Raw genomic sequence first — 125,329 nt, forward strand, 5'->3', positions numbered from 1 at the left:
CTGCAACCCCATGGACTGTAGGCAGCCAGGCTCCTCTGTCTGTGGTGATTCTCCAGGCAGGAATACTGGAGTGGGTTGCCATTTCCCCCTCCAGGGGATCTTCCCAACCCAGGGATTGAACCCAGGTTTCCCGAATTGCAGGTGGATTCTTTACCATCTGCGCCACCACGGAAGTCAGGAATACTGGAGTGGGTAGCCCATCCCTTCTCCAGGGGATCTTCCTGACCCAGGAATTGAACCAGGGTCTCCTGCATTGCAGGTGGATTCTTAACCAACTGAGCTACCAGGGAAGCCCACCCCGGTGCTGAATCAAATCATAGAGACAAGAATTTTGGGTGAAGTAGAAAAGAAGAGCTTTATTGCTTTGCCAGGAAAAGGAGAACACAGAGGGCTTGTGTCCTCAAAACTGTATGTTTCACCTGGGAGGATTTGGTGAGGAATTTATAGCAATGTTTCAAGGACGGGGTTGATCGGTTCAGGTATGTGGCAGGGCCTGCACTCCTCTAACCTGGCCCCAAGTGGTCACCTCCATTTGGTAAGGGTTTCTCAAACGGTAAAGAACCTGCCTGGAATCTGGGAGACCTGAGTTTGATCCCTCAGGTGGGAAGATCCCCTGGAGAAGGGCATGGCAACTCACTCCAGTATTCCTGCCTGGAGAATTCCATGGACAGAGGAGACTGGCAGCTACAGTTCATGGGATTCCAAAGAGTTGGGCATGACTGAGTGACCAACTTTTACTTTCACTTTTGGGACACAAGGAAGGTCATATAGGCTGGGGTCTGTTCCGCAAATAAGGGATGGGTGACACAGGAAGGCTCCCATGCCCAGGAACCCCTCAGGGTCCTGCTTGGTTTCAGAAGGATGGGTGACCACACAACCAAGAACTTCCCTCCCTCCAGTGATGAGATGGGACTGTCCTTGGTCCCCCGAAAGGCCTGACCTGCCCCTCCTGACGCTCCCTTCACAGACTCCACTCCCACTACTGTCACTTCCCCCATCTGCAGTGCCAGCATGCCTCCCTTCTAGAACATTCCCAGGACACACAAACGTGCTCCCACTCTCCACTCAAAGACAACTCACTGGACTTCCCTCCTCTCTCAGTATGGTCCCTTCTTCTCTTTTTCCTTAACATTACCACCTCTCCAAAGAGCAGCCTTCCCACTGCCCTTCCTCAGCTCCTGTTCTCCCTCACCTGGCCACTGTTCTGATCATCCTGGTTGAGGCATGCATGACCCACCTGCCCAGCACCTGGGTCTTGCTGGGACCCTCAGCACGCTCTAACCCTGCTGAGCCCAGCCTGCTCCCTCAGGCTCCCCTCCTCCGAGTCCAAGATCACACGCTCTGCTGGATTTCCTCCCACCTTGGCCTCTCCTCCCTGGTTCCACATCTGCTTCCCAGGCTGGCCAGCCAGTGTTGGAGAACTCCAGGATGAGATTGCAGACCTCTTCTCTTCCCTGTCATTGACACTCCCTCTGAGTCAAATCGAGGCAGGAGGCAGGAGGCAGATGCCACCCCCACCCCCCCTTCTCCAGGGTAAAGCAACTGGAGATTCATTCTCTATTGACCAAAACTCCCAGACAAGAATTGCAGGGCAATTAAGGGAGGAGGCTGGATCCTGCACAGACCACATACTTCTCATTCCCTAAGTCAGGAGACCTCCCTGACCACACATGTGCAGAAAAGGTCCCCTGGAGGCCAAAGGAGAGTCATGTCAAGGGTGTTCTACCCGCAGGCCTTTTCAGTAGGATTCATCTTGACTAAGAGATGCGTGCACATGCATGGGAGGTTCCTGAGATATACCAAATATGGCCTGTGAACCAGAACAAATCAGAATGACTGGCCAAATGGAACCCAGAAGAAATAGCCCATAAATGTAATTTAAATGCTGTGAGGGTGAGACTCAGGGACTTTCCCTCTGAGTCTACATATGTGTCTATTCACATGTACTGCACTTTTCTCCTCTTAACAAATACTTTACTTGGTTCACTACTTTCCATCTTTGTATAAATTATTTTCTGCAAAGCTGAAGGCTAAGGTCCCTGTCACTGACCACTGGTCTTGTGGCTTGGATCCAATGCGACCCAGCCTCAGTCTTGGGCTGGGAACCCAGGCCCTGCTTCAGGTTATTGCAGGCTGATGTCACCCAAGATCAAAATACCTCTTTTCACATGTACTAGTCCTGCTGCTGTAACAAAATACCATAGAGCAGGAGACTTAAACTACAGACATTTATTTGCTGTCAGCCCTGGAGGTGGAAAGTCCTAGATCAAGGTATTGTTGGCAGTGCTGGTTCCCTCTGAAGCCTCTTGGCTTCCTGCAGGCCCTGACCATTTTGGCACCAGGGACTGGTTTCGTGGAAGATGGTTTTTCCATGGACTTGGTGCTGGGGTTGAGCGGAGACAGATGGGTGGGCAGAGGTGGAGGGAGCAGGGGAGGGGGATGGCTTTGGGATGATTCAAGCACATTGTCGCACACTTTATTCCTATTATTATTACATCAGCTTCATATCAGATCATCAGACATCAGATTTTGGAGGTTGGGAACCTCTGTGTAGACAACTACCTTCTCCCTGTGTCCTCAGGTGGTCCCCCCTCTATCCTGATGTCTCATAAGGACACCCAGTTATATCAGGTCAGGGCCCACCCTAACAACTTCATTTTATCTTAAAGACCTTACCAGCAAAGACTAGACAACCTTATTTTCTTCTATTGAGTCAAGTTCTCTTTCAGTGACCCTGGGAGTTGTACCTGAAGAAGGAGAAAGGATCTTTTGAGCTTCTGTTCCTTCATTCAAAGTCCTCTGACTGGTCTGCTTGTGGCATAGGCCCATGCCTTGGGTAAATCCATGTTGCAGAGGGTAGGGGTGGTGGAGGGAGAGGGAGTTCTGATGGGCCACATCTGAATTGTGGTTCATTCTTATGGCCCTACAGCCTTGACGGTCACAGATGGTGACTGATACAGTCTCAGTCGAACCACATGAATTAAGACAGAAGCTTTATCCAAAGGAAAGAATGCTACCCATGATACCCAATGCTCAGGTTCTTTGAACACCATTGTTGAACCAAATCTCAGAGACAGAGTTTTGGGTGAAGTAGAAAAGGAGAGCTTTATCACGTTGCCAGGCAAAGGGAACTATAGCGGGCTAATGACCTCAAAACCAACTGTCCCAACTTGGGGAAGACAGTGACAAGTTTTATAGTAAAAGAGGGCATGATAGCTCATAAACATTCTTCTGATGGGTTGGTGGTGAGGTAAACAGGAGTCAATATTGTCAACGTTTAGGTCTAACTGGTCTAAAAATCCGCCTGCAATGTTGGAGACCTGGGTTTGATCCCTTGGTTGGGAAAATCTCCTGGAGAAGGGAATGGCTACCCACTCTAGTATTCTTCCCTGGAGAAATTCCATGGACAGAGGAGCCTGATGAGCTATAGTCCAAGGGGTCGCAAAGCGTCGGACACGACTGAATGACTAACTACACATTCACGACTGAATGTCTTACACATGATGGTGTATATATGTCAGTGCGACTTTCACAATTCTTCCTACCATCTCCTTCCCCTGCTGTGTCTACAAGTCTGTTCTCTACATCCACACCTCCATTTCTTCCCTATAATAGGGTCATCAGTACTATTTTCTAGATTCAATACATATATGCATTAGTATATAATATTTGTTTTTCTCTTTCTGACTTATTTCACTCCAGAGGCATATATATTAAAGCAATTAGATGCTTAGATTTCCAAGTGTACTGACTGCCAACTGCTACCCATTCATTCATCAAATTTTTGTTGAACGTTTATTGTTGTGGACCAGGGTTCTTGCCCTCTGTAAAAAGGAAATGACTTGTAGACAGGTGTTCACAGTGCAGTGTGATAAGGGCTTTATATGCAGGGTGCAGTGTGTGCCCATAGAGAGGTACTGATGTATTCTTGAGGGACCAGGAGAGCTCTCTAGAAAAAGTGAACTCTAACCTGAGACCTGTGTGAGACTCAGCCTCGTGGGAGGAGCTGGAAGTCTTCAGGGACAAAAAGTTGTGTGTGTGGAAGGGCTGGATGTCAGTAGGAGCATGGTGAGTTAGTGGGGGGAATGTTGTCATGGTCCAAAGGGAAGGACTAAATGATGACTTGCTCTGGACTCAATGTCTGTACCCCTTTCAAATTCATATATTGCAGCTCTTACCCCCAATGTGATGGTATATGGACGTGGGACCTTGTAGAGGTGGTTAGATTGGGAGGATGGAGTCCTCGTGATGGGGTCAATGCCTATATAAGCAGTGATGTGAGAGACAGAATGTCTCTCGCGTAGGAACTGAGCCTGCTGGGGCCTGATCTTAGACCCTGAGCCTGCAGAATGGTAAGAAATAAACGTCTGTCCTTTAAACCACCCAGTCTATTGCATTTGTTATGGCAGCCTGAGCTGAAAAGGACAAGACTAGGTAATTTAGAGCCAGATAATGAACAACTTCATAAGATATGGTGGGACCGAATTCTAAAATGGTCCCTCAAGATATGATGAAACACCACAGCCATGATTATGTTGTATTACATATAAAGGGATTTTGCAGATGTAATTAAGGTTACTAATCAGTTGACTCTAAGTTAATAAAAAGAGCTATTATCTGGGTGGTGGGTGTGTGGGTGTGCATGTTCAGTTGTGTCTGACTTTTTGTAACCCCCTGGACTGTAGCCTGCTAGGCTCCTCTGTCCATGGAATTCTCCAGGAGACTGGCAGTCCAGTCCAGTGGTTAGGATTCCAAGCTTCCAATGCAGGGGACGTGAGTTTGATCCCTGGTCAAGGAACTAATATCCCACAAGTCTTGTAGAACAGCCAAAAATAAAATTAAGAAAAAACACACAGAGAGAGTTTTTCCTGGCTGGTGGCAGGAGGAAAAGTCACAGTGATGCCAAGATTGAGGAAACAGCATGCTATTGCTGGGTTAAGGGTGGGGCAGCCATTGTCAGGGAATGTGGGCATCTTCAGCTGATAGCCAACACAGAAGTTGGACTTCAGTCTTACAGCTTCGAGGAAATGAATGTGCCAAAAAACTGGATGAACCTGGAAACAAATTCTTCCCCCAAGCTTTCAAATAAAGATCCAGCTTGAGTGACACTTTGCAACAGTGAGAGGTCCTTAGTAGAATGCTCTCCAGCATACCCAGACTTGTCACCTGCAGAGATGTGAGAGAATAAATGGTATGAGGTGATTTGCTACACAGCAATAGAAAACTCACATTCAAGTCAAATTAAAAAGAAAATAGATGTAAAAATCATAAACTAGCCCTCATGCCAAAAAAAAAAAAAAGGCTTTGAAAGTATTTCCTTAATGTGATAAATGCATACTGATTATTTTTTACATCTCAATGTTTGTGCAAAAGGAGAAGGGGACAGCAGAGGATAAGATGTTTAGATAGCATCACTGATTCAGTGGATATGAATTTAAGCAAACTCTGGGAGATGGTGAAGGACTGGGAAGCCTGGCATGCTGCAGTCCATGGGGTCGCAAAGAGCTGGACACAATTTAGTGACTGAACAACAACATTTGCACATATTTTTAGGCTGCCCAGCATCTGAATCTCCTTCCTACATCTGGAAAATCCACTTAACTGTGAGTGTCAGTGAGACCCTGGTCCCATTAACCACTCTAGAAAGTCCCAAAGTCCAGATCCCGCCCCCTGCCGACCCCAGCTGCTTTGTGACTTGAGCCTCATGGATACAATGCTCTACCAGTGACCTTGATCAGGAACAATTTTCACAAAGAAGTGGGACTGATGTGGGACTGTCTCTGGTGGGCAAGGAAAGAAGCTTCTAGCCAGTACCCTCACCAGGTTGTTCTTGGAAACTTTCCTGGGCCCTGGCTTCCCACATCACTCCTTGGTTCATGCCTATTCTCTAAGCCTGCTTTTCTCAGCCTTCTCATTGATTCTGTTAGAAGCCGGATATCTCTCTTTTGTTGTGACTTTTGCGATAAGTTTAGCCTGAAACAGTTTCTGTGGTTTGTAACCCTAAACCCTAATTGGTGTATATGGAAATCTCAGAGCAAAATTCAAACCTAATGGTGAAATATGAGAACACCTTTGAAAGTTGTTTCTGGACTGGGACAGGGGCAATATTGCCCCTCAAGGGACATCTGGTAATGTTTGGAGATGTTTTTGGTTGTCACGACCTGCAGGGGCAGAGGGTGTGGTTGGGATGTGGGCTCTCTGCTAGCGCGTCCAGTGGGTGGAGGCCAGGAATGCTGATATACCTCATATAGAGTCAGTAGTGCTGAGACTAAGAAACCCTGCCTGCTTTCTTTTTCTTTTTGCACTCATGTATGAAGTATAGGCAGAGAAGGCAATGGCGCCCCACTCCAGTACTCTTGCCTGGAAAATCCCATGGATGGAGGAGCCTGGTAGGCTGCAGTCCACGGGGTCGCTAAGAGTCGGATACGACTGAATGATTTCACTTTCACTTTTCACTTTCATGCATTGGAGAAGGAAATGGCAACCCACTCCAGTGTTCTTGCCTGGAGAATCCCAGGGACGGGGGAGCCTGGTGGACTGCCATCTATGGGGTCGCACAGAGTTGGACATGACTGAAGTGACTTAGCAGCAGCATGAAGTATAGGGCTTCCCAGGTTGTGCTAATGGTAAAAAATCTGCCTGCCAAAGCAGGAGTCATAAGAGATGTGGTTTGATCTTTGAGTCAGGGAGATATTCTGGAGGAGGGCATGGCAATCCACTCCAGTATTCTTGCCTGGAGAATCCAATGGATAGAGGAGCCTGGTGGGCTATAGTTCATAGAGCTGCAAACAATGAGACACAACTCAAGCCACTTGGCATGTACACATATGAAATATCATAAAAATAATAAATCAAATAAATGAGCAAACCAAACCAAAACAAACAAGATACAGAGAACAGAGTAGTCATACCAGAGGGGAAGAGGGGGGAGGAAGGGCAAAATGGGTAAAGGAGGTCAACTATAGGGTGACTGGTAAAACTAAACATTTGGCAGCAAACATGCTATATAGCTTGCACTGAAGTCAAAAGATAATGTTGTATTCATGAAACATATAATGTTATAAACCATGCCTCAATAAAAAGTACTTTTAAAAAAGGATCCTCTATGTTTAGCAAAGTGGAATAAATGAGTATTAACTAATTGATTACTCAATTAACTGGCAAATTAATGCATGAGGAAAATAAGACCCACACATGTTAATCTGCCTAGATCATGCAGTTCCTTTGTGTTGAATTACGTCATCTCAAAAGCCTTAAAATTTATTTGAATACATAGTTCAGCAAAGGGAAGAAACCCTGCTTTAAAGGGAGAAATAAGACAGGAAGCTTAATTTACCATTTCTATAACATTCTATTCAATGTTATACTAACAAATTTAGAAAACAAAGCAAATAAAAAACAGATATAAGGACTGTAATGGAAAAAGTGAGATGAAGAAGCATACATCAAAATGACATACTGATATTTTATATAAAATTCATTAAGGATGCATGACCCAGATAAGAACAGACAGAGGGAGCAGCAAGTCACCTTGACTTCCTGCAGAGGTGGAAAAGAATGCTATTGTTTAAGAAGTTACATTATTAGAGTCAGAAGAAAGAAAGAAATCAATCTTTACAGTCAAGCAGGCACACTGGTCTTTGGGCAGCTCTGGTTAATGTGAAATGCCAACACCCAGTACTCAAGGGAGGAGGCCCAAACAGACACACAGACAGAATTCTATGTTATTTTTTCTTGTTTTGCCCTAGCATATGCATTTTGTTTTATCAACTTGCACAGAGAGAGTTTGCAGTGGATGGAGCTGTTTGAGTAGTGCTGTCTGGGAGGCAGTAGATTGTACAGGTCTGAGAGCCCAGGAGAAACATCTGAGCTGGAGACCTATATCTAGGAATTGAGATATTAGAAGCAATAAGAATAAATGAAAAAGCAGCTTAAAACTCAGCGCTGAAAAAACAAATATCATGGTATCCGGTCCCATTACTTCATGGCAAATAGATGGGGAAATAATGGAAACAGCGACAGACTTGATCTTCTTGGGCTCCAAAAACACTTGTTTCTTGGAAGAAAAGCTATGACAAACCTAGACAGCATATTAGCAAGCAGAGACATTACTTTGCTGACAAAGTACAGTCAAAGCTATGGTTTTTCCAGTAATCATGTATGGATGTGAGCGTTGGACCATAAAAGAGGCTGTGCACCAAAGAACTGATGCTTTTGAGCTGTAGTGTTGGAGAAGACCTTGAGAGTTTCTTGGACTGCAAGGGGATCAAATCAGGCAGTCCTAAAGGGAATCAGTCCTGAATATTCATTGGAAGGACTGAAGCTGAAGCTCCAATACTTTGGCCACCTGACGGGAAGAGCCAATTCTTTGGAAGAGACTCTGATGCTGGGAAAGATTGAGGGCAGGAGAAGGGGGTCACAGAGGATGAGATGATTGGATGGCATCCCTGACTCAATGGACATGGGCTTGAGCAAACTTCTGGAGATAGGGAAGGACAGGGAAGCCTGGCGTGATGCAGTCCATGGGGTCACAAAGAGTCAGACAACCTATCCGTGATGTAGATATGGGTTTGTGTATCTTCCTGATTGTTTTAGTGATGCTACTCAGGTGGTAGCAGGTGCCATAGGTGGTAAACTTTACTACTATTTTTGTGTTTGAAAATGTCTTAATTGTGGCTTTACATTTGTGTGTTAGTTCAACTGGATATAAAATTCTAGATTAGCAATTATTTTCTTCCAACATTTTGAAGATAACACTCCATTATATTCATGTGAAATTTCTGTCAGTCTAGTTGTGTGGCCTTACTAAGGTGTGGGTGTAAATGGCAGAATGGTGGTCAACATTCCATAGATATAACCTGTCACGATTGCTCTTGCTCCATATTCAACTCTCAAAGTTTTCTGGAGAACCCACAAATAACTGAAATTGGATTTTTTGGATAGACTTATTTGAATTCCTCAAGGACAAAATGCCCAAATTCCCACCTTGCTTGTTATTAACTAGTCAATTTACCCCCCACCCCCAAAAAGCATAAGTAAGATTTATTATCCCAAGACTGAAGTTTTTCTCCCTAACCTCATTCTCTCTCTCTCTTTTTTTGTAGACTTTCTTTTTGATTTATTGTGTAATGACAGACTGATGTCATTGAAATGAAAGAAATATTAGACATACTTAACATTTTACATGCTATATGTCATCATAAGGGCAAAGTACGTAGATCATATCATCATCATTATTATTATTTTTATAGATTAATGGATCATAAGTGTGTGAGTTTATTTCTGGGCTTTTTTTTTATGTTACAATATTGTACTGGACACCTGGAGAGGTACACAGAATTACATGGAGCAGAGAACAGGGAGGAGGGAGATAGAGGTGACCAGGAGGAGAAGAGGGGGAATCAAAAGGGGAGAGTGCAACTAGCCAGTAATCACTTCCCTGTGTGCTCTCCACAGTCTGGATCCCTCAGAGATGTTCATGGAGTTACACAGAGAAGAGAAGAGGGATGAAGGAGCCAGAGGTGGCCTGGAGAATAAAAGGGGGAATCAAAAGGAGAGAGACAGACCCAGCCAGTAATCAGTTCGCTTAGTGTTCTCCACAGCCCAGAACACACAAAGAGATTCAGAGCTGGGTAGAGAAGAAAAGGCGAGGGGGGAGATAGAGGTGACCTGGTGGAGAAAAAGGAGAGTTAAAAGTGGTTGAGAGCAATCAAGCCAGTGATCTTGTTCCCAAGTAAAAATGGGTACTGAAGATTGGGTTCTTAAATGTACAAAGTTGATAACAAATACCATAAAGCAAAGATTAAAAATCTTGAGATGTTAGATTCTCAAAAATTCAGTATGAAAAAAAAGAAAAAGAAAACCAAAGTCACAAAAATTATAAAAAAAATATATATATGGTTTGCTTTAAAAATAGCATCTTTCTTTTTTGCAAGGTAATAGTAGGTTATAAAAATAAAAATTAAAATTAAAGGAGTAATAGAGGACTTAAAAAAAAGTTTAAATGATAATAGTAAAAATATATCTAGGACTTTCTCTGGAGCTGTTGCAGACAGTGTGGGGTCAGTTCATTTTCAGATAGTTCCTTGGCCCGGCTTATACTTCAAGGTCTATAGGCCCCTTCCTATGTGTAGACAGTGCTAACTACAGGGTTTTAATCTATTGCACCTGTCATTTCCAAAGCTGTTCCCTCTATTTTAGCTTCATCTGTTTGCTGGTCTCTTCAGCATCTAATTTCCGCCCTGGCACAAGGTGGGTGGTGGTGGTCACTTTTTTTAGCCTCACTTGTTCAGTTGTGCTGTGAGGAGGGAGGAACACTGCAAACAAATATCACTGGCATGTGTGGTGAGTGCTCACAGTGTTTCAGCCACACTGGGTTTGTCCCCACTCACAGAGTGTGTGGTTTCCCAGTCTACACTGCTCAGACTCTAGATTGCTCTGCCAGGAACTGTGTGATGACGGCCGTGGGTTGCATGCATTCCCCAGGTCTAAGCCACTTATGTTCAGGTTCTCGGGTACTCCACAGAGGCACAGACTTGGTTGGGCCTGCATTTTGTGCCCGTCCCAGGTCTGAGCAGCTCAGGTAACTAGGTGCTTGGCGAGCACAATTGCCCCCAGTTGAAGGCTGTGTCTTATCACTTCCCCTGTCCCAGCTGCTCAGTTTTCTGGGTGTACAATGGGCATGCCTTCTCAGGTTTGCTGTGTGTCTCTTCCGGGGAGCTGATCTCTGGTTGTGACCCTCCCAGGGTATGTCAACCATCCAGAATCCCAAGGAGTCTTGGTTAGCAACAAAGTCTGCTTGCAGTTTGGTATAGAATGCGTCTCTGGGGCTGGATTGCCCTCTTCTGGCTCTGGCTGCCCTCACATGCCTGTCTCTGGTGGGGGATGTGCTGGTCCACAGCTGGTTAGCTCTGTTCAGTCCTTTGTTCTGTGAGGGGGCCTGGCAGTGTCTTAGGTTAGGGCTCTTCGCGGGATAGCTATCCCACAGTCTGGGTTGCTATCTCAAGCTAGTTCCCTCAGATTTCCCTGGGGGCATTCAGGCCCGGTCCTTGCCCTAAGCAGTGCAGCCCACGCCTCCCTGTCCATTCCCCGCTTGCTAGTGGGGAATGCGAGCATCTGGGCTGCTGCTCTGCTGGGAGTTGATGTTAGGCACATAATCTGTGGGTTTTAATTATTTATTTGTTTTTCCTCCCGGTTATTTTGCCCTTTGAGATTCCAAGGCTCGTCACAGACCCACCAGAGAGAGTGTTTCCTGGTGTTTGGAAACTTCTCTCTTTTTTAAGACTCCCTTCCAGGGATGGATCTCTGTCCCTACCTCTTTTGCCTCTCTTTTTATCTTTTACATTTTGTCCTACCTCCTTTTGAAGAGAATGGCTGCCTTTCTGGGTGCCTGATGTCCTCTGCCAGCATTCAGAAGTTGTTCTGTGGAATTTGCTTGGCGTTCAAACGTTCTTTCGATGAATTTGTGGGGGAGAAAGTGGTCTCCGCATCCTATTCCTCCACCATCTTAGGACCACCTCCCCTCTCATTCTCTTGTAAATCTTGCTTTTGCTTCTACTCTGAAAGTCAATTTACCAACTGATTCTCATGGGGGAACATCATTTATACATACATAAAAAATTAACTAAGCTGCATGCAAAATGTGACGTTTTCCCTGAGTCACTTACATGTCCCATTTTAGACTTAGGCTGTGGCACTTACATACAATATCTTACAACTCACTTTTCCAGGTTCTTATTTTGCTGACATCTGACATGCTCTTCATGCTTGTCTAATTGAAGCTCCTTCTTGGATCATCTGTAGTCTCTGCTTGTTTTCCCATCAAGTAAAACAGAGGAGTGTTTTCAGGCAAATGAAAACCTGATCTTCCAGCCATCATGTAGGAGACTTGAATTGGTTCGAAAAGCATTCTGAGGTCAGAAAGGCATTTTGCATGTGGGTTGGTTACTCAGAAGGAACTGATGGCCTTTGATGTCCTACTGACCCAAGCCATCCAGGCTGTAATACCACTTAGTCAGTTTGTTCTTTATCTGCTCAATTTTCTTCATTAGTCTGTGGCAGGGTGTTCAAAGATCAGAGAAATTTGGGTAACCATGCCTGTGAATCTTCTCTTGAGGTTCACTCTGTCCATGGACTTTGTAGTTTCCCAAAAGTCCTGCAGTAAAGAAGCTTGTTTAAGTTGTTTAATCCAGTGGTTCTTCAACATACAGTTCCGCTTCTCTTCCACCCCCACCCCACTGCCCCCAGTACGCACACAGTCCACTTGACATAATGTGGTGCTGTGTGGGCAAGCTTGTCCCATTCTGACAGAAAGAATTCCATGTTTCTGCTTATTCTGACCTTGGCTTCCCTTCAATCCATGATTCTTTCTTTTTCTTTTTTATTAGCAATTTTATTGGAATATAATATCCACAGCATTTATTTTATGTGTTGTTGTTGTTCAGCTGCTCAGTTATGTCCAACTCTTTGTGACTTCATGGACTGCAGCAGGCCAGGTCTCCCTGTCCTTCAGCATCACCTGGAGCCTGCTCAAACTCATGTCCACTGAGTTGGTGATGCCATCCAACCATCTCATCCTCTGTTGTCCCCTTCTCCTCCTGCCTCTATTTTTCCCAGAATCAGGGTCTTTTCCAATGAGTCAGTTCTTCACATCAGGTGACCAAGGTATTGGAGTTTCCACTTCGGCATCAGTCCTTCTAATGAATATTCTGCACTGATTTCCTTTAGGATGGACTGATTTGATCTCCTTGCAGTCCAAGGGACTCTAAAGAGTCTTCTCCAGCACTACAGTTGGAAAGCATCAATTCTTCAGTGCTCAGCCTTCTTTATGGTCCAACTCTCACCTCTGTACATGACTACTGGAAAAACCACAGCTTTGATTATATGGGTCTTTGTCAGCAAAGTAATGTCTCTGATTCTTTGCCAGAGTCCAGCTCCAGCAGCCTGGGATTCAGCCTGAAGGGATGGGCAGTGTTGGCGAGAAACTGAGGCAGCCTCTCAGTTTTTTTTGGACTGCATGTTTATTTCAAGCTTATGATTCTTTTTATACTTTTACAAAAGCATTAGGTCAGAGGTTTGATATTTTTAGTTCCCATTGACCCAGATTTATTTTTTTCCAAAAATTATTGTTGCCCCTCAAAAGGAGTTCCTTCCTCAGCGATTCTCTTATCTACTTTTCCTCATGTGTCCTTGTGAATACACTGTAACTTATGCTAATGTCTGGGCTACATACCACATTCCTCAGTTTAATTCTTATCTTTCTAAGTCCTGTTTGCCCCTAGTATCCTAGGCTCACTATTTCTTAGAAAGGGCTTCTAGCTAATAATATCTCTAAAGTCCCTAATTTTTATAAGCTATAGTAGAATATTGTAACATTACAGCAATCCTTAAATTTTTAGCTTCTAACTATTTTATTACTAAGCCCTAAATTCAGCAAACTCCATTGCCATAAACACTTTTCTCACAAATAGGCTTCAGATAGGAATCCCTCCCAGGTCTCAAGCTGCGGCCTCTGTGCTCACCCTGGAACACTCTTTTGTAAAAGTCCTTGAACTAATGTCAGTGATTAACTTTATGAATTATTCTTTGAGCACAGCTGCAGAAGGCTTTATGCTTTCTGCAGCTTAATATTCTCTTCAGTCAACTCAGCCGAGGAAAGGAAAAAACAAGTCAGAATCACAAAGCCTAACTCCTTCATTCTGGGTCCGTGCCTACGGAACAGAGGGAGGAGGTTTAAGGCCGTGCCTCTATTTTGTCAGTAATGCTTAACACGGCTCCCAACACTTCTTAATACCCTGTCTAGGTTGTCATAGTTTTTCTTCCAAGGAGCAAGCATCTTTTAATTTCATGGCTGCAGTCACTATCTGCAGTGATTTTGGAGCCAAAGAAAATAAATTCTGTCACTGTTTTCATTGTTTCCCCATCTATTTGCCATGAAGTGATTGGACAGGATGCTGTGATCTTTGCTTTTTGAATGTTGAGTTTTAAACCAGCCTTTTCACTCTCCTCTTTCACCTTCATCAAGATGTTCTTTAGTTCCTCTTTGCTTTCTACCCTAAGGATAGTGTCATCTACATATTTATTGATTGCTCCCAGCAACCTTGATTCCAGCTTGTGCTTCATCCAGCCTGGCATTTCTCATGATGTTCTCCACATATAAGTTAAATAAGCAGGGTAACAATACACAGTCTTGATGTACTCCTTGCCCAATTTGGAACCAGTTCATTGTCACGTCCAATTCCAACTGTTGCTTCTTGACCTGTATACAGATAAGGTGGTCTGTTATACCCATCTCTTTCAGAATTTCTAGTTTGTGGTGATCCGCACAGTTGAATGCTTTGTTGTAGTCAATGAAGTAGAAGTAGGTGTTTTTCTGGAATTCTCTTGCTTTTTTAATGATCCAATGGATGCTGGAAATTTGATCTATGGTTTCTCTGCCTTTTCTAAATCCAGCTTGAATATCTTGAGGTTTTCAGTTCAAGTACTATTGAAGCCTAGCTTGGAGACTTTTTTTAGCATTACTTTGCTTTCATGTGAAATGAGTGCAATCGTGCAGTATTTTGAACATTCTTTGGCATAGACCTTCTTTGGGATTGGAATGAAAACTGAACTTTTCCAGTCCTGTAGCCACTGCTGAGTTTTCAAATTTGCTGGCATAATGAATGCAACACTTTCACAGCATCATCTTTTAGGATTTGAAATAACTCAGCTGTAATTCCATCACTTCCACTAACTTTGTTCATAGTGATACTTCTTAAGGCCGACTTGACTTCATACACCTGGATGTCTGGCTCCATCTATCTACCTACCATTTGTCTAGATCTATGTGTGCATGTTAAATTGCTCCAGTTGTGTCTGACTCTTTGTGATGTTATGGATGTACCTTACCAGGCTCCTCCATCCATGGGATTCTCCAGGCAAGAATACTGGAGTGGGTTTCCACTCCCTACTTTAGGGGATCTTCCTGACCCAGGGATTGAACCTGAGTCTCTAATGCCTCCTGCATTGGCAGGAGGGTTCTTTACCACGAATGCCACCTGGGAGGCCCCATTTATATTTATATCTCTCTATTATTTATGCATATCTATATCTCTATTATTTCTATCTTTCTACTTATCTATCTCTGTCTTTTATTTCTATCTTTCTATCTATATCTCTATTATTTCTGTCTATCCATTTATCATGTCTGTCTATCATTTATATCACTCTGTCCCTTGTTTATATAGCTGTCATTTATATCTAAATCTATCTATCTATCCCTATATCTTTGTCTACTGATTGATTTAGCTTCTTATCTATTATCTATTTATTATATATTTTGAGTGGTCAGCTGCTGGGAATTACATGGGCATATTTAAAATGCAGCTCAATGCCAGTGCTTTGCAAAAATCTTGTCTGCACCTGGAGAAATGAGTTTGTGGTGCACTGAAAGCATAAACACAGTACTGCCCACCAAGGCCTCTGTGTACTGTGGGAAGAGTTGACTAAAGTACTTCCTGCCCCTTGCCATTACTTCTTCTGAAAACAGATTCAGGGCTGATCAGGGTGAGTGTGACCAGAACCACATCCCTCATCTGTTAGCATATGCCCTGGCAACTTGCCACTAGGCTCTAAATAGTGTCCCTTCATGTGAGAGATGAGAATGGAGAAATTTACCATTATCAGAGGGTACCCAGGTGGTGGGTGGCTGAGGTAGGGTCTTAACATAGGCTGTTTCAACCCCAAACCTCAAAAAACTACAGAGACCATTTGTAGCATTTTTTTTCTGTGAGGGGGGCCGGTTGGGGAGATGGATGCTTGACCATGTGCTTTGGAGAGAACGGTCAGCGGGGAGGAGCTGGATAAGAGGCTCAAGGGGGTGGGACAAGCTGAAATACACCAGGATATCTGTGTCTATCTGTCTGTCACTGCTTCTGACCCCGAGGGCCTGCAGAGTGTAATAGCGCTGCTCGATTGTATCCTTCCAAATTTTGCAGAGTGTAATAGCGCTGCTCGATTGTATCCTTCCAAATTTTGTCAAATTCCAGTTTCACCACCTCTACCCAGAGCCTGCTGGCTCAGTGGTAAAGAATTTGCCTGTCAATGCAGGAGACTCAGGTTTGATCCCTGGGTTGGGAGATCCCTTGGGGAAGGAAACCCCCTCCAGTATTCTTGCCTGAGATATTCCATGGACAGAGGAGCCTGGCAGGCACAGTCCATGGGGTCGCAACGAGTAGGACATGACAGAGACTAAACAACAACCTAGAGCCCTAGTATGAAAGGGCATGTTGGGAAACAGGATTGTAGCTTCATTAAGTCGTTACATGGAAGCTTGCCAAGATTTTTTTATGGAAGACCTCCACTTTAGAGGAGGCCTGTGCAGAGCAACTTGGCAAGATCTACCAAAATCACAAATCTATCAAAAGTACAAAATCATCAGAAATCCCAGTTCTGGGGATCTATCCCAAAGATACCTGGGCCAATACCCAAAATGACTAATTACTGGAGTGTTATGTCCTGTTTGAGGGAGAAAGTTTTGTCAGAACACAGCCACTTCCATCTGTGGGTTGTCTGGGGCAGCTTTTGTGTGGCAATGGTAGAGCTGAGTAGCTCAACAGAAACTGTGTGAACCCCAGAGTTCAAAGTGCTTACCATCTGGCCCCAGTGCAGGTTGACCGCTTGTGATATGGGGAAGTTTCTTTTTATAGTTGTACTTAAGATCAAAGGGACTTGACTGGCAGCCCAGATGGTACAGAATCTGTTAGGTAGTTAGAATAGGAAACAGCTGTCCAATATGGCGGTGGCTAAAAGACAAGGAAGGGAAAATTTTGCGAAAATAGAACAAAGGAAGGTCAAAGGAAGGTCCGGGGACCTGAGTGAGGACCTTAGGTAGAACAAACAGCACTCCTGGCTAGCCCAATTTACTTACATAGGGCAGGCCCCGGGGGAGGAAAACACATACAAAAAGAGGAGCCAAAGGGCTGTCTCTCTCTCTCTCTCTCTCTCTCTCTCTCTCTCTCTCTCTCTCTCTCTCTCGCGTGCGCTGCGCGCGCATGCTGGGGAGCTCTTCTCTTCATGTCTTTGGGTCGACATGCCCTCATGCCTCGAGGATGGATTTTCCTGCTATTTTCTAAATAAAATAGAGCTGTAAAACTGATTTGTCTAAGAGCTATAACATGGTCTGTCCAAGACCCGAGAGTTGTGAAGTGCTGAGGGCTGTAATGTCCGTCATTCCAAATCTTTGTTGTGATGAGACAGGATCAAAGAGAATACACTCACCTGACAAATTTGTCTGCAATGTGGGAGACCCAGGTTCAATCCCTGGGTTGAGAAAATGGCCTGGAGAAGGGCATGGCTACCTACTCCAGTATTCTTGCCTGAAGAATTCCATGGATAGAGGAGCCTGGTGGGGTAGTTCATGGGTTTGAAAAGAGCTGGGCACGACTGAGCAACTAACACTGAAGATGGGAAGTAAAGGAGCCCTAAACTGAGAGTGCCTCCATTTAGCAACTCTTGGTTTACAAAGGATGGAACAAAGCAATAATTATAAATGACTACTTATTTCAGAGAAGAAAATGGCAATCTGTTCCAGTATTCTTGCCTGGGAAATCCCACAGACAGAGGAGCCTGGCAAACTACAGACCATGGAGTTGCAAAAGAGTCAGACATGACTTAGTGACTATGTACACACATTTATTTCAGAGAAAAGAGAGACCACTAGATGTTATGCTTTCTGATAGAATGGAACAAAACCAGCCATGAAATATTCTTGCAAACAACAACAACAACAACAACAACAACTCTAATAGGATTAAACCTTTTTATCTAACTACCAGTGGGCAGGAAACACAGGGGACAGAAGAACCTGCCTGATGACACAGCACACAGTAAAGTCCCATATAGTGGGAAACTAACTCTTTGGGACACACAATCCACTCTCTTCCATAAGTACATTGTTAGAAATAAAGATGGTGGCAAGGGGACGATGTAATGGAGTAAAAGAGAATAAAGGAACGTTTTGACCAATTGTAATTTATGGCTATTTTTACCTTCTGATTCAAACACAGAGACTCTAGTAAAACATTGCCGAGATAATGAAGAAGTAGGAACTCACGCTGAATATTTCACAATGTTATGGGATTATCATTAATTTTGAGTTGTGATGGTTGTATCATGGTTATGTTTAAAAGAAGAGCTCTACCAACAAGGTCCTACTGTACAGCATGGGGAACTCTGCTCAATGTTATGTGGCAGCCTTGATGGGAGGGGAGTTTGGGGGAAAATGGATACATATATATGTATGGCTGAATCCCTTCACTGTTCACCTGAAACTATCACAACATTGTTAACTGGCTATGCCCCAACACAAAATAAAAAGTATAAAGTTAAAACAAACAAACAAAAAATGAACTTATTTACAAAACAGAAACAAACTCACAGAAAATAAAATTATGGTTATCAGGGGGGAAAATATGGGGGAAGGGATAGTTAACGAGCTTGGACGGACATATACACACTGCTATATTTAAAACGGATGACAGTCAAGGTCCTACTGTACAGCACAGGGAACTCTGCTCATGTTATGTGGCAGCCTGGATGGAAGAGGAGTTTTGGGGAAAATGGGTACATGTATATGTATGGCTAAGCCCCTTTGCTGTCCGCCTGAAACTATTACTACATTGTTAATCAACTATACTCCAAAATAAAATGAAAAGTTAAAAAGAAAAGTTTTTCCATTTTACAGACACGTGCTGAAATTTTTAAGAGTCAAGAGACACAATGTCTGGGATTTTCTTCAAAGTTAATTGATGTGATTGGGAGGAAGTGGGTGAGTGTGTCAGTGAAGCAAGATGAGTGGATGGTTATTGAAGTCTGGTTAATAGGTGCATGGAGTTTTTGATTTTTTTTTCCCTATTCTCTCTACTTTCATATATGTATTAGTTTTCTATGAATGTTGTAAGAAGTAACCACAAGTGCAGCGATTTAAAACAACTTAAATTTATTCTCTTACAATCCAGTAGACTCAGAAATTCAACGGGGGCCTCCGTGGGCTAAGACTGCAGTGCCTGAGGGGCACCCGCATGCTTCCTGGGACACTGCAGGAGAGGGTCTCTTTTCTTGCCTTTCAGTCTTCCAGAAACTTCTCATCTTCCCAGGCTCAGGACTCTTTGCCTTCATCTTCAAATCCTCAAAGGTAGGTTGAGGCCTTCTCATGCTGTCGTCACTCTGGTTCTCACCAGCCAGGGAATCTTTTCTGCTTTGAAGGATCCTAGTGATTACCAAGGGCTTTCTGAGTGGCTCAGATGGTAAAGAATTTGCCTGCAATGCAGGACACTGGGGTTCTATCCCTGGGTTGGGAGGATCCCCTGGTGAAGAGAGTGGCTACCCACTCCAATATTCTTGCCTAGAGAATTCCATGGACAGAGGAGCCTGGCGGGCTACAATCTATGAGGTTGCAAAGGGTCAAACATGACTGAGCGACTAGCACCTTGGGCCCACCAGGTTTATCCAAGATGATTTCCCATCTCAAAGCCAGCTGATTGGTAACCTTAATTCCATCTGCAACCTTAATTTCCCATTTTCGTGTAACCTAATGTATTCACAGATTCCAGGAGTTAAGGAGTAGACATCTTGGGGGAGGCATTATTCTGCCTACCACAGTATATGTTAGACATTTTCCAAAATAAATACACGTGCACAAAATGGAGAAAAATTACCCTTAATGTAGTCCTTAGACTGTGTCTACAAGTCAACAGCGCTACCAGGTAGGTCTGGAACAAAAACAAAACTTTTAGTTGAGCATGGTCTATGTATGTGAGGACTCTATTTTTGCCCAATATATTATACCAAAGAGGGAAAATGTGGGCATTGCAAAAACTCATCACTATGTTTATTGCATCTAAAGCATTAAACAGAAAGATGAACTATTACAAGGTGATACCACAGGTAAAACTTGTTTGTCCTAATTAATTTTTTAATTTTCAAAGCCCAACTGTAACATGGTGAGTTATATAAAAAGAAGCCAGTTGGTAAAACAAAACCCTCCATCAATTAAAGATTGCACTTTATCATCACAGAACACTTTCATGCATAATCTCACTTGACTTCACAACAGCCTTTGAGTTGGGCAGAACAATAGTTTTTTTTCCCCCTTTTAGCTGTAGAACTTAATTGAGATGCAGTAGACCCTGACTTGCTTTAATGTTTTCTAGTTGATTGGCAGGGTGGAGAATGAAATTTAACTTAAAAAAAAAAATCCCACAGCACTAAACTGCTTTTGCAGCCACCAGAGAAAAGCTAAGTTGTGCCCAGATTATAGACATACTTGGTGTTACTGTGCTTCATTTGATTTGCTTTGTGGGCATCTGTATATTTTTAATTGAAGATTTGTGGCAACCCTGTGTTGTCAGCTGGTGAGTAGCATTTTTTTAGCAATAAAATCTTTTAAAATTATGTATGTACTTTTTAAGACATTGCTATTTCACACTCAGCAGACTACAGTATAGGGTAAATACAACTTTTATATGTGCTAGGAAACCAAAAATTTGTGTGACTTATTTTATTATGTTTGCTTTTTTTGCAATGGTCTGGAAGCAAACTGCCTCATATCTCTGAGGTTTGCCTATACTCTATTTAATTAAGACAAAGACAAGTGTAAATCCACTTTGTTTCCAGAAACACTTGATTCTTGGGATATAAATGTGAAGGTACCTCGTTATGGTGGTCACTTGCTTTGGGATTTTGTTCCTGAAGCCCTTCTTGCTGAGTTCCTATATCAACCTATGAACTGTGGTTGTGAATTCTCAGGGAACCTTTGCATTTCTGTATGAAGATAGACATAATATCCCCAAATCTCATTTAAGTTTCCCCTTCCTGGTACAGCAGAAGATAGTGGCTCCCCTGCTACTAGGCTGAGGTCATGTGACCAGTTCCAACCAATAGGCTGTAAGCAGAAATGTCAGGTGTGACTTCCCGGTTGAAGCATTAAAGAACAGGTGTGGGTTCCTCTGGCCTTTTCTCCACTGTTGATAGCGAGTTTCGAGGCAACTTGTTGTAATGGTATTGCTCCTGTTTGGAGATGGCTTATGTCTCAGGGAACCACAGAAGTCCCATTTGATAACAGGAGACACCGATTTAAGGAAAGAGACACCGATTTAAGGAAACTGGGAAATTGTGTGTTTCTTCCATAATTTCTTAGAGTATCATGGTGAGCAAGAGTGTATATTCAGATGAATATATTTTTTTCTCTATAGTCTGACACCAATATATCTTACAGTCTTATCAGAGATGCTTACTGCCATTAAAGGAAAAAAAATGGCTTAGCAAAAGGTAAAAGGTGTAAAGACTAAGCAATATATGTACCTTTGGAGAATTGTAAAGATGGAACAAAAATAGTATAACTGGATTAGGAAGATAAGATGTAGGTTAGAGATTGATGTTAGCAGTGTACTTGACACTTGTGCTTAGAGGAAGCCTTGGTTTCAGTTAGAATGATGGTGTGCAGGCTCATTTTACAGAGGATGGTACAGCAAGCCTTCTGTGCCCAACATGGGCAGAGAGCTCGAGAATAAGCAGGTGACCCGTAACACTTTGTGTGCTCAAGGGAATCTTTTTTTTTTTTTTTTAGCTATAGTATACAATCCTTAGTTAAGACCTTTAAAAACAAAGTAAGTGATAAGGAAGATTTTCTCCCAGTAATTATGCAATATACAAATAATAAATGTGTTATAGAACATAGGTTTGGCAAAGAGTACTCATATCTCCCTGTGGCTATGACACAATTTAACACCCAGTGTTTGTGGACTGTCAATGATTTACAGAGCCTGTTCTCCTAGGGCACGTCTCAGGATGGATCTGGGAGGTGGACAGAGGGATTTGATCCCCATTTCCTGGGAAGACAGGTGAGATTCGTACACCTATCCCCTCTCACATGGTGATCCACTTTCCTTTCCTGTTTGTCCATTTACGGATAATGCTTTTCTGGATTGTTCTACTGATCGAGCTTGAGAACGTTCACCTAATAATTTTGGAAGTCTTGTCAGTTTCCTTGTGATTCATTTGGGGCCAACTTCTTTGACCAATTCAAAACAGAAGGTGACTAAGAGACACTGTCCACACTTGTCCACAGAAGTGACTTTGGAGGTCATGACCTTGATCCCACATTCCACGAGTGAGAAGTAAGCCTTTATTGTGTTCAGTCCTTGACATTTCAGGGTTTATTTGGCTGTTTCATCAAACATCTTATCCTGATTAATAAAGTTACTTTTCAACCCTTCTAAGTATATGATTAAGAATTGTGTGCTGAAGAATACATAGAAATTAATAGCTCTGAAGTTGGGATGCTGAACCACATAGAAGATGAGCAATGTCATTCTTATGTTTAAATTTATATGAATTTTCCTATAGACACGTTTGAAAAATTAATTATTTTTAAACAAAATGATACACGTACATGCTGTAAAAGGCCACTGGTGCTATAGGGCTTTAAGTAATGAAAAAAGCAGTCCTTTACCCCACCTCCCCTGCCAGACTGATCCCCTTTGCTGTCTCTTCTGGTATTTGTGTCGCTATTTCTAAATAATACACTTAAACTGCTATGTTTATAATAATAATAATAATGCTATGCTTATAATAACATGCTTACATTGCTTCAGGCATTTTCTATTGACTTCCTGCCGAAAATGATTCAGCCACTTCACCCATCCTGCCACCAACTAACCACCCTCATCTTCTCGTTATATCACAATTTGGGATTGAAACTTTATTTGCTATTTATTATTTATGACCACTGGGAAAGACCCTGATGCAGGGAAAGAGTGAAGGTGAAGGAAAGTTACATGGCTCAAAATAGCCTGGAGTTAAAACTCCCCTCTGGGCCCTCCCCACCATTCCATGCAAAACAAAGAACTCTCTCACCGGAAGTGAAAAATGGACTTTAAGATTAATTAAGCCCAGCTCCCAGCCGTCCCAGCCTCTGGCCGATCTCCAGAATTCCTTGTCCCAGCTGTTTAAGAGACTACTAACTCGAACAACCTTGGAGAAGAACAGTAGATTTCCACATATATACCTATATATACTTACTCTTTTCTTGGGTTAGTGCAGCAGCTCACTAAATCTGACTGCTGCCCTTTCTTGCCTCATTAAAGGTGATCTGTTCCTGTAAAGTGCCGGTCTCCTTCTTTTTCCGAACCTCACCTTCTCTAACTCCCTTACTCTACAGAAGGCAAAAGAAGAGGGCCGCAGAGAGTGAGATGGTTAGATAGCAAAACCAACTTGTAGACATGAGTTTTAGCAAATTATAGGAGATAGTGAAGGACAGGGAAGCCTGGCATGCTACAGTCCAAGGGGTCACAGAGAGTTGGACACGACTGAGCACCTGAACAACAACAAATTTATGACCATGTAAATATCATTAACTGCTAGGAAAAGTATTGCATAGTGCTTACATTTTTGTTCATGAAAGTTCCTCCTACCCTGCTGGAATTTATCTATTTTTCATTTGCATAGTTTACATATTTGTTGTCATTCAGTTGCTCAGTTAAGTCCAACTCTGCGACCCCATGGACTGTAGCATGCCAGGCTTCCCTGTCCTTCACCATCTCCCAGAGTTTGCTCAGATTCATGTCCATTGAGTCGTTGATGCTATCCAACCATCTCAACCTCTGTTACCCTCTTCTCCTCCTGCCCTCAATCTTTCCCAGCATGAGGGTCTTTTCCAATGAGTCAGCTCTCTGCACCAAGTGGTAATTCTTCCCAGAGCCCTCTCTCAGAGTTCTTGCCCCTGTTGGACCTGGCAGGGAGGCTGCATAGCTGACAGGCTGGATCCCATTTCCTGGAACCAAAGCCTCCTTTCTCCCTGTTTGCCCTCTTTTATGGGTGGAGCACACCCTTCTGTTGCTTCCGGAGAAACTGTGCACAAAAGATGAAATTTTTAGTATCCTGCTTACGTGATGTTGTTGCATTGATACCTTGCCCAGTTTGCCCACATTGCTGTTACTAGTTTGGTTGGATTTTGAAATGGAATTGAAAATACATAATTTCCTGCCCAACCCATCTCTGGAAGTATATCCTGAAAATGCTGATAGCGGTTACCTCGCAGAAGAACACTGGGGTTAGGGATGAAGGGAGTCTTCCTTTTCAATGATGTAACCTTTCATACTATTTGATTTTTAAAAGCCATTTGTAGTCTACAAACAATAAATGCTGGAGACGATGTGGAGAAAAGGTAACCCTCTTACACTGTTGGTGGGAATGCAAACTAGTACAACCACTGTGGAGAACAGTGCAGACATTACTTAAAAAACTGGAAATAGAACTGCCATATCACCCAGCAATCCCAGTCCTTGGCATACACACCAAGGAAACCAGAATTGAAAGAGACACATGTACCCCAGTGCTCATTACTGCACTGTTTACAATAGCCAGGATATGAAAGCAACCTAGATGTCCCTTGGCAGACGAATGGATAAAGAAGTTGTGGTACATATACACAATGGAATATTACTCAGCTATAAAAATGACACATTTAAGTCAGTTCTAATGAGGCTGATGAAACTGGAGCCTATTATTCAGAGTGAAGTAAGTCAGAACCAAAACCACCAATACAGTCTACTAACACATATATATGGAATTTAGAAAGACGGTAACAATGACCCTATATGCAAGACAGCAAAAGAGACACAGATGTAAAGAACAGACTTTTGAATTATGTGGGAGAAGGCAAGAGTGGGATGATTTGAGAGAACAGCATTGAAACATGTACATTACCATACGTAAAACAGATTACCAGTGCAAGTTTGATGCATGAAGCAGGGCACCCAAAGTCAGTGCTCTGGGACAACCCAGAGGGATGGGGTGGGGAGGGAGGCAGGAGGGGGGTTCAGGATGGCAGGATACATGTGTACCTATGGCTGATTCATATCAATGTATGGCAAAAGCCATCACAATATTGTAATTATTCTTCAATTAAAATAAATAAATTGATTTTAAAAAACCTTTTGTAGACAGTCATATGAAACAAACAAAAAATCATTAGAAAACAGAAAATATAGCAAACATGGAGAATTTATGCCCCAATTTGCCATGCATTACATCGTATTTAATATGATCTGTGCCCAATGAGACATGCATTCAGTAAAATACAATAATTTTAAGATTACAGGGGTTTTCTATAGCTGATGTTATTGGGGAGGCCCAGATAGAAGGATCATAATTGCAATATGTAGTGGAATCTCATAATCTTGTAATCTGAGAGCTTTAAAAAAGTTAGTGAAGTTTTGGAAATTTTAGGGGCAGAGTGTATGTTGAAATCAAAATTTGGCTGCCAAAAGTTAGAAGGAGTTGTTTTATGTCTTTCCGGGTATTGAAATTCTTGCTGCTGCTGCTGCTAAGTCACTTCAGTTGTGTCCGACTCTGTGCGACCCTATAGACGGCAGCCAACCAGGCTCCCCTGTCCCTGGGATTCTTACTTCTCGCCATTTCCATTCTCAACACCGCCACCCCAAACTATTTCCACATTAAATACTTCACTTGTAAACTTATTTTGCTTGGGTTTTCACAGTTCAACTAAATAGCAACTATGCAGAAAGAAAGACCTTTCAGTGAACGATGCAAGCAAGAAAGATAACATTGGCTGAAGCTTCACTGCGGCAATTAGATTATATGAGACAAACTTCAGAGTTAAAAGAATATGAGGTTGGAAATGGTTAAATCCTATTATTTTTTGTGATAGGTTTTCTGTTTATAAAAAGCTATCAACCTTGTTCTTAGGCATGAGAGCAGTTTTAAATACACAGATATTCTTTATTAATTCTTCCTGTTTTTCCTAATCATCGTGGGGAAAATGGCCAATGAGGAGTCTCTCCTTACATATAGGCACACAAAAAAAGGATGCTGGGCAAAAGGTAAATCTCATGATAACCTTTTAATCTCGAGAGCAGCTCTCAGCCCAGGCTGAACACTGTAATCACCCGGGAACCTTAAAAAATACTGACGCGTGGATCTCTCTGGAGGGACTCTGAGTTAATTGCTTTGCTTATCCTGGGCCTGGGGAGTTTTAAAAGCTCTCCTGGTGATGCTAATATGTTGCCAGACCTGCCAGCAGAGCCAGCGGGGTGATGCCGCCCTCTAGAGGCAGAAAGTGAAAGCAGTCTTTGTTCCGTTCTGATGGATAATTGACTTAGCTTTTCAGATATCTTATTATTTATTCACTACAGCTTTTCAGGCTTCTCAGGTGGCACTAAGTAGTAAAGAACCTCTCTGCCTCTCTGCCAATGCAGGAAACCTTAGAAATGTGGGTTTGATCTCTGTTGGGACGATCCCCTGGAGGAGGACAAAGCAAGGAAATCCCATGGACAGAGAAGCCTAGTGGGCTAGTCTATAGGATCCGAAGAGTAGGACAACAACTGAAGCAACTTAGCTTGCACACACGCACAGCTTTTTCATTAACTTTGAAAATTAAATAGTGTTTGGGGGTTTTATTTCTACTTCCAGAAGTAATACATGCTATATGCTTTCCAGACATCAAGATTGTTGAGTTTTGGGCATGAGTTTTGTTTATCTACTTTCTCACATTAAAAAAGTCACATCTGACTTTTTTGCGACCCAATGTACTGCAGGCCCCTCCCCCCCACCGCCCCCGGCTCCTCTGTCCATGGGATTTTCCAGGCAAGAATACTAGAGTGGGTTGTCATTTCCTCTTCCAGGGGATCTTCCTGACTCAGGGATCACACCTGCATCTATTGTGTCTCCTGCATTGCAGCCAGAATCTTTACCCACTGGACCATTGGGTAACAAGAAACAAGAAAAAAAAAGTAACAAGAAAAAAGGTAACAATTAAAAAGCTTAATTGCATACATATATACAAGAGTCCAATAAAAATATGAGACTCAAAGAAGTGATGAAAGCAGGAAGTTTTCATATCTTTTAGACAAAGAATATTTGTGAAGAATTTAGACAAAGGCATTTGTGAAGAATTGAAGAAAATTTGTGAAGAATTTAGACAAAGACATTTGTGAAGAATTGATAAGACAAAGGGGTTTGGACTTGGGGTAGTAAATTGGTGAAAAAATAACAAGTTTTGTTTACACAGCCTTATCGGTTCTAAATTTCCAGGCTCTGATGATGAAGATGTCTTCTGTCTTCCTGGTACAGGGAAGCCTCCTTTCACCTTGGGAATTTATCTTCTACTTCCAGGAAGACAGAGTGTTCTTGGAACAGTTGTTTCTCAAATCCCTTTAATTCAAAATAATCAGTCATATTTGGGGCTGGCATATTCTTCCTGAGTTTACTAATCTCCATAAAATCCTCTCCCACACTTCTGTTTAATTAAACGAGAGGGTTCTTAAACTCACTTCTGTTCAGCTAATGCTCTAAGAACAGGATGTGCACATTCCGCAGCAGTAAGGTAATTGACAGGGCTTTCCTGGTGGTTCAGATGATAAAGACTCTGCTTGGAATGTAGGAGATCTAAAATCCTGGGCTAGGAAGATCCTCTGGAAGAGGGTATGGCAACCCACTCCAGTAGTCTTGCCTGGAGAATTCCATGGACAGAGGAGCCTGGCAGGCTACAGTCCATAGGGTCACAAAGAGTCAGACATGATTGAACAACTTTCACTTTTCACATTCGAGGTAATTGACAAATATTTTATGTTCTGCCGTTCGTTTTACTTTAAACTCCTAAATCTCCTGCATTTACTAAGTGATTTCTGAGAACTTAACTACCAGCTGTGCTCTGGCTCCGGAGCTGTCAGTCAGTCATACAGCTGGCTGTGGTGTGCTGGCCAATGCTTAGGGCTGGGCAGGACCTCATTTGTGTATATCCCATTTCTGTGGTGTAAATACTGACATCAAGGTCATTCAGTTCAGTTCAGTTCAGTCGCTCAGTCGTGTCCAACTCTCTGCGACCCCATGAATCGCAGCACGCGAGGCCTCCCTGTCCATCACCAACATCTGGAGTTCACTCAGACTCATGTCCTTTGAGTCGGGAATGCCATCCAGCCATCTCATCCTCGGTCGTCCCCTTCTCCTCCTGCAGTCAATCCCTCCCAGCATCAGAGTCTTTTCCAATGAGTCAATTCTTCACATGAGGTGGCCAAAGTATTGGAGTTTCAGCTTTAGCATCATTCCTTCCAAAGAAATCCCAGGGTTGATCTCCTTTAGAATGGACTGGTTGGATCTCCCTGCAGTCCAAGGGACTCTCAAGAGTCTTCTCCAACACCACAGCTCAAAAGCATCAATTCTTCGGCACTCAGCTTTCTTCACAGTCCAACTCTCACATCCATACATGACCACTGGAAAAACCATAGCCTTGACTAGATGGACCTTTGTTGGCAAAGTAATGTCTCTGCTTTTCAATATGATTACACACTTCCAATAAAGATGCACACAACTGATGCCTGCGGTCCTGAATGCCATCTGCAGCACACCTCTGGGACTCAGGGCCCCAAAATAATATCAGGGCTCTTGCAAAAATCATTTTCTGAAGGGTGAACCTTAAACCCACTTCTCTAGATACAAGGCTTTTGATGACTAGCTCCAAGCCCCAGGCAGTGGCTGGGAGGCTGAGCAGGACTGGCCCTTGGCGAGTGGTTTTGCTTTACTCTGAAGTCCCCCAAAGGCTCGGTAAGAGCTCTACCATCTTCCCATTTTTGCGTGTGTGCGTGTCATGTAGATTATGAAACACACTATCTTTATTGTAATTTACTGTGTGTGTGGCAGATTTAATAGGCATGTTTTTCTGATGGTTGTGTTTGATCATCTACCCTAGGAAGATCTGAAGTGTTCAAAACCATGATGAATTACTTCTATCTTTGGTCATTTCACAAGCTATTTCCTTATGCTGGAGTTCACCTAAGGAATTCTTCCACTAGGGAGTGTCTGAACTAAGATGGGCTGGCCACACAGGGTTGACCAAGGCTATCTGTTAGTGATGCTGGGGAGGGTGCCGCTCCTCCATGAATCCTCACCTTCCTCTTGCTTGGACTGTAGAGACTGTTCCGTCCTGTTGGGCTGAGCTGGCGGGATCCCAATTATGTCATCTGAAGTTACAGTTTCATCAGTTGGGTCTCATTAACCAGAGATTGGCTATACCTCTATGTGTTTAGTTGAGGCTTCCTGTTATACTTGGAAGGAAGTGTTTGCTAAGCAAATTAACAGTGTAATCTGAGATCCCAGGGAGAATGTTTAAGTGATTAGTCAAAGGTAAATTACAATAGAGTATAATTACTATTTAAATAAATGCCCCAGGGTCTTTCCCTAGAAACACCTTGAAAGGCAAATGATCTTAGTTATTTTTAAAGTGAAAGTGAAAATAAAAGTTGCTTAGTGTTGTCCACCTCTTTGCGGCCCCATGGAATTCTCCAGTCCACGGAATTCTCCAGGCCGGAATACTGGAGTGGGTAGCCTTTCCCTTCTCCAGGGGATCTTCCCAACCCAGGGATTGAAACCAGGTCTCCTGCATTGCAGGCAGATTCTTAGTTATTTTATACACTGAGAAATCATAAAAGCAAGTTTTTTATGTTATTCTATAATTGAGAATATTCAGATTGATGTAACTGCACCCAAATTATGCAAATGAGTGTTTTTCAAACAGTATTTGCAGAAACACTAATTATATCTTGTATGGGTTATAGTATTTTTTAGCCCTTAAAGAAGATGTACAGTCTTTTCATGTGATTCCAGCTTGAATATGGATTGCTTGCTTATCAATTCACTTCTGTTTTTCCGGTTTCTCAAATTTAAAAATAGCATTTGTCTGCCCACACAAAGACTTGGACGTGAATATTCATGGCGGTTTTTATTTAGAGTAGCCCCAGCTATAACTAACCCAAATATCCACCAACAGAAAAATGGATGAATAAATGTTGATATATTCAAACAGTGTAACACTGCTCAACAGTAGGGAAAGAACAAAGAGCAGATACATGCAATATGGATAAGTCTCAAAAACAGGTTGCTGAGCAAAGGAAAGCTGGACACAAGGGCATGAATACTGTATGATTCCATTGATATGAATTCTAGAAAAGACTAACCTCAACTACAATGACCAAGAATAGAATAGTGGTTGTCTTGGAAGGTAGAGGTTGAGAATCTGGATATCTTTCAGGGACTACTCACTATTCAGTCTACTACAGTCTGCTTCAGGCTCCCAAAGATTCCTGCTCATCTTATGTGCAAAATATAGTCACCCTGTCCCAGAGCGCCCCCCCTCCCCAACCCCTGCCCCAGATTCTCAAATGACTACAGCATCAACTCAAATCCCAAATCTTATCTGTCTTACCAGATCAAAAGTCTCAAATTTCTTTATCCAGTACTTTGGCCACCTCATGTGACTCATTGGAAAAGACTCTGATGCTGGGAGGGATTGAGGGCAGGAGGAAAAGGGGACGACAGAGGATGAGATGGCTGGATGGCATCACCGACTCGATGGACTTGAGTCTGAGTGAACTCTGGGTGTTGGTGACGGACAGGGAGGCCTGGCGTGCTGTGATGCATGGGGTCACAAAGAGTCGGACACGACTGAGCGACTGAACTGAACTGAAACCATTGAAATCAAGTATCAGGAAGACTCTGGGTAGGATCCATCCTGGGTCAAAGTTTCTCTCCATCTGTGGAAAGCTAAAACTGGAGTCCCGAGTTTCAACAACGGGAAGCATGAGCCACCAGGCCGGTCACTGGAAGTGGTGGTAGGTAGGCCAATGTGACTGCCATACTCGGTTTCCACGCTGACATGTAACACCTAATGGGGACACAGCATCACATTTGGTTGTTGATTTAGAAGTGATGCTATATCCTAGAGGGTGCCTGGATGGGTACCGGCTCCAAGCTGATGCTTTATTTGTGTCTTCGAAGAAGTTTTTCATTGTGCTGTCAGATCAGAAGCTTCAGTATATGGTAGGACCAATCGATCTGTGTTCTGTGGGCCACTATCATACTTTTTTGCTGTAAGAGTGTCTGAGCCCAGGAGTTATTATGTGGGACCAGACTGGTGGATTCAGTATTCTGTAAACCTTCAACTAGTGATGACTACCCAGGTGGCGCTAGTGGTAAAGAACCTGATTGCCAATGCAGGAGACATAAGAGATGTGGGATTGATCCCTGGGTCAGGAAGATCCCCCAGAAGAGGGCATGGCAACCCACTTCAGTACTCTTGCCTGGAGAATCCCACGGACAAAGGAGCTTTGCAGGCTCTCTGTGGTCCATAGGGTCACAAAGAGTTGGACACGACTGAAGCGACTTAGCACACACAGTGATGCTGCCTGAAGCCCTGTAGACAGGCAAGGCAAATTCACCCCAGCATGTAGGCTAATGCCTGTCACGTTGAATCATTTCCTCCCAGGACGGCTGGTTGGTCTCTGTATGATGGCACCATATTGAGAATTCAGGGTGGGATTCTAGTGCTTGCGGGTTGGGCGTTCAGCACACAGTAGCTAAATCAGCCTTTGTGAGTTGGAACCCATACTTTGGGACACTTGCATAGCTTCCTTCCAGTTACCATGTGACTCTGTTCATGTATGCATGTACGAGCACTGGAGTGACCCATGAATGAAGAAGGTTGACCTCAGTTGGCAAAGTCATTTTGTCTACTTGGTTGCAAGGTGAATACTCTCTGGTGGCTGCTGACATAGAACACAAAGATCTTTGCATTTAATGCCCCTTCCTACAGGACCATCCATAGCCCTTTTTGTCCCTAAGCTTCAAACTTCCTTCTTCCATACCACTGAACAGGGAGCCGAGCCGTGACCATTGTCCATGAGTCTATATATGTTCTAATCTCAGGCCACTTCTGCTCCAAATGGGTAACAGATGCTTGAAGCTGTTCCCACTAGGAAGCATTCCATCACCAGGACTTTCAGCTTCCACTCCCTGAGCACTCAGCGGCTGCAGTGCATCCATAGTCCATATTCGGGGGGGGGGGGCAGGTAGCAAGCTGACTCATCAATGAACCAAAGCTTAGCCTTTAACCTCCTCTTTAGCAGGTGACAAGGCACAGCCCTAATCCTTGTGGCCACAGATGTGAACTGCAGGAGAGAGGCAGGTGCAACAGTGATCAGTGACAGATCTCTAGGCCACCGGCAGGTGCAACTTACCTGTGCCTTCTGGCCCGCTGGTGCCTCATCTGTAGGCTCCACTTCCATTGTTAAGAATTCCCTGCTGATTGGTTGCCTGGCCTTGCGAGTGTGGGGGTCCGGATGGGCAGTGATGGCCACAGGGTCACTTGGTGGTCACGGTCAGGTCATCAGTCTCAATCAGGACCTGGCACAGGACAAATACTTTTCTTTTCAGGAAGTATATATCTCTCTGCTGCAGCTGGCATGGTCCTGCTCTAGAATCCTAGGGGTCTAGGTTGTGGTATGCCTGCTGGGATTTGTCTTAAGCTGTGTATGATGTATTTTCCCACCACAGATATTCAGAGTCTACCAGGGTGCATGGCCAAGCAGCAGGCTCACTTGAACCACAGCCTGGACCAGCTGTGATGCCTTTTCCTTTTGTTCACTGTCACTGAGAGATGGCACCTTCCATGTGTGTGCTCAGTCGAGTGTGACGCTGAGGCACCATGGACTGTAGCCCAGCAGTCTCCTCTGTCCATGGGATTTTCCCAGGCAAGAATACTGGAGTGAGTTGCCATTTCCTTCTCCAGAGGACCTTCCTGACCCAGGGATCAAACCTGCATCTCCTGCACTGGCAAGGGGATTCTTTACTGCTAGCACCTCCTGGGAAGCCCTACACATTTCACATCACATGGTAAATGTGTTGAGAAATATTCCTATTTGAAATACTCCATCTCCAGAACCCAAAGCAACAGGGTGTGCTTCCTTCTTTGGGGTGGAAGGTTAAAGACGCAATAGTTCATCCTTGACTTACAGGGGCTGTGCCAGCAAACTCCAGCCCATTGGACCCTTAAAACTTTCCTGAATACCCTGGGTCCCTGAATCTTTACAGCATTTTCTCCCACCCTCTGGAGCACTTCTGTCTTTCAGAAACCTCCAGCACACTAGCCTTTTACTACGGCATCTATAAAGTGGACCAGTGTGATGTTCTGGGAGAAGTCCAGATGGCCCAGGTCTTTTCAGATTAAATTATGACAGAAGGCAGGCACATTAACAGCCTTGGGGCAGAGCTATAAATAAATACTGCTGTCCATCTCATGGGACTGTGCATGGCTCTAATCCTCCTCCCTGATAAAGATGAAGAGTAATGCAGCCATCAAATCTAGGGCTGCACATCATTCCCACACTAACTGACTCTAGAATAGAGGCCACACCTGGCACAACAGCTGTATTCAGGGTCTCTGTGGGGCTGAGTCTGCAGTTCAGTTCAGTTCATTCGTTCAGTCATGTCCGACTCTTCACGACTCCATGGACTGCAGCACGCCAGGCTCATAGTTATCTTCTAAAATCTCCATGACTTTGAAAGGGCTCAATTAATAAATAAAATGAAGGAGATGACAGAACCCACTGCCCCCCGCCCTCCGTGCTGGTCTCTAAAAGTCTTTCATGTCTCTGGGGAATATTGTTTTTAATTTATACTCTTGGCCTGAAGTCAACTGCATGAGTTTCTGCTTTTCCTTCCCATTGTGATCACTCTTACCTCTTAGGCCAAGAAATCCAAACGTGATGGAGCAGAGCCCTAGGGCTACCATAATAAGATACCACTGGCCAGATGGTTTAAACAACAAATGTTTATATTCTCACAGCTCTGGAGCCAGAAGTCCATGATCGAGGTGATGGCAGGGTTGGCTCCATCTGAGGCTGTGAGGGAGACTCTGTCCTCTGCCCACTGTCCATCCCTTAGCTTCTGGTGGTTTTCTGGAAGTCTTTGGTGATCCTTGGCGTGTAGAAACATCACTCCAATCTCTGCCTCCATCGTCCTGAGACGTTCTCCCCTGTGTGTCTCTGGGTCTAAATTTATCTTTTTTTCTAGGACACCAGTCATGTTAGATTAGGGCCTGTCCTAATGACCTTAACTGATTACATTCACAACTGTCATTTCCTACCCAGGGGACGGTCTGAGATAATGGGCTTAGGACTTCAACATGGGAGGTTCTGGGGATACAGGTCAAGCCATAGCGTGTGGGTTCTGCCACTTACTAAGTCGCTGCCTTCCAATTATACACGGAGGATGGGGAAATGAGCACTGGGTGAGTAGGTGCACCTGCCCTGATGGACCAAGTCTGTCCAGGTAGTTTTTTTTCCTCTCCAGTAGTTTACATATTTTTAAAATTAATCACTTGGGCTGCGTTGGGGCTTAGTCGCACACTGCTTCACGTGGGGTCTTCTGTTGCGGTGCACGGCTCTCTCCTCGTGGCGAGTGGGCCCGGTAGTTGCAAGCATAGTTGTCTGCGACATGGGGTGTTAGGGTCCCCGACTAGTGATTGAACCCGCATCCCGTGCCCTGCATGGTGAATCTTTACCACTGGGCCACCAGGGTAGTCCTCTAAGTCTGTCTTTACTATCAAACCCCAATGTGCCCCCTACTCCAGCAGGGCACCCTGGTGATGCTTAAAATCCCCGAGTATCAACCACCATGTACAGCAGCCCTCAGGCTGTATATGTCCCTGTTCCATTAGGAGCTTGGGGTCCCTTTGGGGAATGACTAGGGGATCCTGACCAGGTGCATTTGCTGAGGTGTTGAGGGTCCTTCCTCTTGAGATTCCAGCATCTTCTTTAGTCAATGGGCTTCAGCTCTGAGAATTGGCTTGGGCACAGAGAGTGGTCAGGACTTGTCATTGGTGGTTGTCCTCCTCATCCCCATCATGCGACCTTCATTTTGGTGGGTTGTATAGGGCAGTACCCTACTGTCTGCCCCCCATCTTCTTCTGCAGGATGCTGTCCTAGATTGCACGTCAGGGTTCTCTGAGGGGCGGTCTCCTCCACCTGCCCTCCAACGTGCTGTCCGTCACTGTCATCAGCTCCCTGTGGCCGGTGAGGGAAATTGCTGCTCCCAGCCCTCTGTACTTTGTGGATTTCCTCCTCCCACCAGGGAGCCTCGTCCTGCCACAGCATCCTGGCATCAGTCACCTTCTAACTTCCCAACAGTTCTGGGGGCCTCTCACCAGCAGATTCCTCACCACTGACTTCAGATGGTACCCAAGAAGCCAGCTGGTGTGGTCACTGTTGTGGACAAGTCCCTCACCTGCTCCCCCCGCTCCTGCTGGTGCCTGTTGGCTGGGTTCTGCAACTGCAGTGGGCAGAGTCCCTCTCTGCCTTCGCTGATCCTTCCCTGGCTGGGCTATGTGGCAAGTAAACCCAGTTTGGGCTTCCCCAGTGGCTCAGAGGTTAAGAATCCATCTGCCAGTGAAGTAGACATGGGTTCAGTCCCTGGACTCAGAAGGTCCCCTGGAGAGGGAAATGGCAACCCATTCCAGTATTCTTGCCGGAAAGATCCCCGTGGACAGAAGAGCCTGGCAGGCTACAGTCCACGAGGTCATGAAGAGTCAGACATGACTTAGCAACTGAACAATAACAAACCTAAGTTGCTGGCTGGGTGGTGAGTTTGGAGTAGAACCTGGGGAGGGGATGGGGGACACGTGTTTGCCTACAAGGCAAGGGCCTCTGCACTGTGTTCAAGCAAGGATGGGGGTGATGTGTTAATCAGAGAAGAGCTGACTGCTTGAATCAACCCAGAGGGTTTAGAATTTCCCTACTGACTCAGCTGTCCCCATCCTGAGTCTCTAAATCCCCATCTTTCTCCACCAGGGCCCTCTCCTCACCATCCCAGTCCTGCTGGGATGGAGAAGTCGATCTTTCCCACAGGGCTGTTATCCTTACACTTAATTCTTGGGCCTGATCCTCAGCTGGTTCAAACCTCCAGTGTAGGAGACGCCAGTCTCTCCTCTCTACACACAGCTGAAGAGGACCTCCAGCTTCTGCATTAGTCTTTTCTTCTCTTTTTGAAAAAAGATTATTATAGTTGATTCACAACATTGTGTTGGTTTCTGCAGTACAGCAAAGTGACTCAGTTATACACATACATACACTGTCATATTATTTTTTATTATGGTTTATCACAAGACGTAGAATATAGTTTCCTGTGCGATACAGCAGGACCCTGTTTATCCTTTCTATATGTACCAGTTTCCACCTGCTAATCCCAAACTCCCCATCCACCTCTGTCTTAAGTTGCTGGCTGAGCACCGTCAGGCTTTTGTCGTGTTTCTCCAAATAGGGAAAGGAGTCCATCAAGGCTGTATGTTGTCACCCTGCTTATTTAACTTATATGCAGAGAACATCATGAGAAACGCTGGGCTGGAAGAAGCACAAGCTGGAATCAAGATTGCGGGGAGAAATATCAATAACCTCAGATATGCAGATGACACCATCCTTATGGCAGAAAGTGAAGAAGAACTAAAGAGCTTCTTGATGAAAGCAAAAGAGGAGAGTGAAAAAGTTGGCTTAAAGCTCAACATTCAGAAAACGAAGATCATGGCATCCAGTCCCATCACTTCATGACAAATAGACAGGGAAACAGTGGCTAACTTTATTTTTCTGGGCTCCAAAATCACTGCAGATGGTGACTGCAGCCATGAAATTAAAAGACGCTTGCTCTTTGGAAGGAAAGTTATGACCAACCTAGACAGCATATTAAAAAGCAGAGATATTACTTTGCCAACCAAGTTCCGTCTAGTCAAGGCTATGGTTTTTCCAGTGGTCATGTATGGATGTGAGAGTTGGACTATAAAGAAAGCTGAGCACCGAAAAATTGATGCTTTTGAACTGTGGTGTTGGGGAAAACTCTTGAGAGTCCCTTGGACTGCAAGGAGATCCAACCAGTCCATCCTAAAGGGGATCAGTCCTGGGTGTTCACTGGAAGGACTGATGTTGAAGCTGAAGCTCCGATACTAAAAAAAAAAAAAAAAAAAGCTCCAATTCTTTGGCCACCTGATGCAAAGAGCTGACTCATTTGAAAAAACCCTGATGCTGGGAAAGATTGAGGGCAGGAGAAGAAGGGGACGACAGAGGATGAGATGGCTGGATGGCATCGACTCAATGGACATGGGTTTGGGTGGACTCCGAGAGTTGGTGATGGACAGGGAGGCCTGGCGTGCTGCAGTTCATGGGGTCGCAAAGAGTCGGACACGACTGAGCAACTGAACTGAATTGAACTCAAGTGCACTGACTGCGCCTGGCCGCAGCCTCTGTGCCCACTGTCCCTTGGTGCTTCCCTTTCGGGGAGCTCTCATCCAGGTCCACTGTCTGCGAGGGGCATCACTACTGCACTTGGGCTGAACCATCCAAGTACGTTGAAGTCTTCCTGGAACGGTCTGTCCTTGCCCATCACCATGGTGCAGTCCACACGGCCAACCCAACGTGCATTTTGGGGGTGTGTGCCTCATTTATTAACAGAGCTGAAAGAGAAATTATTAATGCTTTTCTTGGTGTACTGGCTTGGAAAAATATTTTTGTTATCGACTAGTTCCTTGCTTGGCATATGCTGGCTCCTGAAAGTGGGCATATCTCCCTTGATTATGACTGTCTCTCCTTTACAGCAAAGGGAAAAGGAAAGCTTTATTTTCTTCTTGAGGGTAGAATCAGCAAAAAGTGAGCTGAGGAAAATTGTAGCTTTATATTTTAGTTGACCTCTTTTTTTTGAAAAGAGCATTCTCCCTTAAGACATCACGTTGATCATTTCTGGTGCTGTGAACCTCTTTCTAAATGTGAATAAATATGTGCTTTTGTTTTCAACTGAGCCACATCATTCCAGCTTCCAGAAAATTTCAGTTCAAGTCATGGGAGTCCAGATATGTATCTTCTCAATGTCAGCCTTGGCATCCATTCATTCTCCACTGAGCACTGTTTATGCCTGGTCCTGTTTAAGAGGCTAACAAGACATTGCAGGCAAATAAGAAAACACATCCCTGTTCTTGCAGAGTACAGTGAATGTTCTGGCTAGTTTTAGCCTGGATGATGAAAGTAGAAATACAATTTTATTCAATTCAAGAACAAAATATGGCTTGAAGATAATCATTCACGGGTTTTAGAATTAATGTTACAATCTTCTCATATTCCAACTTTAGGGTGAATGTTCACAGAATCACTGAGTCACCAAATTTCAATAGATAAAATGAAGCTTGTGCGTGTGTTTATTGGGGTGGGAAGAGAAGCAATCCTGGGATATTGCTAAGGTAATATTTTATGTATTAGTCTTTCCATTCAGTTTATCACCCTGCAGTGCCATCTGGTGGTTGAAGTGAAGAAAAACATCCCCGGGTACACTGAAATGGTTGTAGCACAATTCTCTGGCCCTTGTATCCGGAGGCTTAAGAGACCTGGGTACTATCCCTGGGTTGAGAAGATCCTCTGGAGAAGGAAATGACAACCCACTCCAATATTCTTGCCTGGAGAATCCCATGGACAAAGGAGCCTGGCGGCTACAGTCCATGGGGTCGCAGAGAGTCGGACACAACCGAGCGACTAGGCATGTACCAGGTACGTGAGATGAGGGCTTCAAAGGTGGCACAGTGGTTAAGAATGCACCAGCTAATCCAGGAGCCCTGGGTTTGATCCTTGGATTGGGAAGATCTCCCAGAAAAGGAAATGGCAATCTGCTCCAGTATTCTTGCCTGGAAAATCCCATGGACAGAGGAGCCTGGTGAGCTACAGTCCATGTGGCCGCTAAGAGTGGGTCAGGCCTGAGCATGCATGCCTGCACGTGTGATGATTGTAAAACTTATCATCTCTACTGGGATAGTTTTGCATATAAATGGGAAACTGTAAATAATTTCCCAGGGGCAACAGGCATACATAAGATTGTCAAAGACAAACCTTTGTATATTAGATACAAAGGTAACAATTTTACTATATCAGGCATTTATGATATACCAATGCTTTACATGCGTTATTTAATCAAATCCACATAGTAACCTCATGAAGGGTAAATTCAATTACCCTCATTTTGCAGTTGAAGGCATGGGGCGTGAAGATTTTCTAGAGGATATATCAGTTCAATTCAGTTGCTCAGTTGTGTCTGACTCTTTGCTACTCCATGGACGGCAGCACGCCAGGGCTCCCTGTCCAAAACCAACTCCTGGAGTTTGCTCAAACTCATGTCCATTGAGTTGGTGATGCCATCCAGCCATTTCATCCTCTGTTGTCCCCTTCTCCTCCCACCTTCAATCTTTCCCAGCATCAGTGTCTCTTCAAATGAGTCAGTGTTTTGCATCAGGTGGCCAAAGTATTGGAGTTTCAGCTTCAGCATCAGTCCTTCCAATGAATATTCAGGACTGATCTCCTTTAGAATGGACTGGTTGGATCTCCTTGTAGTACAAGGGACTCTCAAGAGTCTTCTCCAACACCACAGTACAAAAGCATCAATTTTTCGGTGCTCAGCTTTCTTTATAGTCCAACTCTCACATCCATACATGACCACTGGAAAAACCATAGCCTTTAGATGGACCTTTGTTGGCAAAGTAACATCTCTACTTTTTAATATGCTGTCTAGATTGGTCGTAGCTTTCCTTCCAAAGAGCAAGCGTCTTTTAATTTCATGGCTGCAGTCACCATCTGCAGTGATATTGGAGCCCCTCAAAATAAAGTCTGTCACTGTTTCCACTGTTTTCCCATCTATTTCCCATGAAGTGATGGGACCAGATGCCATGATCTTCATTTTCTGAATGTTGAGCTTTAAGCCAACTTTTTCACTCTTCCCTTTCACTTTCATCAAGAGGCTTTTTAGTTCTTCTTCATTTTCTTCCATAAGGGTGGTGTCATCTGCATATCTGAGGTTATTGATATTTCTCCTGTCAATCTTGATTCCAGCTTGTGCTTCTTCCAGCCCAGCATTTCTCATGATGTACTCTGCATATAAATTAAATAAGCAGGGTGACAATATGCAGCCTTGACATACTCCTTTTCCTATTTGGAACCAGTCTGTTGTTCCATGTCCAGTTCTAACTGTTGCTTCCTGACCTGCATACAAGTTTCTCAAGAGGCAGGTCAGGTGCTCTGGTATTCCTATCTCTTTCAGATTTTTCCACAGTTTGTGGTGATCCGCACAGTCAAAGGCTTTGGCATAATCAATAAAGCAGAGATAGATGTTTTTCTGGAACTCTCTTGCTTTTTCCATGATCCAACGAATGTTGGCAATTTGATCTGCGATTCCTCTGCCTTTTCTAAAATGAGCTGGAACATCTGGAATTTCACAGTTCAGGTACCGTTGAAGCCTGGCTTGGAAAATTTTGAGCATTACTTTACTAGCATGTGAGATGAGTGTAATTGTGTGGTAGTTTGAGCATTCTTTGGCATTGCCTTTCTTTGGAATTGGAATGAAAACTGACCTTTGGGTAGGGAGGCAGAAGTCTGTTGACTAAAAAATATAGTCTCAACTGAAAGTAAATAATCATTTTATTTGTGGGAATGTTTAGGACTCTGAGCCCAGGAGACAGCATCTCAATAGCTCTGAGAAAACTGCTCCAAGAAGGCAGGAGGGGGAAGTCAGGCTATATACAAGTTTGCAACAAAGAGGGCAGGCAGTCTGGCCTTCAAAGGTCAGGTATCAAGTTGAAGAATTTAGCATCCTATGTATGGGAAGACGCAGCCTCTGTGCTCACTGAATTAATTTCCTTCATATGCACCGTAGCTCTCTGGGGGCCAGCCCTGTTTGCTTGTTTACCTTGCTTCTAGCATTTCCCCAGCTCTTCAGCAAGGAGGAATGGACAGCAAAGAGACCAAACCAGTCCATCCTAAAGGAAATCAACCCTGAATATTCATTGGAAGGACTGATACTGAAGCTCCAATACTTTGGCCACCAGATGCGAAGAGCCGACTCATTGGAAAAGACCCTGATGCTGGGAAAGATTGAAGGCAGGGAGAGAAGGGGACGACAGAAGATGAGATGGTTGGATGGCATCACTGACTCAATGGACATGAGTCTGAGCAAACTCAGGGAGATGTTGGGGAAAAGGGAAGCCTGGAGCGCTGCAAGTCCATGGGGTTGAAGAGTCGAACACAACTTAGCAATGAAACAACAAAGCTCCTCAGCAATCACCATGGGGGGTTGGTGGCATTTGCTAGATTACAGTTTTGGGAGCTCTCATTCTTGTTTATTAATGTGGCAGGAAATATTTCTCTGTTTATGGGATTCTCCAGGCAAGAATACTGGAGTGGGTTGCCATTTCCTCCTCCAGGGGATCTTCCTGACCCAGAGATCGAACCCACGTCTCTTTTGTGTCCTGCACTGGGGGGCGGGTTCTTTATCACGGAGCCACAGGGAAGTCCAGCAGTCACCTTAACAGAGAGGAATCCAAGTGTAAAGGGGCCGATGGACTGAGCTGCAGCTGGCAGCCATGCAAGCTGTAGAGACAGAGAGCTGAAATCACAGCTTTCATTACGATGGCAGTTGTCCTCAGGAGGAATGGGATTAGTGAAGCACCTTATACTTTATCATAAGCATCCTAATAAAAAGGCAGCCCAGTAGAGAGGGAAGAGAACAGGGAGACTTCGGTGTCAGAGACAGAGGCGGAACTCCTGGCTTACCGATGGCATGGCTCTCGGCAATGGAATGAAATGTCTAGAATCTCAGTTTTAATCTCTAAAATGGGTATAATGCCCCCTCTCAGGACTGTTGGGCTGGTTAAATAAGACCATGGAAACTGCCACCGACGCAGTGTTGGACCAGGGGAGGCAGTCTCAGCAATCATAAGCAATCATAAGCCCCATAACAGGTGGGAGTCACAGGAAGGTCTCACTTGAAAGTGAAATTCTGTTTGTAAAATGTGCTTGATTGAATTAGTTTTCTTTCTAGTGTGTATGCTATCTAAAACTGGAATACCAGTTCAATATTTTATTGCCTGTTAATGCTAATTACCTGCCAATAACTGATTAAAGTCCTTTAAAAATTACACCCTCAGCAGTAAATTTCTGCATCTTATTTAATTCTTAACTTGATTCACAACAGTTAATTAATTTCAAGTTTGGTATTGAAATTACCAGCATATTACCAATTATCATATATTCCAAATTGAAGAAATTTAAATCCACAAGGCTTTATAGTTAAAATCAGTTCAGTCGCTCAGTCATGTCCAACTCTTTGCGACCCCATGGGCAGCGGCACACCAGGCCTCCCTGTCCATCACCAACTCCGAGTTTACTCAAACTCATGTCCATTGAGTTGGTGATGCCATCCAACCGTCTCCTCCTCTGTTGGCCCCTTCTCCTCCCACCTTCAGTCTTTCCCAGCATCAGGGTCTGTTCAAATGAGTCAGTGTTTTGCATCAGGTGGCCAAATTATTGGAGTTTCAGCTTCAGCATCAGTCCTTCCAATGAATATTCAGGACTGATTTCCTTTAGGATGGACTGGTTGGATCTCCTTGCAGTCCAAGGGACTCGCAAGAGTCTTCTCCAACACCACAGTTCAAAAGCATCAGTTCTGTGGCGCTCAGCTTTCTTTATAGTCCAACTCTCACATCCATACACGACCACTGGAAAAACCATAGCCTTGACTAGACAGACCTTTGTTGGCAAAGTAATGTCTCTGCTTTTAATATGCTGTCTAGGTTGGTCATAACTTTCCTTCCAAGGAGCAAGCGTCTTTTAATTTCATGGTTGCAGTCACCATCTGCAGTGATTTTGGAGCCCAGAAAAATAAAGTTAGCCAGTGTTTCCACTGTTTCCCCATCTATTTGCCATGAAGTGATGGGATCAGATGCCATGATCTTAGTTTTCTGGATGTTGAACTTTAAGCCAACTTTTTCACTCTCCTCTTTCACTTTCATCAAGAGGCTCTTTAGTTCTTGTTTACTTTCTGCCATAAGGATGGTGTCATCTGCATATCTGAGATTATTGGTATCTTGTTATTGGTATCTTGGTATCTTATCTCCCGGCAATCTTGATTCCAGCTTGTGCTTCATCCAGTCCAGCATTTCTTATGATGCACTCTGCATATAAGTTAAATAAAATAGGATTAAAGTAGCCAGGTGCTTAAACAATGGGGTGTCCTTTCCCCTACAGACCACACTTCTATCCTGACAGCGTCAGGTCTGGGTCTTATGAGGCAGCTCAAATACAAAGACTGTGTTTCTCTCCCCCTGCTAAACCAGGTGACATACTCATCTAGGGGAGCAGGGGAACTTACGGAAAACCCTGGGAAGTGTGTTGTTCTAAGCTATTTTGTGGTAAGTTTACTACACAGAAAAAGCTAACAAATACATTTCTTATAAGTAAAATGAAAATAATTCACCTATAAGGACAAGTAAGGCCAACAATACCTCCTCCAGGATATGCTGTGTGCTCAGCCGTGTCCACCTCTTTTGTGACCCCACAGACTCTGGGTTTCTCTCTCCATTGAATTTTCCAGTCAAGAATACTGGAGTAGGTTGCCATCTCCTCCTCCAGGGGATCTTTCTGTCCCAGGGATAGAACCCGCATCTTGCATCGGCAGGCAGATTCTTCACCCTAGTGCCACTTTGCACAGCAGAGTGAGTACCAGATGAGATCCTGCATATCTGCAGGTTGGACCAGGACTGAGGTTTCATCTGAAGACTTGCCGGAGGAGGGATCCACTTCCAGGCTCATGTTGTGGCCAGCAGGGTTCATTTCCTTGCAGGCTGTTGGCTGGAGTCTAGGCTTAGTCTCAGTTCCCTATGATAGATCTCTCCAATCTGGCTGCTAGCTTTATCAAAGTGTGCCAGCTGTGAGGGAGATGGAAACTGGCTAGCAAGGTGGAAGTTACCACCATCTTCAACCACAGAGGTGAAAGGTTGCTCCTGCGAGCTGTGTGTTGTGCTGGAATTCATGACCTCTGGAGGAGAGGATTTCAATCTGGGGGTCAGAGACGAGGCTCTGCTACTTGGAGCTTTGCGTGTAGCCAAGTTTTATTAAAGCATAAAAGAGATAGGGAAAGCTTCTGACAAAGATATCAGAAGGCGACAGAAAGAGTGCCCCATTGCTAGTTTTTAGCAAGGTGTTTTATGTCTGTTAGAAAGCTATTAAGCGGGTAAAAGAGACACCTCAAGGCTGAGGGAGTTTCACCAGGCCCCTCTCCCACAATGTGCATTTTTGAGATAGGATGGCGTGAGGTATGTCATCCCCTGGCCATAAAACAATTGACATGAATACTGGTTTGTTGAGGCATTATCAGCCCCAGGTTTGAGAAGAGAAAAAAGTTTCGTCTTAGGCGGAACCGGTTTCATCAACAGAGAAGGGGAGAGAAAACGCCTGCCACTTGCTGTTTATTTCCTCCTGCTGCTCGGGGACCTTTGGCCTGTCTACCTATTACCCTCTCAGAGTTGATGCCTTATCACTTTGGCTGTATCTATTGGTTAGAAGCTGAGTTGGCAACTGGACGGAGAAGGCAATGGCAACTCACTCCAGTACTCTTGCCGGGAAGGTCCCATGGATGGAGGAGCCTGGTAGGCTGCAGTCCATGGGATCGCTATAAGTCAGACATGACTTCACTTTCACTTTCATGCATTGGAGAAGGAAATGGCAACCCACTCCAGTATTCTTGCCTGGAGAATCCCAGGGATGGGAGAGCCGGGTGGGCTGCTGTCTGTGGAGTCGCACAGAGTCGGACACAACTGAAGCGACTTGGCAGTAGCGGCATTGGTTAGAAGTGGCATTGGTTAGAAGGGAGGAGACTCAAAGGGAGGAGACTACACAGGACACACCAGGAAAGAAAGTGCAAGTGAAAGTTGCTCAGTCCTGTCTGACTCTTTGTGATCCCACGGACTATACAGTCCATGGAATTCCCCAGGCCAGAATACTGGAGTGGGTGGCCTTTCCCTTCACCCGGGGATCTTCCCAACCCAGGGATCAAACCCAGGTCTCCTGCATTTGCAGGCAGATTCTTTTCCAGCTGAGCCACAAGGGAAGCCCAGGACACCTGGAGGCAGGCGTTACTGAGACTATCTGGGAGCTTGCCTGCCACAAGGAGTTGTAAGTTCAGAGAAGGGACATTGCTAATACAGGGTCACATAGGAGGTGAGCGGTGAGGACCATGCTCCCCAGAACCTACCTCACTGAGACATTACTCAAGCTGTAGGTGATTACAAATCAAAAAGTAGTTTGCGGTCACTAAGCAAGTTGTTTAGTCCCTAAGTTGTGTCTGACTCTTTTGCAGCTCCATGGACTGAAGCCCAGTCTTGTTGTGACTCTTTGTGATCCCTTGGACTGTAGCCAACTGGGTTCCTCTGTCCATGGGATTTCCCAGGCAAGAATATTGGAGCGGGTTGCCATTTCTCTCTTCAGCTGATTTTTCCGACCTGGGCATCAAGGCCACATCTTCTCCAGCGGCAGGCAGATTCTTTACCACTGAACCACCAGGGAAGCCCCACCAAGCAAGACGCAAACATTAAATTTATTCCCAGATCAGAAAGTTTAGACTTATTTTTAGAAAGAAATAAGCTTTTGATGGCATGTAATTATGAAACAAATTGCTTGGATCAAAGAGTACTTTGCTTCTTCAGATAAGGTGATCATTTTTCTCTCTATGCTGATAACAAAAGTCAGTGAAACTACTTCTATTCACACCTTTGTCCTAAGTCCTTTTACTTGGGCTAAAAATATGCCCAGTTAAAAGAGTACATTTCTCTCCCTTAAATGTGGAATCTAAAAGGAAATGATACAAATGAGCTGGACAGAAGCAGACTCACAGACTTAGACAGTGAGCTTATGGTTGCCAGGGGGAAGGGACAGTTAAGGAGTCTGGGATGGTCATGTACACACTGCTCTGTTTAAAATGGATAACCAAGAAGGACATATTATATGGCACAGGGAACTCTGCTCAATGTTATGTGGCAGCCTGGATGGGAGGGGAGTTTAGGGGAGAATGGATGCATGTATATCTATGGCCGAGTCCCTGTGCTGTTCTATCACAAACTATCACAATATTGTTAATCAGCTATACCCCAACAAAAAATGAAATGTTACAAAAAAGAGTACATTTCTCATCCTTCTTTGTAGGTACAGCGGACATTTGACTAAATTCTGGCCGCTGTGCTATGGTGCCTTCTGGGAAGGTGTCTCGTCTGTTTAGCAGGTGTCTTGGTTGAGCCAGTGAGGTGGCTCAACCGCTCAGTGTAGTACCCTTTCTGCTGCTCCAGCCACCAGCTCAGGCTGCAGAGGAGAAAGAAGAAAGGACTCTGTGAACTGGTCCAGAATTTTTGCCTCTGGACTTTTTTCTACAATCGAAAACACTTATGTGCCTGAGCCCCTGTTTGCTGGAGTTTCTCTCCTGTATATTTGAAGCATATGTGGCTGCAGCTAATCCCGCCACAACAGGGAATATTTACAACCTAGGGATGTATCATAAAGAACCAATTTGCCATCTCATCGGGTTAGCAATGAGGCAAGGTGTTCAGTAAGCCCCGGTCGGACTGTATTTTCTTTTCTGCCAATATATCTGTTTTATTGCTCATGTATTTCCGCTCTTCCAAATAAAAAGATCAGGACTCACTTGCCTGGTGGCTTTATTGCAAAGCCTGCTTTACCTGTCTGGAATGTAAAACTCTGCTTTTGTGTGCATGCCAAGAGGCTTAAACATGTTTTAAATATTACTTTTTGTAGTTATTAAACATGAGAAACAGTGACAGTTCATAAATACTACTTGGTGATAATCATGTCAGATGTCACTAGGTTTACTCAAAAAGGAACCAGGATATTTTTTCTTTTGTTGTGTAAAGTCAGGCCCCTTTGTTCCCCAACATAGAAAGCCCCAAGTGGTTTTTCAGCATTTGAAATGCTATTTCTTTCCTCTCTGCTGTGGTTGAAATAAAGCTTCTAACACCCCCGAAATGTGAACCCAAAATGCGAGTTTTAAACACTTCAGTGGATCCAAAAGAAAACAACTTTCTCCTGCAGAGATAAAACAGGACTAAATACATAAAATCTGACTTTTGACCAGATGACCGTTTTCTTATAAGCAGTCCATTAGAAGATTCTAGGAAGCACAAGCTCAATTTTAATTTTCGTAATTAGGACTTCAGTGTCAATCAGTAAAAAAACATTATGAGAAAACCATGGTCTTAATTCCACAGATACTACGATTTAGAGTGAGACTAAAGTAGCTAATGGTATTTTAAGCTGGAAATCAAGTTACCGTAAAATATTAAGTGAATGTTGACTATGAATGCTGGCTGCCATTTCAGAACATTGTACTCCACAGAAGGTAAGATTTGAAGAGATGGCAAGAGTCTATGTGTTCATGTGACTTGCAGGATCTCAGATGGAGGGCAGACAAGGAGGGCCCCAGGCACTGGTCGATGCTTTAAGTCCCATCAGTATATCTGAATGAAAGGAGATTAAAATGTTTAATATGAGACTCATTTTGATAAGAGAATGACATGGGGCGGGGTGGAGTTGTGACTTTCCTCCACTGCATGTTATCTGCTGCCTAACTCCGTCTCATTGCACGAATTTTAAACCTTATGTGTGTGAGCATGAACACGTGTGTGTGTGCAAGTACTCATGTATGTGTGCATGTTCTCACGTGTGCTTTCAACTCAGGGGGGAGGGTTTGGTGCAGAAAGGGAGCTAGAGTAGGGGAGATGAAGAGGAAAGATCTTGACCTACAGGTATGGACTCTGAGAGCTTTCCCTCTGTGTGTGCCTGCTAGGTCGCTTCAGTCATGTCTGACTCTTTGCAACCCTATGGGCTGTAGCCTGCTGTCCATGACGTTATTCAGGCAAGAATACTGGAGTGGGTTGCCACGCCCTTCTCCAGGGGATTGTCCAGACCCAGAGATTGAACCCTGGGTCTCCTGCACTGCAGGCAGATTCTTTACTGTCTGAGCCACCAGCAAATTAAAACATCAACCAAAAATTCAGAAATTGGATGGAGACCTCTGGTGGAGACCCAGAAGATGAAGGATTGTCAGACCAGAGACGGGGTGCTATGGACTGATTTGTGTCTCCACCTCCCCCTTCCATAATTCATATACTGAAGCCCTGACCCCTAAAGTGATGGTCTTAGGAGACAGGATCTTGGGGAGGTAACTGGGATTAGATGAGGTCATGACAGGGGATCCTCATGATGGATTAGCGGCTCATAAGGAGAGACCAGGGAGCTCTCTCTCTGTTCTGTGAGGACATAGTAAGAACGTGATCATGTACAAGCCAGAAAGAGAGCTCAGGACCCAGCCATGCCCACACTCTGAACTTCCACCTTCAGAATGTGGGAAATAAATGCTCCTTGCTCTCAGTCTATGATATTTTTTCCCTAATTTTGTTTTAATTGGAGTGCAGTTGCCTTACAATATTGTGCTAGTTTCTGCTGTAAGGTAAAGTGAATTGGCCACATGTGTACATATATCCCTTCTTTCTTGGATTTCCTTTCCATTTAGGCCACCACAGAGCACTGAGTAGGCTTCAGGTTGTGCCAGTGGTAAAGAATGTGCCTGCCAATGCAGGAGACTCAGATTCAATCCCTGGGTTGCGAAGATCCCCTGGAGGAGGAAATGGCAGCCCACTCCAGTTTTCTTGCCTGGAAAATTCCATGGACAGAGGAACCTGGCAGGCTATAGTTCTTGGGGCTGCAAATAGCTGGATGTGACTGAACGGCTAAGCATTGTGCTGAGCATTGAATAGAGTTCCTTGTGCTATACAGTATGTTCACATCAGTTATATACATGCATATGTCAACCCCAGTCTCCTAATCCATCCCACTCCTCCGCCCCACCTCAGTATCCACACCTTGGTTCTCTGTGTTTGTATCTCTATTTGTGCTTTGCAAGTGGTGAAGATAAACTTACGGTATTTTGTTATATCAGCCCCAGCAGCCAAAGACACTGGAGCCCCAAGGAAAAGAAATGTGGGTGGGCTTTGGGGAGTGGACATGCAAATCCCTGTGTCTCATGGTGATGTTCACGGAGGGTCTCTGTTGCTCTACAACCATTGGGACAGGATGACTGGTCTGGTGGGGTCAGATGGCCTTCATCCTCAGTCGCCCAGTTCTGTGCAATGGCCCATAAGTATAGCCAAGATGGCAGGGATGGAAAAGGTTATGAACGGCCCCCTTGCCAAGGTTGACCTAGCCTCCGTCTCTGCTGAATGCTGGCTCCATTTGCCCTGCTACCAGCCTTAGGGGGACCAGCAGTCATTTGGTAGCAAATTGATCACATCAGTCCCTCAATTGCGCTGGGGGGTCAGTTATTCTTACTGGAGCTGACACCCAACATGCGTTTGCCTTTTCTGCTCCTGTGCTGCCAGCACCCATTGGAGGGCTTCAGGATGAAAGATTCATCAAATAGGAACCTGCATGATGTCAGCTCAAACCAAGGACTCATTTTGTGGACACAGGTATGTCATGAGTGTATGATCATGGGATTCATTGTCTCTATCAAGTTCTGCATCACCTTGAAAACAACCAGTCTAAATCAACAATGAAAAGGCCAGAATGATACAAAATTGTATAGACAACAACACATTCTCTATATAATACATGAAATGTATATGGTGGTTCAAGTAAAAGATTTCTGACAGTTAAAATATAGATGCACTTTAAAGTCAAGGCTATGGTTTTCCAGTAGTCATGTATGGATGTGAGAGTTGGACTGGGAAGAAGACTGAGCGCCGAAGAATTGGTGCTTTTGAACTGTGATGTTGGAGAAGACTCTTGAGAGTCCCTTGGACTGCAAGGACATCCAACCAGTCCATTCTGAAGGAGATCAACCCTGGGATTTCTTTGGAAAGAATGATGCTGAAGCTGAAACTCCAGTACTTTGGCCACCTCATGCACAGAGTTGACTCATTGGAAAAGACTCTGATGCTGGGAGGGATTGGGGGCAGGAGGAGAAGGGGACGACAGAGGATGAGATGGCTGGATGGCATTGCTGACTCAATGGACATGAATCTGAGTGAACTCCGGGAGTTGGTGATGGACAGGGAGGCCTGGCGTGCTGTGATTCATGGGGTCGCCAAGAGTCGGACACGACTGAGCGACTGAACTGAACTGAATGTTTTGTTTAAAACTTTTTATTTTGTGTTGGGGTATAGCCTAGTAACAATGTTGTGATAGTTTCAGATGAACAGTGAAGGGACTCAGCCATACATATATATGTATCCATTCTCCTCCAAACTCCCCTCCCATCCAGGCTGCCACATATCATTGAGCAGAGTTCCCTGTGCTATACACCGGGTCCTTGTTGGTTATGCATTTTAAATAGAGCAACAACTTGATGTTTAATAATAGATTATTTAAGTAACTTATGGTCCACCTATTAAACATAACAGTTTTTAACTGCTTAAAATTATTTAATAAGAATGCATCGATTTATGGAAAAACTTTTAAGTCGTTTGGTTAAGTAAGAGTGTTAGTCTCCTAGGGCAACTGTTACGAAGTACCACAGATGAGGTGCCTCGAAACAGCATGCCTTCATTGCCTTACAGTTCTGGAGGCTGGAGGTCTGAAATCAAGGTGGCCTCTTCCATCTCCCAGCGTGGAGTCCTGGGCCTTCCTTGGCTTGTAGGGTATCCTTACCCTCTCTGCCTCTGTTATCGCATGGCCTTCCTCTCTACATTCCAAAGGTTCTGGCAGATGTATAATTACATGCATTTCCTGAGATAGAACCATGCAGAATATTTTCACTGTCCTAAAAATATTCTTCTCTGCCTTTTTATCCTCCCACCTGCCCCCGGCCCCCGCCGGCCACAGTCGCTGATCTTTTTACTTTGTCCATAGTAGCTGTTGCATTTTTCAGACCCGATCCTAAGGAAATCATTACACGTTTATGCTCTCATCCAGCTATGATGACGTTCACCACTGTGTACAATGGTCAAAAGTGCCAGTCATATGACATTCAACAGTGAGAATCTTGTTTAGATAAATGATTCACCTTCATTTCATGGAATTATGCTTAGTTATTAAAAATATGAGTATTTCCCAACTGGAGGAAGAGGTTTTTAACATGGTAAGTAAGTAAAACCTGGCTTCTAAACATTAGGTAAAATAAGAACATTTTAAAACCTTTTTATACATATATATGCCATGCTATCTACTACTTGTCTTTTACATGCTGGGCTTAAAAGAAATTTGTTTAAAAAATTTCCTCCTCTTCTGCTTGGGCTTCCCTGGTGGCTCAGATGATAAATAATTTGCCTGCAATACAGGAGAATTGGATTTGATTTCTGAGTCAGGAAGATCCCCTGGAGTAGGAAATGGTTATCCATTGCAGTATTCTTGCCTGGAGAATTCCATGGACCGAGGAGCCTGGTGGGCTACAGTCCAAGGGGCAGCAAAGAGTAGGACGCGACTGAGTCACTAAAACTTTCACTTTCCTTTTCTGCTTACCTGAATTTTCTAATTTTTCTATGGTTAATATATATTACCACTTCTAATGAGGAAAATAACAGGAGCTATACAGTAAAAATTCATTATGCTTATCTAGCGGTGATATTTTCAGATGAGTTTTGTTTTCTTCTTTATATTAGGTTGAGCCTAAGAAGAAATTGTTATTTATGTAAGTGAAAAACAGTTAAATGTGGGCACTTTTGTAACAGGGAAGAACAAATCTGATTGCCTTTGGGATCTGTTTCTTTCATCTTTGTGTATATTGTTTTTGTTACAAATTGATCACTAAAAGGATTTTGCCTATAGCCTGAAATATATAGGATAGTCAATTCTCAAGGCTCTGACCTTTAAAGGTATAACATTTTTCGAAAAATTCCTATAGAGATAAAAAGTTGCAGAACAGAGAAAAACATTTATCTTGTTACATTGTGACCAGACCTTTGTGTACAGGGGCAATAACAAAGGATTCCTGCACCAGGAAGTTTACAACAACCCCACCCCCTGAGCCCTGCCTTTAGTATAAAAGATGCCTGAATTCTCACTTGGGTAAGATGGTTCTTTGGGATACTAGTCCATCATAGTCCCACTCTGCTGGCTTTCTGAATAAAATTGCTCTTCCTTGCCACAACTCATCTGATTTCTTGTCCTGTTGTATGGTAAGCAGTATGAGTTTAGACTCAGTAAAACTTTAATGATTCGACCTGTTACCTTTAATTTTAAAAATATTCCACAGAGATCATGCTACCGGTTCACTCAATTTCTCAAAGGGCTGTTAAAAGGTCTAAATTTTAGACCCTGTTAAAGTGTCTAAAATCATGGCTCTCATATGAATTGAAAAGAAACGTATGTCCCAGATTTTATTGAACTCATTAATTAATGAGGGAACCAGCAAGGCATTACAACAGATTCAAAAGATGATTCAAGGGACACACATTTATGTGCCATCATGAATGTTAAAAAATTTACAAATAGATGCAGAACTGGTCAGCAGCTTCAGGGCAAAAATCAATTGCATCTTTGGTAGACTTTCATTTGCATTTCTAAATACTAGAACCATTTATATTACTTTCAGTTTCTTACAACTTTGTATGAGTCAGTGTCCTACAGAAACAGCACCCATAAGTTATTTATTCATTAATCAGTTATGAGAAATTGGCCTATGTGATTATGGAGGCTGAAGAATCCCTTGACCTTCTATCTGTATGATGGAGACCTGGGAGAGCTGGTGGTGCAGTTCAGTCCAGATCTGAAACCCTGAGAACTGAAGGACTGATGGTCTGACTTCCAGTTTGAGTCAGAAGGTCTGAGACCAGGGAGGACCAGTCTCTGAGAGCAGAAGAAGACTGATGTCCAAGCTGAATAGTCAGACAGAGAGGAGATTCATCCTTCTTTCCCTTTCTGTTCTTTATAAGCGCTCGACCCTGACGCTGGGAAAGATTGAAGGCAGGAGGAGAAGGGAGAGACAGAGGATGAGATGGTTGGACGGCATCATTGACTCGATATACATGAATTTGAGCAAACTTTGGGAGATAGTGAAAGAAGGGAGCCTCGTGTGCTGCAGTCCATGGGGTCGCAGACAGTCAGAGATGACTTAACGACTAGGCAAGAACAGCAACAAGGTTGAATGAAGCTCAAATCTGCCTCCAATATGGGAGTTCAGTTCAGTTCAGTTGCTCAGTCGTGTCCGACTCTTGGCGACCCCATGAATCGCAGCACGTCAGGCCTCCCTGTCCATTACCAACTCCTGGAGTTCACTCAAGATTCACGTCCATCGAATCAGTGATGCCATCCAGCCATCTCATTCTCTGTCGTCCCCTTCTCCTCCTGCCTCCAATCCCTCCCAGGCTCAAAGTCTTTTCCAATGAGTCAACTCTTCGCATGAGGTGGCCAAAGTACTGGAGTTTCAGCTTTAGCATCATTCTTTCCAAAGAAATCCCAGGGTTGATCTCCTTCAGAATGGACTGGTTGGATGTCCTTGCAGTCCAAGGGACTCTCAAGAATCTTCTCCAACACCACACTTCAAAAGCATCAATTCTTCAGTGCTCAGTCTTCTTCCCAGTCCAACTCTCACATCCATACATGACCACAGGAAAAACCATAGCCTTGACTAAATGGACCTTAGTCGGCAAAGTAATATCTCTGCTTTAGAATATGCTGTCTAGGTTGTCATAACTTTTCTTCCAAGGAGTAAGCGTCTTTTAATTTCATGGCTGCAGTCACCATCTGCAGTGATTTTGGAGCCTAAAAAAATAAAGTTAGCCACTGTTTCCACTGTTTCCCATCTATTTCCCATGAAGTGATGGGACTGGATGCCATGATCTTCGTTTTCTGAATGTTGAGCTTTAAGTCACCTTTTTCACTCTCCTCTTTCACTTTCATCAAGAGGCTCTTTAGTTCCTCTTCACTTTCTGCCATAAGGGTGGTGTCATCTGCATATCTGAGGTTATTGATATTTCTCCCCGCAATCTTGATTCCAGCTTGTGTTTCTTCCAGTCCAGCGTTCCTGGGTCAAGAAGATCCTCTGGAGAAGGAGCTGGCAACCAACTCCAATATTCTTGCCTGGAGAATGCCATGGACAGAGGAGCCTCATGGACCATGAGGTTGCTAAGAGTCAGACACCATTGAGTGACCAGATAATGTGACATGATGTGACCCACAGTGGGAAGGAATCTGCTTCCCTCAAGTCTACTGATTCAAATGCCAGCATCTTCCGGAGGTGCCTTCCTAGACACACTGAAAAAGATGTCTAACAAACTATCTATGTGCTGCTATCCAGTTAACACATAAAATTAAGAAACTTAGAGTTTTCAGAAGCTCAAAGACAGCTCTGCTGCTAAGTCGCTTCAGTCGCGTCCGTCTCTATGTGACCCCATAGACGGCAGCCTACCAGGCTCCCCATCCCTGGGATTCTCAAGGCAAGAATGCTGGGGTGGGTTGCCATTTCCTTCTCCAAAGACAGCTCAGGTCCTATTAAATCAGATAATCCCATAATCTTTTTTTCCCCATTTCAAAGTTTTCACCACTCTTTTTGATGTTTCTTTCTATATTAGAGTTAAAGACAAACCTCTTGTCTGAATCCTCAGTTTGGATCCTGCTTCTCCTCTGTGCTCATCCAAGCCCCCCACCCCCCCCACCCCCAACCTCTCCCCCAACTATTTCCATTCAGGTCCCATGAGGCTCTCTAATGTCTTCAGGGCACCAGGTCTCCTGCCAGTCATCTTACTGCCCAGATGCACATTGATCCCTCTGTCCCAGAAGTGGTCCCCTTGGACCTCCATTCCTACCCAATTCACTCCTTACATGCCCTGACCACCACCCTACTGCATCTGAGCTCAAACCCAGAGAACCTACCTCCCTACCCCAAACTTCATCAAAGCTTCCTTCAGAGACTTTACCGCAATTGCAATTTCAGTGTGACTATATTTTATGTAAATCTGAACTTTGTGATTTTAAAAGAGCACAGGCTAAAAATATTGATGAAATTTCTCTTTATGCTCAAACTGAAAGAATGCAAATCTCCCAAATTAAAAAAAAGAAAATCCCTCAGGACCACGCAATTTGAGCTGCATTTCCAGTGACTGACTTGTCAGTACATTTCCACTTACACGGGGCCAGGGGTCAGTTGAGAAGGACCTTGCGTATTCTGTGGAACTTCTGACAGTGGTTATGGTCACTACAAATGCAGAGGTGTTGCAGCATTTGTGGGGGACTAGAGCAGGCCACCCTAACATAGGCCTCTTTGCATATGGATTATTTTAAGTTCAAGATGATTGACAAACAGCTGACATCAAACAAGCTTCACCCTCCCCTCTGCTGTACCAGGAAGGGCAAGAGTATGGTAATCACTGGAGGCTCTTTATCAGAATCTACGTTAGAAAACTTATCATGACAACACTCATCTTTCTTTAGGCTCACCCATGTACTCACCCTCCCACAGTTTGCCACCCCCAAACCTCAACTCCTTTTCATTTTCTTGTCTCTTCTCTGGAGATTTATTTCCTTCTTAGATACTAGACAACCCCATGTCCAAACGGCCCCTCTGAGTTACCAGGGCACTGAGTTTCTTCTGTGTGTATGTATGTTGCACGTGTTAATAAATTCTTGCTAATCTCTTGTTTTTCTCTTGTTAATCTGTCTTTGTCAGTTTAATTTCCAGGGTCCCAGCCACCAAAGAGAGTAAAGTTTTCTTCTTTCCCCTCCCCTATACACTCTTTGTTATTATAGCTTAAATTTTTCTAAGAAGCTCTAATGATATTGTCCAGTAGCAGGGCTGAGGTTGAGGGTGGGGCTGGAAATGTTGGTTGATATTGCGCTCTGAGGGTTTCCCTGGCTCAGTGGTAAAGAACCTGCTTCCCAATGCAGGAGATGCAGGTTCAATCCCTGGGTGGGAAAGATACCCTGGAAAAGGAAATGGCAATCCACTCCAGTATTCTTGCCTGGATAATTCCATGGACAGAAGAGCCCAGTGCGCTATAGTCCACAGGTTCACAAAGAGTAGGACAACAGGGTCATACACTCATTGTGATCTGAAGGCCAGTCCTCACAACTCCTGGTGATTGATATTACCTTTTTTTAAAAAAAACTTTTTATTTTGTATTGTGGTATAGCACATTAACTGGAGAAGGCAATGGCACCCCACTCCAGTACTCTTGCCTGGAAAATCCCATGGACAGAGGAGCCTGGTGGGCTGCCGTCCATGGGGTCGCTAAGAGTCAGACATGACTGAGTGACTTCACTTTCACTTTTCACTTTCATGCATTGGAGAAGGAAATGGCAACCCACTCCAGTGTTCTTGCCTGGAGAATCCCAGAGACGGGGGAGCCTGGTGGGCTGCCATCTCTGGGGTCGCACAGAGTCGGACACGACTGAAGTGACTTAGCAGAGCACATTAACAATGTTTTGATAGTTTCAGGTGAAGAGCAAAGGATCTCAGCCATACATATACATGTATCCATTGTCCACCAAACCCCCCTCCCACCCAGGCTGCCACAAAACATTGAGCAGAGTTCCTTGTGATATACAGTAGGTCCTTGTTGGTTGTCCATTTTATTTTTTTAATTTTTTGTTTCATTTCTGGTTATCTATTTTAAATATAGCAGTGTGTACATGTCCATCCCAAACTTTCTAACTATCCCTTCTCCCCAGGAACCATGAGTTCATTCTCTCAGCCTGTGAATCTCTTTCTGTTTTGTAAGTAAGTTCATTTGTATCATTTCTTTCTAGATGTCACATATAAAGGATGCCTGGTGACTGATATTCTAAATGTCAGGATGGAATGAAGCCAAGAAGACAAAAAAGCACTTTGGGCAAAATGAGCTATGTTGGCCTTTGATTTTTTGTTCCTGTGGCTCATTGTCTTGGAATCATTTGAGTTTTGAATTATCTCAGTCCTTCAGGGTCACAGCTCCTAAATAAGATGCTTTAATCCTGTGTGTATTTGTGAGATATTTGGCAAATATATTGACTCTCCAGGTCTATCTGCTTGTTTACCATTTTTTTTGATGAGCTCCTAGCCCTAGAGCTTGGTTAAGAAGGAAAAAAAAAATCTTTTCCTCTATCCTCTTCTGTTCTGTGCCTGAGGCCTGTAAATTAAACTGACTATAATAGCTGGATTAACAGGAGAAAAGCTTTATTTTGTATGCATATGGGAGTTAACAAAGGAAGTAATTGTCTCGTTGAATGGTTAAAGACTTGCACAGCTAACTTACTAGGAGAAAGGAAGCAGTTGAGAAAAGGTACCTTAGGCAAAGAACATAGTTTTTTACGATAGATGGGAGTTAAGAAATTTGTGGTGACATTTGTCTACACAGGCATGAGTGGTCTTGCTGTCTTCCTTAGCATCATAAACTCCCCTGGAGACAGGATTTGGAGCAGATTTCATTTGTGTTTTCTCTTCTGGGCATAGACCTACCCTGGAGGGAAATTTATGGCAACCTAATTTCCCAGAAGGTGCTGTTTTCAATTAGAAAAGGAAAGCTCTGAGAAGGTTATTCCCCTCCCTCCCCCCCCTTTTTTTTTTGCATTTGTTGACTCTCAGTCTTCAGCTTAAAAATAATCTTTATGCCAAAGTGGCATGTTTTGGGGTGGTGTGTTCTGAATCCTTTCATCTGGAAAGCACAGTGTTTTCCCCATATTCATTCCTTTCAGGGTCTTACCCTCAATATAAGATCCACACCTTTGCCCTGAGTTCCATGACTGGATTAGAATGTGATGAAGACCAGCCAGAAACTCAGAAAGAACCGTAAGAGAGTACACAATTTGGTACGATGTTGCTTCATGATTTAGGGGGATGACCTTTTCTTAGGAATTATCAATGCTCTGAAAATCAAAGTTCCTTGATTCTCTTCCAAGGGTCTGGGGTCTGGGACGTCTGTAGAAAACCTCTTAGCAGTTTTCCAATGAACCCTCCATGGGAAACAGGACTTGACTTTTATTATTATTTATTTTCATTTTTATTTTTTTTCAACTTGCTCAGTGCTTTATTGAACCAAGACCCTTCCAGATGACTCAGCAGAGCCTTCAAGAAGCCCTGCCCATATCCCAAGATTCAGAATCCAGAGGTGGCTGGCCTTAGTTTAGCTGCTTCCATAACATTTCCTTTTGAATATCTCCAGATCTTAAAGTGTGAAGATTTTGTTACAGACAGGCACATGTATACTCCTGCTGCAGGCAGTCACACTCACCAAAATGCCTTCAGTTCAGTGGTTTGTGGACAAGGCATTGTGGGTCTATGGCCATCCATACATCCACCATCCATCCACACTTCCATTCGTCCATCTGTCCGTCCGTGACGAGACAGTAGCAAGTTCTGACATGGGTTCAGCCCCCAGGGTTCACAGCAGTGAGGGCTAGGTTTCCAGTGGGCTCAGGATGCAGGTCTTAACCCTCACCAAGGGGCCTCCATGGATAATAACATCCCTTTCTGAGCCACAGAAGCCAGGGCCAAGTGGGTTATGAATGTTTGTATCTTTAACAACTGGACAGGGAAAACCTAAACCTTAGCCTGTAACTATCCTGAGATGGAAAAAAAAGAGATCAAGCATACAAACAACACTGAAACAGGAAAGAGGACGAGCTCGTGCCTTTGCTGGAGATGTTCACATGGAGAGACGGGAAGGAGAAAGGGGAGTGTGGCACGCATACTTAGGAGTGTGTTAGCACCTGGGACACGGTGCTAACTCCGAGGGTAGCGGTGGCTCCTCCTAGGAGGCTGGAGCTTTCTCTCAGCCACATACATATAAACAAAGTTCTTAGGAAAAAAGAGGCTTTTCTGAATACAGCAAGACAAAGGGTTAACCCAAACAAGGAAGAAAAAGACACCAAAAAGGCTCCTGTTAGACACAAATACTTCCTTTGAGCTAGACTTAATCCAGTCTCACTTAGTCAGCAGGCTGGGCTCTCCTGGAGTGAGGGTGGGGGTGTCACCAGGATACGGAACATGACTGGAGTGAGACAGAGGATCAGGGCTGGTGCAGGCAGACAGGACACCCTTACCGTCTTTTCCCTGGACAGCAGACCCTCAGTCCCGGAGGCCACAGGGCGGCTGATGCCCAGGCCGCACAAAGCAAGGAAGGTGGGTGGGACAGTTGCTGGCCCTTCACTGGTCCTGCAGGTGGCTGCAGAGTTCTCTCTGGCTCCGCTCGCCAGCCCAGCTGTGTGTCTTGAGGCGGAAGGTCTTCATTTCATCCTTGAAGTCCTCATGGTTCATGGGCCGGTAGTCTTGAGACTCACAGAAGGTCGGGTGCTGTGGGAAGAAGTCCTTGTAGCCGCCTTTGAGTATATACATCTCAGGATAGTAGAGGCTGGGGTAGTCGTTGGAGGCTCTGTCTCGTTCCCTGATGAAACGGCACATGCGGGGGTCCCGCTCAGATGAAAATTCACAGTGGAAAATGAGGATGATTCTCTTATCCAGGATGCAGGGTGTGATGGGGCTCTGTAGCAGGAAGGTCTCGGCATCCCGTTCCAGAGGCAGGTTCACAGCAGTCTTGATGTGCCCGCCTTCATACTCATAGGAGTATCTGCAGTCAACAATCACAAACTTCTCCACGATGTGGCTGAACTTGCCTGTCAGCAGAGCCACCACTGTTTCTGGTGAGATGTACTTGAGATCTTGGTGCTTTCCATCCACAGTTTGTAGGAGGAAGGCCTTGGAGTAATCCCCGATCAGTTCTCGGTGGTCATTGTCCAGGATATTCTCAATCTCATCATGACACAGAGACTTTGAGCGGAGAATGCGGGCTTTAGGTTCCTCAGCCTCCCACAGCTCCTCCTCTGAAGGGGTCACGCTCCTTTTCCACTTGTTCTATACAGGCAGATCCTGGTCCTGTGGGCGCTCTAGCCTCTTGAGGATGGGCCGGATCACACCGCAGGGCATGGACGGAGAGCGGAAGAGCCGCTGGCACTTGCTGTACATGATGAGGTCCTGTTCCTCTTCCTTTTCTGAGGTCTTGACCAGTGGGGCACTGATGAGGCTCTCCATGCCTGGGGGAACTACATCATTCTCCTTTAAGTCAGTCTCCAGGATATCCACGAATCCATCGTCTTCCTCAACAGCCCCTGTGGAGGGGGTCAGGGAGAAGTGGCATCGGGCCAGGGGGATCAGTTCCTCTCCTTCCATCTTCCGCTCAGGGGTGAGACACATCAGGTCGGGAGCTAAGCTTGGCCTCTGGGCAAAGTCTTCTCTGCGGCTGGCCCACTCCCCAAGAACACGGGAGTGGCAGGGCTGTGTGGGTTTCCCTGGCATCTTGAAGACAAATCCATCATTCTCTTTGTCCTCCCCAGAGCCGTAGGCAGCTTGGTCACAGGCCTCAGTCTTCCTCCAGGTGCCAGAAGCTGGGGAGTTGGTGATGTTCCGTAGCACAGGACTGTGGCCCAGAAGACTCCCTGGCAAGGACTGGAAACGTCGGATGGCAAACTGCTCATTTTGAATAACTCGGCTGGCTGCCTGGATGGCCTGTTCGAACCTGCCGAGCCCAGCGAGATGGTGCATAGTCTGGGTGAGGGTGGTGACCGGCGAGGAAGCGGCCGTGCACTCCGGAGACCCCAGGAGGCCATGAGCCCCCAGCCAGAGGCCCGGGAGGTGGCCAGGACGCTGGGTGCCACCTCGCATGCCAGCCGGACTGAGAGCCGAGCCTGCCACGGGCTCCGGCTGGGGCAGCTCCATTGCGGTGGGGCGGGCGGGCCTGGCGTAGGGCGACCAAGAGACGCTGGGCACAGCTGGCCTGGGCAAGGTAGGGAGCCGGCCCGGGGTGGAGGGGAAGGGAGGGAGGAAGAGCAACGGGGCAGGAGAGAGAGAGGAGAGGGAAGTGGGGAGGGAGGGACACGGGGACAAGCCACCAGCCCAGGAAGCCTCTAAGGACTTGACTTTTAAAGCTGGCTCTACTCCAGAGGACTTCACCCTCAGGACTTTTTTTTTTTTTTTTTTCTTTCACAAAAGAACCTGTTCTTGTGGACGTGGAGGAACCTGTCTGGGAGCAGGAACCGGCTTTGCCAGCCCCGGGCCTGTGCCGGAGCCCAGGGAGCAAGGTTGGTTGGCGGCCGGCCGGGTCCGCGTCCATATCTATATCCACAACCATGGGCAGGAAGGGTTTGCTGTCCTCTCACTGGGGCAGGAGGCTCGGGCCTGACTCTGCTGGATGTGAGAAAGCTCGTGGGCGGGAACTAGGGGTGGAGGCCAGGTGGAAGTGCAGCCGTGGCCCTGAGGCGGGGCGTTGTCCGTCTGACCGTCTGACCGGCCCTCGGGCTGGCTGATGATTAACTGAGAGTCTGCTGTTCTGGGCCCGAGGCAGGAGGCCACCTCTGTGTGCACAGCTTGGCTTGTGACGTGAGCCACTTCCTGGTAACAGCTGAGTACCGTCCAGATTCTCCAGTGGCCGACAGATTTGTTCCTGCGTCTGTGTGGGGAGAGGTCGGAGGCAGGAAAGAGGGGACCAAGAACCTTCGCTGAAGGCCCGAGAGGCAGATACACCTGCCACAGGTGAGACACCCCGTGGGTCTGGTGTGTGGCCAGTGGACTCCCCACAGATACCGGCTTCCTCCTGGGGAGCTGGTGCTTAGCTCCTGGAGGCCCGCTAGCTGCTGGCCTTGGGGGGAAAGAGCAATCTGAGGCATATCTGTTTCCCAAATTCCACAGAGTTGAAATGAAAACTGGGATGCCCTGTGAGTGTAGGAATTTGAGACAGTTTCTCAATTCTAGCTTCACTGGGAGCTGTTCTTGGGTTGCGTTGAAAGCTGAGACTTGGCTGGAAAATTCCTGGCATGCCTGTTATTCATCGGACAGACTTTAAATGCTGTTTATTCTTCCCCAAGGCTTCCTCAGTGGCTCAGCAGTAAAGAATTCTTCTGCAATGCAGGAGATGCAGGAGACTCAGGTTTGATCCCTGGGTTGAGAGGATCCCCTGGAGGAGGAAATGGCAATGCACCCCATATTCTTGCCTGGAGAACACCATGGATGGAGGAACCTGGCGGGCTACAGTCCACTGGGTCGCAAAGAGTTGGACACGACTGAACAACTGAGCACACACACATATCTTTCTCCAGTGAGAGGTTTGATGGGAGGGAAGTTGCTCTAAATCTCTGGAAGTTCTAAGACTCCCCACATCTGGCTGGCAGAGTCAGCACCCCTCTGAATGTGGGGGCACCCTGAGCTGGGGTACTGGGTGGAGGAGGCGCCCTGATGCCTTTGTATGTGCACATAGAGGTTTGCAGAGAGCCCCTTGTGTGCATTTAAATTCTCACTGTCTTCATTGTTTTGGGGTTTAGAATTTATGTTGATGCCTAAAGACAGGATGTCTGCAGCCCCTGAATTTTGCGATATCAGACTGTTTCCAAGAACCCAGCCATAAGGGTGTGTGTGTGTGTTATGGGTAAATAAACCAGATGATCAAATTCAACAATTTCCTTCCTGAGATGATGAGTTTGCTGGGTGCAGACGGGTCTGCTCAGTGTTTCTGCCTTGTCTGGGCAGTAAAGAGTGGTTGGCATTTAAATCCTGTCCTGATGCAATTTAATAAGATTTAAGACTTTTAACATTGCAGTTCTTCAACTAAAAGCAGGTAACGCAAGTCGTCTGAAATAAATGAATGAGAAGTGAAATCTTAGACTACTCCACCAAGATATGAACTTGCAAATTACCTGGCAGAGATTTCCTTTAATTAAAGGGACTTGTCTGAGCTCAGTTACAACTTGAAATCAACCTGAGGACAGTTATTCTCTGTACACACCCTTCAAATAGGGTCTGCTCACAAATCCACATCTGGGTTCCTGTAGCACTTGGGGTGTTCCTATACCCCAGCCCGGGGGCTGCTGCTGAGCTTTTAGGAATGGACTCATTCTGTCACACAGAGAATAAGTGAATTGTCATCTGGTCCTAGTTGGCAGCTGGAGTGACCCTGACTATCAGTGACTAGAAATACTTCATGGTGGACCTTAAGCTCTTGCTGCAGTTTATTGCTTTTGGTAAAATGTGTGACTTTTATAACTCGGCAGCTCAATTTCTCCTCCATCCTCTGCTCTGGCCTAGATTCTAGGTGACTCGCCGAGCAACTGACTTGTCCACTTGTGTTCATCGAACCTTGAAAAAATTAGCAAATGATTTATTTGGTGCTTGTTAATTTGGGATCTTGGATCAATCTGGGAAGCCCATGATTTTAGTTTGTGTTCAGCTGCTGGACAGCTTGGTGAAAGTGAAAGTGTTAGTTGTTCAGTCATGTCTGACTCTGTGACCACCAGGGACTGTAAGCCTGCCAGGCTCCTCTGTCCATGGAATTCTCCAGGCAAGAACACTGGAGTGGGTAGCCATGCCCTTCTCCAGGGAAGCTGGGAATCAAAGCATATTTGCAGGAATTTGCTGAGTCTGTTTTTGATGATGGGAGAGGCTGAGGTGGGATGCTCCTGCCACACAGGTACCATGACCCCTTACATGACATAGCTGCACATGAGCAGACGTGGTTTCCTACACAGGCTGAAATTTACTTTCCCAAGTCATCAGAAAACAAAGAGGCGGAAATCCCACATTCCTTCTCGTGATCTCGTGAGCAACCAGTGACATGCTACCATGTAAAGAGGGGATCACCGGCCTGGGAGTCCTCAATCCTTCCCACCCGAACTCTGTCTGATTCAGCAGCTTGTATGTGGTGCCTTTTGCAGGTGGAGATGATGCAGTTATTACCTGTGTCTATTTCAGTTCTCATATCTCTGCTTGTGGGTTGTTGTGGGGCCTGCTTCCTACGTCTTGTAAGAGAAGACAGGATGGAGCCTAGGGTGGGTGGGTCAGCTCGTCACAGAACCCTGTGCAGGGTCTCTGATGGAACCTGTTGCCCCCAATTTGGGGGGGATGGGTTGTATCCCCCAAGTGGAAGTTTGAAATCTGTGTGGATGCCAAAGCCAGTGTGAAAACTCCTGGCAGGTCAGGTCACTGTGCTAAGGATGGGTGAAATAAAGAGCCCCTAGAAACAGTTCAGAATACATTCAGTGGATGGCTTCAGTGCTCCAAGCAGTGCTGGTGACAGTCTTGAACAGGCCTGTCCTAGGGAGAAGGAAAAATAAAACTAAAAATGAAAGGATAGGGAGTGAGCAAGAGGGTTATCACAGAAAAATGTGTGGGCCGAGATACATGCATGACAAGATTGCCCTGTGCTGCAAGGGGCCAGCAAGGCCTCACCTGGTCTACGCTGACCGCTCCCCTTCCACTCACCTTCACTCTCTGCCCAGGCCCCCGAGTCTCTCTGTGGTTCCGCAAACGAACACAGAGGCACAGTCCCACCCCAGGGCCTTTGTACCTGCTGTTCAGCCTGGGAGGCCCTTCTGCACTTACCCGCCTGCCTGTCACCTGACTGCCTTCCCTACTCATGGGACACCTTCTTGGAAGCCTTTCTCCCATCTCTCCTTTGAAACGTCAGCCAGCACATCCCACACACCCCCTCACACACAATCCTCTCTACTGTTTGTCTTCATACCTCTTACCACCTTCTAATAAGCTTATGATCTAGGTCTTCATTTTGCTATTTTTCTTCTGATAATGTAAACTTGTGGGTAGGATTGCTTTTTCTCAGTGATTAGAGCATCCATTCCCATCCATATAATGGAAGGGAAAAACAGTAAACCCACACTCAGACCTCTCAGTCAGTGATTTTGTGGTCATCGTAGAGCATAGTAGGTGTTTCCATGATTTATGCATAGGCTTGGGAGCAAGATCACTTATTACAGTGATTCTCAGACGTGAGTATGTACCAGAATTGGTCCCATGCTTAACTTTGGGCAGAATTCTTCCTGCTCACCCCCTAGACCCAATCCAGTAGGTCCAGGGTAGGCCTGAGAATCTGCTTTTCTAAGAAGTTCCTTGGCGGCTCAGCAGTAAAGAATCTGCCTGCAATGCAGGAGACTTCCTGCGAGGGAGATGCGGGTTTGATCCCTGGGCCAGGAAGATCCCCTGGAGAAGGAAATGGCAACCCACTCCAGTATTCTTGCCTGGAGAATCCCATGGACAGAGGAGCGTGCCGGGTTATAGCCCAGGGGCAAAGTCTAGGACAGGACTGAGTAACTAAACCACCACCAGCAGGTAATCAAACCACTGACAAGTTCCCAGAAGAGGCTGGTGCCACCGCTGATCAGGCTGAGAAATGCTGATTCGTCTCTCCAGGGACATATGCGCACTGGGAGGGTCCCTGTGGGTCTCTGCAAGGGGACCGACTGTAACCTGCCTATTTTGCTTTCCCAGGTGAGGAGGAGCATGTGAGATGGAGGGAGCTGCCCAGAGAGGCGTCCTGGCCGTGCTGGTGGTCCTGGCTGGGCTGGCAGGTAGGGACCACGGAGCTGGGTGGGATGTTCTGGGGCATCCTCCTGGAGTGGGTGGAAGGCACCTGGAGGAGGCCACCAGGGAGTGTGGCTGCCCGAAGATTCTTTGTTGAGCTCTTCCCACTGGCTCCCCTTCCTCCCTCCACTTCCTCCTGCCTGTGCCTGTGTGTGCTCAGTTGTGCCCGAGTCTTTGTGACCCCAGGGACTGTAGCCCGCCAGGCTCCTCTGTCCATGGAACTCTCCAGGCAAGAAGACTGGAGTGGGTTGCCATGCCCTCCTCCAGGGCATCTTCCTGGCCCAAGGATAGAACCTGGTCCCCTGCACTGCAGACAGATTCTTTACCACTCAGTGGGGTCCATTGCCTGCCATGTCAGCCCTACTCCAGAAGGGTCCTCATGTGCATGTGAGCCCACAAGTCCTCCACAGCAGGGTCCTTGCCTTGGGAGTCTTGCTGTGGTCCCTTCCCAAAGTCACTGTTCTCGTTAGAGCATTCCATTCTCCTGCCTGAACTTTCTCCTCTGATTCTTCCTGGTCTTCAAGGAAGACCTGACTCAGGCATCACCTCCTCTCTGAAGCCTTCCTGACCTTGCAGTTTTCAGGACAATCATCCTAGTTCCCATTAAAGGCAGAGTTAAGGGGCCCATTGCCTGTGAGATCTTCCGGTCCTCCCAACAGCTCCTTCTCAGCCTGGAACTTTCCCAGGGTGTCCGTCAGAATGGACTCCAGGTGTCCCAGACCAGGGTCTTCCAGTCAGATTCTGCACTGCAGTGGATGGAGAGTGCAGACCCGGGGGTGCTTAAAGTAACCAGTTTGTACCCCAGCGTTCTTTTGACTATGTCTTGTGCTGATTTCATCGCTTCTGGTGTGTTTTTCTTGTTTTCCTAGCTAGTTCTAAACTCAGGGTGTTCTTACTGCAGTGATCTCAAGGTGCTGTATTGAAGAATACAGAAAACTGTGCGAGTCGTGAAGGTACAGCTTGATGAAATTTTACAAACTGAGCACTTTTGTGTATCAACAAGGAGCCCAAGAACACTTCACAAATGTTTCCTTCAGCCTCTCCCCCACCTCTTCCCTAGAGTGACTGTTATTCTGACTTTTAGCTGTGTAGTTATTTTGCTTGCTTTGTACCATACACACCTATGGGCTTCTCTGGTGGTTCACCAGGCTCTATCCCTGGGTTGGGAAAACCCCCCTGGAGGAGGAAATGGCTACCCAATCCAGTATTCTTGCCTGGGGAATCCCATGGACAGAGGCACGTGGGGGGCTACAGTCCATGGGGTTGCAAAGAATCAGACATGACTGGGTGACTAATGCTTTGACTTTGATGTGCACCTATAAACTCTGTTTCAGAGGGCTAGATAATGTTGTTGTTGTATTTTAAACTCTGTCCATGACAGCAGTGAAAACAACTAAAACAGAGATAAAATAGTACAGGGACGATCAGAGTGTGTGAGGTGCAGTCAGGACTATTTCATAGATGTTGGTTTCTGATGTGTTTACACATTAAGACAAAGGAAGCTGGCTCTGGGGTGTTAGCATGTATTTGGGGACAGAGATGTTTGGAAGGCCTCTGTCTTGAGCAGGGTGTTTTTTTTTAGGTGCTTGATGTGCATTTGTCCGTAGGCTGGAAAGAAGACATTTTCTCTGTTTGTGCAGAACTTAGGGACTCATGGGGTGCAGAGCTTAGGGACTCATGGGGTGCAGAGCTTAGGGACTCATGGGGTGCAGAGCTTAGGGACTCATGGGGTGCAGAGCTTAGGGACTCATGGGGTTAGCAGACCAGGCTCCACCATGTTTCCAGGATATGGCTCCCACGTGGCTTTCTCAGTCACAGTGGCAAAAACCTCTTCCAATGGCTTAGCGGGAAATGTTTAAATTCTGTATCTACAATTCTTCTGAGCCATTTACACTGAAGTTCTGTTTTGAAGGCAGGATTGGCTTGGGTTGAGGCTTGGGTGTGGCTATTCCAAGAGGGGAGAAGTTGTTGTTGTTCAGTCGCTAAGTCATGTCTGTTTGCGATCCCATGAACTACAGCATGCCAAGCTCCTCTGTCCTCCACTGTCTCCCAGAGTTTAATTTATTCATGTCCATTGAATCAGTGACGCTATCTAACCATCTCATCCTCTGTAGCCCCCTTCTCCTCTTGCCTTCAATCTTTCCCAACATCAGGGTCTTTTCCAATGAGTTGGGTCTTCGCATCAGGTGGCCAAAGTATTGGAGCTTCATCTTCAGCATCAGTCCTTCCAGTGAAGATTATGGGATAATTCTAGAGCCCCATAGTGGGTGGGGATCCATTGCAAAATTCTGACCCCTTAGGAGGCTTGGAAAATTTTGGGTAGAGACTCCTTCTTTTGTAGACTTAGCTTTGAGTAGCTAAGGGAAGCCTCCATGTGTACCCAGAGGGCTCCTGCCAGCCCTCTCCTCTCCACCTTACACCCAGTGTGGTGGATTTTACAGAACTTGACCATCCTGTTTCTTTACTTGGTGAATATTCACTTGGGGCTCTTATGTGCCATTTAGTTGCAGGCACAGGGATGAGCAAAATCGGGCAGAGTCCCTGCTAACCAAGAGCTTAGACATTAATTAATAGAAAAATCAATATGAAGTCACCACTGTGACAAGTGCTTCACTGATTCAAAATCCTGTTCTGGATAATTTGACTTGTGTAAAGTGGTCTGGGAAGGCTTCCTGACGGGGAGACTACTTGGCTGGGAGCAGAGGTGTAAATGAAACTGGCTCTCCAGGCAGTCTCTGCCTGTGCAAAGGGAGCCAGAAACAGCTGGTAAGTTTGATAGATGAAAGATGGTCTGGTGGTCAGAGGGTGGAGTTTGGGGAAAAATGAAATGGATGTGAAACTAAGCAGGGTTTTAAGATATGGTAATGTAAAGGATGATCTGGTCTATATTCTAAAGGGTGGAAATATTTTAAACAAAGTCAGGTGGGGGGTAGGGAAGGGTACCTGATCATATGGGCGTGTTGAGAGCTGTCTGACTGCCACGTGGAGAGCAGTCTTGGGTGATGGTGGCGACAGTGATGCTGGCACCCCCTGCTGTGGTCAGCAGGACGTGGCAGGCAGCTCAGATCCACCTCTGGACCCCTTCCTCACTCCTCAGTCTCATTCTGGTGGCCCAACCGTCCTTATGGTTTGCTTTTTTTTTGAAAGTCTTTCTGATGTGGACTGTTTTTAAAGTCTTTATTGAATTTGTTACAACACTGCCTCTGTTTTCTGTTTTGGTCTTTTGGCTGCAAGGGATGTGGGATCCTAGGGGCTTCCCTGGTAGCTCAGGTGGTAAAGAATCTACTACAGTGTGGGAGATGGGGGTTTGATCCCCGTGTTGGGAAAATCCCCTGGAGAAGGGAATGGCAACCCACTCTAGTATTCTTGCCTGGAGAATCCTATGGACAGAGGATCCTGGTGGGCTAGAGTCCATGGGGTTGCAAAGGGTCGGACACGACTGAACAGCTAATACTTTCTTTCTGAGTGGGATCTTAGCTCTCCAACCAGAAATCAAACCCATACCCCCCGCATTGGAGGGCAAAGTCTCAACCACTGGAACAATAGGCAAGTCCCCCCACCTTGATATGCTTTGACTTCCATTTTCACCTTTGGATCTGCCCCACCAGGACCCTTCCCTTCCACCCCCTCCACTTTATTTACCTTTCTTCATTGTGCTTTTTTTCTCTTTATTTATTTATCATTATTATTATTATTATTTATTTGGCTATGTCTTGGTTGTGCCATGCGGGATCAAGCTGACCAGGGATTGAACCTGAGCCCCTTGCATTCGGCGGACCCCTGCACTGGGTGGACCGAGTCTTAACCACTGGACTGCCAGGGAAATTCCTCCCTTCAGCTTTTAATTGTCTGCTTTTCTATTCATTTCCAATGTTAAGTAACAGATGGGAGCAGGTAAGAGGTCTACAGGTACAGGAGGGAAGCTGGAGAAGAGGTGAATGGAAGACTAGAGGGGTCGGTTTGGGCAGACCCGCTGTCCCCCCCATGCCTGGGAGACACCAGCTGCTACCCTCGGGGGCTGAGAAGAAATCACTATAGGAGAACAGTACTCATGTGCAGGATCTATCCTTGGGGGACTGGAAGGGGCTGGGCAGCTGGCCACGTGTTCCCGTGCGAGTGATTTTAGTTTTGCAGATGTTAGTGTGGTGGCAGTTCAAGCATGGGCTGGAAAAGAGTTTCCAGACACGGAATTTCAGCAGGGAGTGAGTTTATTAAGAACGAAGAGCAGAGATAATGTGGGTATCGTGAATACGGTGAGCCGGCCTCCGGACAGACCAGGGAGAGTCAGCAGTTTTGTGGGTTAACAGCCAATTTTTATAGCCTCAAGACAAAGAAAATTCCTGCTGGAAGGCTGGTGTTAGGTGAGTAGTAGGGCACTGTAGGTGAGCATTGGGCAGGTGTTTTTGGCTAACGCGGGGTCAGGGAGCTGGCTGGTGATGATCAAGGGGGTTTGGGGCAATGGTTACAAAGGGGTTCAATCAGTTTTGGAGGTGACCTTGGTTCTGGCTCCACCTCTGTGGCCTTGGGGCAGGACTCCACGGTTAGGACACAATGAGTGGAAGCGGAACTTCCCAGTCCTGAGGGGCAACCAGTCGTTTACATGGAGATGCTTGGTGGAGCAGGATTTATAATGCAGGAGGAGAGCAAGGGTCGGGGTAGGGGCAGGGCAGGAGCCCTGGATTTGGAGCATCAAACACGTGGGTCAACTCCTGCAGGGGAGGACTCGGTGTTGGGTGACCCCCAGAGCTGGTCACTTCAGAGACCGAGGTGGGTGGGGACACTGACAGTTCGTTCCCATGGCTCTGCCCGTGGTTTGGTCCTTTGCTCTACAAACTGAAAGAGCAAAGGGGAAGGTGAGGTATGGGTTGAGATGGGGACTGTTTGATGACAGTTTTCTTATGTTTGTCATGTGTGGGGCAGGTTACACACCACAGCTGATAGGATGCAGGTGAGGGAGCAGTGAGAATTCAGGGCCTCACGTCACCTAAAATAGAGCTTCTGAGTCACAGGGCAGAGCTGGAAGGGAGTCAGTTTGTGGTGGTAGCAAAGATCACTGGCAATGATGTCAGAGGGGTCTAGTGATTAGGGTTCAGTGCCACCTGTTTAGCTTAAAGGCCAGGTTCAAATGGGAAGTCTCCATTTGTCCCAGGTCCCTCCCTCACTCTTGCTTCCCTGCACAGTAAGGTCTGGACCCGCATGCATTCTTATTCCCATCTTCTGTCCACAGGGAATTTAAAGACTGTTTTGGAATGAGCAGGGTTTTGGAGTGAATAACCTCCCTGGTGCCAGGTAGTGATGGGACCAGGGTTTCAGACGCTTTGCTTAATCCTGTTGGAGTGGCCTGGACTGAGATGCTGGCAGGGCAAGCCTGGGTCTCACCCCCTGCCCTCCCACACCCAGCCCCGAAGGTTGTCTCCAATCTACTCGCACGGACCCAAGTCTGAATGAGGAAGTGAAGTGAAGTGAGGTGAAGTTGCTCGGTCGTGTCAGACTCTTTGCGACCCCATGGACTGTAGCCCACCAGGCTCCTCCATCCATGGGATTCTCCAGGCAAGAATACTGGAGTGGGTTGCCATTTCCTTCTCCAGATCTTCCCGACCGAGGAATCGAACCCAGGTCTCCTGCATTGCAGGCAGATGCTTTAATCTCTGAGCCGTCAGGAAAGTTCTGAATGGGGAAGGATGCTGTTATCATAGTGTGGAGTATGACAGGGTATCTAGTCTTTCTTTCCTCGCAGTGTAGATTTGGCCCTTTCTTTTCTTTTGTGCTTCTTCCTAAGATGAGATTCAGAGCTCATGGAAAGACCCAAGTTGGCACAGCGGCTATGGCTTCCCTGGGGAATAATTTCTGACTTTGCTTCCTCAGGCTTTTTCCCTTTTTTTTTTTTTTTTAAATCCCATATCATAGGGATCCTCGGATCAGAGAAATGTGCCCACGGGTAAGGGAGAAGACCCACTCTGAGTGGTTATTTAGGATCTTACTTTTTTTTTTTTTTATCATTCCCAGAGGCAAAACAAAGAATAGTGATCATGTTTATCCCTATCTGGGATTAGTCTAGTTAATTTTGACCTTCTCTTATTTCTGCCTCTTTGAAGCCTGGGGACCCCCTCCTTGACTCTACCTGGCAGGCGTCTGGGTCCCTGTCTCCCATCCTCTCCAATGGACCTGGCCCTACGATGGGCACATCCCCTGCAGTGCATTCTGGGTACTTCAGTGAGTGATGGGCAGGGAGATTTCTCCCCAGAAATGTTTCATACAGTAATTAGATTCCTTTAGAATCTTCCTTACAACTTGACCTTGTAAAATTAGAAGGGGGGCTCCTACAGTTCCAGAAGGTGATAGGAACACATAGTCTTTACTGATGGTGGCAGGCGTGGCTGAGAAGAAACCGAGGGTGTGGGCTGCCAGGGGGCTCTGTTTGCCATAAACTCTGAGTGAGGTCAGAGGGGAAAGAGTGGGAACAGGGAAACTTCAGAGTGCGAAGAACTGAGTTTATGTCCCAGCAACATCACTGTAAGTCCCGAGATGTTGCTGGTCTTGATTTCTTCACTATTAAAAGATAAGAGGGATGCTTTCTTGGTGGTCCAGTGGTTGAGAGTCTGCCTCCTAATGAGGGGGACAAGGGTTCATTCCCTGGTCCAGGAAGATCCACGTGCCTCAGAGCAACTAAGCCTGAGAGCTGCATCTACTGAGTCCCAATGCTGCGACTGCAAAAGCCTCTGTGCCGAGAGCCTGTGCTCTGCCGCAGGAGCAGCCAACGCAGTGGGAAGCAAAGGCAGTGCCATGAAGAGCAGCCCCTGCCTGCAGCAGTGAGGACCCAGTGCCTCCAGAACACAAAGGAAAGCAAACACACAAACGCGGGAGGTAAAAGACTAGAAATCTCGAAGACTCTTGGTCACTACGCACGTTCTACTTTGAATTATTACTACACACACGGGAAAGTCTAGGAAAACTCTGGCCACCACTTTGCTTTTCCTGGTGATAAGAAAATCAACTAAATGACTGAAAGATTCTTGAGTTCTTCAGGGGCAGAACACACTCCGTGTTGAGTGATTCTGCCTGAGTTCCTGTGAGCTAGAGTGGTCTTGGTCCCCTCCCTGGGGAAGGCCAGTTAGAAGTTGTCATTTCAGTTAAAACCAGTGTCAGAATGCATCTGGTAAGGGAAAAGTACAATGCTGTGAAAAGTGTGAAGGAAATAATTTTATTTTCCTCTATGATTTTCTCGGTTTTCTTGCAAGTCACATAATAGCGACTGCTTCCTGAAGGCTTGAGTGTCATCTCAAGGGCTTTGCATGGATTGTCTCATTTGGTTCTTAAATCTAATTGCTGCGGTGCTGTAAATCAATCTTGGGTCTGCTCGCCCAGCACATAGCCAAGCCAGACTGCTGACACCAGGTTGTGGTGAAGGAAAATACAGCATTTATTGCAGGTGCTGAACAAGGCAAACAGGCAGCTAATGCTCAAAAGACCCAAACTCCCTGATGGCTAAAAGGCAGTGTGAAGCGGGGAGGTCGCAGGGTACATGAGCAGCTCATGGACATTGTTCTGATTGGTAAGAAAACAGGGTGGTATTTCAGAAATCAATTCTATCAGCCTTTTGGTTCCAACTGGTCTGTGGTCTCTGCGCTTGTGGGGAGCAAGCAGCTAACTTCTTTCACCTGGTGGGGGTTTTGGAATCTGCGGAACAACTCAAGAATTTGGCTCAGAACATTATCTAGAAGACTCTTGAGAGTTCCTTGGACTGCAAGGGGATTAAACCAGTCAATCCTAAAGGAAATCAACCCTGAATATTCATTAGAAGGACGGTTGATGAAGCTGAAGTTACAATACTCTGGCTACCTGACCTGAAGAGCCGACTCATTGGAAAAGACCCTGATGCTGGGAAAGATTAAGGACAGGAGGAGAAGGGGGCAACAGAGGATGAGGTGGTTGGATGGCATCACCAATTCAGTGGACATGAATTTGAGCACACTCTAGAAGATAGTGAAGGGCAGGGAAGCCTGGCGTGTTGCAGTCCATGGGGCGGCAAAAGTCAGACACAGCTTGGTGACTGAAAAAAACCAACAAAAACAAATGATCAATAGCCCTGGAGGAGGAGCTAAGGGTCCTTTACTTTTTTTTACGGCTAAACTATCAATATTTTGTCTTGTTTGACTGTTTTCCTTTGTGTGTGTGTGTGTGTGTTTTCACTTCTCTGATTAAATCTGCTCTTTGGGACTTGGGCAAGGCCTAGGAGGCTAAAGCTTTTCTACAAACAAGGAGGTGGAGGAGGTGGGGGAGGGGAGGACCTGTACCTGGGGAGACCCTGCAGCATCCTTCTGGGTTTCAGTACCAGTGACCCTCCTGGTTTACAGTGAGAGGAGTGGTCAAGGAGAAGTGTGATAACTTGCCCAGTGGGACAGGACTCGCTCCGGAGTCCACAGTCTTATGCTCTGGAACTACATGCTCACCTGTGGGAGTTTTAAACCCGACACCAGATGCTGTGAGACTCTATGAGGCTGTGAAGGCCTCCCTTGAGTGTTCTTATTGAGGGCTCCCGCTCTCCAGCATCCTTCTATGTATTTTTCCTCTCTGTGTCTCCCCCATGGGTCTCTTCTCATCTTTGGAAAAGACCTGCCTCAGTGACAGGTCTGTCCTAAGGGTGCTGGGGGAGTGCGGTGGACCATGATCATGGCAAGCTAGGGTCTCCGCTCGCTGTGCAAAGAGACACTTCCTTCCACTCCCCACTTTGAGCCTTGAAATCTCCTCAGAGGTGGAAATCATCTGTCTTCCCCGTTTCAATGGGAGGAAAATTCCCACTTCATAGTGAGGCTGAAGAACTTACCTGAACTAACAGAACTGGGATAGTGGTGGCTCTCTGGACAGGCTGGGGTCAGATACTTCAGGGAAAGTTCCCTCTGGAGGAGGGGCATTGCTCCCCCCATCCCCAATCTTGCTGGGATTTCTGTGGACTGTGGAGTTGGGAGTGTGGAAAGGAGGGCATGGGCATGGCTTCCTGTCCACTGGCAGCTCCTGATTTACTGGGAGCCTTGGTGTTGGGACCAGCAGGACATGGAGTCTGAGCCATTAGATGGTCCCGACTGGTACACAGAAGGGCTACAGGGTACAGCCGACCTCTGTAGAGTCATCTCCTCACCACCTGCAAAACTGGTTGTCTTTCAGCCTGTGGATCCGGCAGTGAAATCATAGAGGGTCCCAAGAATGTCACGGCCCTGAAGGGCTCGGAGGCTCGCTTCAACTGCACCATCTCCCAGGGCTGGAAGCTCATCATGTGGGCTCTGAGAGGCACGGTGGTGCTGAGCATGACACCTAGTGAGCCCATCATCACCAGTGACCGCTTCACCTCAGCGAGCTACCAGGAGGGCGGGAACTTCATCTCTGAGATGATAATTCATGACGTGCAACTCAGCGATGCCGGGCAGGTCAAATGCAGCCTCCAGAACAGCAACCGGGATGGATCCGCCTTCCTTTCCGTTCAAGGTGTGTATGCAGGCAACTCTGAGGAGGAGCACTTGGAGTCCTCTGGGTAAAACATCAGGTTGCAAAGAACCTTCTGAAGCTCATGTCATGTGGGGACGTCTAGGGTCAGCCTTCTGTTGGTACTACGCTTGGAATTATTCTGAACTGATGGACATTGTGCTGTTTATCTATCACCTCCCTCTCTCTCTCCTTTCTTCCCTGCCTTCCTTCTTCTGTGTATGGACTTGCCTTTGGTTGATACTATGCTGAGAATTTCTCTGAACCAACTAGTGTTTGTTGTTTTGCCATGTGTTCATTTCTCTCCTCCCTTCCTCACTATCCTTCTCCTTTCTTTCTTCCTGCTTCTCTTCCCCTCCCCTTCCATCTTTCCATTCCTTTATTTTCCATTTTCTCTTATTAAGGCTATGAAAGACAGTTTTTTAAAGTCACTTTCCCATCTGACCAATTTCAGTATGAACAGCTTTTCTGGAAGTATATCCTGGAATTCTAAGGCCAGTTGTGGTTGTCCGTCTTCAGCTTAGAGATAGAGTTGACAATCATTGCCCCTTTCCTAGTTTTTCATATCCTGGCTCTGTTTCTTTGCCTGACATCATTTATCAACTTTGAATCATGCTTTAACTTTTTCCTCTTTCTGGCTGAATTTTCCTAATCTCTTTCCTGCCCCTAGTGAGTCTTACAATCAAAGGTGCATGTTCACTCAAACTTACCATGTCTTTTAGAGAAAATAAAACAGTAACAAAATTTTTGATAATGGACAACTTATTTTTCCTTTCATCATTCATTTTCATTATAGGGAAGTTGTGGCATCAAAGGTAATTTTGAGGTGCTGAAGATTATGCTACATAGTGAGCAAAATAGAAGGATACTTTACAAGGATTCAGAATATATCAAAGTTTAATCATTTTGCATTCCTTGAAAATGTAACTGTAATATTTATAGATGTATTGGAGCTTTTACAGTTCCTAATTTCTATGGCAGCATCTCATTTAACAGACTACATTGTGGCTTTGAAATTTTTCTTATGTGTATTTATTTGTTAGTTTAGGAGAAATTTCCAATGATTTGGTCTGTATCTGCACTGCTATCAAATCAAGTTTGATAATGTTTGGTGGAGATACAGGTCTACCTATTTCTACTTGCTTATTTTTAAATTTAGCCAAATTGTTTTATCTTTATTTTTATGTCTTTGATTTCGTGTGGTTTAATTAAGGGCACAATGATATTCTCTAAAGAAGTGATCGTGTGAGGCTACCTGGATTATTGGCTTAGTTTGCACAATGAAACTGTTACTCTAATAATTTGTGGTGTAAAGGAAAGAACACAGGACAAGGAATCAAAGATATGAGTTCTGGTTTTGTTTTCATCCCACCTTGGTGACTCCTGGAATGGCTCAATTTCTTTATCTTTAAAGTGAGGATAAGGCTCCCACAGATTGAGACAGAATTGCGTCCATTTACCCTGATTGTAATGATCTGAATGGTACTTCATTCAGTTCACTTCAAAAGGGTGTTTTTTTTCCCCTTCCCGTGTATCTACAAGAAAAATAAAGAGATCTTACATAACTGTCTGCTGAGTCATCCAAAATCTATGTGGATGTTCTAGCTATCACCTTGTGAAAAGTGTTTTTCACACCGCTGGATGACCTTTGTGAAAGTCCGTGAGTGGGAAAAAGTGGATCACATACTGAAAAAGAAGATGCTTCAGGTTGAGTTTTTCTATTTACTGCCCAGTCCACCAATTAATCACACGCTGAAATCTAGACCTCAGGTGTTTTGAGGGCCACTAAGACTGGGGTACAAGGTCACTAAAGCAGTAGTATTCCTCCTCAGCTCCTGTCTTCTGAAACACCTCCATCATGAAGCAATGAATGAAATGGAAAGAATAAGCACAAACCCCTGCAGCCTGCAGGGGGGCAAATCCATTCCTCTCTCACTATATTTACGGAAATCCTTGAGATAGCTAATGTGCTTCACTTACTTCAAGACACTATTTAAGAAAAAACTAATGGAAAATCTAACATTTCAGAGGAAGAAGGGCTTTCAGAGCTGATTCTGTTCAGTCTAGTCTGGAAACTCCCAGCGTCTTCCCAGGTTCTCTCAGGGTGGTTTATGAGAATACATGTTTCCATAGTCATATTAAGATGTTATTGCCTTTCTCGTACGTTGTCATGAGTGTACAGGGAGTATCCCACTGAACACTGGGAAGGTCTGCATAATTGAGTAGACCGGCATTTTCCAAGTGGCTGATGTATGATACAAAATCATGCAAGGATAAAAGATCCATTCAAAGTGCCAGATAGAGCAATGAATTCTAATGTAATGGAATAAAAGTTTATTTGTGTGGTTTCGGTTTACAGTGTGTGTGAAAGTTGCTCATTTGTGTATGACTTTTTGCAACCCCATAGACTGTAGCCAGCCAGGTTCCTCTGTCCATGGAATTCTCCAGGTCAAAATACTGGAGTGAGTAGCCATTCCTTTCTCCAGGGGATCTTCCCAACCCAGGGATTGAACCCAGGTCTCCCGCATTGCAGGCAGATTCTTTACCATCTGAGCCACCAGGGAAGCCCTCCACAGTGTAAATAAACTTTAAGAAAACACTACTGTCAAGTTTTGGTGTAGTATTAAAGAATAGCCATGATTATCTGAAAAGCCTCCTTACCACTCCAACCATATATCTGTGTGAAGTTAGATTTTCATATTCTCTTTCTATAATCCAAAGAAAGCAATATATGGCGACAGATTGAAAGCAGCCACATGATGTTAAAGAGATTTGCATAAATAGAAAACAGTGTCATTTTTCTTACTAAATTTATTTAGGTTAAAATATATTTTCATAAAAATATGTTAATCCATATTAACCAGCAGAAGTGTTAGTTGCTCAGTTGTGTCTATTTGTGATCCCTTGGACTATAGTCCACTACGCTCCTCTGTCCATGGAATTCTCCAGGCAAGAATACTAGAGTGGTTAGCCATTCCCTACTCCAGGGGATCTTCCTGACCCAGTGATCAAGTCTGGAGCCTTCTGCATTGCAGGCAGATTCTTTATCTTCTGAGCCATCTGGGAAGTAATGGGTTGCTGCTGCTGCTGCTAAGTCGCTTCAGTCGTGTCCGACTCTATGCGACCCTATAGACGGCAGCCCACCGGGCTCCACCGTCCCTGGGATTCTCCAGGCAAGAACACTGGAGTGGGTTGCCATTTCCTTCTCCAATGCATGAAAGTGAAAAGTGAAAGTGAAGTTGCTCAGTCGTGTCTGACTCTTAGCGACCCCATGGACTGCAGTCTACCAGGCTCCTCCATCCGTGGGATTTTCCAGGCAAGAGTACTGGAGTGGGTTGCCATTTCCTTCTCCAATGCACAAAAGTGAAATGGGTTACTAATGTTATTTTAAAATATGTGTTTGAAAATAAGCAAATATTTAATTCTAATTTCAAATATGGGAAATATAGATAGACCCCACTTAAACCAAAGGTCTTTGGCATCCTCAGCCATTTTTAAGAGTATGAAAGGTATTAAAACCAAAATGTTTGGGAACCACTGATCCAAGTTAAAGCCTCTTGCTCACCAGGTAGTAAAAAGAGAGCCTGAGAATTTCAGTGATCTTCCCAAGGTGATGACAATTTTGTGGGAAAGTCAGGATCCAGAACAGATTCTTTGATTCTTAGTCCAGTGTTTTTTCCATTATAAAATGTGAGAGGGAGTTTTAGGAAATTTTAATTTGAATATTTCAATGTCTGTGTAATTCACTAAGGCTGTGTCTTTTCCGGGGCCAATCCTCAGGTTATTTTAGTAATAGTAGCACATACAAGTGCTATTTTCAGATGGGTTATTTGCAGTGTGAGCCCTGGCATATGCAAGGGAGTCTTTACTAAAAACTTTAAAATAATTGATCTAGTATATTTTGATACAGGATTTAAGGTAGTTATTTCTATGATTAGATTAGATTTGTATCTAATTTGTACCTAGAAAAATATTTTAAGGCAATATCATAGGAAATTATATTTTTAAATGTGTTGTCCCAAAATAAAGAAAAATGAATCTGATTGATCAAAGAAAGGCCAGGAGAGACTTGCTTCCATCATGAAACTCTGAGAAGTGTTCTCTCTACAATGAAAAGAATGTAAAGATTCTTTCCCTTTTTGCATTGGTTCTTAGGGCAGCCCAGAACAAGTTTGCAACTCTGCTGCAGTGATCCTGTAGCCCTCTGTGGTGGGCACATTCATCCCATCTTTCCCATGTAATTTATATTTCCCTGGATCCTGATTTTTTTAATTTAAAGAAAATGCTTATTGTTTATTGCCTGTGAAATTTAACAAGGATATTTTCAAAAGGTAATAACAGTCAATCAGAGAAGATTGCTTTAAGACAATTAAAAAAACCCTTAAGTGAAAAAATGAAAAAACATGGAAAGATGTGAACTACAGATATGTTATAATTAACAACAAAATAAATGATCAGTGAAGATGAAAGACAAGCCCCTAAAATTTTCCAAGAATTTGGTGAAAGAATACAATTAAATAGAGATATATATATATATATATATATATAACCATGTGAAGAATGAATCCCAGGGTTTTCATATGCATATAATAGGGATTCTAGATAAATGGAATAGAACAGAAAGAGGAAATGCAATCAAAACTAATAGAAGAAAATTATGTGTTGAAAGAGAACACAAGTGTTTGAATTAAGTATGCTTCCCAAGTCCCTGGATCCTGATTTTTTTATTTATTCATTTTCTCTGGAATCTATATTTTCTGGTGAGCCACCTCCCCTTCTTCTATGAACCTGACAGGTGTAAACTAAATACACAGATCAAACCTGACTTATGGTTTCCGGATACAGACACAGTCAATTTGGGCTGGGGAAGACAGTGCTCATGCAATGTGATCTAAAGGAACATTTTTGGAAAAATCCGGCCCTGAGAGGTGTGATCATTTCCTCGATCATTTCTCTTTTCTCCTTTAGTCATGGGGCAGTTGCTCATTCCTGGAGGCAGCCTTGTAGTCATTGAGGATAAGCCTTGTAATGTGACTTGCCGTGCACTGAACTGGACCACGCTCCCAGATCTTTCCTGGGAGATAGGGGTTCCCGTGAGCCATTCGAGCTATTATTCCGTCCTGGAGCCTGAGGACCTTCAAAGTGCAGTGAGCATCCTTGCTCTGACACCGCAGGGCAATGGCACTGTGACTTGTGTGGCTGAGATGAAGGGGCTGGATGTCCGTGAGTCTGTAACTGTCAATCTCACTGTGGTTCCGCCTCCCTTGGGTAAGTGAAGACTTTTTGCTTCATACAAAGTGAATTTTTATTGCATGCTTTACATTTACGTACTGTGCTGCTTAATCAACGATGCCCAGGAAAATCGTATGGCGACCTTGATCTCAGGAAGGGATGGTGGTGGAGACAAAGGACGTGTGTCAGCTTCTTGACCCTGAATTTCACGTTTAAATTCCCTCTTCAAGTGTTTCTCTCTTTTCTACTTACGTATGGAAATCACTGAGAATCTTGACAGCTGCTTATAAAACAGCATTAAGTTTTCAGGCATAAATTCTTGAATTCAGTATTTTTCTCTAGCTCTCACCCGTTGTTCCTGTCTGATCCCATCCCCTGTGCCAATAGGAAAGGAATTCTTCTAATTTTTGAGGAGGGAGTGCATTTTCTCAGGGATTCCTTCCAATCTTAGTGGAATTAGGAGGGATCATTTTTTTACACAGCAAATCCACAGTCTATCTGAAAGTACCAGGTCTATGTATTTTAAAAAAATTGCACAAAATGACATAAGTTTAAAATTTAGATCCAAAGAGAATCTGCTGTAAGGTCCTTGTTGTTCAGTCACTAAGTCATGTCAGACTCTTTGCAACCCTGTGACCCCAGGGACTACAGCACACCAGGCTTCCCTGTCCTTCACTATCTCCCGGAGTTTGCTCAAGTACATGTTCACAGTGTTGATGATACCATCATCAACAGGGTCCTTGGCAAATGCCAGACTCTGACTACACATCTTCATGGGGCCTCTCTGAGCCTGCTTGAGCTCAGAAAGCACAAGGGTGGGGGCTGGAGGTTTGTTTTCATACCTACATTTTGGAAAAGTGAAAGGTAAGGAGGCCCAGAGAAGGACTACACTCTGTTCCAGGTCATACGCTGATGGCACAGAGGGATCCCAAAGCCTGGACGAGTTCTCCCATGTTCCATAACTCTTCCCACTATGAAAACATCTTCACTTAAGATCTTCCAAAGTTTGGAACAAAGTTACAGCTATAGCAAGATTAATAATAACAATAATAAAAATAAAAAACAGCACTACATATCACTTATTAAGTAAAGACTATTTTTTTCCAGCTCAGTGTTTCACTTTATTATTTTTTTTTAATTTTTATTGGTGTACTTTGGCCACCTCATGCGAAGAGTTGACTCATTGGAAACGACTCTGATGCTGGGAGGGATTGGGGGCAGGAGGAGAAGGGGATGACAGAGGATGAGATGGCTGGATGGCATCACTGACTCGATGGACGTGAGTCTGAGTGAACTCTGGGAGTTGGTGATGGACAGGGAGGCCTGGCGTGCTGCGATTCATGGGGTCGCAAAGAGTCGGACACGACTGAACTGAACTGAACTGAACTGATTTAAAATGTTGTGTTAGCTTCTGCTGTACAGTTAAGTGAATCAGCTATATGTATACATACCAAACAATGTATCTCCTCTTTAAATACACTAGTTTAAGTGGCTCTCAAATATTAACCAAATTAACCTACACAGCTTTCTCATGAGCGGATGCTGTTATATTCCTGCTCTAAAGATGAGATGATGGGGGAGCATTGTTTGGAACATGTCCATGTTTATAGTAGATGGCAGAGGTGTGCCTTGCCAGTGTGTGTCAAATCTGCTTACCTGTCCACTCTGCCTTCCAGTCCACTCTGCCCTCCCCCTGTGAGCAGCCCTGGAAGGTGTGTGTGTCCTGGGGCTGTGTGACCTCAGACTGGGTGCTTAAACAACAGGCATGGTTTCTCTCAAAGCTCTGGAGGCTGGGTGTCTGAGATCAAGGTGTGGACAGGGTTGGCTTCTTCTGAGGACCAGCCTGTTCCAGACCGCTCCCCCAGCTGTTACTGAATCCAAGGTCACTCTGCTCACTGCACAACAGCTGGATAAATCCAAGAGATGAGATATTAAGGCAAGGAATACAACTTTATTCAGAAAGTCAGCTGACTGAAAAGGTGGCAGACTAATGCCTCAAAATAACCATCTTATTGGGGTCTGGATGCCAGGTTCTTTTATAGAACAGAGATGGGGGGAGGTGAGGAAACAAAGTAAGGAGGCCATCAATCTTGCAAATATCTCCTAGAATGGCAATCCTCAGGCAGGGGATGTGTTTATTTCTTTCATCCTGCCACCCACAGATGGACAGAGGCCTGAACAAAGGGATTTTGGTTTAATATTCAGGCATAGGGGCAGGGTTTCCTGAGGCAGGCCACTTTGTATGGGCAGTGTCCTTTCAGTGAACTAAAGCAACAGGAAGAAAGGTTAAAGAAACAGATCCAAATGGAGCTGTAATTGGCTCTTCCCTATAACACAGCTTCTGGTGGTTTGCTGGCCATCTGTGGTGTCCCTTGGCTTATGGATACTGCATCACACTGATCTCTGCCTTCGTCTTCACATGATGTTCTCCCTGTATATGTGGCTGTGTCCAAACTCCACCCCCTCCCTTTTTTTAAAAAATAAAGACACCAGTCATATTGGTGTATGTCTCTTGTGTCTCCTGCATTGGCAGGTGGGTTTTTTACCACTAGCGCCACCTGGGAAGCTTGGAGAGAGACAATTCACTGCACAACAGATGATGTCTCTGTGAACCTGTGAAAAGCCATTTAGAGCCTAATATGTTTAGATCCTGTTATCCTGAACTTTACACTGCAAGTAATAATCCCCAGTGTAGTACCAGCGCAAGCCCACGCTCTTGATGTTTGGTCCTTGTCTCCAACTCAGACATCCCCAGAGATCATGCAGACAACAAAAATGAAAGCATGTGTGAATACACGTGTCAGGTAGGAGACAGATTGTAGGGGCTTGTTAGGAATCAGACAGCATGTTCTAGCCACACAGAGCATGTGGACCAGCTCCAACTGGTGATTGCCATCAGAAATGGGAGTTCAGGACCACCAGAGCTTTGACTTGTTTCTGTGAATATCTGTCTTTTTGATGGTAAAGATCACAGAGATCTGTGTGTTTTTTGTTTTTTGTTTTTGTTTTGTTTTTGGTTTTAAGTCAGGGTTAACTTATTTCAGCTTATGAGACTCCAAAGAATTTAGCTTATTTCCCACTAATACTACATATGAAGAGGAAGCTAGAATTCAAACCTAACTTGCTTTTCTTACTAGTTTGGAGAATTAAAAACCTTTAGAAAAGTTGCAAGAATAGTACAAGGAGTACCAATGTATCTTCACTTAGACACAACAGATGTGAACATCTCACGTTTGCTTCTCTCTCAGCTTTTCTTTCCCTCCCTCCCTCCTTGTCTTCCCCCTCCCTATCTTCTGTCCATCCTTCCCTCATTCTTTTTACAATTTTTTTTCTCTCTCTTTCCTTCCTTCCTTCCCTTCTTTCCCATTTAAGATTTGCTTGGAGGTTTATGACACTTTACCTCTGAATACCCCAGCATACGTATCATAAGAACAAGGCCATTCTAATTAACCCCAATGTTCTTGGAAGTCAGGATCTTTAATATTGATACAATACTATTATACAATATTCAGTTCATATTCAAATTTCTCCCATTGTCCTTTCTAGATGCTTCCCCACAAGCCGGTATCCAGCTAAAGACCATGTGTTACCTTTGGTTGTCATGTCTTCTTTGCTCTCTGTTAATATCCTGTGGTCCTCCCACCTTTTTTGTCTTTTCTGATAAAAATGTCTTTGAAGGATCCAGACCTTTATTGCAAGAAGCCTTTCAATATGGATTTGTCTGAGTTTTCCCAACATACTTGATGAAGGTCAAATATTTTTGCCAAGTTATGAGTAGTGTCATGTGGGCACATGATGCCAGTTTTCTTGATTACTGGTAATAAGTTTGATCATCTGATTAAAGCAACATCCCCCAGATTTCTCTATTGGAAAGGTACATTTTAGCTTTTATAATTAATATGTAATCTACAAATACTGTGTGAATATCTGTTTCTTGGCAGTCTTCCACCTAATAATATTTGCATTCATGGATAAGTCATTGCCCAAATCACTTATTTCTTTGGTGGCTGTAAAAGAATGATTTTCTGGTTCTACCATTTTTCTATATTTTTTAGTTGTCATTTTTCTGTAATGGGTGTCTTAGGTGACACAGTGATAAAGAATCTGCCTGCTAGTGCAGGAGACATAAGAGACGTGGGTTCCATCCCTGGGTTGGGAAGATCCCCTGAGGTAGGAAATGGTAACCCACTGCAGTACTCTTGCCTGGATAATCCCATGAACAGGGAGTCTGGCAGGCTACAGTCCAGGGAGTCACAAAGAGTTGGACATGACTGAATAAATGAGCACACATATTCTTCTTCAAAGAAGAGACATTGCTGTCTCTTTCTTGCCTTTTTTTTTTTTTTTTTTTTTTTACAGTTTGGTGTGGACCCATTTTTATCCAATACATTGTAATTTACTCCCATCACTATCCATTTTGATATTCTAATTTTGACCAGGGGGAATCCTTTCCAGCTGGTTCTTGTGTCCTGACGTGTCCCTCTTAGTTTCTGAGTACTTGGCTCACTAAGATGTCCCAAATTTTCTTTGCATTTCCCCTGTTCTGGCCTGGAGTTGACCATCTCTCCAAGGAGCCAACCCAGCTTGCTTTCAGGCAATTTATTTTTAATTTTTTTAATTTTTATTTTTACTTTATTTTACTTTACAATACTGTATTGGTTTTGCCATACATTGACATGAATCCACCACGGGTGTACATGAGTTCCCAATCCTGAACCCCCCTCCCTCCTCCCACCCCATATCATCTCTCTGGATCATCCCGTGCACTGGCCCCAAGCATCCTATATCCTGTATCGAACATAGACTGGCGATTCATTTCTTGCATGATAGTATACATGTTTCAATGCCATTCTCCCAAATCATCCCACCCTTTCCCTCTCCCTCACAGTCCAAAAGTCTGTTCTATACATCTGTGTCTCTTTTGCTGTCTTGCATACAGGGTTATCCTTACCATCTTTCTAAATTCCATATATATGTGTTAGTATACTGTATTGGTGTTTTTATTTCTGGCTTACTTCACTCTGTATAATCGGCTCCAGTTTCATCCACCTCATTAGAACTGATTCAAATGTATTCTTTTTAATGGCTGAGTAATACTCCTTTGTGTATATGTACCACAGCTTTCTTATCCATTCATCTGCTGATGGACATCTAAGTTGTTTCCATGTCCTGGCTATTATAAACAGTGCTGCAATGAACATTGGGGTACATGTGTCTCTTTCAATTCTGGTTTCCTCAGTGTGTTTGCCCAGCAGTGGGATTGCTGGGTTATAAGGCAGTTCTACTTGCAATTTTTAAAGGAATCTCCACACTGTTCTCCATAGTGGCTGTACTAGTTTGCATTCCCACCAACAGTGTAAGAGGGTTCCCTTTTCTCCACATACTCGCCAGCATTTATTGCTTGCAGACTTTTGGATCATAGCCATTCTGACTGGTGTGAAATGGTGTAAACTTCCAAACTCATTCTATGAGGCCACCATCACCCTAATACCAAAACCTGACAAAGATGTCACAAAAAAAGAAAACTATAGGCCAGTATCACTGATGAACATAGATGCAAAAATCCTCAACAAAATTCTAGCAATCAGAATCCAACAAAACATTAAAAAGATCATACACCATGACCAAGTGGGCTTTATCCCAGGGATACAAGGATTCTTCAATATCCGCAAATCAATCAGTGTAATTCACCACATTAACAAATTGAAAAATTAAAGCCATATGATTATCTCAATAGATGCAGAGAAGGCCTTTGACAAAATTCAACATCCATTTATGATAAAAACTCTCCAGAAAGCAGGAATAGAAGGAACATACCTCAACATAATAAAAGCTATATATGACAAACCCATAGCAAACATTATCCTCAATGGTGAAAAATTGAAAGCATGTCCCCTAAAGTCAGGAACAAGACAAGGGTGCCCACTTTCACCGCTACTATTCAACATAGTTCTAGAAGTTTTGGCCACAGCAATCAGAGCAGAAAAGAAATAAAAGGAATCCAAATTGGAAAAGAAGAAGTAAAACTCTCACTGTTTGCAGATGACATGATCCTCTACATAGAAAACCCTAAAGACTCCACCAGAAAATTACTAGAGCTAATCAATGAATAAAGTTGCAGGATATAAAATCAACACACAGAAATCCCTTGCTTTCAGGCAATTTAAATGTGACAAAGTATGGTCCAGGGTTTAAAAGGGAAGATTGAAACAAAAGTTCTATTAGCACCAATGGAATGAAACTGTTCAAACCACACACTTTATTAAGGCAATAATGCAACAAAGAGCTCTGGTGTGACTGATGATGCCTTGTAGAAATGGATCTGGGGATGAGCTTGTCTGCAAAGTTTGTCTTTTGTAGGGAAAGGGCAAGGGGCATTCACTTTCCCTTGATGGGGTTTAATTCAGCTGAATTCTTCGTAGCCCGGGACCAGTGAGGTGAGCAGGCTTAATTATGGCATCTGGAGTTCCAACAGCTTCACAGAGGAGAGTGTGATGGATATGTTTCAATGAGTTGCATTTTATTGGACTCATTTGGAGATGGGTAATTTGTTTCTAAATTATTCATCAAGATCCAGAGCAGCTGGTGCCTGGTGGTGTGTTGTGTGTTTTATGCAAGTTTTAGTAGCTGAAGACCTTGTTACCACCTGGGTTAGGGGAGTTGGCTTCTGGAAGCCAAGCCACGTTTATGAAGAGCCGAGAATTCACGAGGCTGTGCTTGTTCAGGCTTCCTCAGGAATCAGATAAAAACATCAGTCCTGTCACCCGTTTCCTAAAAGTGCAAGGAGTTTGTGTTCATTTTGGGGGTAATCCTTTTGAGCCCTTGAGGAAAGTGACATTGACAGCTTAGGAAGCTTGATGAGTTTAAGCCAAAAGTTTGCATGAAGTGCTTATTGATTCTGTAAAGAAAAGCATATTGAAAGGCACATGCTGGTGTCTTTTTAAATTGATTTTCTTGATTATAGAGGTAATACAGACTTTAAGATCACAGACGTACAGACAGCAAGAAGGTGAAAGCCCCTCTCACTCCTGCCTTGGGCCAAGCTCCCTCACCCCTCTGCCTGACTGCCTGGGTCATTTTCTCCACAAACTTACAAGTGTTCAGGCTGTAGACTGTGCAAGTGAAGCCATAGTTTTAGGACACACGATTGTCTTGTAGACTGTGGTGATTCCTAGTGAGATCTGAGTTCTGTGGGACGTGGTCCTTTTGAGAGCAGACAAGAGTGGTGGGTGTGACTGTCTTTGTTGGAATTTGGGCACTAATTGTGTGACATTGGGCAAGTCCTCTGCCTTCATGGCATAGTTTTCTTATGGGTAAAATGAGGGGCAGGGAAGAGAATAGGACACACATTTCCCCTCGCTGGCTGCTTGTTAAGGGAGCTTTAACACTTATGCTGATTCTCAGGCCCCACCCCAGAGTTCTGTCTCAGTCTGTGTAGAATCTGGAAGTCAGCATTTATTATTATTATTTTAAAAAGCTCCCAAATTACTGAGCAAGCAGGATTAGGAGCTACTGAAATGGAACCTTTCTAAGGCCCCGCCTCCCAGCCCAGCCTCATCAGATGCTACTCTTCACAGACTTGATGCCAGACAGCATGGACTCAATTCCCAGCTTGTCTTCTTACTCACAGTGTGACATGAGGCGGGTGACTTAACCTCTCTGAGCCTCAGTTTTCTCATCGGTGAAACAAATAATAATAATAATCCCTACCGTCTAGGGGGGTTATTGGTATGAGAAGTAAGTGGCTTTAAACACCCAGTGCCTGCACCGGAGCCTACAGGACAGGAGAGTGAGCCACGGTTCTCCTTTATTTTGTGGATTCAATGATCTCCCATGTCCTTTCTGGCCCACATAGGAGCATATTTTGCACATTCTGGTAGTGACATTTTGCAGTCATCCTCCTGGTTTTGAGAAAGTCTATGTGCCTTTTTAAAACTCTGAGCACTTCTGTGAGAGCACCTGGGATCTATTCTCCTTTTCTTCACAGATGGGAAAAGGATAATCTCGGAGCTGAGATTAAAGTCACACTGTAAATTCAGTCTTGCAGTCCTTGTGTGCAGGCAGTTATGGGAGGGAATATAGGGAGGAAGGCAGATGGCGTTGATCTTGGAGGTAACCTTACTTAGTCACTGTTTGTGGGTAACAGGTATAGTATACCCAGGGATTGAACCTGGGTCTCTTCCTTTGCAGGCAGATTCTTTATCACCTGAGCCGCCAGAGAAGCCCATAGTATATCCATCCGTACCTGCAAATCTTTCCATCTTGACTCATTGTGCCCACACCCTTTGCTAAGACACAAATCAGGGACTGGTGTCCACTGGGAGTTCCTGATTCTTATAGGACCTGAGCTGCAGCTTTCCAGGCAGGAATTTTCCAGATTAGAGACCCAACGTGGCAGAATAAAGAGTCAGGGACTCTGGGGCTTCCCTGCTCTGAGCGCCCTTGGCCAACCTGTAATGGAGCTTTATCCTGAGTGTTTTATTTGCACGATGAAGGGGTTGGGTAATGGATGAGATCGTTCCAAGACTGTGTTTTCTGTTCCATGTCATGATTTTCATTTTATCAGTATAAGACTGTTGTTTCTCTTTCAACCCACTGTAAATGTGCTCATTTAAAAATTGTTGTTTAGTTGCTCAGCAGTGTCTGACTCTTTTGAGACCCCAGGGGACTGTAGCTGGCCAGGCTCCTCTGTCCATCCGATTTTCCAGGCAAGAACACTGGAGTGGGTTGCCATTTCCTTCTCCAGGGCTCTTCCTGACCCAGGGATTGAACCGTCATCTCTTGCACTGGCAGGTGGATTCTTTACCACTGAGTCACCAGGGAAGCCTTGTTCATTTGAAAATTAGCCTCATACTAAACGTAGATACCTGTGATATATATGCATGTGTGTGCATATATATACATACTGTGATATCAATTAAAAGTTATTATTAAAGTAAGGAAGGAGAGCTATGATTAACCTAGACAGCATATTAAAAAGCAGAGACATTACTTTGCCAACAAACGTCCATCTAGTCAAGGCTATGGTTTTTCCAGTAGTCATGTATGGATGTGAGAGTTGGACTATAAAGAAAGCTGAGCACTGAAGAATTGGTGCTTTTGAACTGTGGTGTTGGAGAAGACTCTTGAGAGTCCCTTGGACTGCAAGGAGATCCAACCAGTCCATCCTAAAGGAAATCAGTCCTGGATATTCACTGGAAGGACTGATGCTGAAGCTGAAACTCCAATCCTTTGGCCACCTGATGCGAAGAACTGATTCACTAGAAAAGACCCTGATACGGGGAAAGATTGAAGGTGGAGAAGAAGGGGCTCACAGAGGATGAGATGATTGGATGGCATCACTGACTCAATAGACAAGACTTTGAGGAAGCTCCGAGAGTTGGTGATGGACAGGGAGGCCTGGTACGCTGCAGTCCATGGGGTCACAAAGAGTTGGACATGACTGAGCGACTGAACTGAACTGAAGGAAGTTTCCTCTGTGTGGCTCCAATCCTAAATTACATCTGTTTACAATGCACACCTTATGCTTTTCCCCTGGAGCAGAGAGAGGGCATAAGTCTTTCTTAGGTGGGAAAGTCTGTGGGAGATTTGACCCCCAGTGTAGTGAGGTAACAGCCAATAGGAAGCAAAAATCTGAGCCGTGTGGTTCCTAAGGTAAGTTGTCATGTTGGTGAGAGCCTGGGGCTTTTAGGTGAGTGCAAGCATCCCTCTTTTGAAGTTGGTGGTTAAATTAAGGGAAACGAGAGGTAGGCAGGGTACAATATCACCCTCTCTCTTTCTTGATTCTGTTTCCCATGCCAGCGAGGTGGCCTCCCTTCCTTCAAATAGACCCTCCCTAGGGTTATCTTGCTGTGCAAGATTAGGGGGAAGATTGTCATGCTAAGAAGCAGCTGACCCAAGTTGGCATGCTGAGAGTTTTTTCCAGCAGCAAAGGAAACGCCCCTGATAGAGCGTTTGAGTAAGTCAACAGTGTGCTGACTTTTTCCAGTAAGAATTTCAAGTCTTTCTCTCGAATCTTGAACCAGACCCACCTCTGCTGGCTCCCTTATAAAACTCCTATTCTTTTCAAACTTCAGTTTGTAAAAAGAGTTCATCAGGCCGAATTTAAGATGAGCACTGCAATCTGGAACATATACACTGGACCTCACAGTGTTTGGCACTTTGATCTGTGCCTCTTGAGTTTCTTAACAGCCTGGTGGGGTGAGAATTGTTACTAACATGTGAACCCAAGGCTAAAGGGAGCATAGGCACACGGTGGCCACGAAATTTGATTGGTTCTGTTGACACAGAGCCCAAAGCTGTCTAAGTCACAAGGCTTCTGAGAGTGGACGGAGTATGAATATCCCAAAGCAGTTCTGGGTTTAATAATTTTGTCATCATATCAGTGGGAGGGGTAATATAGGGGTTCCCTGGAATGTGGCAGTTTGCTTGGGCAGTGTTCACATCTTGACTGCGCTTAGGGATTCTCAAAGTGTGGATCACCAACCACCTGCCTCAGAATCACCTGGGGTGCCATTACAGACCCCTGACTCGGCATTGAGGAAGCTGGCTCTGAATCCATGAGCACAGCAAACATTTCAGGGGATGCTTGGGAGTCTGCTTTCTGTGGAGCAAGGGGACAAGTGATGTTACTCTCTGGATGTGACTGACATTAAGGGACTGGCTTGTTTTTTGATCATATACTGTATTTTATCTCATTTTTATTTTTTTTAATTGAAGCGTAGATGATTTACAATGTTGCGTTAGTTCCAGGTGTACAGCACAGTGATCCAGGTATATATTCTTTTACAGATTATCTTCCCTAAATTATTATACAATATTGAGTATAGTTTCCTGTGCTATCCTGTAGGTCCTTGTGGTTTATCTATTTTATATATAGATATACCCATTTGAATGCAGAATAGCAAGGAGAGATAAGAAAGTCTTCCTCAGTGGTTAGTGCAAAGAAATAGAGGAAAACAATGGAGTGGGAAAGACTAGAGATCTCTTCAAGAAAATTAGAGAGACCAAGGGAACATGTCATGCAAAGATGGGCCCAATACAGGACAGAAATGGTATGGACCTAACAGAAGCAGAAGATATTAAGAAGAGGTGGCAAGAATACACAGAAGAACTATACAAAAAGATCTTCACGACCCAAATAATCATGATGATGTGATCACTCATCAAGAACCAGACATCCTGGAATGTGAAGTGAAGTGGGCCTTAGGAAGCATCACTATGATCAAAGCTAGTGGAGGTGATGGAATTCCAGCTGAGCTATTTCAAGTCCTGAAAGGTGATGCTGTAAAAGTGCTGCACTCAATATACAAGCAAATTTGGAAAACTTAGCAGTGGCCACAGGACTGGAAAAAGTCAGTTTTCATTCCAATCCCAAACAAAGGCAATGACAAAGAATGCTCAAACTACTGCACAACTGCACTCATTTCACATGCTAGTAAAGTAATGCTCAAAATTCTCCAAGCCAGGCTTCAACAATACATGAACCATGAACTTTCAGATGTTCAAGCTGGTTTTAGAAAAGGCAAAGGAACCAGAGACCAAATTGTCCACATCCGCTGGATCATGGAAAAAATAAGAGAGTTCCAGAAAAACATCTATCTCTGCTGTATTGACTATACCAAAGTCTTTGACTGTGTGGATCACAACAAACTGGAAAATTCTGAAAGAGGTGGGAATACCAGAGCACCTGACCTGCCTCTTGAGAAATCTGCATACAGGTCAGGAAGCAACAGTTAGAACTGGACATGGTACAGCAGACTGGTACCAAATAGGAAAAGGAGTACATCAAGGCTGTATATTGTCACCCTGCTTATTTAACTTATATGCAGAGTACATCATGAGAAACACTGGGCTGAATGAAGCACAAGCTGGAATCAAGATTGACAGGAGAATTATCAATAACCTCAGATATGCAGATGACACCACCCTTATGGCAGAAAGTGAAGAAGAACTACAAAGAGCAATGTTGAACAGTTTTTCATGCATTTATTAGCCATCAGGGAAAGATTGGGAAGGTGGTGTGATCCCATTGGGCTCTCCTTGATGAAGGTGAGGTTCTTTATTTGGGGCAACTGAGCCCTTGAAACGTGCTGGTATGACTGGTGCTGAGTATGTAATTGTATATAATTGTATGTAATTTAAATTAGATTAAATTTCAATTTAGACAACCATATCACATGTATTGCAGAGTGCCCACTAAGACATGGCCATGAAAAATCAAAATGGCTTTTCTTATCTCTTTCTTTCTCTCCCCAGCTCTCCTTTTCATTTTGATTGCACTTTTTAAAATTGTCTAAACATTTCTAGAATAATTACAAATTTTCTTACTACTTCTGGCTTGCTTAATTAGTACAATGTATTTTGCATGATGATGGTTTCAGAACCCTATTTAAAGCTGCGTACATCAAAACTCTTTCTAAGGAACATGTCTTTGGCATGAACAACTTGGAAATCACATCATCATTGTCATTACTTTCTGGGGGGAAACACCTTTACAATGTTATAGTACTGCTGGATACATTAACGTAAATAAGATAACACCAACTCCAAGAGTTTTTCAGTTGTTTCCATTCCTGAAAATAAATTGGTGATGAGGCAGACTTGAAACACTGAATAGGTCAGTTCAGTTCAGTCGCTCAGTCATGTCCGACTTGTTGTGATCCACGGACTGCAGCACGCCAGGCTTCCCTGTCCACCACCAACTCCCAGAGCTTGCTCAAACTCACGTCCATTGAGTCGGTGATGCCATCCAACCATCTCATCTTCTGTCATCCCCTTCTCCTCCTGCCTTCAGTCTTTCCCAGCATCAGGGTCTTTTCCAGTGAGTCAGCTCTTCGCGTCAGGTGGTATATGTTTATCACAGGGCATTTTAAATATATTTCCCTGTACTATATAGTAAACCTTATTGTCTGTTCATTCTATGTGTGATAGTCTGTATCCACTATTCCCAAACTCCTAATTCATCCCTCCTCCACCCCCTCTCCCATTTGGTAACTGTAAGTTTGTACTTGAAGCTGTCAGTCTGTTTCCATTTTGTAAATATGTTCAGTTGTGCTGTAGTTTGGATTTCACATATAAGTGATGTCATATGATATTTGCCTTTCTCTCTCTGACTTACTTCACTTCCTGTGATAATCTCTAAGTCCACCCATGCTGCCGCCAGTGGCATCATTTCTCTGTTTTTTGTGGTTGACTAGTATTCCATTGTGTACCATATCTTCTTTACCCATTCATCTGTCGATGGACATTTAGCTTTCTTCCAGTCTTAGCTATTGTGGATAGTGCTGCTGTGAACAAAGGGCTGTGTGTTTCTGTTCAAATTAGAGTTTTGATCCAGCAATCCTACTCCTGGGCATGTATCTGGTCAATAAGTATTTCTTGAGTAAGTAAGTGATATCAGAGCATGGAAACCACTGTTCCAACCTTAGGGAGTGGCACAGCCTAGCTTATCCACCTCTCAGGAATGTTAGAGGCGTTGACCAGAGAATGTTTGGACTGTGTTACTAGGCAGGTATTTATTGGTAGCAATAAATGGATGAGACAGTAATGGAAGATGCTGTAGAACACTGAATATTTAAATCACACTGAAGGGAACTTAGCTTTTGACATCTGGCTGTAGCAGATCCAATAGTTACAATATTGTCGGAAAATGTATTCTAATTTATAGTGTGGCAGATTCAGTGATTACGTACCCTTGACAACGGCAAGCATCACTAAAATATATCTTTTTCTCCTTTCTGCCTTATAGACAGTATTGATAAACCAGGTGCCTCATTGCCTACCTGGGCCATAGTTCTACTTGCCGTGTCATTGTCATTGCTTTTGATCCTGATCATTGTTCTGATTATAATATTCTGCTGCTGTGTCTCCAGGACAGAGAAAGAAGGTAACTTACTTTTGTTCACATAGATTTGTATGTGTTTATAAATTTTTGGTACAAGGATTTGTAGTTCATTAGCTCATCTGCTCTTTCAAAAGATACATTGGCTTTTAGAGTCCTTGAAAGGAAATGCATGAGATTAGTAGAGAAGGAAAGGACTTTCTCATGGAAGGAAGCCTGAGCCCACTCCTCAAGGAAGACAGATCTTCACACCCTGAGAAGGTTAAGAGATGGTTGTGTGTTTATTTGCAAGGCAAGTGTGCTCAGTCATGTCCGACTCTTTGAGACCCCATGGACTGCAGCCTGCCAGGCCCCCACGCCCATGGAATTTTCCAGGCAAGAAGACTGGAGTGGGTTTCCATTTTCTACTTCATTATTTGCAAGGATATAAGGCTATTTTGATGTGTCATTCAGATTCTATGCTGTTTTTTCTTTCTAAAATATTATCCACCTATCTGAGCACATCAAAAGATTATTTTCTATTTTGTAGGATTCTGACTCTCCTTTTCTAGGTGAATATCGATGCAGTGGTAGAAAGAAAAACATGGTCTTCTGTTAACAAAAATAGTACAAATAAAATTAATAAAAATAAGTACACATCTTCTAAATGAAGTCTTTTGAGATACTCCAAGATATGTGAAGGCAGTGGCCTTGTTTGAGGGCAGGCTCAACCTCGGGGTGAGTTAATCAATTTTAGGGTGGGAGTTAGTTCATGGTTTTGGAAACCACAGGCACTTTGTTATATGGACTCAGGACTACCCAAGGTAGTCACAGGACTACCCAAAAGGTACCTCAAGGTACCACTCAGGACTACCCAAGTGTTGAGTGTTTGTCCATCTTTGTCTTTCTTTCCTAAAACCTCCATCTACTCCTATTTGAATATTTAAAATTTTTTTAAATTTAAATTTATTTGTTTTAATTGGAAGCTAATTACTTTACAGTATTGTATTGATTTTGTCATACATCAACATGAATCTGCCATGGGTGTCCACATGTTCCCCATCCTGAACCCCCCTCCCATCTCCCTCCCCATACCATCCCTCTGGGTCATCCCAGTGCACCAGCCCCAAGCATCCTGTATTATGCATCGAACCTGGACTGGCGATTCATTTCATATATGATATTATACATGTTTCAATGCCATTCTCCCAAATCATCCCACCCTCTCCCTCTCCCACAGAGTCCAAAAGACTGTTCTATACATCTGTGTCTCTTTTGTTCTCTCACATACAAGGTTATCATTACTGTCTTTCTAAATTCCATATATATGTGTTACTATACTGTATTGGTGTTTTTCTTTCTGGCTTACTTCACTCTGTATAATAGGCTCCAGTTTCATCCACCTCATTAGAACTGATTCAAATGTAGGCAGAGTTTTGCTGTTTGGCTACGTGTCAGTTTAACTGTGCTTTTAATTTTACTAGCACTATGTGACTTGATGAGCACTTTCTGCATGTCTGCCAGGCACCATGTTATCTATCTCTTTCACTTGGACTAGCTCTCTTAGCGAGATATTTCATGTGACGTGCATTGTCCTACCTTAACTGGGCTACTTGCCTAGACTTAGCTCCTGTATGGGTTTAGTTTGTCCTTGGAGAATTACCGCTGTGCTATACCTCTATTCAGGCTTCTGTGGTGGCCCAGTCACCTGCCAATGCAGGAGACACGGGTTCGATCCCTGGGTTCAGAAGATCCCCTGGAGAAAGAAATGGCAACCCACTCCAGTACTCTGGCCTGGAGAATTCCATGGACAGAGGAGCTTGGCAGGCTACAGTCTATGGGGTTGGACTTAGCAACTAAACAACAACATACTTTCATTCTCTAGGAAACAGAAATGAAAAGTAGCGAACCCTTGTTGACCCATATTTGATGGAAATTTGTTTTTCCTTGGGATTTATCCTGTATGTCACAGATGCATTATTAATGAATTTTAATGAAAACTATGGATAACTTAAATTTTAATTCAAAACAGACTAGGATTGCTTGTTGCCTTCAGATTATTGTTTTTTTGCTTGTTGCCTTCAGATTATTATTTTTGACATTAGCTATTGTGGTATGGTTGAAGAACATTCTGGTTATTTGGACTTCTGCATCTCCTAGGCTTTTGTCTGCTCCACACCAGCCTAATAAGAAGGTCTGGTCCACATGGATTATGCACCTAGAGATCCTCTGATTCTTAGTTTCCTCATTTACAAATGAAGATAAGTCCTATCCTAGAGATTGGTTGTTGCTGTTGTTGTTGCTAAGTCACGTCTGACTCTTTGTGACCTCGTGGACTGTAGCCCACCAGGCTCCCCTGTCCGTGGGATTTCCCAGACAAAAATATTGGAGTAAGTTGCCATTTCCTCCTCCAGAGGATCTTCCCAACCCAGGGATCGAAGTCATGTCTCTTGCTTTACAGGTGGATTCTTTACCACTGAACCACCATGGAAACCCAGAGACTGGTTAGGAGAATTAAATAAATTAACATAATAAAAGTTTACATGATCTGTCCTAGAGTTTATCTTTTATCTATCTATGAAAAGCTGATTCACAGTGGACACTACACTTCACCTTGACATAAATGTAGGGGATCCAGCCAAGTGCTTCCACATGGTAATTATTTCCATGCTTTAAACTGTTAAAATTCAAGGATTTACATTTGAATCAGTTCTAATGAGATGGATGAAACTGGAGCCAATTATACAGAGTGAAGTAAGCCAGAAAGAAAAACACCAATACAGTATACTAACACATGTATATGGAATTTAGAAAGATGGCAATGATGACCTTGTATGCGAGACAGCAAAAGAGACACAGATGTGTAGAGCGGACTTTTGGACTCTGAGGGAGAGGGATAGGGTGGGATGATTTGGGAGAATGGCATTGAAACATGTATACTATCATGTAAGAAACGAATCGCCAGTCTATGTCTGATGCAGGATACAGGATGCTTGGGGCTGGTGCATGGGGATGACCCAGAGGGATGTTATGGGGAGGGAGGTGGGAGGGGGTTCATGATTGGGAACTCATGTACACCCGTGGTGGATTCATGTCAATGTATGGCAAAACCAATACAGTATTGTAAAAGTAAAATAAAGTAAAAAAAAAAAAAAAGTATTTTCAAGAAACTTCCCTGGTGGTCCAGTGGTTAAGACTCCATGCTCCCAATGCAGGTGGCACAGGTTCAATCCCTGGTTGGGGAACTAGGATCTTGCATGCCACGTGGTGTGGCCAAAAAAATAAGTAAATAAGAACAAACAAAAAAATTTCCAGTGCTCTGCTTTTTTGGTGCCTGAAGAATTCTCAGTGCTGTTCCTGGTTTCTGGGGACTGACTGAGGATGGCTGGGGACCCCACTCAGCATGGCCTGGAGGCTTTGGGAATCCATCCTTCTGGAGCAGTGGGACTAGGGGTCCCTCTCCTTCAGACTGAACCTGGCTGGAACACAACAGCATCCTCTGTCACCACAGGGAGACCAATCTCTCCCTTTCAACTCAAATAAGATTGCTTCTGAGGTTCAATTTGAGGTGTCAATCAATAACATTGTTAGAACTGAAAATAAGTGAGAACATTATCCAAAAATAAGGAAAATGAATATTTTTTGGATCTCGATAAAGCAAGATGGATAGGGCACTAGACAGGAAGATGAAGATGCAAAGCACACTGGTTTTAGAGCCAGATGGGCTGGGGCTACTGTGGGGGGCTGTGTTACTCCCCATCTTGAAATGCCAGATTCCTTCCACCCCAAGAATCCATTGACTAAAAACACTAGCAATTTAACAAGAGCTTTTGAGGGGTAGGCAGAAGTATATGAATGGATACTATTGGTACATATTGACTGAAAATGTCTTTTAGAATGAAGAACTATAATGCTTAAGCAATATAATTCCTTATCTGTTAAAAACAGTTACCCTTGCGCAATAGTATCTAGTTTGTTAAAAATATGATAATGCTAACACTTACCTCTTGGATTGTTGTAACGACTAAATGAAATAACACCTTGCATAGCACTGGCACGATGTCTGGACAGGTAAGCACTGAATGATTGACAGCAGGGACGGGGAGCACAGAGTCCTCCTGGTGAACTAATGCAGTCTCTGTAACCTCAGGAATCAGATTCAGTACTAAGTACATACTGGGCCCCTACTCTATTTCAGGTACCCAGGTATCATAAATACTTCTATTTATGATAGTGAACAGTGAATTCTACTTTCCTTATGTTTGAAGTCATTTGGTAGTTCACTGTTAGGGAGCTAAATACCTGTTGGATCACAAACACTCAGTAATGTGAGTGTTTAAAATCAGGGGCCTATAAAAATTGATGTGATTTTATTTTAAGAATAACTACCCTGATTTTGCTAATGTAATTTTGTTCCTTTTCTTTCTTTTTTTTTTTTTTTGCAGAATCTAGTTATCAAAGTGAAATAAGGTAAGTCTGAGATCACGTCAATTTTCTGAAAATAAAAACAAATGAAAATCAACCAACACACACAGCTGCGGGATTCTAGGACTATATTACTCAAAATAAGGCACTAAAGTGGGTAACTCTGAAAAACATGTATGCCAATCACCAATTCATAGGGCGATATTAACTGTAGAATAAAATAGGTGGGTTCCTACTGCCTATGTTTGACTTGCTCACTTAGGAAAGTGGAGTAGATTTTTACTTGGTGTCTGGTAATTGCCACTCTTCCCACAAGAGGACACTCTGTACCGTGACTGGTACCCTCCTGCTTTAAGTCATGGCTAGGGATCTAAGGACCATTTTAAGAATCAGGCAGAGGTCTTACTGGAACTTCCAGGGCAGTGGAGACAGCGAGACCAGCTGGGTTGCTTAAGGCAATGAAACTGACTAGGCAGACAGGTTAGGAGTGTTCAGCGCTCACCACCCCAGAGGGAGGGATGGAAACATTCCTGCCCTTCTCACAGCTGTCCAAATATAGCTGCAAGCATTTTTAAGGTAACTACGTCAAGGACTTATAATAATCAGTTTAAATGTCTGCAATATTTACATAATTATAAATGCAGTCAAGGGAGGGATTTCTAGGCAGTGATGGTTTTGTTGGGAGTGTTAAAACCATATCTAGTTTTCAGTATCTTATTAGACAATTTTAATACATGGAATGCTACAATTTAAAATCTCTTCTGGGTACATGTGGTGAAGGAAGTTGTATGTAATCATCATTAGCTCATGAATGAACATCCTTTCAGGTAAATATTTGCACATACCCTTGCTTGTTTCCCTTGCTTGATAGTCAATTCATAGTGGTAAAGCATAAATATTTTAAAATCTTTGGATATCTACTGCCAAACTTCCTTCCCCTGGGAAGCGGTACCAATTTTTGCTTTATTTCAGAGGCAGACTTTTTCTCTGAAGGGCCAGATAGTAAATCTCTTTGGTTTTGTGGGCCACATGCTTTCTGTCACAGCTACTCAACTCTGTTGCTCTAATAGGAAAGCAGCCACAGGCAATATGGAAGCAGACGAGTTCCAATAAAACTCTATTTATAGAAGCAGATGGGGGCCCAGATTTGGTCTTGGGTCATAGCTAGCCAGCCCTGCTTTATTTAGTCATTGGTTTCTGAGAGTTGAGTATCAGCCACCTGGGGGTTGGAGTCCATGGACCTGTCATAATAAAGTTCTATTTCTTCCCATAACGGGACTGTGTGAGCATACAGGAGTCTATGTAGCCATCCTGATGGGTATGAAAGTCCATCCTGATGCTGGCCACCCTCCAGGAGCCAGGGCCTGAACTTCAGCCTTGTGTTAAGTTCTTTGTGTGTGAATGCACTGGGCGGACAGTGAGACCCGAACATCCATTGCTGATGAACACTGGCTTTTTCAAATGGTCTAATTCTAGGAAATCTGCGACTGTGAAGACAAGCAAAGACACTGTTGGGACAAAGTTGAAAAGTGCAAATGAAAACTATGGCTACCGTTCAGATGAGCCAAAGACCACACGTGAGTGGCTGGGTTTGGACAGCAGTGAGATCTGGAAGGGAGAGTGTCGGAGGAGGCCCACCGAACACCAGTTCTGAAGACATCTGCTTAGCTGTTGGCGGTCATTATTTGGGGTGTAATTTTTAGAAGTCATTCCAGAACTAGAAATATTCTAGGAGACAATAACAGTAAAAATCCACCTGTTTATCTAAAGCTAAAAGAAATTGAGGTAAAAATTTGTTTTTAAAAATAATTTTTCAATGGTTTTTTTTTTAAATTATTCTACCTTAAAGTGTGTGAGGAGGCATTTTAATACATTGGGGTAACTTCCCCAAAACTTCAGTTAAATCTGAAACTCAGCAAGAAATCTTGCCTTTTCAATTCGATAGTCATAATGGGTTGTCTTTAAAGCCACTGTCACTAGTGAAGGACAGAGGCAGGATCTGAACCAAGATCCTTTTCAAAGCAGTTGAGAGAGAGACTGTACAAATTACCCCTTAGAAGTTGGGGGCTGGCCCTAACAATTTGCCAGCAAAACATATTCCACAGGAAGATTTTTGGTTCATCGATTCTTGCAGAGATGCTCAAAACTGTTTTCTCCACTGAGACTGGGACTCTATTCTTGGTAGCCCTTTCCTTTCCATTCTTTTGTGCCTCCCTCCTATGTACATTCCAAACTGTATGCTTCAGATTCAAAGGAATATCACCAAGCATGGACAATTTCCTTGAATAATCCCATCATAGTCTCGTGCAAAGTTTCCTGTGATAGAATATTTATTCATTAGTATTTAGAGTGATAAATCAAGACGCTTGACCAAAACTGTGGCCCAAACTGAATCTCTCTGGCCCTCTTTTCCCACTGTGTCTATTTCCCTCCATCAGCTGTTAAACGTATGGATTCGTCTTGTTTCTGAATGAGACTAACCTCTCAAGAAAGGAATCGATTTTGAGTCCTTTTGCTATATTTTTATTTCATTTGAAAGATAAATCTCTAAAAGTATGTCCCATCAAGTAAACTTTAAAAAAGCCGTTTGTGGTTAGGAATGATTGATGCCAGGGGTACTACATAAAAGTATTTCTTTATGCCGTCAGAGTTGTTAGAATAGGCAGTGGGGTTTGGGTCACTTCTGACTCTAAAAACATCTTCTTTCTGTTGCAGAGCCAGCTTCCCTCCATGCCAAGTCCTCTGAAGCTGGTGTTCCAGAGCAACGCAGCAGTAGGCAACCTCATCAGGTGATTCAGACCTTCTCCCCCTTTTGGACTTTTTTTTTTTTTTTTTTGCCGTTAAACACCCTTGCCTCATGGCAGGCGATTATGTTATGTTCATGATGGACAAACGTGGCATTTTCCCACCTCTGAGTCAATGGGACAGTGTTGGGGAACGGGGCCAGAACACATAGCATCTCTCGCTGTGGAGCAGGTTTTTTGGGAAAAGACCAGAAGTGTAATTGTTGACTGGTAATATTGAGGAGTCTGTTAGACGTCCACACAGAGATGTGGGATGTGCAGACAGATGTGTGAGCCTGGGGCACCAGGAAGAGCATGATTTTTAAAAAACTTTTAGTTTTTTCTCATATGTTTTTTAAAAAAATATTTATTTTAACTGAAGGGTAATTACTTTATAATATTGTGATGGCTTTGGCATACATCAACTGAATCAGCCACCAGAACACGTGTCCCCCCGATCCTGAGCTCCCTCCCACCTTCCTCCCCACCCCATTCCCCTGGGTTGTCCCAGAGCACTGACTTTGGGTGCCCTGCTTCATGCATTGAACTTGCACTGGTCATCTGTTTCACATATAGTAATATACATGTTTTAATACTGTTCTCTCAAATCATCCCACCCTCACCTTCCCCCACAGAGTCCAAAAGTCTGTTCTCCTTTGCTACCTTGCATATAGGATCATTGTTTCCATCTTTCTAAACTCCATATATATGCATTGATATATAGTATGCGTGTTTCTCTTTCTGACTTACTTCATCCTGTATAATGTGCTCCAATTTCATCCACCTCATTAGAACTGACTCAAACGTGTTCCTTTTTATAGCTGAGTAATACTCCATTGTGTATATGTACCACAACTTCCGTATCCATTCGTCTGCCAATGGACATCTAGGTTGCAGCTGTGTCTCAGCTATTGTAAACAGTGAGGGCAGAGCACAATTGATTGCAGGTATTTCTGGTTGCTAGGCAACTTTTGATGGGCACTACTCTCCAAGGGACATTAACATAAAGGAAACCACCCATGAGGAGACGTGGAGACACAGTTCATCATTTTCTGACACCGAGTCAACATTGGTTATCGTTCGAATGAATTAGAGTTCATATACAGAATATATGGTTCTTTATATCCAAAAATCATATTAAACAAATGTGTATATGTCAATCCCAATCTCCCAATTCATCCCACCCCCTCTTCCCTCCTTGGTGTCCATAGGTTGTTCTCTGAATCTGGATTAATATATATATTCTATTGATACGATGTGTAGAACAGACAACTAATGACAACCTACTGTGCAGCTGAGGGGGCTCTACTCGGTGCTCTGTGGTGCCCTAAATGGGAAGGAAATCCCAAAAGAGGGGATGCATGTATACGGGGGCTTCTCAGCTGGCTCAGTGGTAAAGAATCTGCCTGCCAGTGCAGGAGACACAGGATATATGGGTTCTATCCCTGAGTTGAAAAGATCCCCAGGAGAAGGGAATGGCTACCCACTGCAGTATTCGAGCTTGGGAAATTACAGTCCATGGGGATGCCAAGGGTCAGACATGACCGAGCAACTGAGTACAGATGCATGGGTATATGGATGGCTGCTTCACTTCGCTGTACAACAGCAATTAACACAGCATTGTAAAGCAACTATAGCCTAATAAAAATTACTTCAAACAACAAACAAAATACAAATGTGTGTATAACCAGGACCATATTCTAATTTGTGCATCTTCAAAGGAGAAGCACTTAGATGCGATTCTGCCCGAGTGTCCCCAGTGGGTGTTCTCCTCTGCTAGATTTTGGGAAAGCCAGACACGCAGCTTGGGGCTCTGACAGCTTGTGGATCACATAGCCTTATCTCTGTTTGGCCTCAGAGTTGGTACCTGCCTGAGGCGCTACTGCTGAGTGCGTGCCTTCGAAGACCCATCCTTCTCTCCTGGCATTGATGTTCACTTCAGCTTCCAGCTGGCTGCCGGCTGTAATATGCCTCCCTGCAGTTGAGACCCAGCTCCATACGTACATCTTGCCAGGGACATGTGCCTCCCAGGCCTGTGCAGGGAAGGGGACCTTGATGGATGCTCAGCCACCTATCGAGAGGAGCTAAATGATGCTGTTAGCAGCAACCAAGGTAGCCAGGCGGGAAGATGTATGAGGGGTTCAAGGCACAGAAGCAGATGGACCTGCGTGACAAATTGTGAGCTCATGGTATGAGTTCGCGCTACTGCCTCAGGCTGGGTGACAGAGAATAGAGAGGTTAAACTCTTCCCATCAAGCTGCTCCTGTGGGCACATGTATCTTTTGGCTGTAGCGATGTAATAGTTCCCCCTTTGAAGGGCCAGTGTCTCTTGACTTACGAGGTGGTGGGTGAAAGGGAGCAATTGCCAGGCTGTGATGGGCGTTTCCTGTCAAGACCCCATGGACCGGACCTGAATGGGCACTGCGTGCTGATGAAGGGGCTCTCCCTCGGTGTCAAGCATGGTCACCCCAAGGACACATTTAAGCCAGTCATTACTTCAGTGGCCTTTCTGCGGTTACATGGCTTGTGTCTTTCCACCAGAGAAGTCACAGGGCTCAGGTCTGGGATGGAGGACGGGGCAAGGGGGAGGAGATACAGAAGGGGGTCATGTCCCATGTCCCTGATATAAATGAGGAAAAAGAGGGACTACAGTTGTGCTTGTATACAGGAGGATGGCGTTCGGAGCTCTGAGCGGACACTCAGTTCAAAGTGTTGCTTTGAAAATATACAGGGAGACATTTAATTTAGTTTGTTTTCCAATTTCTTCATCTCTTCTTCTTTTTTTTTTTTTTGATGTTCTTTCTCAAGCACAGTAGAAAAGCTTTTTCATACATATATAAATAGTATGTATAACATATATCTTAGAAAACATGAATTTTTGCCTAACTAAAAAACTTATGACGTTTGACTCCACTTGTTTGACTTAGTATGAATGAAATGCTAGATTCCAATTAAAAAAAAGAGATGCACAACAAGCAACAAAGATTTACTGTATAGCACAGGGAACCATAGTCAATATCTTATAATAACCTACAATGGAAAATAACCTGAAAAATAATATATGTGTATATGTATAATTGAATCACCTTGCTGTGCACGTGTAACATTGTAAGTTAATGGTACTTCGATGAAAAATCTATTGATGAAAAAAACATATAGGGAGAGAAATTTAGGATGTTTCTTCTTCTTAAACATGTAATAAGTTAGATAATCTATTGGTAGAAAAAGAACAGTGGCCATTGAGGTGCTGGGCCCTGGGGGCTGGTAACACGCCCTGTGCTTCTTGAAGTGTTTGTAAGGTTTCTAGGCAAGCAGGGCACCTCAGCCAGAGCACCAGGTTTCTTAAGAATCAAAGAGGATGCAAGGAAGATGAACTATTTTTGCCTGAGCTAGAAACTGACAAAGGGTTTTTAAATAGCTGGATTTTTCTAAGTGAGGGAACTTAGGACAAGCACATTTCTGAAAAGGTCCATCTTTGATCCTTAAGCAAAAGGTGCCTTGCAGGTGTGGGTCCAGGCACTGTGTCCTCATTGCCCATTTGGGAAACCTGGATGTGAGGTGTACCGTGGATTATGCTTCCTATGAGGCCCTTAAAGGAGGGAAGAATTGTGTTAGTCACTCGGTCGTCTCAGACTCTTTGCGACCCCATGGACTGTAGCCCATCAGGCTCCTCTGTCCATGGCAGTTTCCAGGCAATAATATTGGAGTGGTAGCTGTTCCCTTCTCCAGGGGAATTCCCTGACCCAGGGATCAAACTCTGGTCTCCTGCTTTGCAGGCAGTTCTTTACAACTGGGCCACCACAGAAGCCCTATAGGAGCGAGGGAACAGACAAATATCATATGATATGGCAACTATGTGGAATCTACAAGGTGATACAGATCGACTCATTTACAAAACAGAGTTGCAGACATAGAAAACGCAATTATGGTTACAAAAGGGGAAAGTGAGAGGAGGGATAAGTTAGGAGTTTGGGATTAACGGGTACACATCAGTCTAGATAGATAACCAACAAGGACCTTCTGTAGAACACAAGGAACTATATTCAATATTTTGTAATAACCTATAAGGGTAAAATAATCTATGAAAAGAATCTGAAAAAATATACGTTTAGATGAATCACTTTGCTGGACACCTGAAACTAACACAACATTCTTATACTCCAATTTAAGAAAAAAAGGAGGAGGGCGGGAAGAAGATGGTCCATAGAGGAAAGGGCTGGGCTTTCAGTAGTTCCCTTCCATGTCCTTGTTCCAAAGAGGACACAGTCCTGCAAGTGGTCATCTGGCCCCTGGAGACCCTCCAGGTGGTCAAGCCACAGCTTGTAGGAGCAGGTCCAGGCCACCCTTAGTGAGGGGTTCCCTTAGAACTTGCCACAGCCAGGCCTGCAGCTGGTCTGTGCGGCCGCGTGTCCCACTCTGTCGGTGGTGGGGACCCTCCTCAGAACTTCTTAGGCCACAGAGCAAGGACAGTACACTGTGATTTCTTTCCTTGTGGCTTTTGTCCCTGTGCAGTGACCCCTGCTCCCTGGAAGACCCAGGACAGGCAGCTGAGGGTCAGACCCCCGTCCCTTGTCCTTCTGTCCTGCCCTCCTCTCCGCGGGCCTCCCTGGGACTCAGTTTGCTCACTCTACTGTCTGTGCAGCTGTGGGGGTGTCACCACCCACCTCAGGGGCCCAGAGCAGGTACCCAGTGAGATTTCTGCCCAAGAGCTGGCTGGTTAGACTTCAGAGTGGTTGACTACGGATGACACAATTTTACAGAAAATCTGAGCTAGGCTCAGGTCCTGGGCAGCCTGTGAGTTAAACGGAGAGATCTCGGGTTGTGAGTCAGCCTGCAGCAAAAGTGTGGCCCGGGCTCCTCACCACAGAGCTGGTTGGGTCAGATGCCCGTCCTGTGGATGGAGACAGGGTGTGTATGCAAGAGCAGCTAAGGCTCCTGCCCTGGGTCAGCGGGTCTCAGAGCTGGGCCATCTTGCCTTTGACTAGTCCAGCATCTCATGAGTCCACCTGTGTGTGTTCTCCCCACTCCGCCTTCTCATCTCAGCTGATGTCTTACTTACCCTCCACATCTTCAGGAGGTCTTAGGTAGTGGGAGGCCGTGGACTCCGTGCAGTCTGGCACGGCATTCTGGATGCTCATTAAACACTAATTCCCTCTACTGGAGAATGTCCTCAACACCCAGCATTATGCTGTCACGAGCAAAGTGACACCAGGAGCTTGAGTGCTTATAGACTGCTCACCACAATGCAATCAGGACAAAAATACTATTTGACCAGAGTAGATGAGTATGCAATGTTTTGTTTCGGGTCCTTGAAGACAGCTGCATGATTCCAGGTCAAATGGCCATCTTGCTCCTTTGTAATTTTGGTCCCTCAGGGTTTCTTCAAGACTCTTGTTCAAATGATCGTTCAAATGATCCAGGGAATGGGGAGCCTGAAGGGCTCCGGGTGCAGTGCATAGGGGAGTCATCGGTGTGGCCTTTGGGGTACCCAGGTTCCTGGTCCCCCCCACCGTGGATCTCCTGGCTCAGCCCAGCTGGTGGTGGGGCAGCCTGGGCATCTCTGCATTTTAGAGCCAGTGGAGGGGTTTCTGACATGTGGAGGGATTGAAGGGTTATTGCCCAAGACGGAAATGGCCTTGTAGGTGGGGAGAGTGGGATGTTGCCAAAGTTTGACGTGGCTACTTTGTCATTTCACCCTGGGCAATACTTATGATTTGCTCAGAGTCCCAAGACATTCATATTAACCGCACTGGGCTGGGATTTACTGGACCACTGTCCAGGACTGATGCTGCCTGCACACCATGCGATTCCCAGGTGGCTCAGCAGTAAAGAATCTGCCTGCTAGTGCGGGAGATGCAAGTTCCATCCCTGGATCGGGCAGATCTCCTAGAGAAGGAAATGGCAACCATCTCCAGTATTCTTGCCTGGAGAATCGCATGGACAGAGAAGCCTGGCGGGCTGCAGTTCATGGGGTTGCAAAAGAGCTGACATGACTGAGCGACTAAACAGAAGCAGCAGCACCCTTGCTGGTGTCATGTGGACCCCTCTACAAGGAGAGGAGGCCCTGGGGTCTGTGACCATACCTGCTCAGAGTTGAGCACAGGTGCCGAGGAGCAGGCAGTTTGGGGAGTTACTCTCATCCTCCCTTCAGTCCCACCCTGAGTTCTACCATCTGTATCTACATCCCCAGGCTGCTGAGAGCATCCACATGCTGCGTCCTCATTGTGTATCACCAGGCATGATTTTAATTACAACTTACGCTCAGCAGTTACTGGAACGGGAGCCTGGCTCCTTAATACTTTGTGTGTGTGTGTTAGTCACTCAGTCGTGTCCAACTCTTTGCGACCCTGTGAACTGATTCCAGGTTCCTCTGTCCATGGAATTCTCCAGGCAAGAATATTGGAGTAGGTCACCATTTCCTTCTCCATGGGGTCTTACCAAGCCAGGGATTGAACCCTGGTCTCCTACATTGCAGGCAGATTCTTTACGGTCTGAGCCACCAGGGAAACCCTCTTTATACTTTGAGTGAGTGAGTGTCAGTTGCTCAGTCATGTCCCACTCTTTGCGACCCCATGGACTATAGCCTGCCAGGCTGGGGTAAAACCCTATCTGCCATGGCACCAGCCCCCTATAACTCTCGCTCCTTCAACACCCTCCCTGTTAAGGTCCAGAACATCGGAGGCCCGCACTGCCATGGGAAGGTCACCATAGTTGTCATGGGGAACCCCTTTTTTCAGATCCCTGGGTGTCTTTGGTCCTTTCAGTGCTGATGGTCCTTGAGGACTTCAGAAGGGGTGAGGGCTCAGCTCTGGGGCAGTGTCACTGGGGACAGGCTTTGGGCTGGAGGTTGCTTCCATGTAAGGCCATCCACTGTGGTCTGGAGCTACCAGAGGCCATGGCTGGTGTAGGTCAGGTCCACTGGGAGTCGCAGGCTTTTAAATCAAGGGAAGTGCCCCCCTCTAGCCTCCTGGAGCACCTCCCATGCTCATCCCCACCTCTCAGCCCACTGCCCTGCTGAGTGCCCCCAAACGTGGGACTCTTTACCAGGAGCTGAGAGAGAAAGTCCTTATTACTGTCACAACTGGAAGAAATGAGGGGTGTTTCCCCTGTATTCTGGGTCCTGAAGAATGCTCGCTTAGTGTGGAGATGAAGCCGGCACCTAGAAACATGTTAGTCTGGGTACCAGCAGACTGAGCAGCGGTCCTCAGGACAGAGACGCACTTGTTAAAATGTTCTCTCCTGAGTCTCTTCCAGACTTTCTGGGCCAGAATCTCTGGGAGATATGGCTGAAGAATGGACATTTTTACTGTGCTCCTGGGCAATCTGCTTTGAGGAAAATTCATTTGTGGCTCAGCGTGAAAACATAACAGACATGCATTGGATCGTTCCTAAGGGGACATCATCCCTGAGTTTCGGAGCTTCACTTACATCTGTGCATTTGAAACCCGTGTTCACGACCCCACTGCAGGGAGCTTGCTGCAGAGCCCAGAGGATTCAAGATGCTTGTTGGGGGCGGTGAGGAGGGTCACATGGAAGTGGCCTGACATTGAAGTACTCCACAACCATGAGCATCATAGTTGGGGAACACATTTTAAATCTCCCGAGTTTTATGTGGGTCCGAAGGCACAACGCTTTCAATATGAATGAATAAAAGAGGATTTTAGGCTGTAGAAATCTCAGGTCATGCACTGAATTTTAGGAAGACTCAGAAGGTAAAAACGGGACTGATTTTCAAAATTTGCATTTATCAAAACATGACACTTTTCTTCCTGATTATTTCTATTCTGGTTGCATCTCCAGTTAAGACATATAACACTGATGTTATTTTCCAGACAAGAATTTCTGTTGGTGAGGTACGGTTAATGTAGGTGTCACTGTCCATTAATTCATTAGCACAAAACTGATAAAGTCAGAAATTTCTTCCTGAAAATTACAGTCAATGAGAAAGGAAAGCTTCTTTTATTTTGATACAAAACCATGGGGCTGGCAAATATTTCGCATCATGATGAATATTTAAAACAATCCTCCTTTTCCTCTCCTTGACTCACTGGCAGTCCATTTTTTTCTGGTTATTTCAGGCAATTCTGTGTCTTTCCTTCCAAGTCTGTTAGTTTTGGGGGATGAGCTTATGAATAATTTGAAACCTGGGTTATGTCTTCCCTGCTTGTCTCTCCCGTAGTGAGACCAACAGAAATAAACTCTTGATAAATTTAGAAAACAACATTGGTTGGTGCAACCATGTCATGGGGAAAAGGCAAACAACAGCAAAACCCCAGGCATCATCACAACAGAAGCACGATCCTTGTGGCATGATGTAGCCCCGTCAGCCACAAGGTTCTCCTTGTGTGACCGGGGGTCAATGAATTAAGACCGAGAGTCAGAGTGGTGCCCTCCCCAAGATTCGCTGCAGTTCCATTGTGATGTTAATTATTCATGGTGGCCAGTTACATTATTTAAGATGTTAAATGCAGCTCCAGGGCCTTGCAGTCTGAGCCAGCATCTTCAGGATGGGCAGGAAAATACACTGCATGTAATTTATTTTTTGTTTTATTTTTTAAAACCTTTTTATTTTGCATTGGGGTATGCATGTGTGCTAGGTCACTTCAGTCGTGTCCGACTCTTTGCAACCCTATGGACTGTAGCCTACTAGGCTCCTCTGTTCATGGGATTCTCCGGGCAAGAATACTGGAGTGGGTTACCATGCCCTTCCTTCTCCGTGGGATCCTCTGGGTCCAGGGATTGAACCTGCATCTCTCACGTCTCCTGCATCAGCAAGCGGGTTCTTTACCACTAGCGCCACCTGCGTAGACAATTAACAATGCAGTGATAGTTTTAGGCGAACAGGGAAGGGACTCAGCCATACATGTACATGTATCCACTCTCCCCCAACCCAGCCTCCCATCCAGCCTGCCACATAACATTGAGCAGAGTTCCCTATGCTATACAGTAGGTCCTTTTTGGTTATTCATTTTAAATATAGCAGTGTGTACATGCCCATCCCAGATGCCCTAGCTATCCCTTCCCCCTATTTTTTCCTCTTCAACCATAAGTTTGTTCTCTAAGTTTGTGAGTCTGCTTCTGTTTTGTAAGTTCATTTGTATCATTTCTTTTAGATTCCACATATAAGGAATGTCATATGATATTTCTCCTTCTCTGTCTGACTTACTTAACTCAGTATGACAGTCTCTAGGTCCATCCATGTTGCTGCAAATGGCATTATTTCATTCTTTTCAATGGCTGAGGAATATTCCATTGTATTATGTACCTTCTTCTTTATCCATTCTTCTGCTGATGGACATTTAGTTTGTTTCCATGTCCTGACTATTGTAAACAGTGCTGCAATAAACACTGGGGTGCATGTGTCCTTTCAGATCATGTTTTTCTCCAGATAGACTGCATGTATTTTAACAGGGAATTACTCTTCCACAGGCATTGGCCCCTTGGAGTAGTGAGTGGTCTGCTTGGGAGTGCATTTCAGAAGGGGAATGTAAGAGCCAGGAAAACTGTCTGAGGAGATAGATGGGTGATCTACATGGAGTCAGTTCATCACTTTTGCTCCTTTCCTTTAGGAAGGAGTGTGTTATTTAAAGAAGGTTGAAAATATTCTATATTTTCACATAATGGTGAGAATTAGGAATATTAAAAAACAAAATTGTGAGTTTTTGCTGTAATTTGCCTACATACACATTCTAGATTCTTTGAATTGGATCTCTCTTTAGGCCCTGAATTTGGGAAATGTCTGGAGTGTTGTGCTGCAAATCATAAAGGCAGGACACATGCCAACATTTGTATTCCTCTCTGCACCCTCATTTTATCTTTGCTGATGAGTGGAGCTTTCTTCTCAAATGTGCCTTTTATGGTGATCTCAAGCAACTCAATTCATCCTTTTTTTCTTTGTCTTCAGGAGTCTGATCACCGCCAGCTGGGCCCAGCAAATCACCCACAGGTTTCCTTTAACGTGGCCAGTCCTAAGAAGGTCAGGAATGTGACTTTGGTATAGTACAGACATCCCTTTGGCTTCACATGGTTCTTGACTGAGGACCTACATCTCATTGCTCATGACGTCATCATTGCTTACTGTGATGTCATCACTGCTGTCATTCTAACGCTGGGCTCCCACTCTGCAGCATGACCTGGAAGAAGCAATGCTGTCATCATCAGAATGGATATTTTATTTTGAGAGAAGGAATCCATTTTCACAGCTTCTAAAGTGGAATTTGACTTTTAAAATATTTCAAGATTTCAGCGAATTCCATAGTTACTAAGTAAAAGCTGCACATTCATTATGATAATGCTTCTCATCACTCAACACTCCTACTTGCTAACCCAGCAAATGGCAGATATGTCTACATCCCATTGTGATGTTTAAGAGGTCTTTATTATCTAGTCTCTTGAAGATAATATTTATGTATGTTTACTATGTGGGTATTACTGCATATTATCTGTGGAAAAAAAAGAGGATTAAGCATTAGGATCCATCAGATGACTGAAATTGCCCAGAAAAATCATAAGTTGTATGTTATAAATAATATTACATTCTAAAGCAGAAGTGCACCTTGAGAATTATCTTATTATTGGGTATTGACATGAAGACATTCATTTTTGTCTGCTCCCTTATCAATCTTGTTCTCATGTCCTCAGATGAGTTAGATGTGGATTTTGCTGTTTGGGGCATGTATCTTCAGCCATGAAAAAACTCGATATGGGCAATACGTTCTTTCAAAAATAAAAGAGAAGACACCAAAAAATCTTTTATTGTTCTTCTTAACTCTTTACTATTTAAATGGTTTAAATAATCATAGAGTTTAAGAATCAAGCATTTTCCAAGAAACAAGAGACCTCTATTAAAAATTCTTTTTTCATTTTTCATGTAGAGATTCTCAGTGTATTTTGCTGACAACCCATCTCTTCATATTTAACACAGAGGTTGGACTATGATTTGACTGAGCTCTGCACTGGTTGGTGCAGATTACCGTGATGGCTAGCAATTAGTAACTGCCCTGAGCCCCCCATGGGGTTGCAAAGAGTTGGACACACTGAGCGACTTCACTTTCTTTCTTTCTTTCTGAGCCCTCCAGGCCCAACCATGCTATTGTCAAGATAGAATTTGACTTTTCAGAAGTGTTAGGATTTTAGTAAATTCCTTAGAGTTACCTGGTAAAAGACACAAATTCATTGTGATGGTGATGTTTCTTACGATACACTCCTGTGTGCTAATCCATTCACAAAGATGTCTGTACAGGCAGACCTCAGAAATGTTGTCGTTTTGGTTCCAGACCACAGCAGTAGAGCAAGTCACACAATTTTTTTTTTTTTTTGGATTCCCAGAGCATGTGAAAGCTATATTTACATATATTGTAGTCTATTAATGCGCCATTGTGTTATATCTAAAAGAACAATGCACACATCTTAATTAAAAAATATTTTCTGGCTAAAAAATGCTTGCCATCATCTGAGTGGTAAGTGAGTTGCAAACTTTCTGCAAGCGTCACATCATAAATCACTGATCACAGGTTATCGATTGAAAAAAACAGCGCAACCTAAAAACTGAGAATTTTTTTATTTGGCAAATTTTCTAAAGACATCAAGCCTGGAAGGCAGCCTCCTAGTGAGCTCCAGGGGACTACTCCCAAGAGGTAAGGGAGGAGACAGGATATGTAGGAGTTTTTGCAACAGTGACCAGATAGTCATCAAAAGATTGACTGTTAATTAAAGAAAACCAGACATCTCAAGTTAAGCAGTTCAGTGTTGAAATCATTCCTTTTCTGTGCATCTCAGCTGTCTGGAGCCAGGATCTTGTCCTTTCCTGTCCTGAGTCCTCTCAGGGCTCACCTTCAGGGCAGACTGCAGTGGCTGATGGCTTGATGGCCACAGCATCCTTTGTTTGCTGATATGGCAGGCAACATTTTACATCCACAACCGCAGCAAGTATAATAATAATGAAAGTTTGAAATACTGTGAGAATTACCAGACTGTGACACAGAGACAGGAAGTGAGCAAAGGCTGCTGGAAAAATGGCACTGATAGACTTCTGCTGGGTGTCACAAACCTTCAGTTTGTAAATGCAATATCTATGAAGCACGATAAAGCAAAGCATAATAAAATGATGTGTATCTGTATACTATCATGATATAAAATACTTTTTAAAAATCTTAAATTACATTCAGCCCCTACCCTGGACCCTCTTCTATGAATCGATGACTAACTCAAGGGAGATTTGCTGGCACAACATGGGACTGCGTTCTGCTCTGTACCTGTTCTGATTGGCTGGTTCGCATATATATTATCCATTCTGATTGGTTGATGTACATACAATCTCCTTTCTGACTGGGTGGTTCCCGTGCACTATGCATTCTGATTTGTTGGTGTACCTAGACTAACCATTCTGGTTGGTTGGCTCATCTACCCTGTCCATTCTGATTGGGTGGCTTTCCTGCTTTCAGTTCGGTTCAGTTCAGTTCGGTTGCTCAGTCATGTGTGACTGCGACCCCATCGACTGTAGCACTGCCTTGCTTCCCTGTCCATCACCAACTCCTGGAACTTGCTCAAACTCATGTCCGTTGAGTCGGTGATACCATCCAACCATCTCATCTTGTCATCCCCTTCTCATCCTGCCTTCAGTCTTTCAGGCTGTCAAATAGTTTGACTATCACCACTACTTAGAGGATCCTGAAAAAAATACCTCTTATAAGACTGTGTCTGTAATATGAGGGAATTGGTCACCTATGTTCTTGAAGGGTGAAATTAATAGTGCAAAATTTCAGAAAGCCATGAATATTGCTATATCACTTTCCTGAGAGTCCTTTTAATGAGAAACATTAAATGTTTTTAAATGAGAAACATTAATTGCCAATACAACTGCTTAAAAATGAGACTCTTGTTTATTATCAAGACTTCTTTACTTCCTGTAAACATGATTCTGTTTCCCGCCGCCATCCCTGAATGGGAAAGAAGAAAGACCAGAGCGTTCAGGAGACCCTTCAAGCAGAGCTGTTTGATGAGTGAATTCCGTATTTTTCACTTCATGGTTTGCTTTCCTTAAATTGCTACAGAATTTGGATCCTGGGACAAGGCAAATATTATGTCTTTTATGCCTTTTGTAACCTTTACAGAATCTAGCATTCTGTAGGCATTAAGTAAACACTGACATCAAATAGATCAATATTGAGAAAGATAGTATATTGAGGTATAATGTATATTTGCCATCTGCCTGCTATAAGAATTATATTCTTGTGGTTATTTTAGGAGTTGGGGGGTGGTGCATGTAGAATATAATTGAACTTTAAGTTTTAAACTCTGGAGAACGATGCCAAATGATCTCCATAGAAATCTCTCCAACTTGCTACATGCTTGGTGAATCAGTCTATAATATTTTTTCATTCATTAGATTCTGGGAAGTTTTCCTATATTATGAGTAAACAAGTTCTAACAGTAGCTTATTCCATGAGTAAGTTTTCTCAAAGGGATCCTCGGCTAGTTTATTTATTTATTTTTAAAAATTATTTATTTGGCTGTGTTCAGTCTCAGTTGCAGCATGGGGGATCTGGTTCCCTGAATGGGAAGGAAACCCAAGTCCCCTGCATTGGCAATATGGAGTCTCAGCCATGAACTACCAGGAAGGTCCCCTGGCTAGTTTTTATTTTACAAGAGGTATGAACATTTTATAAACCGAACTATCTAGAGTTGACCTATGCAATACCAGAGGCACATGCGGCTATTTGCATTTAAATTATTTGAAATTAAATGAAATATGATTGATTTCCTCAATCCCAGTGGGCGCATGTCAAGTGCTCAATACCAGGTGTGGCTAGTGACTGCTGTGTCGGATGTGTAGATTACAGATTTTATTGCTTCAGAAAACTTTCTGGATAGTGCTGACCTAGAGCCCTCTACTTGGAAATGACCTTGGTGTGTCAAGGATGGGCTGTTTTACACAAACACGCGATCTGTGTTTGCTCTCAGTGTTATGTCTGTGTACTTGCCAGTTTCTATTTAGGAATCCTGCAAATCCCAGGGCAGCTCTCAACTGATAATGGGATTGTGCTGGTGTGATTAAGTCTCTCTCTCACTCCTGCAGTGCACAGAGCTGAAGCAGGCTTGGGGGAAGGGGTGAGAGAAGTTAAAGCATCGTGTCCAAGGATGTTTCTCTGAAAGATACATATGCCTCTCTGCCAGTGAAAGACCAATGAAGCTACAGATGCATTTAAAGAAGTGTCCCTCAGAGCCTTGAGTCATAAAATGATACCCAGGGAGACCACGCCTGCCCATCCTTTCAGGGTTCTTTGACGTTGGTTACACTGTCAGATTCCAAGCCTGCCCCAGGGAGTTAAGGATCTTCCTTTGTTTACTCAGGGCTCCCTGGTGGCTCAGCTGGTAAAGTAGGACTCAAGTCATTCAGGAAATCAGCCCTGAATATTCACTGGAAGGACTGATGCTGAAGTTGAAGCTCCAATATTTTGGTCAGCTGATGCGAAGAGTGGACTTATCAGAAAAGACTCTGATGCTGGGAAAGATTGAGGGCAGGAGGAGAAGGGGATGACAGGATGAGATGGTTGGGTGGCATCACTGATTCAATGGACATGAGTTTTGAGCAAACTCAGGAAGAGAGTGAAGGACAGGGAAGCCTGGTGTGCTGCAACCCATTGGGTTGCAAAGAGCCAGACAGGACTTAGTGACTGAACAACAACAACAACTCAAGTCATAATGTCAATACATCGAAGATAATTGAAGAGGTCCAATAGAAGCACTTCCTGTGCTCTTTGTGGCCCTGATCTAGGAACACCGTTAGGGATCTGAGAGCTGGGATGCCGGTTTTTGGCTGATGATGACCTGAAGGTGAATGGATGCTGTCGAGGATACAAGAGGTGCTGCGTCAGCATCTGAGCCTACCATATAAGTGCGTATCGTGCCCTTGGAGGGGCTTCCCTGGTGCCTCAGTCAGTGAAGAACTCCCCTGCCAATACAGAAGACACGGCTTCAATGGACATGAGTTTGAGCAAGTTCAGGGAGACAGTGAAGGACAGGGGAGCCTGGCGTGCTGCAGTTCGTGGGGTCACAAAGAATCGGATATGACTTAGTGACTAAACAACAACAGCAACAACAACAACATTCCCTTAGGGAAGAACATGTGTCCTATGCAAAGAGGTAGGGCAGTCCTATTTGTGGGTAGACTGACCCAGGTGAGACCCAGATGAGAATGTGGGTCTCAGACGGAGGAAGAGATGGGCTATTCCAGGTGAAGGGGTTTGGGCAAGTAGAATGGGATAGATGGTGGTCCAGCAGGCCCTTGTAGGACATGTAGGTCAGAGGAGCTGTCACCATACCCATCCACAGGACTGACGGGGCATGAGAGGTGGCCAGGCCTGCACAGAGAAGGCCCCTGACGGTTGCTGGGCCACAGGTAGGGGGACACAGCCAAGCTATGGACAAGTGACTGGGAGGGAGTCAGGTAACAAAGACACGGTCTCCTCCCTCTGCTGCTCACCAAACCCTACCAGAGCCAGGACTTCAGGGAGCTTGCTGCTGGCATCCACGCAGGATGGAGAGGGGTGAGTATGGCTGATGGATGGGAGAGGCAGGGAGAAGACACCTGATAACATTTAGGAAACAGAAATTGAAGCATCAAGAATGTGCTTGTGATGTCACAGGGAAAGATGTTGTGCCTGGCAGGGTTCCACTTCTTCTTGGGGTGAATCCATTTACCCCAAGAGGACACACGTTGGAGGAAAGGAATTTGGCTGCATTGAACTTTAGTAGGTTTTATCTTTGTTGATGCTTCAGTAGAACAAAGGGATTGAATGGTGACCTCCTGAAGTCCATCCTGGAGATGCCCACTTCCCCACTCCCCTGACCTGTCCTCACCTGACATGGTCCACTTCTTAGGACCGAGGTCGCCCTGCTCCAAGTGCGTGCAGCCTTTCCTCATCCCTGCAGTGTTTGGAAGGAGCCTCATTCCCCTGCAGTTGATAAATATTTAATTCTCACCCTGCACAGCTTGTAAATCGTGCCACAGGCCATGGCCTCGGGTGAGGCTCACTCTCTAACATTTATGAAGCAGGTGCCCTGGGTTCTCAACTTGGGAAAGGCAGAATTTGAGACAGCAGCCTGGGTCCAGAGCTGAAACAACCCCACAATCGTCTTCTATTGTTGAGTGAGACATGTTATTTCTAAGACTATAATGAGATTCTGACCCTGCAGGCTGGTGGGAAGATTTGTGAGAATCATCGCTTACCCTATGGCTTCAGACGGAGTGGTTCGTGCCTGGCCTCATAATCGTACTGGGTTGACAAAGCAGACAATTTATAAGATTCTAGTAACGTCTATGGGGGAAATGTAGCACGGGATGTATTGATTATATTTCTCTACAGAAACCTTAAGAATGTAGGATGTTTCATAGAGTAACTTAATTTAGCAACTCTTGGTAATGCTCCAATTTCATGGCTAATAAAGTCTAAGGTAGTTCAAAGAATAGCGCATGATTGTCTAAATCAAAAACTAATTTAAAAAATTACAGTTGATCTAGTTTTGTTTGTTTCACTCAGAACGGACAAATTGGACTGAACTAAAAGGCAGTGCAGTCAGCCTGGAGGCTTAGAGCAGCCTCTTCACAGTTGTGCTGTGTGTGTGTGTGTTTTGTGTTTGTGCATGTAACCGTATGATGTGTGTGTGTGTGTGTGTGTGTGTGTGTGTGCTGTTTGTGTGTTTATTTGTATGGTGTGTCTGTATGTGTGCTGTTTTTTGTATATGTGAATGTATCTGTTTGTGTTCTGTGCTTGTGCATGTGTGAGAATGATGTGTGTGTTCTGCATTTGTGTACCTGAGTGTTTGCTGTGTCTGTGTGTGTGAGTGCTGTTTGTGCCGTGTTTTTACAATGTGTGTGTGCCTGTGTATGTGTTTGTGTCTGTATGTGTGAGTGTATATGGTATGTCTGTACATGTCTGCATAAGGAGCAAGATTAAGGGGAGAGACACTGGTGTTGTGTCCCCCATGGTGGCTAGTGAACTACAGCTCCTGAGTCAAGTTCAGCTGCTACTTAGTTCTATATGGCCCATGAACTAAGAATGGTTTTTACATTTTTAAATGGTTGAAAAAAATCGAAAGAAGAATAATGTTTTATAAGGTGAAAATTATGTGAAATTCAAATGTCAGTGTCTACAAGCGAGGTTTTATCAGAAGCCAGTCAATGTGGACGTGTTTTCTGTGGCTACATTCAGGCCTGATGACAGAGTTGATAAGAGCTGTGGCCGAGACCATTCAGCCCACAAAGACCGATGCAGTCACTCTGTGGTCCTTTGAATCAGTAGTGTGCTGACCTGCCCCCGCACAAGGACACTTTCCTGGCTTACGTCAGTGAGTCCTCACTTAGTCTAGTGTGGTCCCAATGAGCCAAGTGAAGTCACAAGATACAGTCCCAGAGAGACCCATGTGCCTCCTGACCCCAGGCCTTTCAGACTCCAGGGTAGGTTCTCTGCCTGCTGTGTGTGCTGGGCGACTCTCCCCTGCCTCTCCACTGCTCTTAGGATGAAATCTCAAACCTTGCCATGGCCTGCGAGGCCCAGCTGAGTATTCCCCCAACCCTCCCTGGCCAGGCACCACTCTCCACACTCTGGTCACTGCAGTGTGGAAAGTACCACAGGGATCTATGGGTCCACCCATCCCAGGGCCTTTGTGCCTACTTGGATCATCCGCTCCCCTCTTCCTTCACTTTATGCAACTCCAGCTGGTCCTTCAGCTTCTCTTTGGTAAAGCCTCTGGAGGCTTCTGCACTGTTAGTTGGCTACTCTGGCTGCTGTGGTTCTGGGTGGGAGCTGGCCACACAGAAAGATGCCTGAAATTTGGGAGGTGGACATGAAGGCCCAGTGACGATGCATGAGGAAGGGTGGGGTGGGGCTCAGGTGCCCCTGGACTTCACTCCGGCCCAGGCTGGCCTGCTGCCTGGCCTGCAGCCCTTCTGGCTTGCCCATGACCTTTCTGCCTCTTCTCTGGGTCCTGGCAGGTGTGTAAAGCTCTGCAGGGAAGGTTGCTGGTTTCTGTAGGGCACCTGTGTCGTTGGGGTGTTCGAGCTGAGAGAAGAGCTGTGTTTCTTCCCAGGTTCTAGTTCATGTGGCTGCTGACTATTGCTTCACACCTCACTCTTCTGCTGTGGTCTGACTGCAGGGGCCATGCTCACCTGGGCTTCTCAGCTTCCCCTCACAGGCCCTGTCTAGGGCCTCTTTTCTGACCCTCCAACCCTCCCCTTCTGGGCCTTTCCTTCCCCAGCATATTCTGTGATGTGGGAGGTGGAATTCTGATGATTAATCCTTTATTCTGACTTTTGAGAATCTCTTGGACTGCAAGATCAAACCAGTCCATCCTATAGGAAATAAACCCTGAATATTCACTGGAAGGACTGATGCTGAAGCTGAAGGCTCCAAATCCTTTGGCCACCTGATGCGAACAGCTGACTCATTGGAAAAGACCCTGATGCTGGGAAACATTGAGGGTAGGAGGAGAAGGGGGTGACAGGATGAGATAGTTAGCATCACTGACTAAAGGGACGTGAATCTGAGCAAATTTCGAAAGATAGTGAAGGACAGGGATGCTTGGCATGCTGCAGTCCAAGGGGTTGCAGAGTTGGACCCAACCGAGCAACTGAACAACATTCTGTACCGGAGCTTCCTGCTTCCTTGATGGAACTCTGATTCCTTCCCTGCTGGGTTAATGCCTCGACACAATTAATATGTCACTTTCGCTGTCTCCTTCATTGCACTAATGACGTAATCGTGTAATTAATTACTGACTGGCTACTTTCCCATTAAATTCCGGGAAGGTGGGCTGGCTCCTTACCCATCAGCTCCCTGTGGCCCTGGCATTGTTCCTATCAGGGCAGGTGTGTTCCTCATGGTGGATACACTGCTGCAAAACAAATGATTCATTTCAGAAGCAGCCTGGGCACATGGAAATCGGTTTTGCTCTTCTGCTGTGGCTCACCTTATTTTCAGAACCTCCAGGCTTTCAAGGCCCATTTTGACTAATGCATGTTAGTGGCCACTCTCCCTTCCTTGGCTCATCTGGTTCCACAGTATCTCTAGTCAAGGGGACCCAGGCACCAAACTGTGGCTCAAAGATGCACAGTTAAGGTAATTGCTGTGATTTTTTTATTTTTGGAGGAGTCATTACTGAGTTAAATTTTCCTTTTTTTGGAGACTAGAGGCCTCCAAAAGCCTGGTTGCAGGGGAAACAGCCTGCAAAGAAGCAACTGGGCTGGCAGCCAGCTTGCCCTGTGACCCTGGGCACATTGCCTGGCTCCTTTCAGTTTTGTGGCCTCTTTGGTCAACGGTGTGGCCCTTCTTCTTGTGTAGGTGCAATGCTTGAACTTCTTAGTGATTGACATTCCTGGAGACTTTCAGTTGAAGGTGGGTTTCTAGATTTCTACAGCACTAGGGAAAAGTCTGCAAAATGTTCAAATGTCCCATCAGACATCCTACAGAAGTGATAAATCTGTATCATCAAAAATCCACAAACAATAAATACTTCAGAAGGTATGGAGTGAAGAGAACCTTCCTACACTGTTGGTGGGAATGTAAATTGGTGCATACACTATGGAGAACAGTATGGAGGTTCATTAAAAACCAAAATTAGAGGTTCCTTAAAAAACTAAAAATAAAGTTGCCATATGATACAGCATTCCTGCTCCTGGGCATATATCCAGTGATTAATTTAACCTGAGTCCATTTTTCATTATAAATATCTCACAATTAATACAAGCATAAAGTATATTTATCATGCATGTAAGGTACATTGACTTCTCTAAAACACAGTTACCTTGACAATCAACAGAAGATTAAAGGTGGTTTAGGGAGGAGCTTCCTCAAGACTTGTTCGCCATACTGGAAAAGTGCATCCCCAATAGAACTGCTATTCTGAGTATTTGAGTTGCTCATACAATGCCCAGGGATCCATCCAGATTTACAGCTGCTGCATCCGGGTAATTCTCAGTGTGACTCAGGGATCTGATGACTTCATATGTCTTCTGGTATGGTCCTGTGCTTGTGTGTTCAGTCGTGTCCGATTTTTTTGCGATTCTTTGGACTGTAGCCCACCAGGCTCCTCTGTCCATGGGGATTCTTCAGGCAAGAATACTGGAGTGGGTTGCCATTTCCTCCTCCAGGAGAGTTTCCCAACTCAGGGATTGAACTCATGTCTCCTGCATTGCAGGCAGATTCTTTACCTGCTGAGCCACTGGGGGTCCTACCAGGCCTTATTTTTGTAGTCTTATAAATGACTTCCCTTTCATATCACCTTAATTAGTTAAACATTTATCTGATTAAAGTATAGTTGATTCAAAGTGTTGTGTTAATCTCTGTGATACAGCAGAGCTGTTCAGTTATACATATACAGACATTCTTTTCCATTATAGTTTATCATTGGATATTGAATATAGTTCCCTGTGCTGTACAGTAGGACCTCATTGTATCCATTCTGTATATAACAGTTTGCATCTGCTAATCCCAAACGCCCAATCCATCCCTCCCTGCTCCTTGGTAAGCACAAGTCTGTCCTCCACATCTGTGAGTCTGTGTCTATTCCATAGATAAGTTCGTTTGTGTCATATTTTAGATTCCACATGTAATATCATTTGATATTTGCCTTTGACTTATGTCACTTAGTATGATAATCTCTAGGTCCATCCATGTGGTTGCAAATGGCATTATTTCATTCTTTTTTATGACTGAGTAGTATTCCATTGTATTTACATACCACACCATTATCCATTCATCTGTCGGTGGACATTTAGATTGTTGTCATGTCTTGGTTATTGTGAATAGTGCTGCTATGAACTTAAAAGTGCTTTTCGTTTTTTTTCTTTTAATTTATTTTTAATTGAAGGATAATTGCTTTACAGAATTTTGTTGTTTTCTGTCAAACCTCAACATGAATCAGCCATAGGTATACATATATCCCCTCCCTTTTGAACCTCCCTCCCATCTCCCACCCCTCTAGGTTGATACAGAGCCCCTGTTTGAGTTTCCTGAGCTGTACAGCAAATTCCCATTTGCTATCTATTTTACATATGGTAATGTAAGTTTCCATTTTACTCTCTCCATATATCTTACCCTCTCCTCCCCTCTCCCCATATCCATAAGTCTATTCGGTATGTCTGTTTCTCAATTCAGTTCAGTTCAGTTCATTTCAGTCCTCAGTCGTGTCCGACTCTCTGTGACCCCATGAATCGCAGCACACCAGGCCTCCCTGTCCATCACCAACTCCCAGAGTTCTCTCAGACTCACGTCCATCGAGTCAGTGATGCCATCCAGCCATCTCATCCTCTGTCGTCCCCTTCTCCTCCTGCCACCAATCCCTCCCAGCATCAGAGTCTTTTCCAATGAGTTAACTCTTCGCATGAGGTGGCCAAAGTACTGGAGTTTCAGCTTTAGCATCATTCCTTCCAAAAGAAATCCCAGGGCTGATCTCCTTTAGAATGGACTGGTTGGATCTCCTTGCAGTCCAAGGACTCTCAAGAGTCTTCTCCAACACCTCAGTTCAAAAGCATCAATTCTTTGGTGCTCAGCCTTCTTCACAGTCCAACTCTCACATCCATACGTGACCACAGGAAAAACCATAGCCTTGACTAGACAGATGTTAGTCGGCAAAGTAATGTCTCTGTTTTTCAATATGCTGTCTAGGTTGGTCATAACTTTTCTTCCAAGGAGTAAGCATCTTTTAATTTCATGGCTGCAGTCACCATCTGCAGTGATTTTGGAGCCCCCCAAAATAAAGTCTGACACTCTTTCCACTGTTTCCCCATGTATTTCCCATGAAGTGATGGGACTGGATGCCATGATCTTCGTTTTCTGAATGTTGAGCTTTAAGCCAACTTTTTCACTCTCCACTTTCACTTTCATCAAGAGGCTTTTTAGCTCCTCTTCACTTTCTGCCATAAGGGTGGTGTCATCTGCATATCTGAGGTTATTGATATTTCTCCCGGCAATCTTGATTCCAGCTTGTGCTTCTTCCAGCCCAGTGTTTCTCATGATGTACTCTGCATATAAGTTAAATAAGCAGGGTGACAATATACAGCCTCGATGTACTCCTTTTCCTATTTGGAACCAGTCTGTTGTTCCATGTCCAGTTCTAACTGTTGCTTCCTGGCCTGCATACAGATTTCTCAAGAGGCTTGTCAGGTGGTCTGGTATTCCCATCTCTTTCAGAATTTTCCACAGTTTCTTGTGATCCACACAGTCAAAGGCTTTGGCATAGTCAATAAAGCAGAAATCGATGCTTTTCTGGAACTCTCTTGCTTTGTCCATGATCCAGCGGATGTTGGCAATTTGATCTCTGGTTCCTCTGCCTTTTCTAAAACCAGCTTGAACATCTGGAAGTTCATGGTTCACTTATTGCTGAAGCCTGGCTTGGAGAATTTTGAGCATTACTTCACTAGCGTGTGAGATGAGTGCAATTGTGCGGTAGTTTGAGCATTCTTTGGCATTGCCTTTCTTTGGGATTGGAATGAAAACTGACATTTTCCAGTCCTGTGGCCACTGCTGAGTTTTCCAAATTTGCTGCCATATTGAGTGCAGCACTTTCACACCATTATCTTTCAGGATTTGAAACAGCTCAACTGGAATTCCATCACCTCCACTAGCTTTGTTTGTAGTGATGCTTCCTAAGGCCCACTTGACTTCACATTCCAGGATGTCTGGCTCTAGATGAGTGATCACACCATTGTGATTATCTGGGTCATGAAGATCTTTTTTTGTACAGTTATTCTGTGTATTCTTACCACCTCTTCTTAATATCTTCTGCTTCTGTTAGGTCCATACCATTTCTGTCCTTTATCAAGCCCATTTTTGCATGAAATGTTCCCTTAGTATCTCTAATTTTCTTGAAGAGATCTCTAGTCTTTCCCATTCTATTCTTTTCCTCTATTTCTTTGCATTGATCGCTGAAGAAGGCTCTCTTATCTCTTCTTGCTATTCTTTGGAAGTCTGCATTCAGATGCTTATATCTTTCCTTTTCTCCGTTGCTTTTTACTTCTCTTCTTTTCACAGCGATTTATAAGGCCTCCCCAGACAGCCCTTTTGCTTTTTTGCATTTCTTTTCCATGGGGATAGTCTTGATCCCTGTCTCCTATACAATGTCACGGACCTTAGTCCATAGGCACTCTATCTATCAGATCTAGGCCCTTAAATCTATTTCTCACTTCCACTGTATAATAATAAGGGCTTATCACAAGAGAAGACTCTACACATGGACATCACCAGATGGTCAACACCGAAATCAGATTGATTATATTCTTTGCAGCCAAAGATGGAGAGGCTCTATACAGTCAACAAAAACAAGACCAGGAGCTGACAGTGGCTCAGATCATGAGCTCCTTATTACCAAATTCAGACTTAAATTGAAGAAAGTAGGGAAAACTGCTAGACCATTCAGGTATGACCTAAATCAAATCCCTTATGATTATACAGTGGAAGTTTCTCAATTACTGCCCTGTAAATAAATTCTTCAGTACTGTTTTCTAGATTCTGTATATGTGCATTAGAATATGATATTTATCTTTCTCTTTCTAACTTACTTCACTCTGTATAATAGGTTCTAGGTTCATCCACCTTATCAGAACTGACTCAAAGGTGTCCCTTTTCATGGCTGAGTAATATTCCATTGTGTATATGTACCACAACTGCTTTATCCATTCATCTATCTAAGTTATTTCCATATTCTAGCTATTGTAAATAGTGCTGCAGTAAACAATGGGATACGTGTGCCTTTTTCAACTTTGGTTTCCTTTTTCATAATTTTTCAATTATGCCTAGGAGTGGGATTGCTGGGTCATATGGTGGTTTTATTTCTAGTTTTTAAGGAAGCTCCATACAGTCTTCCATAGTGGCTGTATCCATTTCATCTCTTCCCATCTGTCATTTTTCTTAACTGGTTACATTCTCCTTGGAATAATTTTGAATGTTGGAGAATTATCAATGATATCAGAGCCTCATGGTAATTATAGTTCTGGGCTTGATGTTGTCTTATTTGCAAAGCTTATTTCTTCTGGTGCTGAATTCAGTATTTACACGCAGCAAACACATCACTTACAATTGGATGTGGGTCCCCCTTCTGCCTAGGATGGAGAAAGCTGGAAAGAACATCACTCAGACTTTCAGGAGAAGAAACCAGATAAGCCACAAAGTTGTAGTTTTTCCTGAACTCACCATAGGGGCAATCGAGTAGCCTGAATTTCAAGGGGCAAAGTTCTTCCCTCCAGTCACAAGTACTGCCTCAGAACAGAGAGGAAGTCACTGCTGTCATCAGAGTGTTCCAAAGACGTCAGAAAAATTTTTAATTAATTGCTACAAACCTAGTGTGGCCTAACATGGCAGCAAAGAGACCCCTAGACTTAATGGGACTTGGACCTATCCCCAGACTCTCTCCTATGGAACTCCATCAGAGACTCTCCAGGCAGACTGGGTGTAGGCTGGAGAGAGCCCAACTGGTAATGCAGCCCTGCAGACTATGTTAGATAGCAATGCAGGGGCAGAGTGAGGAGGGAGGAACAGTAAACCCCACCCTAATGCCTGATCCATCATTTGAAACCTTAAACTGATAT

At 44.4% G+C, this 125,329-nt stretch overlaps 2 protein-coding genes across 8 annotated transcripts; one reads left to right on the plus strand and one right to left on the minus strand.

Moving 5' to 3' along the window:
* Window positions 1-56,805: 56,805 nt before the first annotated feature.
* Window positions 56,806-60,550, minus strand: LOC114110349 (M-phase inducer phosphatase 2-like). Its single transcript, XM_042237315.1, is given in 1 exon segment — window positions 56,806-60,550. A coding segment is annotated over 1 exon segment (1,566 nt). The 5' UTR covers window positions 60,361-60,550; the 3' UTR covers window positions 56,806-58,794.
* Window positions 60,551-61,044: 494 nt separating this feature from the next.
* On the plus strand, window positions 61,045-113,618 carry IGSF5 (immunoglobulin superfamily member 5). Of its 7 annotated transcripts, XM_060396007.1 has the most exons (11): window positions 61,045-61,173; window positions 61,506-61,567; window positions 64,915-64,994; window positions 65,909-65,960; window positions 74,170-74,487; window positions 79,453-79,752; window positions 93,467-93,604; window positions 97,984-98,008; window positions 99,440-99,540; window positions 100,679-100,752; window positions 110,651-113,618. In XM_060396007.1, exons 5-11 carry the CDS (start codon window positions 74,277-74,279, stop codon window positions 110,744-110,746), a joined length of 945 nt encoding a protein of 314 aa, XP_060251990.1. In that variant the 5' UTR covers window positions 61,045-61,173; window positions 61,506-61,567; window positions 64,915-64,994; window positions 65,909-65,960; window positions 74,170-74,276; the 3' UTR covers window positions 110,747-113,618. The 7 variants fall into 7 exon arrangements, with proteins under 7 accessions (XP_060251990.1, XP_060251978.1, XP_060251991.1 ...); XM_060395995.1 differs by lacking the exon at window positions 65,909-65,960 and having other exon boundaries at window positions 61,506-61,742; XM_060396008.1 differs by lacking the exon at window positions 61,506-61,567.
* The last annotated feature ends 11,711 nt before the right edge of the window (window positions 113,619-125,329 follow it).

The sequence above is a fragment of the Ovis aries genome, chromosome 1, assembly GCF_016772045.2.
Source record: "Ovis aries strain OAR_USU_Benz2616 breed Rambouillet chromosome 1, ARS-UI_Ramb_v3.0, whole genome shotgun sequence".
Classification (NCBI taxonomy): domain Eukaryota; kingdom Metazoa; phylum Chordata; class Mammalia; order Artiodactyla; family Bovidae; genus Ovis; species Ovis aries.

Bases quoted from the DNA above. Each gene is read 5' to 3' on its own strand.
- IGSF5 (XM_060395995.1), top strand. From the start codon at position 64,934: ATGGAGGGAGCTGCCCAGAGAGGCGTCCTGGCCGTGCTGGTGGTCCTG. The intron at 93,605-97,983 runs GTAACTTACTTT...TTTTTTTTGCAG, and splicing joins CTCCAGGACAGAGAAAGAAG to AATCTAGTTATCAAAGTGAA. The intron at 98,009-99,439 runs GTAAGTCTGAGA...GTCTAATTCTAG, and splicing joins AGTTATCAAAGTGAAATAAG to GAAATCTGCGACTGTGAAGA.